The 144,179-nt window shown below is 41.4% G+C and overlaps 3 protein-coding genes across 13 annotated transcripts; 1 reads left to right on the top strand and 2 right to left on the bottom strand.

The window, feature by feature from the left end:
• The first annotated feature begins 59,292 nt into the window (after nucleotides 1-59,292).
• On the top strand, nucleotides 59,293-76,633 carry CDKN3 (cyclin dependent kinase inhibitor 3). Of its 10 annotated transcripts, none has more exons than XM_070377825.1 (8): nucleotides 59,293-59,403; nucleotides 62,269-62,351; nucleotides 63,594-63,649; nucleotides 64,104-64,148; nucleotides 66,631-66,718; nucleotides 70,566-70,597; nucleotides 72,251-72,351; nucleotides 76,494-76,633. In XM_070377825.1, exons 1-8 carry the CDS (start codon nucleotides 59,395-59,397, stop codon nucleotides 76,584-76,586), a joined length of 507 nt encoding a protein of 168 aa, XP_070233926.1. In that variant the 5' UTR covers nucleotides 59,293-59,394; the 3' UTR covers nucleotides 76,587-76,633. The 10 variants fall into 10 exon arrangements, with proteins under 10 accessions (XP_070233926.1, XP_070233924.1, XP_070233918.1 ...); XM_070377823.1 differs by having other exon boundaries at nucleotides 72,248-72,351; XM_070377817.1 differs by having other exon boundaries at nucleotides 66,499-66,718; nucleotides 72,248-72,351.
• A 978-nt stretch (nucleotides 76,634-77,611) lies between these two features.
• Nucleotides 77,612-96,001, bottom strand: CNIH1 (cornichon family member 1). The gene is made up of 5 exons (XM_005905054.2): nucleotides 95,843-96,001; nucleotides 89,945-90,013; nucleotides 85,892-86,004; nucleotides 84,484-84,627; nucleotides 77,612-82,239 (listed from the first exon to the last, which is right to left on the bottom strand). Exons 1-5 carry the CDS (start codon nucleotides 95,921-95,923, stop codon nucleotides 82,212-82,214), a joined length of 435 nt encoding a protein of 144 aa, XP_005905116.2. The 5' UTR covers nucleotides 95,924-96,001; the 3' UTR covers nucleotides 77,612-82,211.
• Nucleotides 96,002-116,150: 20,149 nt separating this feature from the next.
• Nucleotides 116,151-131,065, bottom strand: GMFB (glia maturation factor beta). Of its 2 annotated transcripts, none has more exons than XM_070377813.1 (7): nucleotides 130,929-131,065; nucleotides 125,844-125,940; nucleotides 124,369-124,418; nucleotides 123,653-123,702; nucleotides 122,869-122,954; nucleotides 121,797-121,870; nucleotides 116,151-119,880 (listed from the first exon to the last, which is right to left on the bottom strand). In XM_070377813.1, the coding sequence occupies exons 1-7, from the start codon at nucleotides 130,929-130,931 to the stop codon at nucleotides 119,809-119,811; spliced, it is 432 nt and encodes a 143-aa protein (XP_070233914.1). In that variant the 5' UTR covers nucleotides 130,932-131,065; the 3' UTR covers nucleotides 116,151-119,808. The 2 variants fall into 2 exon arrangements, with proteins under 2 accessions (XP_070233914.1, XP_005905115.1); XM_005905053.3 differs by having other exon boundaries at nucleotides 122,869-122,951.
• Between the last annotated feature and the right edge of the window lie 13,114 nt (nucleotides 131,066-144,179).

Below are 144,179 nucleotides of genomic sequence, written 5' to 3'. Positions count from 1 at the left end.
CCCCAGTCCTTCGCTATCTCCCGGAGTTTGCTCAAACTCCTGTCCATTATGTTAGTGATGCCATCCAGCCATCTTATCCTCTGTCGCCCTCTTCTCCTGCCCTCAATCTTTCGCAACATCAAGGTCTTTTCCAATGAGTTGGCTCTTCGCATCAAGTGGCCAAATTATTGGAGCTTCAGCATCTGTCCTTCCAATGAATATTCACAGTTGATTTCCTTTAGGATTGGCTGGTTTGATCTCCTTGCAGTCCAAGGGACTCTGAAGAGCATTACCATAGCCATAAACACATCCTCCCAAAGCCTGGGGTCCTTTTGCTCCATCAGCCCCTAAATAGGTTAGAGTACATGGTTTAGTGGCTCTGGAATCAGAGAGTCTTCCCTCAGACTCTGGCTCCACCACTTCCTAGCTGGGGGACCTTGCACAAGTCAGCTAATCCGTCTAAGCTTCAGTTCCTTTCCAGCAAGACAGAGAGAGTGATGCATCACGTATACCTCGCAGTGTTGTGGAGATTATGGGAAAATTTAAAACAAGTGCTCAGCACAATGGCTGACTCAGAGAAGGCATTTTCTCTTTTTTTCCTTTAATCTCAGGTAATCAAGATGCTATCTCTGTCACCCTCTAATATAAGCTACACAATACCCCAATGCTGTGGCTCTCAGCCTTGGCCACACATAAAAATCACCTGGGGAGCTTTAAAAAAAAAAATACCAAGACTCAGGCCTCACCGCCCAGAGAGTCGGACTTAATCGGTTTGGGGTGGAATTCAGCATTGGTGTGTGTGTGTGTGTGTGCGTGTGTGTGTGTTTAAAGCTCCAAGGTGATTTTAAGCAGAGTTCAGCACCACTGCTTTCCTCACACACTAAATCTGAAGAAGGGCTCTCCTAGGCTGTACTCCCTCTTGACCCTTCTGACAGCACTTCAGAAGAGAAATAGATTGCTTAAATTGTTCTCTTTTTATCCCAAACATCCAAAGCATATAGCAATATGTTATTCTCCAGGAACCTCTTTTCTGAGAAACATAAATACCACCTTCCCCACAGGAAGAAAGGAATGTTCCTCCCCACCCAAAAGAAACCTGCTCCTTTCTCACCCACCCAGGCGGACTAGAAAGCAAAGCACACAGGAGCTTGGTCAGCGCAAACTCTGCCCAGAGGAGAAGAGCCAGGAAGGGGCAGTCTTTCCATGGGCCCAGTCCAAGCAGTCCCAACCAGCTGAGGGACCCGGAGCCTGGGAGCTCCCGGAGGGCAACGCCATTTCTGCTCATCACACAAATCATGTTTAATGAGTGTTGGCTGCTCTCAGGAAGCACGAGAACCGCCACACGGCCCTTACGCCACCCACGTCCACCAAACCGATGTGTACATAGGCTGAAAGTCAATTCCTCCGTCACTTCAGGGTTTACTTTGAAAACTCTGGTCTGCGGGAGGAAAGGGAATCAGTCACTATAAGCAAAGGTAGAATGCTCTTGGACGGCTAGATCCCCCGAGACGCTCTAGGGTGGATGCATACCTATCACCAGTTGCTGCCTTCAAAACAGGAAAGAGGAAGCTTTCTGAGAACAGGAAGTAGCTCCATGGTCAATTTAATTTTTCTTTTGCAAAACTTTGTCTAATCTGTTTGATTTCTGTTTACCAGTTTAGGAGTATTTTGATAAGGGGATTTCAAGCTCTACGTTCCCTTTGGAATCCCCAAATCACAACTAGTAATGAGGCTTTCTGTCTTAAGCCACCCAGCTGCCCCTCAGGGAGCCTGAAGCTATAGATGTTCAATATAGAATGAACTGTGCATCGACAAAGGTGTTGGGCAGAGCCCCTGAAACAATAGTGCTTGGAATGTGGGTCCTCATCGCTGTGCTTAGTTCTGAGCTTTACTTCTTGAAAACACTGGTGGGCGCTGAACCTGGGCAGCCCAGGTCAGGGTATCTGGCCATTCTTGATGTTACAGGCAGCCCAGTCTAAATATATCTTCACAGAAGCAGGGGCCCAATGGCCAGATGTCCAGCACAGATAGAAGCTTGGGACACCCACTCAGTCTGAGCCACGACCATTACACCTGCACAACCTCTGACAGCCAGGGCCTCAGATTCCTTGGCAATCCAAAGACAGCTGGAGCAATTCCACCACTCAACCCCCTCTCTACCCGACACCTCTTCTTCTGAACCCTGCTTAGAGTGGTGGGAAACTGTAACCTTTGGCTAAAGCACATTTCTTTTACTCACATCGGGTGTCAGAAAGACCCTAGAATACCAAATGAAGAATGAGAAAGCAAGAAATAAATGGAAAGAAAAACAGGCAACTAAGAGTTTGGCCATCTTGGATATGAACAAGAAATTAAAACTCTTCTGCAAATGTACCCTTATTTACCACTTGTCTATAACTCCCTTTAAGATAATTCATTCCATGCAAAGGGACATTGAGTGTGTACCTTGGTTTCAGCTGTAAGTCTGGGGTTGAGCTGTCCAAGCTCAGAAAACATTTGACTCAAGAATGCACAGACCTGCAATTGCCAGCTGGAGTTCTTTTCAAGAAACCCATAATCCAGAGCCTGCTACTAAAAAACGCTTCAAATCCATATCTCAATCAAACTCAAGTCTTGCAAATTAATGTGCTCAATGACAGAAGCAGGGCCTTGTTGCTTTTTTAAGTGAATGTAGCAGCTTGTTTACAATGATAATGACTGTTAGAAAGTGACTATTGATTGATTGATTCTCACTGGTGACATTTGAAGTATTGAGTATTTGTGTATACTGATGACAAATATGAATAGATCCTCCCCCTATATCCTTGCAATCAATTAGGTGTATGATTCCAGGTCCAGCCCGTACCCAAGGGAAGAGACAACACATGGCTGTGAATAAAAGGAGGGGCATTATTAGGGTCCATCTCAAAGACTGGGTGCCTTCTCTTTCCAGCTGGGGATCACAAAGGATTTCAAATTCCTGATGCCAGTTATAAGGGTTATAAAGAAATCATGCCATTTGCCTCAAATAACCTTTCATGTAAGACGGTGGGCAGAGTGCCCGCCACAGAACATCACCCAATCCTGAGCTCGTTGGTCAGCTCCCCTTTCTGCAGAATGTTCCTCTTTTCTCCTCCAACATAAATGAACCAAGCCTGTGTCCTGGATCCTCAAAGTATCGAGTATATTTGGCAAACACATTTGAGCCGAGGTATTTGTGTAAATGAGGCTTACAACGTTATCCTTCATAGGAGACACTTTTGGATGTTAACTGAAGTCTCTGGTGATAGCACGTCCCAGGGAAGCTGTTTGGAAGAAACTCTGGAATGCTGAAAGGGACCTGAGAGATCAGATTCTAATTTTCTTGCTTTATAGCAGAGAAGAAAACTGAGGCCCAAGGGGGACATGACCACAGACCTTCCCAAGTTCACATAGGCAGATTTGCAAAGACCTTTACAGTCAATTTTCCTCATTCTCTCAAATGAATAAAAGGGAAAGCTCTTTGACACTCCAAAATTGGATCTCTGGGTTGCAGTGTTAGAAGCAGAGTCGAGGAAAAGCCATCAGTAACAGACCCAGGGCTTAATGCTAATTATATGTTTGTTGGTTTGCCTTTCAACACCTAGAGTCTCTTGGCATATTTTGGTAGTTCCAAAGACTATGCCACCCAATTCTTCCCCATTCTCCTCCTCCACCCACCACTGCATCCACCGCTCTCTCCTCAGTCCCCAACAATGCAAAAGAAGAGACCACCACTGGCACCTACCCTAAAAATGGCTGTCCGCCGAGGATAATGTCCGGGGCCAAGAGTGAGATCTGAGTACCAGAGCTGGGGTGTCTGGGCCTCCAGACAGGCTTCACAAGACCCTGTGAACCAGACCGTCTTTGGAAGTCAGGATTCCCCCTTTGACTTCATCTCTTTGCAAATGTCATTGTTATCTAACACTTGGGCAAAACATAGATACTCCTGTTACACAAGCTGATCAAGCAACTTCATCAGAAAAAAAGCAAATCTTCAAGAGACCCTTGCAGAAGGCTCACAGCCTGCTGGAATGTGGATCACCACATTCAACACAGCAGCAGAGAACCGAGTTCTGGGGTTGTGCTCTGAAAATTCAGACTTCTTCGTCTGTCTCACCAGGGCCAAGGGAAGTGCAGCTACCTTTAGAAACAAAGGAGTCACCTGGTTTCACAAGGTACATGCTTCTTGATATTGTGCTGTTTCTTGGACTTGAGTTGCACAATACAATGTTTTTTTGAGCCTTTGAAAAGGAAGCAAAATCCAGGTTTTATGGATAGGACAGGATCTCAGTGTGCATGCAGGCAGACTCAGTCAGCCTGTTAACGGTACCTGTTCATTTCACGTTTTTGCACCCCAGCAAGATGAGGTATTTACTCTTCTGCTATAAGCCATGCCCCTGGGTCAAACATCTTCCACCCACATTTTTCTCATCAAAGACCAAGAGAAGAAGACCAGGCAGCATTTACACAGAGAGGACCTCAAAGCTCCAACTGAACTGGGCCTCAGGGAGGGCTCTAGGGGCTGTGGAACAGAGGAAATGCTCCTCACAGGGAGGTTCCACACCACCCAGAGTCTGGGCTGCTCGCCACACAGACAAGAAGGAGAGGTTGCACAGGCACATTTAAGCCAGGTGGTGCGCACAGGTGTGAGGCTCCCCTCCGAAAGGTCGGACACCATGGTTTAGATAATAAAAATCTGTGATATTAGAAATTTCCCTAGAGGGGTTTTTTAATTCCCTGACTCTCTTAATAGCTTACCTGTCCCACAGGAAAGCTATGACCCATTCTTCACTTATTTAAAAACTGTTTTAAATGTCTACTCTCCTCTCCCAGACAGAAGAAAATGTCGGGTATTATTTTATTTCTTTACTGGTGGAAAAACCACGATGGAGACTTCCAGAGTAGGCAGCAATCTAGGACCCCAGGTCTCCTGCATTGCAGGCAGACGTTTTACCATCTGAGCCACCAGTGAAGCCCGATCTAGGACCATAACAGGGCAGAAATATTAACATGCTCCTCTTCCTTATGAATTTTTCACTGAATTTTTCACTTCCTTATGAAATTTTCAGTGTATACATATGAAGGGCACAAATCCTAAGTACATAACTCAATGAATTTTTATCAACTCAATACTCCAATGCGACCAACACCAAGATCAAGAAACAGCACATCTCCAGCAGCCCAGAAACTGACTTTGCATGTCCCTCCAGTCACTGCCCCCATCAAAAGTATCCACTATCCTGACTTCTGGCTGTTGTTGTTTAGTCACTCAGTCATGCCCAGCTCTTTGTGACACCATGGACTGTAGCCCACCAGGCTCCTCTGCCCATGGAATTTTCCAGGCAAGATTACTAGAGTGGGTTGCCATTTCCTTCTCCCATACCATAAATAAGTTTTGCCCGTTTTAAACATCATGTAAGTAGAAGCAGGGAAGGTACTTTTTTGCATCTGGCTTCCTGTGCTAATATTTTGTTTGTGACAGTCAAGCTTGTTGCTTCATGTATTTATGGCTTGCTCATCCTCATCACTATACAATGTGTTATGTGATTATACCACCATGAATTTATCTACCTTACTGTTGATGAGCATTTGAGTTGTGTCCAGCATTACATATAATGTTGCTATAGACATTCTTTTACGTGTCTTCTGGTCAACATGTCTATTATTTCTCTTGGCTATATTCCTAGGGGTGGTGCTATGTTCTCTTAAATAATAAAGATCTGAAATAGATTTGACAGCTACATTTTAGATCAGATTCTTGCTGCTCCTTGATCAAACCAGTTTCTTCTCAACTCTTCCTTTCTAAGTTGGTACCAAGATATGGTTCTGACACCTGGAGCAAGTTTGGGTCCTGACTTCTATTCTGACAGAGAAAGTCACTCAAGATTCAGATCAAGGTTGTTGAGCTGGTCAGCAACAAGCCACCCAGAAAGCAACTACAACCTGCCCTGGGCAGGTCTGCGCGGGAAACCTATTCACTGAGCGCTTCTGAAATCACCACCATTGCACTCCAGGCCCTGTTTCCAGATCCTCCTGCAACTTCTCAGTTCAGACTCTTTTTGTGCCTGTGAATTTCTGGCTTGCTGTAGAAAGGCTGCCAGTGCCTTGTCATGAGCCCCAGAGACCAACCACTGGCCTCCTAAGTGTACCACTGGGTGCAGGATTCACCTGATGCCAATGTGCCCAACACTGACTTGGCATATTCCAAAGAGTGAGGTAGACTTGGTCCCTCTGCCAGTACTCAATCTAGCTCCCCATGCACAGCACCCCCAGAAACACCCAGTAAGATTTGAGGCTTCCTGCATAGAACCGGCCAGAATTTCCAATAACTGAGTTCTCCAAAAGCCCCAGCTTCTGGACAGGTATTTCCACTTAATATTGTCTCATCAGTAACCCCATCCTGTCCCTCCACCTCAGTGTGGCAGGCATGGTTCTATTTTAGATTCTGTTCTATTAGAGGTTGCTACAGGTTACACCGGAGAAGGCAATGGCACCCCATTCCAGCACTCTTGCCTGGAAAATCCCATGGATGGAGGAGCCTTGTAGGCTGCAGTCCATGGGGTCTGGAAAGTCAGACACGACTGAGTGACTTCACTTTCACTTTTCACTTTCATGCATTGGAGAAGGAAATGGCAACCCACTCCAGTGTTCTTGCCTGGAGAATCCCAGGGACGGGGGAGCCTGGTGGGCTGCCATCTGTGGGGTCGCACAGAGTCGGACACGACTGAAGCGACTAAGCAGCAGCAACAGGTTACACTGTCTTAAAGCTAACACATGGTAGAGCAAGTTTTTCAAATAGGATCTAAACCTAGAAGTTTTTTGAGTACAACTGGAACCTCAAATACTTTACTAGGAACCTTAAATAAAAGATAATCAAAAAATCAACAAATGTAGTTAGTGGAAGGAACATGGAAATAAGAATTGGGAGATCAGAGTATAGTTCCGTTCCAATTTCCAGTTTATAATTCCATTTCAAGTGGTTGTAAACTGGGGAGGTGATCCAGGGAAGGTCACTTAAGCTTTCAGAATAACAATGTCTTTAACTGAAAATGAAAGGGACATGCGTTATCCACAGAACACACTTCCATGAGAGCAGGGATCATGTCATTTTTCTCCTGACCACAGTGTCACCAGCCCCTCCCATAGTGTCTGGCCCATAGTAGGCACACAATACATGCGAAATGAATGGATGAATAAATTCATGGGAATCCATGTCGGGCTCTCTTACAAGCTTTTTTAAAATGCACATGTCAAGGCCCCACTCCATAAGTGCTCATAGGAGGGGCCCAATCCTTTTTTTTTAAAGGGAGAAAAAAAACCTCTCTAGGTAGTTCTGATTCAGACTTATAGTATGAAGTTACTTACAACTATAAGATTCTATTATTCTATTAAATCAGCTGTATAAATAATCCTTTACTAAGTTTGGCACGAATTTATTTAATTTTATATAGTTCCCTCTTAATTAGGACAAATAGGCAGTTCACTCTCTAGATTTCTCCAGATCTTGGAAAAGTTTGTTGAACTTTTTCCCTGTCTGAAATCAATGCACCCCGATCTTTCCCTTTCACTGTGATAGTCTTCTCCCACTTGTTTTGAAGTCTGTTTTTTCCTTGAATTACACCAGTTGGATTGAGAACATCAAATCTATTAATATAAAGATATAAAGTGAAAGTGAAAGTCGCTCAGTTGGGTCCAACTCTTTGCAAACCATGGACTAAACAGTCCATAGAATTCTCCAGGCCAGAATAGGGGAGTGGGTAGCCATTTCCTTCTCCAGGGGATCTTCCCAACCCAGGGATTGAACTCAGGTCTCCTTCACTGCAGGTGGATTCTTTACCAGCTGAGCCACCAGAGAAGCCCATAAAGATATAATATCTGAATAAATAAAAATAAATAATTTCTTATTTGGATAGAATTCCTATGTGCTGGTTCACAAGCATTTCCCTTTTTCTCTTATCTTCACCTAAAGTTCAATTAGAAGGAATGACTGAGAAATTTTTCTTACAGACTTCTTTAAACATTTACTGAAGTTTTTCTCTTTTTACTTAGATATATTTACATATTGCAGTATGACTGCCATTTTAGCAATATTTATTATACTACATCATTACAGCACAATATTGTCTATACTCATTCTACTCTGCATTAGATCTCTATGGCTTGTTTACTACTCGTTGCAAGTTTGTACCTGAAACGTGTATTTTATCACTCCACCCTCACCCCCTGATAACCACTGTTTACATCCACCACTGTTTTTCAGAGCTGCAGCTTAAGAAACTTCCCTTTTCTGCTTCCCTCTTGGAAAACACTGGCCACTCCCGCTACAGAGGGGCCTGCAATCCTGCAGCCTTGCCTTATGTTTTCTACACACCTGTGGTCAATTGCCCTGGTCAAGAAGCCTAAGCCAACAGCAGCCTACTTAGTTTTCTCCCCCACCCTCTCCGGTCCCCAGGCCTCTGCGGCTTTTCCACCTGGGTGTTATTAAAAAAGTGAAGAAGGCAAGAGAGAAAGTGTTTGCTGGCTCCTTTGCCAACTGGGCCCTTCCTTCCAAGGCCGCATGGCTCTAGTTTCTTTGTTTCCTCTTATATTTAATTTTCTTTGGCCCAGGCTTTCCTCAATGGTTTTCTTTTCGCATTTTATCACCATAAATTAATTAAAATGTTTCTGGCACTGAGTTCACATCTGATCATCTTGGCAGGATCCCCTTACACAGATGGCGAGTAGATAAAGAGCGATCCAGGCATTCAAGAACAAGAAGAACAGCCCACATAGGGAGCCAGGCTGAGAGAGGGCGAGAGGACAGGAAGGGCCATGGAGAAATGACTGCCACAGGCCGCACTGGAAAGTTGGAGTCAGGGGTTGGGGGCCCACAAGGGACATCTTGGGACTCTTCAGAGTTCCGATTCCTTCCCCAAACTCCCTAGAATAGAGCTGAAAACCAACTAGTAGAACCAGAAGTGGTCCTACCTCTAATTCCTCTTCACCCTGCAAATTTGGTTGGCTCATGGTTCAGATGGGCTACACAGGTTGGGAGATGGTGGCACTCCGGGGGTAAAATGTGACTCGAGAAATAGGAAGAAGCAAAGATCTCACTTGACTGAGAATCCAGGATGCATGGATCAGACCCATACTATGCTACAGCCTTGGAATATAACAAGACAGACACAGGCCCTCTTCTCTCGGTGTGAAGAATCCAGTAGGGCGGACAGACATGAAAGGCCAGCTATATCAGGCAATAAAGAGGCCACAGACTCAGAACTTGAAACACATTTTTGTTATTGATAAGAAGTACGTTGTACAGGGACTTCCCAGGCAGTCCAGTGGTTCAGACTCCACACATCCAATGCAGGGACCATGGGTTCAAACCCTGGTCAGGGAACAAAGATCCCCCATGCCACATGGCATGATAAAAACATAAAAACAAATTAAAATAAAAAAGAAATACATTGTACAGACGGTACAAGTATGTCCACCACCCAGAGACTGGACCCACCATTCCCAGTGTCTGGCTGCCTTGAGACTACTCTGGGGGCAGGTGGGGGACCTGAGCACTTTTCAGAGGAAGGCCATGGAGTTGTGACACTCAGGTGGAAAAGCAGAAACCCAGTGATGCTCGACAAGAGGAGGAGAGGCAGACCTATAGTCATAAGTAAACTTCTGGAAGGGCATTCGAAAGGAGAGCTAAAAACACACTGAGATTTTAACATTTCTTTAAAATTACTGGCACATAATGCCATCTTATTTTACAGGGAATGCTATCCTCATCAAAACTAACAAGCAAAATAATGAGATTGTGAAAAATGCCACAGATGAAATAAATAGGATGCTGTGCCAAAGAATAACAGAGACTGTGACCCCTTTAGGTAAGGCCATCCAGACAGAACTCCCTGAGTGGTGACACTTAAATGGGAAGACAGAAAGGATCCTAGAGGCCTCAAACTAAACACGGAGCATCCAAACTAATACTACACAACCTGCACAGACTACAACTTGCAAAAGCCCCACTCCACGTGGGCATCCGGAGAGAATAAGCAACACCTGGAGCCACTGCACTCCCAGAGCCGCATCTCCCACGACCGCCAAGGCTGAGATCCGGCCACTGCTTCCGGCAGCTGGACAATGTGTTCATTGAAAATCAGTTCAGTCCGTTGTCTCCTGGAGCCAGGTGAGAAGGGCTTTCCAGTTGCTTCCATCCTCCACTCAGGGGAGGAGGGAAACATGGCACATATCATTCGCTGCAATCTTTGGCCTCCCTGTGTGCCAAGCTTAGCACTGGACATAAGCAATTGCTTCATTGAGGCCTATTTGTGAGGAGAAGAGAATCTCTCAAGAGTCCCACATGTTCCATCTCCAACTGTACCTCTGACGTTTCTGGTCTTCCAGGCATCCCTGGTTCATCTTCTTCTGACCACCTCAAAGTTTCTTTAGTGTTTGCACGTACATATTCATGCTATCATAATGCTTCTCTAGCCCTGCCTTCTCCTGCTGTCTCTATTTACTGCGGATCCAGTTCCTCCAACCACCTCTGACTTCCCAGGTGGCTCAGTGGTAAAGAACTTGCCTGCCAATGCAGGAGAACGAAGGTTCGATCCCTGGGTCAGGAAGATCCCCTGGAGGAGGAAATGGCAACCCACTGCAGAATTCTTGCCTGGAGAATCCCATGGACAGCGATTCCTGGAGGGCTACAGTCCATGGGGTCACAAAGAGTCGGACATGACAGAGCACACACACACACAGTTCCTCCAACCACCTCTGACACTACCCTATATTTCTTAGGAGTAAGAACTAAGTTGTGTATTGATTTTTTTCTAGGTACTTAGTAGATGCGTGATCAACACAATGAATTGAATTTTAAAGTTACAACAAATAAATATCTCATTTCTAAATTGTTAAGTATGAACAATGAAAGCTTGACTTTTTTTACCATCTCTGAATTTCATCTTGCAGATGAATTTTAGAAATCTTCAAAGAAAGAGGGAGTGGGGGAGAGTGAAGAGGAATACACATAAATCTACTATTGTTTTTACTAGTATTTTCTTATTATTCCAATGAGATAATCAAAGTGTATCATTGGCAAATATAAATAATGTATTTAGAGATGCACATTTTGTACATACACACATACTGATTTCTTTGAAAAACCTTCCTGTATGAATTGTTTTTCTAGAGTATGTATGATGTGATATATTCTGAGAAGAGAACAAAAAATATTTTTAAAATTTACAGTGGCCAAGCATTCCTTATTTTCCTATTCTTTGTTTCAGTTCCTAGAATCCTGTGCCCAGCTCTCCCAGCATCACTAAATTCAGAGAAACACAAGGCAGATTAAACCATGAAACAATCCATTAGAGAGCTCTGAGGCCCGGGAAGCCTCAAAGATACAGGGTCAAGGGAATGCTATTATTTTTATATTAGTTTACATTTGTCTCCGATTTTGAAACAACTCGATGTTTTCCTCTTGTCCTTGCATTTGGTCTCTCCTGGGGTTCGGCTACAGTTACAAAGTGGAGCCCGAGGGAGTTCTCCGTCAGAGACTCGGGGCCTGAGAAAAGGCTGGGTCTGGGAAGCTCTTGTCTGATGACTCTGCCCTGGAGGTGGATGGCAACCCTGGGGGAACTGGACTCCCACCTCTGATTGTGGGCTTCAGGAGCACCTCTAAACAGCCTGGAGCTCTGCCTGTGCTAGTTAAAGGATGCTTTGCAGACATGGCTGATACTGTGCATCCTCTCTGAATCGGGAGGCTGAGCTGTGTTCCTTTCTGGATCACCAGCCTCACACACATGCTGTCTTTGGGATTATAGCACATTTTCTCCCATGTTTCCCATTTTTTTGTTTTTGAGGGTTCAGGAAGTGAGATCAGAGGGAGGCAGGAAAAGATCTAGTTTATAACAGATAATTTAAATAAAAGCAACTTTACCGTAAAATAATTAGATGTGCTGTTTCATTCAAGCACACAAGAATCCCACAAGGTAAGCAATTAGTGATCTCTTTTGGAAATTAGCAAAAGGTGACACATAAAATCCATTATCTTGCTGTTGTTGTAGTGGTGGTTTAGTTGCTAAGTCGTGTCTGACTCTTGTGACCCCGTGAATTGTAGTTCACCAGGTTCCCCTGTCCATGGGATTTCCCAGGCAAGAATACTGTAGTGGGTTGCCATTTCCTGCTAGTTCACAGCCATAGTTACAGGTAAAGCTTTGAACAGGTAAAGATGAAAGCTAGTTTCATCCATCTCTGAAACTAGCAAGATCGCCACTATAATACATGGCCTGATGCCGGAAGACTAAGCATGCAAACCGCAATTCCAGTTTTCAAAAGGGCAAGAAAGTTGGCACTGAAACCAAACTGGCTGTGAGAATGTCTACAGGGCCCAGGCCCTCAATTCTGATCCCCATCACTCTGCCCCTACAGGACAGGGCCCTTGCCTTGTCTAATTGGACTCCATCTCAGATGCACAGTTGAACTTCAAGACATTTCAAACAATTCAAAATTAATTGTTTTACCAAGGATAAGGATATCAGGCAAACATGCTTAGGCAAAAAAAAAAACTTTACCAGGTAGTCCTTTAATGTTGCTATAAATCCAGAGGCCATAATCAAATGTTGGTAAATTCTGCCTTAAGCTTCTACTGGTTCCTGTCACTCGGCTAAGACAGAAAACTGTCTTTCCACTGTTTAGGCAGACAGTAGGCATCTCTATTTCATACAAACAAAATTCTCTTCAGATGCAGTCTCCACCTGATGACATCAGATATATGCCAGGAACTAGCAAGCTACTTATTTCCCCTTAAAAAAAAAAAAAAAAAAAAAGTGTCCTTAAGTGTCCTTATTGGGCAGAAAGGGGTAAGAGGAGACTGGAAAACTAAACTACCAGTTCACATCTGGAAGCCAGGCCGCCGAGCCAGTTCAGCTCAGATAACTTGTCAACTGGTCATAGTCTATGAGATCAGAAACAATGCCTTTCAACTAAAGCATTTTTCTCAGGGCAAATTCTCATGACAATCCAAAGATGCTGGAGTCAGGTTTGCAGTTGCGGTTAGAAGGAGATGTATTAAAGCCACCCATCCCCACTTCTCAGGGTCATGTCCTAGAAACACAGTCTGGCATTTGATCTGTGTGTGCTGATAAATATTAGTGACAGCCAGCTTTGACTGCTGAGTGCAGCAGCCTCCCCACCAGGGGCGAGGTGAGATGGGAAAGCGCCTGCTGATTGCAGTGATCTAATGAAGCCCTGGCTCCCCACAACATGCAACTTTTTTCCCTATGCCTCCCCAAAGTAAGGACAGGCCTCAGCACATTAGATGTGCCACTGAACTGAAGTTGTATAAGAGCCTGCATCTCACTCTGTGCATCCAGTGACCTGGGAACTGGGCACAAAGCCACTTGAAGGGGTAAAGGAAAATACCTCCCCACCACTCCCCATAAAACTGCTTATAAAGAAAACAGAAGTAATTATGGGAAAAAATGCTTAAAAACCTAGAGGGCTCTATTAAATGAACCTCACATGGATTCTAGTTTAAGTTTCCAAGACTCGGGCAAGAAATATTCATGTTGAAAGCTTCTCTTATCCAAGATATTTGGTAAAGCCAGCATGGTTGTCCAGAAGTCCAAACAAACTCATCAAGTAACTAGTGGCTTCTCTTTATTTTTAATTTACTGCAAAAACTGCATTAAAATAGCAACAAAGGAAATTAGGAGAGAGAAAAGTTTCCTTACCACCACTGCAAACCATGAACAAGCTTAATCTCATCTTTCCCCTTCAATTCCTTGTTTATGGGCCAGCACGATTTTTATACAGTAAATAAAATGTCTCTCCAACCTCATTGTTAAAAAAATATTTTCTGAAAAACTTTGAATGTACTAAAACCCCACAGTGATCCATCTAGCCACACTCTGGGCTACATCCCCCCAAGCTAGATCAATACTAAGCCAGTCATTTCTCAGGGCTAAAGATTCCTTATCTGCGCTAAAGCAAGCCATCTTTAAGTAGGTATGAATAGCACCCAAAAACCCAATAATATAGAACTGAACCATAAACTGCCAACAGTGTGTGCCAGCCTCATTGGGTATCTTCCATTTACCCCTCCAAATTCACTCTCTACCCTTCTCCACTCTGCTCTGTGCCCAGAAAGGCTGAACCACATGGATGTTTACCTCAGGCTCCCTTGTTCTCTGGGGTCAGCCAACAGGGGGCACCAGCAGGAGAGCAAAGGCCAAGAGGAGAGTGAAATCAAGGTATTTCTTTTCCTAGCTCCCCAGCTCCCCAGGTCTTTCTCCTGAAGGTCATGGCTTCCCTCCTGCAGCCTCTACTTCAGCCACAACTACAGCTCCCAGAGCTCTGCAATGCTCCCTCCCCTTGCTCCTGCAGCCTAAACCTGGTAGGACTTCCCCCCAGTGCTGATTCCCCTGAACTGTACCTAGACTCTATGATTACACTCTTTTCTTGGCTCACCCTCTTGAGTGTGCTATTGGGATCCTGACTCAAACACTGGACAATGCAGGAAGTGACCAGCTGAACCCCTGTATCTAAAACCAATGAGGATGGGGGGAACACAGCATCCTATAGTCCCACAGCAGGAGAACTTTAGAAAATAAGCAGTGAAACAGATGGGAAGTAGTAGTAAGAATCAGTCACTCAGCCGTGTCTGACTCTGCAACCCCATGGACTGTAGCCCACCACGCTCCTCTGACCATGGAATTCTCCAGGCAAGAATACTGGAGTGGGTAGCCATTTTCTTCTCCAGGGGATCTTCCCGACCCAGGGATCAAACCTGGGTCTCCTGCCTTACAGGCAGATTCTTTACACTCTGAACCACTAGGGAAACCCCCAAAACAGATAGAAGTCAACATAGTCTTGTAGACTGCCTGCCATCTGCCCAAGAACTATGCTTTCCCTTGAATCTCAAGGCCACCCTAAGACGCCTGGGGCCACACCTCCCTCGAGGCACAGACTGTCAGATACCTTTGTGTTCCACCTCACATCCTCTCAGCCCATCTTGGACTTCAGATGTTGCCTTGGCAACCAGCTGCACCCAGGTGTGCCCAGCAGCAACTTTACCTCAGCTACACCCAGGATCACTTCTGTTCTTCCTTGGGGCATCTCTGACACAGCAGGGGTGCAAGACACTCACATGTGCACAAATGTGAAAGAGTGAGGAAGTTAATCTCACGGGACAACTCTTGGCCTGTGGAGTGGGAGAGGCAGCAGTTAAACATTCCTGTTTTCTGTCCCTTGAGTGAGTAACTCTGAGGTGCACTTTACATGGCTACTCAGAGGATGCCCAGTGGGATTGGGCCCAGTTGCATTGGTGACCATTTTAATATAGCTTGGTCCTGGCTTTCCACTCTCCCTATTTCATGATTTGAACACCCCCATCCCTTACAATACCTCACAAAATGAACTACCTGCGCATAAGCTCTTCTCATTGACTCTGCTTTCGAAGAAAACCCAACCTAAGAGAGGCAGTGCTGCTCCATAACAGAAGAAAAGCTCGGAAATAGGAGACAAAGAATGAGGAAAATGCCTCCTAGTGCCTGTTTGAAACGTACCCCCAGGTTCTCAGTGGCCTGACCAGCAAACCCCAGGATCGTCAAACTATCCCAACCACATAAAAATGTTTCAAGGTAGAACCACACTCCTTACCAGCCACAGGGAATCTGCATTTCAGGTAACACAATAACCTAAGTCCATTATTTGCTCTCCTTCAGTGAGGGGAATAAACCAAAAAAGGATATCCTTCAACCCAGTTCCCCTATCTGGAGGCAAAACACTCTCATCCCCCAAGATAATAAGGAAATGCATCAAACTTAATTTCTACAGTTTATTTTCAGACTGCTCTATTTGCCTGGTGCAGAAAGAATCATCCCCTCAGACCTTGAGATTTTTTAAAGTATTCAGCCGGTTTCCACAAATTCTCTCCAGTACAAATAGCCTTTTTTTTTTTTAATTGCTTCTCTCTTCCAAAAAGTCAAGAAATGACCTCTCCAGTAGTCTTCTGGGTATGAAAGAAAATACACTGGTTTCATATATCATTAGTCCATGCTATGGGGGAAAAGGAGAGACCACGTGAAGGAAACAGGTGAATCTGGGGGAGTAAAACAAGCGGAGGAAACAGCAGGAAAATGCAGTCTAGAGGTAAGTGCTGAGAAAAAGGTTTCAGCACTCAGGAAGTTCTATGCCTCAAGACATCAAATGGAATAACTTTAAGCAAGCCATTTTGAATTCCTTTAAGTTGGTATGATTCTTTTCAGTTCACTCGTCTGTAAAATGAAAACAAATTCCACTTACTGGGGACAAAGATCAATACCAGAAGACTCCACACACATGAATACTCCTGGGACCACAAGAAAAAAAAGCTAGAAAGTCAGATAGGATGAGCCAGCAGCAAGATCTCACCAACTTATCCAGTTCCAAATTAAAATAGGCCATTTGTTAGGTAGTTTTCGAAATAAACACCTTATACAGGGGGTATGTATGGAGTTCAAATTCTTAATTTTTTGGTAGGATATAATGAACAGGATTTCCACTTCTTATTGTCTGCTTCAAGTTTATAAGGCAGCCCCCAGGAGGACACGCAATGCCCCCTCCCCCACTGCTTCTCCTCACCCTCTTTATTTCATCCAGCAATAAAGCCCCATGCCCAAGGCCACACATGGGGCTGAGATGAACATCACAGGCCCAAACCTTGTGGAAAATAATCTTTTAGCAGCAGCATCTGGCTTCTTCGCATGATCCCCCAGCTGCTGCGCTGACAGCTCTGAAGTTGCTTTTTACTTTGTCATATGGTTCGGCTGCTAATGGGCTGTCTATTCTTGCTTGTCCTCCTCTGGGTCATTTTTCCTTTCAGACTCACATTGAGTTCCAAGAATATAGCACATCATACCTCCTCTGCAGGAAAGCCCCATCCCTAGTTGTCCTGGAATTCAGAGAGCTAGGCATCCCATATGGGAGTAAGCAGTCCCAAAGCTCAAAGGGGAAACATCTCATTACACTGCCTGGTACATTTATTTCATGAGAAGCAGGCTTGCGAAGGGGTGATTAGGCAACTTGACAGGCACAGGTGGTAGACTAATACAAAGCGTCATTTGTCTTTGTGTTTACACAGGACCAATCACTATAGTACCCAGGGCTTAAACAAGCACATAATTTTGACACAAAGGCCACAACCAACTTCTCATAATTGGCAATGCTATTGGATTCCAAGTATTTTCTCCTCTTGATGCCAATCTGAAGACCCAAATGGGAAATTTAGCACCTGCAAGTGGTTTCTCAGGCTTCTGGTGCTTACTTCGATAGTCTGTGGAGTCTCTGCATGCCCAGTAACAGACCAGACAAGGGCCAGATGTCCAAACAGGAGCCTGATTTCCTGAAACTCAAGAGTGGTTGGAGAAACCAGCATGCAGTTGGCTTCCCATTCAACCCCTCTGGAGGCACCCAGGGTCCAAGTGAGCCCATGATGACCTTATGAAGTGACCAGAAAGCAGCCAAATATGTACCTGCCTTTCATGGGTCTGTAGTCAGGGCTGCCACGTACTGTTGAGCAGGCTGAGCACTGCTCAACTCCAGAGAACACTATCCATAGAGGCTAGTGATGCTGTGACCTGATGTTGCTCCACACAACAGCCCTGCCCTTGGTAAAGAGATAACTAGAGGATACAGGACAAGGACAGATGACCACAAATCGAAATTGCCCCAAATGTAAATGAGACAAGATGGTAAGAGTATTTTTAGAATATGTAAAACATAAACCCTTAAAATAAGTATAAATGAGTTTCTGGGATGATCAGAAAGAGTTGATTTAATCCTAAAAGGTGGAACAGTTTCTGAGAGAATAAAAGAGAGTGAAGAGAGAATGATGGGATGCAGAAGAGAAGAGAATGTGATTTGATAGCAGCAAAGCAAAACCTAAAAATTACATGGATGAAGTTGGAGTTATTTCTTCAGGAAAAACTCTTGGGGCATCTAAACCATGGATGATGTGGCTGCTGCTGCTAAGTCGCTTCAGTCGTGTTTGACTCTGTGCGACCCCATAGACGGCAGCCCACCAGGCCCTGCCGTCCCTGGGATTCTCCAGGCAAGAACACTGGAGAGGGTTGCCATTTCCTCCTCCAATGCATGAAAGTGAAAAGTGAAAGTGAAGTCGCTCAGTCGTGTCCGACTCTTAGCGACCCCATGGACTGCAGCCTACCAGGCTCCTCTGTCCATGGGATTTTCCAAGCAAGAGTACTGGAGTGGGGTGCCATTGCCTTCTCCAGATGATGTGGCTAGAAACCGGTTTTCTCTCAGCTCCCCATTTTTCCATCTGCCAGCCTCTTCCAACTCCATTTATTCCTTCAATGCATGGGCCCTAAGGAGAACCAAATTATGAATAAGACAAGACCCCTATCTTCAGGAAGTCAAAATCTAATGAAAAGAGTTAAGGCAAGTATATGAGGTAAAAGTCAACATGGAACTACTGCCTGACACAGTATGCTTATACCAGCATTTCAAGAGAGGTCAGTCCCAAGAAGGATAAAAGGGGTATCCTCAGGGAAGAATTGGCATCTGAAACAAACCCAGAACAACAGTTAGAATGTCAGCAGGGAGAGGTGATGGAGAGCACATGTCAGGCAAACAGTAGCACATGAATAAAGGGATACAGGTAAAGGGTAAGATATTAGGAAGAGTCTGTTTGGAATAAAAGCATCTAAAGGGCAAGAGGGGATGTGGAAGTAACAGTGCAATTTAACTCTGGAAAGTTGCACTGAGGAAGGTTATTTAAAGTTTTGAATGCCTAACTAAAGAGGCTGAACGCTCTTATAAGTCCATAGGAAGAAATCCATTGTTGTTATTCATATATTAAATTCTGAGAAGAGAGTGATGTAATCAGAGCTGAGCATTAAAATCAGCTTTATCTGCCAGCAGAGTTCTCGTTCATTGGCAATGGTGGAGACTAGTAGCCCAGGACAAATTAGCAGGTGAGAGGCAGCGCAGGGGCTGGACTGCAGCCGTGGCAAGAAGAATGGAAAGTTTGGGTCAGATGCCAAGAAACCCAGGCAGCCTCTGGATGTGGCAAGAAAGTAGTACAAAGGCAGAACAAGCTGGGGCTTTAGGCCTGAGAGAAGAGAAACAGGCAGGCGGGCCAGAGTGAACAGCAGAGGGGGGAATTTTGCTTTCACATGTTAACTGTGAGGAGCTTATGGCATATCCAGCTGGAGACAGTCAGCTGGAAGGTGGGAAGGTGCTGACTCTGGTGTCAGAGGTAAGACTGGAGAGGTTGAGTTTTGTGGTCCTGCAGGTCTGGGGTCAAACCCTAGCTCTACATCTAGAGTGTCCAACCATTGTGATCTGGGGCAAGTTAGAAGCCTAAGACTCAGTTATCCCATCTGTAAAATGCTTATTTAACTTATATGCAGAGTACATGAGAAACGCTGGGCTGGATGAAGCATAAGCTGGAATCAAGACTGCCAGGAGAAATATCAATAACCTCAGATATGCAGATGACACCACCCTTATGGCAGAAAGTGAAGAAGAACTAAAGAGCCTCTTGATGAAAGTGAAAGAGGAGAGTGAAAAGTTGGCTTAAAACTCAGCATTCAGAAAACTAAGACCATGGCATCCGTTCCCATCACTTCATGGCAAATAGATGGGGAAACAATGGAAACAGTGACAGACTTTATTTTGGGGGGCTCCAAAATCACTGCAGATGGTGACTGCAGCCATGAAATTAAAAGACACTTGCTCCTTGGAAGAAAAGTTATGACCAACCTAGATAGCATATTCAAAAGCAGAGACATTACTTTGCCAACAAAGGTCTGTCTAGTCAAAGCTATGATTTTTCCAGTAGTCACGTATGGATGTGAGAGTTGGACTATAAAGAAAGCTGAGTGCCGAAGAATTGATGCTTTTGAACTGTGGTGTTGGAGAAGACTCTTGAGAGTCCCTTGGACTGCAAGGAAATCCAACCAGCCCATCCTGAAGGAAGTCAGTCCTGAATATTCATTGGAGGGACTGATACTGAAGCTGAAACTCCAATACTTTGGCCACCTGATGCAAAGTACTGACTCATTGGAAAACACCCTGATGCTGGGAAAGATTGAGGGCAGGAGGAGAAGGGGATGACAAAGGATGAGATGGTTGGATGGCATCACCGACTCAACGGACATGAGTCTGAGTAAACTCTGGGAGTTGGTGATGGACAGGGAGGCCTGGCGTGCACAGTCCACGGGGTCACAAAGAATCGGGCATGACTGAGGGACTGAACTGACTGAAAATGAGGACGATAGCCATATTAATATCCCCAGCATTCCTGCAAAGATTAAATAAAATAGATGTTAGCATAGGGCCTAGAACACAGAAAGCCTGCAATGAGCACAGTCTTTTGTTATTTTCCCTGCAGAAACACTGTCTTTATTATTTTCCCTCTTTTTTTTTCAGTAATCAGCTCAGTTCTTAATAATGTACCCCAGCTGTCCTCCTGCTCTTTTGCCACTTGGGGTCCTTTTATGCGCTTGGCATGTAGCCCTCCTGCCTTTCTCTGTTCTCTGGAGTCTGGGCCACCCTGATTCTTGTCTGGTCCACCCGTCTCGTGAGCCCTTCACCCTCCCCTCTGACATGCTTGAGCCTTGATATATGCTATCCCTGCAAACTTGCCTTCCGTCACAGATCCTCACCCTGAATTCATCTGCATCTGCCCAGGTCCTTGGGGATGATTTGTTTTCTAATCTGGGGTCAAGATGAGGGGAAATGGGCCCACCTCTCAGCCAAAAGGTTTGACTTCAAGTCTTAGACAATATATTTCTTTACTATAAAAGTTGTAAAACATTGGGATAATGTTACGGCTTTACTACCCACTCCTTTGTTCTCCCGTAGCACTTTGTCCATCTCCTTGTGACAGAATTTATCACGTTGTGTTATAGTTGGTTATGTGACTGGCCCCCACCCCCCACTGGGCATGGGCTCCTCCAGGGCAGGGACCGAACCTTATTATTCATCTTTGTTTCCCCAAGCCTACCAAAGGTGTTCAATAAATATTGAAAGAGAGTTAACAACAACTTACATCTGTACAGGTCCTTATGTTTTGCAAAGGCCGCTGAGGGAGATGGTAGAATCTGGCTCTAGAATGCCAAGCTATAATTTTTCTCCTATTCATTGCACCTTAAGTAAGTATAGCCATCAAAATGGGGAGGAATAAAAGGACCACATGCCAGTTTTTAAAAGCAGCAGTTCCAAGATTTGGGGATTTCACTAATCGGTGTTTTAAATAACCTCTTAATTGGGGGAAGCAACGTGGTGTTCCCAACTGCTTGTACTTTGCTAAGTCAGTGCCTTAGAGAAAAACCGCCATCATCAGCAACTGCTACTCCCCTTATTTCACAAAAGGGAGATTTTAAACAGCCCCCGAAAAAGGGGCATAAACATAAGCCTAGGATAAATGAAAACTTTTAAACTGGTAATTAGCTTTCTGAAACCCTAGTACCACTGCCTATCTTTTCCTCTTTCCCCAAGGACAGTGGATCGGCCCCGGTGCCCAGACTTATACTGGGTGACCACAGTCCAGAGCAGTGTTTCTCAGACTATGGCACTCCTGGGTGTCTGAGATTGCTCTGTCAGCATCTTTCTATTCTGGTGAAATATGCATAACATAAAATTTACCATTTTAACCATTTTTAAGTGTACAGCTCAGTGGCATTAAGTCCATTCACTTTGTTGTGCAACCCCCACCACCATCCAGCTCCAGAATTTTTCCATCTTCCCAAATGGAAACTCTATACCCGCTAAGCACTAACTCCTCGTTACCCTCTCCTCCCAGCTCCCAGCAACCATTACTCTACTTCCTGTCTCAGAAACTGACTACTCTAGGTACCTCACATAAGTGGAATCATACAGTATTTGTCCTTTTGTGACTGGCTCGTTTCACTCAGCGTGTCTTCAAGATCATCCACGTTGATCCATGTGTCAGAATTTCCTTCCTTTTTCATGCTGAATAATATTCCATTGTATGGATATATTCATACTATGTTTTACTTACCCATTCATCCTTTAATGAGCATGTGGGTGTTTCCACTTCTTGGTTATTGTGCTTTACTGGACTTATTAGTTCTTTTTTTTCACATGACAAAAATCCCAAATATGTAACATAAGCAAATTCTGAGTCATTTTCTGGTGCTTTACAACTGAATCCTACTCTGGGATGACCAAGTCTGCTTCTACCCTTCCACAGTATGTGATCCACCTGTGCCCATGCCTGGTACTTCACATTTAATGTGTGTGTGTGTGTGTGTGTTTATTTATTTATTTTTATTTTTGGCTATGCTGAGTTTTTGTTGCTGCATCCTGGTTTTCTCTAGTTGTGGCAAGTAGGGGTTACCCTCTAGTTGTGGTACGGGGACTTCTCTCATTACGGTGGGTTCTCTCGTTATGGAGCACAGACCCCAGGGCACACAGGCTTCAGCAGTTGCAATTCATGGGCTCCAGAACATGGACTCACTAGTTGCGGTGCAAGGGCCTAGTTGCCTCGTGGGATGTGGGATCTTCCCAAACTAGGGATTGAACCAATGTCCCCTACACTGCAAGCCAGATTCTTAATCTCTAGACCACCAGGGAAGCCCTGCTACTTCACATTTAAAAACACTGGTGGAGGAACTGAGTCATTGCAAGACACATAGCAATACAGGCATACAGTGCTCAAAAGAACCTTTGCCATAACAGTCTGTATTCCATTTGCAATGCAAGTTAAAGTGGTGGGTGGTCCCTGCCTTTGTACATAACTGTCCCACTTTGTTACCATAATAGCAAATAACCCATAAAGACTATTTCTAGTCGCAACTTCAACAGTCTTTGAACCAGATACCCATTTGATGCAGAGGTCAATCCACTGTGATGCTAGTCTGACTTTCTAGTGCAGAAAACACCTCACAATTAACTGATGCCTCATTAAAAGTGGCATTGGAATACTTATTTTTAGTAAATTTTAGGTTTAATATAAAGTCTGAGTTTCTAAACTATCTTTGTCTTGAAGTTACCAATTTTTTTCCTAAAACTCACTTGCACGAACAGAAATTCTCTGAACTAGCATCACTGAAGTTAAAACAGCAAATTAAATATGAGACTGAATCTCAGGTTTGTGCTTCTACTATGAATCAGGGCTTATGCAAAATGACATCATCCATGCTATTTGATTAATACTGTTATTTTCAATAGTATAGGTTTTCTAAACATTAGGAATGTATGTCCAACTTTATGTGTATAGAGAGTATAATAACAAAAGGATGGAAGTCAACGCAAGAGATGCACAAAAACAAGGTTGTCCCTTTAAAGGAGGTCTGTACATTTTTCAAGTTTGCCAGGCAAGAGTCTAGAGCTCTATTCCTGGAATGCTCCCCTTCATGTAAGAAGTAATAGGGCAGGTCAAACCAATTAAGTGTTCCTAAAAACACAGCTCACCAAATACCATGGCTGCAGAATAACAACACCAAGAGCCAGCCAGCAGTTTAGAGTGGTGCACGGAGAGGAATGACCCTGGGGGACACCACGTTAAAAGCTCAAATTTCACTTCCCCAGGGGAGCACTTTCCTTTCAAGCTGCGACCTCTATCGCAGCCGTTGAGAATGACACCTCTTCCCCACTCCCAGGGGTGACTGCTCTCCAAAACTTCTGGGCCAGATTGCAGCCAAATGAGCCGTCAGGCATTCCCCTGGGATAGTCAGACTTTTGCCCTGAGATCTATAATACAATTTGACCTTCTTTCTACTGAGGTAAACACACCACCTGTCACCTCAAAAAACTCAGCCTTGGAGTCAAGCACATCTGGAATCAGCCTATAAACGTAGTCCTGAGATTAATGTTGAACAAGAAAAAAGGCTAAGGTATCCGCCACTGATTTCCACTTACTGACAATTCCCACTCAGCAGCCATGTTCAGCTTCCACATGCAAACACCTGAACACCTCCCCGTCAGCAACACTACACTGAGGTTGGCCAAAAACAAGCCTCAGAACACCCTGAAATGCATTTTATAGTGGTAAAATAGTAAATCAGCATGTGGTGTTTCATATTTGTGTCCCCGGTGGGCAGAATCAGAAGTGATGAAGGGAGATTCTGAGAGAGGCAAGGCGCACCTGAAAAATCCCCTGTACTCACCTCTTATCTTTATGGGCACAGTAGGAGCTGGGCCATGAACTAACATCCTAGAAACTCATAAAGGCACAGGAAGCGTACAAAGCTGCCATCTTCCCCCAGAAGTAAGTTACACTTCCAAGAAACTAAGAAGAGAAAGAGAAGCATGAAAAGATCTTGTCTAGAAGCTCACTGAAGTACTCCTACGTTCCATGAAAAGGTTGCTGCTGCTAAGTCGCTTCAGTCGTGTCCGATTCTGTGCGACCCCATAGACGCAGCCCACGAGGCTCCCCCATCCCTGAGATTCTCCAGGCAAGAACACTGGAGTGGGTTGCCATTGCCTTCTCCAATGCAGGAAAGTGAAAAGTGAAAGCGAAGTCGCTGAGTCTTGTCCGACTCTTAGCGACCCCATGGACTGCGGCCCACCAGGCTCCTCCATCCATGGGATTTTCCAGGCAAGAGTACTGGAGTGGGGTGCCATTGCCTTCTCCAATGAAAGGATAAGTAAGGCCATTAAAAAATACCCGTTTCACAAAAATCTATCTTCCTACTAACATCTGAAAATGAGCCTCATGTCTTGAATTCAAAATGTGGATCATCCATAACACTAGTTATACAACCAACCTGTTGGCACTGACTACAAAGGGGAGACGTCCTGTTGAGAAGGAGGACGACTGCTTTACATTCAATGAGGAGAACGTGTCTTCTTTCGCACCAAAGCCCAACTTGGTAGGCTCTACATTGGCACATGCGCATGCGGGGTTATTTAGCTGGTGCCTCTTAGTCACAGCTCCTGTGATGTGGTGTGTGCCAGGATTTAGCGGCACAATGTGATCGTATCATAAACATCCTGGCCCTCCTCGCTTTGCTTCTGAAACCAGTTTTGGTGACTGACACTGCTTTCTTTGCAGCCTTATCGGCCTCTTCTCCCCTTCCGATTGTGGGTCTGATCTCTTGCCCAACATTCCTGGGTTTAGACTGTCTGGCTGAGGGCATTTCCCTCTCGCTGCTCAACAAACAGGTTTCCGCAGCCTGTTGGTTTGTTTTCTGTTTGTTTCTGACACAAGGCTGCGTGCACCACTTTCTGGGAAGTTTCAAGTTGTTTCAGGGAGTTCCTGGTTTGTTCAGTTAAGCTTTCCATTTTGGGAGTGAGTGCCCCCAGAGTTAATATAAAATCAGCTGGATCACAAAAACAATTTTGCCTCCCTTGAGAAACTGGCTTTCAAAGAAAACTTTGTTTGCCTGCATATTTGATAAGAGTGATCAGGAAAGAAAATAGAAGTCCTATAAATCTTCATATCATTTGTCATTTTTCATATTCTTGCCTCAATTTCAGTTCATCAAAAGTGGTGCCACTTAGGCCAGATGGGAGGGGAGCTTGGGGGAGAATGGATACACGTATAGGTATGGTTGAGTCCCTTTGTTGGCCACCTGAAACTATCCCCACATTGTTAATTGGCTAAACTCCAATATAAAAGAAAAAGGTTGTTTTGTTGTTTTTTTTAAGTGATGCCATTTAGTCCTCTGTTAGATAGCTCTTACTAACATACTCTTCTCACTAACAGCTGGCTATTAGAACTTCATTCTTAGCTGTAATTGAATATAAGATAGTAATCAATAATCCTATTGTAATGTTTTTCTATTCAGTCTTTCTCTTTGGGCTTTACTCTTCCATGGAATTTAAATACATGAACACATATTTCTACACATCACCCAAAGCCAGCTTTTCTTTATCATCTTCCTCCAATCGTGGAACATTATATCCCATAAACAAGGCTGGTAAAGGCATATCTGAGCCAACCTTTTCTTTGGCTGCCTTTCAAAAATTGTTTAAAACAAGATATGTTCTTGAACTGGAAAAAGGAATTACACATGATAACCTTAGAAAGCAGCTACTTGCTTTGCCCAACTAATATCATTGCACAACACCATGGCTCCATGTGGAGCACTGTCTTCAATTATGGGCCAGAGCCCAAAGTGACGAAGTTGAGATGAAATTGATTTCAATGAGACATGACCATTGAAATGTTATATTGAGTATGACCATAAAGTTTGTATAATTATCAAACACAGAGTATAGGATAATTATGAAAAGGATAGTGCAAAATTCTGTGTTCTATGAAATAAGTGACTCCAGTTATGGGTCTTTAACCTCTCTAATTGATTTCTAACAGCAGCATCTGCTCTGACAATCACCTTTTCAGTCTTTTTTTTAAGTTGAATGCATAATTTTTTTCTTGCCTCAGTAGTCTTTTTTTAAATTGAAGTATATTTGATTTAAAACTTTATATTAGTTTCTGATGTACAGCACCATGATTCAGTATTTTTGCAGATTATACTCCATTATTTTCCAGTCTCAATAAATGAACAGTCCTGAGTCATTCACATCATTCCTTTACTCCCCAAACAATGGCCACATTTATAAAACAGTGGCCTGTGTCATTGAAACACATATTTTTCTCTCGGCAGAGCTAACTAGAACCATTAACCATCAACATCGTAACACTAGATTTAACTAGCTAAACCAACCCAATCTTACCCCACTTCCCTCGACAAACAGATGAAACATAACTTTTCTTTCACAGCCTGTTAAGACAGATACATAAGCCCAGACCCAGGGCAATGGACATAAATGCAGTCAGAGCCTCAATGGAGGGGGGTCCATAGATCATTGTCTAATATGAAGTGACAACATGACCCCAAAAATACATAATTCTTTTGTTTTTCTTGCAGTTCACTCCTTCTGTGAGAAGAAAGCTTGCAAAGAATTTTGTGAGCCGAAGTTTTTTAAGCTAACTGCAAGGCTGCCAAGCACTGTTATTGCAGAATTCATCTACTAAGAGTGTGGTGTCAGTGTTACTGTGGAATCTAGGAGGAATGGATCCTGTTAACTGCCCCCTCAAGTACTCCCACTATACCAGATGTTGAGATAATGATCAGCACATCATGTTCTCCAAGGCACGAATCCCACCAAAATCAACAAGGGGTTTCTCCCTATTTCAAATATGTTCAAATAGCATGATGAGAAGAGGTTACCCGCTTTCCTTGGCCATTATAGGTACATGCTTCCTTCTGATGGGATGTAACCGTGGTTGAGTCGACGGTGAAAAGTTGGCTCAGAGGACTCTCTTTGAGTAAAAATGACATTTTCCATTATGGATGCATGTTGCCCTGTATCCCAAGGTGCCTGCAGCATCTTTTCTAATTCACCCATCATTATGACTCTCCTTCTAAGAAACAAAACTCTTGATTGATTGCTTTGCACCCAATTTCCCACCTGCAATGTGGAGCAATAGTAATCCCTCCCAGGTTTCAGGAAGAAAGAAGAGCTCCAGACTGCCTTTTACATGGCATAGCAATTATTTCAATAATAAAGATTCCTCTTTTACTTTCATGTCTTTGATTCACGAAACTCAAAATGCATAATGTACCCCAAGGTGAATAAATTCCCCCATAGTTTTATCATAAAAAAAGAAATTCCCAAAGCATGATTTGCATGCAGTTAGAATCAAATCCCAACTCCAAAACTCAAAATCTGTCTAATAGCCAAAAATTAAATTCAGGAGTTTTTATTTTTTAAAAAAGACCCACAAGATCTTTTCCTCCCCTTAAGAAATTCAGTGCCCAATGCTTCCCTATAAATAGTTGTCAATAAACACAACTGCTGCAAATGTATTCAGTAAATGTTAAGGTCAAAGGCCTTCACTGTTTATTGCCTTGTAAACTCAAAGACAAGTGAATTTATTGCTTGAATGAGTTTCAGGGTATTGGCCTTCATAAAAGTTCTGAATCCCAGGTACAAAATGCTCCATCAACTCACACCAAAGCTATTCTGCACAGAACTGAGAGACCGCCCACCATTGGATTCATAATTCAAACACGTCTTGGAAAGTGTATTGTTTGCCATGTTGCATAGATCCCCATGGATTAGTGCTGAACCTCGCCTGTCATTATTACAAGAACTTGCTTCAACCTAACTATAAATTGCTGCTGCTTCTAAAACAATGCCATGTATTAGCGTACCAAGTTAAACTCTCCAAAATATAATAGAAAAGATGTCAAGAATGGAAGAGTTTACAATTTCTAATCTACACATAAGGGGGTACCTATAATCTCCTTGATATAACATTTGTCAAATTTTAAAGAAAGGACAATTTTCCATATCAGAGCACATCAGAGTGTATGGACTACTTTGGATGCTTAATTTTTTTATATTATTCAAAACCTAAGTTTTCTAACCTTCCTGTCAATTGTCAGTTTTATGTATCAATATGTATGCCTAGTAGAGTAGGAACGGAGAGATCATAAGAGAACTATTAAATATTGTTACTTTTACAAATAAAAGGGTTATGAAAGAAGTTCACATTTATAGTTTTAAATAGCTGCATAATTATTTCATTGTTCTTTCACTGCAGTGGGCTGGATTCAATCCCTGATTAGGGAACTGAGATCCTGCAAGCCCTCCGGCATGACTGGAAAATAATAACAATAAAGTTAAATTTATTTTTATAAATAAAGGGAACTCTAGGCTCCATGACCATTGGGCCTTACCATCTTAAGTGAGGACCGAAGCAGTATAATATGCAAAGGCTATGATATTAATACCAGAAATGCATCATAAGGTTTAAAATAAAATATCAAACTCAAACCACTGATGGTAAAATAAATTTATCCTAGATTTCTGAATCTCTTCCTGCCTTTTACAGCTTCCAAAGAAAATTGCTGAAGTCATACCCTGAGTAAACCTGAATTTTAGTAATATTAAGTATCTTTCAACTGTCAAAATGTAAAATATTTTTAAATGTCACATATGCTCTAATCCCACTACAAAATGTAGGTTTGAGCTAAATGTTGGGTTGTATCATTCTTTGATATTACTCATGGAAAAGGTGAATTCCTAATCTATTTTCTCTCATGTGAAACAGTAGATTATATCACTTTTGTCCTTGATAAATTCCCTTCATCCTAACAAACATTAAACCACTCGCCAGTTTTCTCTGAAGCAGTTTTATATATAGAAGTTTTCCTATATATAAGATGGTAATAGCATAGTTGAAAGATATTAACATACACCTTTGCTATTTTTTATCAAATTAGCTGCATGAAAATTAAACATATTAGATGACTCATAAACTGTCCTGTGCAAAAAAAGAGATTCTTTAAGAAGTATGTGTTAAATACCTGCCCTGCATTACTGAGATCATTAACACAGGAACCCACCTCTCAAGAAATTGAGAATTCACTGGAGTGGGGATCATCTGGCATGTAAATAGATGATTATAATGCAAAATGGCAACAATGGAGATACTTCAAATAACTGGAGAGTTTACAGGTGAGAAGGCAAACCAATTAGTGATAACTCTGCGTGTACATCCTTTTTGTTCTTTTTAAAGTACTTTTACCTCATCTCCCCATGAAACATCCATATAATGAACTGAAATTCAAATTATTTTCATGGAAAAACATTGTCTGTTCACCTACGAGAAGATGGAAATAATATACATGTCTACAAGTCTGCATGTCTACACAAACTGAAATGGCTCATCTTTTAGAAGAAAGCATCTTCTGTAAGGCGGGCTTCCCTTGTGGCTCAGATGGTAAAGAATCCACCTGCAATGCAGGAGACCCCAGTTTGATCTGCTAGAGAAGGGATAGGCTACCCACTCTAGTATCCTTGGGCTTCCCTGGTGGTTCAGCTGGTAAAGAATCCGCCTGCAATGTGGGAGACCTGGGTTCAATGCCTGGGTTGGGAAGATCCCCTGGAGAAGGAAAAGGCTACCCACTCCAGTACTCTGGCCTAGAGAATTCCATGGACTGTATAGTCTATGGGGTCACAAAGAATTGGACATGACTGAGCAACTTTCACTTTCACCTTTCTTTTGTAAGACAGGATGAAAATTTTACTACTTCAGTTACCCCTAAAGAGTTTTATGAGTTGGACATTTATTCCAGAGATATGAAATCTGACATTCACACAGAACTTGCACACAAATGTTCACAGATGCTTTATTCATGATAGCCAAAAACTGGAAACCAGTCACGTGTCCTTCAATGTGCTAAGTCACTTCAGTTGTGTCCAACTTTATAGGGTCGTGTGCGACCCTATGAACCATAGGCTCCTCTTGTTCATGGGATTCTCCAGGCAAGAATACTGGAGTGGGTTGCCATTCTCTTCTCCAGGGGATCTTCCCAACCCAGGGACCGAACCCCAGTCTCCTGCTTTGCAGGTGGATTCTGTACCGTCTGAGCCACCAAGGAAGCCCATAGCTCTGAAAGAGCAACACAGAAGATACTAGTGTTGATGGAACTGTTCAGTGTCACTGATTATGAGGGTGGCTACATCAACCTACACAAGTAGATAAAGCTGTATCAACTAAATATTAATACATGCGTACACACATGCCTGCATGCACACCTATGCACAAGAGTACAAGTGAAAACAGAGGAAATCTGAATAAGATCAGTGGGTCGTATCAATGTCAATATCCTGGTTGTGATATTGAATAATACTAGGATTTTCCAAAGCGTTACCACTGGGGGGAACTGGGCGAAGTGCACACTCCATCTCTCTGTGGTATTTCTTATAGCTGCATGTGCATCTCCAATTATCTCAGCAAAAACTTTTACATTTTTGAAAAATATTAAAGTAAGCATTATATGTTTGTCACGTATTAAATGACAGAGGCAACAACATGAGACACTTTTCTATAACACACACGTTAACATAAAAAGAAGAGCACCATCTCTGATGTCTCTACTCTCCTTAAAAGCACACCTGCAGGGAGCTGGATTACTTAAGGATACCAGGACCCTGCCTCATGATATTTACAGACTGCGTCTGAATACCACTGGTAAATCTGACTTTGATTTTCCTAAGCAGCTTCTGAGAGACTATTCATCATTCACAAACCTTGCTGCAGGGCAGTGAGGAAGGTGAATTCAATTTTCAATCAATTTTGATAGCCAATATACTAGATAAAGGAATCCTCATTAACTAATTTACCACCTGGTATGTTCTAGCTTTCCATCTTCACAGTGACACTAAACCTAAGAGCCTGCAGAAGCTAAAGGCATCAATTGAACTAAAGTGACTTGCATCTAGAAATATGTTAATTATCTGATGCTGAAAACACAGAAGGGATTAGAGGGATTCCAAGGCAGTTTGCTGAAACCTTCCTTCGTGCCTGGTCCACAAGGGGGCTGAGCTCCTGATCACATTGACACTAGTAGAGGCCTTCTCTCTCATCCCCTCAGGCTCCTGGGGATCTAAGGCACTTTTGATAAAGATTGTCCTTATGATCAAGGCATTGATTATACCTGTGTCTTTCAGCACAGGTAGGAATGTATTTCAGATAAGACAATTCCGTGTTTGAAAAGTGATCCACAGTCTTTCAAGTAAAAAACATTTTCTACAGAAACACTCTGTAGAATAAAGCTCCCTAAGAAATGGAAAGGCTTTAATGTATAGAGCCTCTTATTCACTCTAAGTCCATGAAAAATCATACTGTGATGATCACTTACTGACACAACCAAAAATAGGTATGTTCGTCTATGAACCAAGAGAGGAAAGATGGGACCAAAAAAATGCCATGAATTAAAGGCTACAATTCCAGCCTTTCTACCATGGCCTGCTAGGTGAAGGGGCCTTTGTTTATATACGGTGTGCCTGAGGAAGAGAAAAGCACAGTTTAGAACTGGAAGATGATTAAGTGTCTTTGGGTGCATGACTCCACCTGAACTTGTTTCCTATGCATCTAAATGAAAATCATGATTCCTCCTTCACCAAATTCACCAGACTGTTATGAGACTCCAATGAGAAAATGTATACCAAGCCTTACATTGTTACAGCACTGTACAAAGATAAGCGATTATTATTAATAGTCTAAAGAGGAGATGTCCACTATTAAAAAAGTCAATAGAGAACACTCCCTAACTTAAATTCTAAAGTATGCTTCTAAATCAAAACCTCACCTGAATATTTGTTGATAGGAAGAAAAATGCAGAAAGGCTACTTAATTGCTGAACCAATTTTCTTTGATAACTCATGACTGACCCAGAATTCTACCAGGTGCAAGAGGTGATAAGGAAGAAAAACATCTGGGATAATCAGACAACAACTAATGCAACTTAATAGTTAAGTGAGATTTCTAAAAGGAGACCTGTATAATTCATTGATTAAGTTGTTTCTATCTGATTATTTGGAAATCCCACCATCCGTGTTTTTTTTTTTTTTCAATGAAGTTTTAAGATTGCAAGAGCTAATGATCCCATTTTACATGTAAGAAAAGTGGAGACCCTCTCAAGTCACACAAGTTTAATACACACAAGCCAGGCTGATTTCACATAATTAATGCCAGCACACATGATGTATCCCAGCACACAAGGAAACATCCAACAAGGATGGCACCTCCAACAGATTCAGAGAAGAGGCAGAGATAAAAGCACATCTCTGGACTCGTCTGAATTCCTGGCAAATTCAGGCCAAAGCTTCCAATCCACCCAAGGTCTTGACTGAACACACAGTGACTAGGCAACACTGCCTTCCAGTGGCAACAATATGTTTCAAGACTCAGAAACCACAGAGAGTACCTACAATTTCAACAAGTTAGTGTCCATTTACCCTTAGACCCAAAGAAACACCAAAAGATTATTTTCAAAGCTTTGGTGTAGACACTAACTAAAATTCCACTATTAGTAATCCTTTCTTAGTACAGGTTGAAAAAATTTAGAGAATTTATCTCGCTTTTGTAGATGAGAATCAAATTCAGAACAATTATGCATTTCAAATAAAGCCATAGGCTCAATAACTCTGAACTGACTTCAGTTTGGTCACCTTGTATGCCATCACTGAAAGCATACTCGGCAGCCAGTGGTTCCAGACACAGCAAAATCAAAGTGATGCTTTGCAACATGGTTGTTCAAAGGTACTCATGAATTTATGAAAATTCCAGATTTTCCTTGATTGAAACCAGTCCACCCATTCCTTACATTTCTCTTTAATTCCCCAAAACACCTAATGCAGGATTAAGGATATTTTGGATATTTGAGAAACAATGATTATAATGCGTTTATTTCATGTCTGTGCTAAGAAATGTCATACCTAGTTTTCTAGCCCAAATTTATCTTGTCTAGTTATTCTCTACTCTGAATCCTCCATACCTTCTGGCCTGTCTGAAACTTCTCAGTGAGTTGATGGGATTTATCCTCATTATTTTTATCTATGGCTTAACTATCACCTTCCCTGTCTGTCTCATGGCAGGGCTTCTGTCTCTTGGAATCCACATCTCCAATGCTACCATTCTTTCCTCCTGAGTGGTTATTGCCACATGAATAGCTCAAGAATTTATGTTTCAAGGGGTCTGAGCTGGTTATACCAAGAGAAACCAAGGTATCTTCCAAAAGACCCGCCTTATTAAGGGTAATTAGAACAGTGACGCCAACATTGCAAAGGCCTCATGTATCTGAAGGCATCAAAGCACTTGCAAGTTTTTTCACTAATAAACTCTACATCCTTTAGAGAGAGTTTAGAAGCCTAATATCATATCAACCAAAGGATGCAACTGACACAGACAGAAGTTTCATAAATGTTTCATAATAAGGGATTGGTCAAACGTAATGTCATTTGGTGGCATACTGTGTAATTACCAGGGCTTCCCAAGTGGTTCAACAGTGAAGAATCTGCCTGCCAAGCAGCAGATGCAGGTTCAATCCCTGGGTCGAGAAGATCCCCTGGAGAAGGAAGCGGCAACCCACTTAAGTATTCTTGCCTGGGAAATCCCATGGACAGAGAAACCTGGCAGGCTAGTCCATGGGATCACAAAAGAATCGGTCACAACTTTGCAACTAAATAACAATATGTAATTATTAATATTAAAATAATGAAATGTTTATTGAGATAGAAAGATGGCAACAATATACCACTAAGGAGACAATGAAGCAGGTTACCAGATTTAATATACTATACACTGTTTTAGTAAATGTGTGTATGTATATGGAGGCACCACAAATATAAAACTGCCTCCCACATACAGATAATACCCATAAGCCCTCCTCTCTTTCCCCCCTTCTCCCAAATAGACAAAAAAAATCTAAGTAAAATCAGTTCTTGGGTTTTTCTAAAAGACTTTTACACAAGTCCTCTAGTTGTATGCTTGTCAATGTTTAACCACTGGTACCCCAGGAGGAAAGGCCTGATTTGTGGCATTTACCAATTTCTATAGTGCAAATACTCTCACTGTGATCACTTTTAAGCTACCGACTTGATTTTACTGAGTATGGTGTTGGGAAAAGATACTCATAATAGGCACAACTGCTCTGGCAAAGCCACATGGCCAATTTCAGCAACCCACTGCCCAGACCCCACTTGCAAACATACTGTAGTCTATAAGCCTCTCTTATACAGGGTAAGCAACAGAATGTATGTTTTAAGTGGCTTTTCTTTCTTGCTATTGATCTATATTTTGTACCTTTTCAATAAAGAACATGTGTTGTTTCCTGTGTTGTTTTTTACTTATTTAAATTTAAAAAGAAAGTGTCTCTTATTACCTTGAAGTGGAGAAGATCTTTGTAAACATGACTTAAACCAGAAGCCATAAATAAATTTGATCAATTGCACTACATAAATACAAGACCTTTTACACAGCAAAAAAAAAAAAAGCTTTTATAAAGAAAGTTGAAATAGAAATGACAAACTAGAAAAAACATGTGCCATTTGTTTCTCAGAAACATCAGCTACTCCCATATATAGTCATTTCCCAACTGAAAACCTATTAGAAAAATAAGTAACAATTTGAACAACTCAAGAAGAAAGGAAAGGCTCTTGGATAGATGTCCTCATCCATCTACTCACCAATAAGATAAATGCAACTTAAAATTTAAAATGGAGTTATCATTTACTTAATCTATAAGATTGATAAAGTTGCAAATAATTCGAATGCACATGCTGTGATGGGAGTTTAATGTGGTACAAATTCTCTATGTGTCATGGTCTGAGTAACGACCCACAGGATGGACAACATGGCAGCCTACAACCTGTGACTATATTACCTTACGTGGCAAAAAAAGGACTTTGCAGATGTGATTAGTTATGAGTCTTGAAGTGGGAGATTCTCCCATGTTATCCAAGTGTGCTCAATATAGTCACGAGAGTCTGTATGAAAGGGAAGCAAGAGAGTCAGAGTCGGAGCAGATGTAACGATGGAAGCAGAGGTCAGAGAAAGAGAGATTTGAAGATGCTACACATCTGCCTTGAAGATGAAGGAAGGGGTCACAAGCCAAGGAATGAAGGCAGACTCTAGAACTGAAAGAGGCTGGAAATGAATTCTTCTGTAGAGTCTCCAGAAGGAACACAGCCCTGCTGACTCCTTGATTTTCAGACTTCTGACCTCCAGAACTGTAAGATAACACTTTTTGTTGTTTTATGCCACCACGTTAGTGGTCATTACTCACAGCAGCAATAGGAAACTAATAGAGAAATCTGGCAAACTATAAATGCATACATTCTTTGGCTCAACAAGCCACGTTTAGGAATTTAACTGAAGAAAATATATGGGCTTCTCAGGTGGCCCTAGTGGTAAAGAACCCGCCTGCTAGTGCAGGAGTCATGAGAGACATGGGTTTGATCCCTGAGTCAGGGAAGATCCCCTGGAGAAGGGAATGGCAACCCACTCCAGTATTCTTGCCTGGAGAATCCCATGAACAAAGGAGCCTGGGAGGCTACAGTCCACAGGATCACAAAAAGTCAGACGTGAATGAAGCGACTGAGCATGCGTGTACACACATTTACGTACACGAAAAATGAGGCATGCTCTATATTGTTGTGTGTAACAGCAGACAACTGGAATTCATGTAAATGTCCAACAAAAGGCGACTGATTAAATAATATGATAAAGTCACACAATGTAATATTATGTAGCCATGAAGAATGAATAAGGGACTTCCTTGCTGGTCCAGTAGCTAAGACTCCATACTCCCAATGCAGGGGCCTGGGTTTAATCCCTGCTCGAGGAACTTGACCCTACACACTGCACTAAAAGGTCCCGTGTGCCGCCACTAAGACCTAGTACAGCCAAATAAGCAAACAAATAAATTGTTTAAAAGAATAAGAGAGGTCTTTGTGTCATGATACTACAAGATCTGTAAGATACAGTAAATTTAAAAAGAAGGATGTTTTCAGTATACCAAGTACAGTGGGTATAGTATGCTAACAATTATATAGACATGGGGAGGAAGGAAGACTTACTTATTTACATATATATGCATAAATACATCTGGAATAGTAAGCAATAAACTAACAGTAAGCAATAAACTAACAATATTTGTTGCCAACGGGGAAGGGAATTGGATGGCTGGACATTAGAAGGGAACAGGAAACTTCTTACTTTTTGCATTTTGTTAGTATCCATACATGTAATATGAATATATTACCTATTCAAATATTCAAATAAAAACAGAAAGAATATAAATTAAACAAGAAAGAGATTATGCAGCTTGACCAGGTCACCAACCAAGTCAGTCTAAGATGCCATTATCATCAGTGGGTCTCTGAAGAACCTACTGTTGTTTTTGAGGTAGGCAATGCCATAAATTCCAGTCATTCTAGAACCATGGGGGTGGATTCGTGGCACTCTCTGTGACCTAAGGAGCAGGAAGCAAAGGGGATTTCACAGTCAGGTGGGGTGTGAATGGAGCCTGTGGTGGGCTAGAACAGAAGTAACCTTACCTTGTTTCCAAATGAGGATCTATATTTGCTTTAAGCCAGGGGCGAGAATTTTTTCAGAAGTCCTTGCAAAAAACGTATGCAGTCTCAGAAACTCTGTTGAGTAGGGTTGCCAGATTCAACAAGTAAAACTACAGGATACCAAGTGTAAATTTGAGTTTCAGATAAACAACAGTTAAAAATTAAAAAATTTTAATGGGGGAAATGCTTTTTAATTTTTAACCATTTGCTATTTCTCTGAAATTCAAATTGAACTGAGCATCCTGTATTTTATTTGACAACCTTACCTCTGAACTTCCTTAGAGGCCACACGGGAGCCACAGGCCGGGAGGTGAGGACAGATGGGCACACGTGGGTGCAGCCTCCTCTCCTGGCAGCTACCACTCTCCTTTCATAGACACAGCACACACCCTTCTGATAGGAAGGAAGGCACAGGGAACTGAACAGAGTTTCGTGGGAAGGCACTGCTTCACCCAGGAAGTGTCACTGGCCAAGGACAAAGGTATGTGACTCCATGTTAAAGTCTCTCTGCTTGCTTCTGGCCCTGGAGGTTCCTGAAGGTAAAGTGTGGAATGCTCTAGAAGTTTGGAATGGGGGTGGGGAGTGTCAGGCAACCTATAGAAATGTTCTCCCAGCCCAGGTAATAAACGTATTCCTTTCCCCCAAATACCATTAAAGATGCTTTAAAAAAAAATCTTTAAAAAAAAAAAACCCTTTAAGCTGACCTCCTGCCAAAGTACACATCAATTATACAGCTTCAGTCAGGCGGATGCTCGAGGAAAGGGGGATAATGTTACACCCAGCTGGGCACTTTGTAGTTAGCACAAATGTAATATAAAGCACAGCAGAGTTCGTCAAGTGTCTGTCTGGATTTTCAGTTTTCATTAGTGCTATAATTAAAACCACATTTTCAGCTCTATTACCTGTAACAAGAAAGGAATGAGAAATGAGGTTGTCAAGGTCAGGCTTTTCCAGCTATTTATACTGAGGATCTGCAGGCCACAAGTTGTTGAATTTGGTGTAAACCAAAGCGACGGCTGAATGTCACACAAGGACCCATCCTGTGTGGCTTGAAAGGCACACTGATGAGGTCACTTCCTTTGAATGGCCACAGAGCCCAGTATGCTCTCAGCGCACAAGGCTTGGAGGATGGGTGGTTGGGTCAATCCACTCTTGACCACAGCCACTGGCCCCAGGATGGGTTTCTCTCCCTTGGAGACAAAACTGATCATGTATCCTATGACAGCCCCAAAGGCAGCCCTCAGACATTCTCGTTGAGGACAAGAATCCTAACAACCTAAGGCCATCTTCTTCCCACCTTGACTGTAAAGGTGCAAAAGGACTGGATGGGAATATATATGTTAACCCTTCCCCCCAACCACACATACACACTCCACAGGGGCTCCACTCTGTCCAGCAAATACCTCAAAACAGAACTAGAACCCGGTTACTCTCACCACCACCTGGTCCATGGCACCACCATCTCTCCCCTGAATCCTAGCAGAATCTCCCGGCTTCTGCTTCACCCTCCCTGAGGTGATCTGAATGTTTGTGTCCCCACAAAATCCATATGTTGAAATACTGGCCCTTCAGGTGACGGTATTTAATGGTGGGCCCTTTAGGAGGTGGTTAGGTCATGCGGGTAAGGTCCTCAGGAATGGGATTAGAGCCTTTATAAAAGAGGGCCCAGAGAGCTCCCTCACCCCTTCCACCATGGGAGGACGCAGTGAGAAGTCAGCCATCTATGAACCGGAAGGCAGGTCTCACCAGACACCAAATTTGCCTGTGCCTTACTCTCAAACTTCCCAACCTCCAGAATTGTGAGAAGTAAATTTCCATTGTTTATTGGCCATACAGTCTGTGGTACTTTGTTATGTAAGCCCAGATGAACTAAGACACTCCCCGGCTTCCCCCACATACACGTCAGAAGAGCAGCAAGGTCACGTCACTCCTGAACACAAAGCCCTTCTTTGGCTTCCGCCTCTCTCGGAGTAGAAGCGGGAGCCCTTGCTATGACCTTCAAGGCCCTACCTGCTCTGGCCAACTCTTACTTCTCTAACTGTACCACCCACTACTCTCCCCACTTTCATTCTATTCCAGACACACTCCTTTCTCAGGGCCTTTTCATTGGCTGTTCCCTGTGCCCAGAGTTCTCTTCCGCCTGTTATCCACATGACTTGCTCTTTATTCAAAAGGTAACTTTTCTTCCAGTGAGTTCTTCCCTGACTACCCCACTCCATAATGCAAAGCACCAGCCCCCCACCCACCCTGCAACAATGGCATTCCCTATTTCCTGTCTCACCTTGATGTTCCTCCTCTGCACTTATCATCAGTTGGTCTAGGACCTATTGTTTGTTTCTTTAAATATCGGTCTCTCTTCACTTCCCAGAATGTAAATTTCTTGAGAATAGCAATTTTTATCTGGCTTGGTACACTGCTGTTTCCTCAGAACTAAAAAGGACCTGGCATATAATAAACATTCTTGAATGAATAAATAAATGAACGAATGCAATCAAGAGATGGCACCAACCAGCACCAAGTTGGCCCTCTTTGGGTGAATGATTACTAGGTTCCTGAGGCCCATCCAACTAAAAAGTGCAGGAGCTATCTGCTCACAAACCCCCTCCCCAGGCAAAAGGTGGGTCTCAGGGACATGCTTATTTTCTGGGCAAACCATGCATCCTTACCCACAAGCACCACCCTTGGAGAACTGACCAGTTTTACCTTCAACAGGTGGGACCTGGACTCACCTCACCAAGTGGGAAACAGAAAGTTCTCCAGCAATTCTGTCCTCCTTGCATTCCAGCCCAGCCCAGGCTGAACCCAAGCATCAAGTATGGGCTTCGATGGTTGAATGTACAACTTGCCTGGGCCACAAGGCTCAGACATGTGGCCACGCATTATTCTAGATGTTTCTGTGAGGTTGCTTTGGATGTGATTAACATTTAAGCTGGTGGACTCTGAGTAAAGCAGGTTACTCTCTGATTACATGGGCGGGCCTCATCCAATTATTTGAAGGCCTGACTAGAACAAGAAACTGACCTACCCTGTGCAAGAGGGAATTTTGCACAGGTGGCCTTCAGACTTGAACTACAGTACTAATCAGCTCATGCCTGGGTCTCCAGCCAACCAGTCCACTCTGCAGCTTAAAAACCGAAACAACCCTCTCTCTCCCTCTCAATATCTCTCCATTTGTGTGTGTGTGTGTTAGTTTCTCAGTCAGGTCCAATTCTTTGCAACTCTGTGGTCTATAGTCCACCAGGCTCCTCTGTCCAAGGAGTATTCTTCCAGGCAAGAATACTGGAATAGGCTGCCACCTCCTTCTCATATATATATATATATATATATACATACACATATATATGCTTCCCTGGTGGCTCAGACAGTAAAGAATCCACCTGCAATGTAGGAGACCCAGGTTCAATCCCTGGGTCAGGAAGATCTCACCACCACACCGATTCACTCCCACATCAAGAGGCTGACTTGCTGCATTGCTAGGCTGACTGGGTTGGGAAAAAAACTCCACTCATATCCATGGAGCACAAATGATAAATAAATGATAAACAGGTAAACAAACAAATGCATATGTGCCAGAAACAAAACAAACAGGATTTTTTAATGGTTCAAAAGAGGTGGATATCAAATGTCCAGAAGGGGGCAAATCCATAAGGACAAAAGGTAGAATCCATAAAGACATCTGTGGATGGAGGGGATGAGAGGAATGGGGGGTGAGGAGTGACTTCCTAATAGTATGCAGTCACTTTTTAGGGTGGTGGAAATGTTCTGAAGTTAGGTAGTTGTGATAATAGTGCAATCTCATGAAAACACTAAAATCTACTGGATTGTACATTTTCAATGGCAAATTCCACACTAGAATTCACTACAATGTCAACTGTTAGGTGAATCATAATGCAATCCAAATTTTCCTAATGAAAAAAGAGCTGAGTGGAAGGGCCTATTTTAGGTAGGGTAGACAAAGAGGAAAGTCTCTCTGAGGAATTTACATGAAGCAAGGGACTAAGAAGTGGATAGCAGCCAGCCATGAGATGGCGGGTGGATGGGCTTACTGAGCAGATGGACACTGAGTATGGACCACTTGGCATGGTATATAAACTGTCCCAGAGTCAGCCCAGAGAGCAGCAAGGAATGGGGGGCAGGGGCAAGGTTGACAACTCAAAAGAGGCTGCTATGTCCTACAAGGCCTTGGTCAGCACAGTAAGAAGAGAGGGCTTCATTCCAAATGAGATCAAAAACCACTAAAGGCTTTTATTGCAGAGGGTGTCCTGCTCCAGTTGCCATTTGGGGAAGATCACCTATAGCTCCCTGCACACACGGTACCAGTTACCAAGGGGCAGAAGCAATACAAGGCATGAAATATTGAAGAGGTGAATTCTCACTGGGCAGGGCTCATGCACTTTTAACAAAACTGTAACCAAAGGATGCAAATTAGGAGATGAATTTATTCATAAGAAAAACAAATTAGAGGGGTAATATGAAAATCAAATGTGCCTTATATCCTTTCCCATAAAATAATCTAGTAATAAGAAGATATGCTCTTCCCGCCACCTGGTTGCTGCTTCTAGTGGCAAAGGCAGTGCTATTATTAAGACATGAGCGCCCTCTACAGTTATGAGCCTAGATTGCTTTCTACTATTGAAGGAGCTAAGCCTGAACCATGTCTACGTTCATTAATAGTGTGACTGAAAAATTACCATCCTAGAAGCCCATGCCACCTATGATAAACTAGGTTCTCCAACACTCTCCTTAAAGTGAAAGATATAAAAAGAAAGTGAAAGTGGCAACTTTCTGGGACAATCATAGTAAACAGAGATTTGTCTCTGTGCCCTTTTGGGGTAATAAGGTCTCCCCATAGGCTGCCATCTATGGGGTCGCACAGAGTCGGACACGACTGAAGCGACTTAGCAGCAGCACATAGACCAAAATGAGGGTGTGTGTGTGTGTGTACACACATACACATATATTCTCACTGTTAACCAACATTCCATCTGATTATGTTATTGCAAGGACAGAATATGTGTTTGAATGACCATCTAGTGTTCATCAAAATACTTGGTATCCAGTCACTAAGAAGTATTAATACTTATCATAAAACAACAGATCAAGGAGGTACACGACTGGCTTCCCCTGGCCAGTGACAGTGGCAGGAAGCTGGGGGAAAGCTGGCAACCGCAGTTGAACATGTCAGGACATGTTTGAAAATGCAGTGGGAGTCGGGGAGGGTGGTCTGGAGTGGGAAAGTGGGGAGATACAGGACGAATGAAGATCTGTTAGAGGTGGTAAAAAAAAAAAAAGAATAAAATCAGGGAATTCCCTGGCGATCCAGTGGTTAGGACACAGCACTTTCACCACAGAACACTGTGCAGTCATTAAAAACAAAAAAATCATTTAAAAAAAAATCCAAGGGAGGGATTAAAAAAAAAAAAAAAAACCCACCACCCAGAGAAAAGCACATGCAACAGCTGGAGAGGGAGTGAGGAAAGGCTCTGTGTCCAAATTAATGCTGTTCAACTGGGGCTGAGCAGCCTGGAAACGGGGAAATCAGAATTTGTGAAATGCTTTGATTGCAGCCTCCATGGTCTTCTCCTCGCCCCCAGTTTTCTTAAGCAAAGTTTATTCCGGAAGGAGAAACAACAGGGGGATGTACCAGGCATACACATTCAGAACCTGACTCAGTCTACAACTTGCAGGCCATCCTAAGTACCAAAAAAGAAGTGGGGGGGTGTCCCTGAGAGCCGCAAGAGGCGTGGGCAAAGGAGCAGGAAAACGGTTCCCTTCCCAATGCTGGTTTCCACCAACTAGCATGGCTATTAAGAAATGAAATCTGTTCGCTAGACAAAATAGAGTCAAACATTCCTGCATGCTCCATCCTTTAAACAGATTTAAATATTGGCCTGTCTTCTCTGTGTTTGTTTTGGTTCCCTCAGCCCACATTGGAGTCCACGGGCTCTTTCCCTCACTCATCATCTCGCCTCCCGCTGCTTTGGCCGAGAATGGAGTAATAATTCAGCAAGCAGCTCCGGGCTTCCCATCAGGCCGACGGCCCAGCCCGGGTTTTCACAGCCCTGCATTCCAGTGGCGCTTAGCACCACAGCCAGCAAGCCGCGGGAGGGACCTTGCTCCCGTGGGCTCTCCTGCCCAAGTGAAAGCAATTTGGGAAGCCGAGTGAGGAAAGTGCTAAGAAAAGAAAAAAAAAGGACAACAATTTCTCCTTATTGAGTCTCGCATTGTCTTATGAAGCTGGACTTAATTGTAGCTTATTTCCATTACCCAGTGCTGAGGGTCAGAAGCAGCTTAAAATATATATATACAGCTATATCTCAATAAAGCTGGGGGAAGAAAGAAAAAGTGATGATCATATAGAGGCTCATTGATAGAAGGCTTAAAAATAAGTGATTCTCTTTTCCTGAGAGCAACCTGCCACGGCCTTTGGAGCGCTTCTTCTATCCTTGTTTGCTTTTGTCTGAGCTGAAAGACCCTGCCAGAGTCCTGCCTTTTGGTTCATTACCCAGCGCATCCTTCTCCGTTGAAGGACAAGGGAGCCTGGTATTCATGGCCATTGGAGGATGTGTTTGTACACAGAACTCTCCAGAATAAAAAGGTTTCCAAAGGCTTCTCTATAATGATTTAGTCATGAATGAATTTTAACATGGGAGAAAAAGATGAGTATTTTGGAAGAAAGGGTGATCTTCCCCTCACACCCTGCCCCTGACACACACACCCAATTAAGACAGAAAGAAGCAGCATCTGGACTCTGTAATACACTATCCAAAATCAATGCAACACCATCCTAATAAGGGCCTAATTCAAGCTCTGCAAAGGCCTCCAGTCTGGTGATTTCCTAGAGGAGATGCAGTATCAGGGGGAAAAAAGTTTTTTTCCCAATGTAATGTGGACTTTTTTTTTAAAGACTTTATATGTTTACAGGTTTATTTGGTTTGGGTGGCAGAAAACAGACCAGGCACTCAGCTCCTTTCACAGGGCTAAGTTTTAAACTTCATAATGAGTACAAAATAAGAAAACCATGACTGTCCGAAAATCGTGAAGAATAGGGAAGCAGGATGATTGAGAAAGGCTGCAGCTAGAACTCAGGAAAGCAGCCAGTTCTCTGCACATCACTCCAAGAGTAATTAGCTGGCTGAAAGCCAATAGCACAGGATTATAATAGACACTGATAGACACTAACTGTGACTACAGAATTGTGAAAGATGAAAAAAATAATATGGTTATAAATCCTAAAACTGTTAGGATGGACAAAGTAGGAATGATCCAGGAAGCCACAAGGAAAACTTTTTCACATATTTTGGCTACTGATTCCTAGCAATAACACTTACAATGATACAGTATTATGAAATTGACCAATAAATCTTTTAAACTACTAAAAAGGTTGACTGAACAGGAAATATTTTTATGTGTAATATATAATAGAGAAAAAGTAAGAGAAGGGGTCACAGGAAGACTACCCAATGTGGGCATATTGATAAAGTTAAGCCCATAAAGGCACAAAGTTGAGGGGGAGATCCCAGCAACCCTCCACATGCAAAGACCCTAAAAACCATGCCTGAAATGCCAGCCAGCCTTGTCAGTGCCACTGTCTGAATTCATTTAGCATGCAGTCAATATTTACTGATAATTCAGCTTGAGCAACAGTAGTAGGAATTGTCAGACGTTTGATTGCTTCTTAAACGGAAAGCTCCAAAGGGCAGGAACTCCAATTTCCTGGTTCACTTGCACAGAAGCACAGCCCTGCAATAGAAAAAGATGGCAAGCATTGTCTTTATATTCCCATCACTTTCTGTTTTTCAGTTTGTTTGCTTGAGGTACGTATGTGCATGTGTGTGCATTCTGCAGATAATGAGAGCTAACATTTGTGGTTGGCTGTGTGGCAGGCACCATTCTAAGTGCTGGGCACCTATCAGTTCATTTAACCCTCACAATAACCCTTTGAAGGAGGGATTCTGAATGGCCCTTCTCTTTGCCAGATGAAAAGACTGAGGTCCAGAGAAACTAGTAAGTCTTCTCCGCATATTCTCTATCTCAAGCTTCAATTCCACCTGCTGGCAGAAATCATACTCTTGGCTCCCGAAGACATTTAGTTATTTCAAGTTTAAATTCAGTCTGGACTTTATCCTCCCCCTCCTTTTCCCTGGGTGATTTCCAAGCTCATGGGGCTGGTGCAGCATCATGACACCTGGAGAAGGCATCCGTCCCTTGTCACCATCGTCTGCCCTACACTGGCTTCAGCTGAGATATTCAGCCCCATCTGGTCCTCAACTCTGATGGATGACCCTCCAGGCCAGCATTTGTTGAGGGGGCTGAAATCCCATCTGGTCCCCAGCCACATGGCACAGACTCTCACCACGGCTGGTCTTCTGACCAAGAGACCTCTTCCGGCCCACCTGCTCTCTCTACCTCCTGGCGAACTTCCAAACCCTTCTCAAATGATGTGAAACCGTGTCTGCTCTCCTAAGGCAGGCTCGGCCAGGAAGCCGGGCAGGCAGCCTATGGAGGCCCTCTCTGTGTTGACACATTCTGTTGCCTTATCTACATATCCTCTGGGACATCTCACCAGTTCAGAAGGGAGCTCCAGAGTCTGCTGTGCTTTCTCAGACATGGGGTCGCAAGGACATAGTTGCAAGTTACCTCCTTCCTCATATCCCCTTACACAACTGAATGTCCTGGTACTGCTGCCCTACCCCCAGCACATGCTCTCCAAAAAGGGGGTGGAAGGCAGCAGCTGTTGCTTTCTCTGGGAACACAGCAGTGTCTGATCCTCTCACTTCTTTTTTTTTTTTTTTTTTGCTCCATGTGGTATGCAGGATCTTAGTTCCCTGACTAGGTATTGAACCTGTGCCTCCTGCAGTGGCAATGGGGGGTCTTAACCACTGAACCAGCAGGCAGGCCTTGATCCTCTCACTTCTGCCCCTAACTATCCCATCTTTCTAGACCTTAGTTTTTTGCACTTTGGCTCATAGGGGGAAAACAATTAGACATGAAATCTGTCCTTTTTGGAGCTTACAGCCTTGAGATTATATCATTAAAAACAAAAACAAAATTTCATAAGACCTATTGGAGTGCAAAGAAAAGAGAGTTGATTCTCCCTAAAACAGGGTGATGGAATGTCAAGAAATGCTTCAGAGAGAAAGGACCTATGAGGGGAGTCTTAACAAGGAAAAATCCCCAACTCCTTAGTATTTCTTTGGAAGAAGATAGGGGTGAGTAGGAGTGTGGGGAGAAAAGAGGGCATTTCAAACAGAACAAGCCCAGCAGAAACAAAGGTGAGGAGGCATAAGACACATTTAGGGCGCTGGAAGAGGTTGTGTGCATCTAAGATACAGAATACAGGGGGTACTCACAGACACAGGCACCAGTCCTGCACCTACAGAATACAGGGGGTACTCACAGACACAGGCACCAGTCCTGCACCTACAGAATACAGGAGATACTCACAGACACAGGCACCAGTCCTGAAGCTACAGAATACAGGGGGTACTTACAGACACAGGCACCAGTCCACACCATCTTATACAGATGTGTTTACTGTGGTCCACAGATCGTGTGTTTTTCTTTTTCACTCTCACAATGAACTACCACACAATGTTTTTTAATTTTTTAAATTAGTTTCTAATATTTAATAGGGGCTTCCCTGGTGGCTCAGTGATAAAGAATCTGCCTGCCAATGCAGCAGATGCAGGTTTGAACCCTGGGTCAGGAAGATCCCCTAGAGAAGGAAATGGCAACTCACTCTAGTATTTTTGCCTGGACAATTCCATAGACAGAGGAGCCTGGCAGGCTATAGTTCATGGGGTCACAAAGAGTCAGACAGGACTTAGCAACTAAACAATGACAACAATACTTAATAAACAGAAAGTGTAACATAAAAAAAAAAAGACTGATTTGGCTGTGGTGGGCCCAAATTTCCACCTGGCAACCACTGGCTGGGGCCAAAGAATATCTCCTCAAAATGGGGTTGTGAACTCTCCAGTTTGCAACACCTCAGCCTGATCCCAACTGCTCCTTACATTGTAGGCCTCTGAGTCTGAGACTCCTCCAAGAAAGTTACAATGCATAACTTAGGCAAGTGGGTCAATTAACAATCTTTCATGCTGTGCTCAAGGGTGTTAAAACACAAAATTTGACAGCTATGAGCCCAGTTTTATCTGGGGCTTACTGAGGACTATGGCCTGGGAGACTGCCTCTCAGACAGGTCTGAGGAATTGCTCTGAACAGGTTGGGGGAAGGTCAGTTTAGATACGATTCTGCTAAACCTGGGGATACATGCGATCAAACACACATTTTGGCAGAGGGCTATTGCTAGTCACGAGGGAGCAGACGTCTTTGTTAATGATTTTAGTGCTTTTCTAGATATGAGAAGAAGCAAGAAATTGGTTCATAAAATTTTCTCCTGAAAATATCTATCTGAAGGCCTGTTCTGCCAGTTTTTCCCAGAGCACAGAGTGCTTCTTTCCTAATCCCCACCCTGAATTCCATTCAGGGTATGTTGGAAGTCAGCAGCTATAGTGGCTAATGTCCTGATTCTTGTAGAGCTGGACATCAAGTAACATTTTTTAGTTGACACTCTCAAGAGCGGGGTATTCGATAAAGAAGTAGCATGATCAGATGTGTATCTTAAAATGATCTCTCTGGTATCATTAAAAGATCCAAGTGGAGGGACTTCCCTGTGGTCCAGTGGCTAAGAATCTACGCTCCCAGTGCAGAGGGTCTGGGTTCAATCCCTGGTCAGGGAACCAGATCCCATCCCACAAACCGCAACTAAAGATCCCTCATGTTATAACAAAGACTAAAGATCTCATGTGCTGCAATTAAGACCCAGCGCAGCCAAATTAAAAAAAAAAAAAAGATCCAGGTGTAGAATGCACTGGTGAGATGTATGAGCAGGAGGAGATAAGTAGGTGGGAAACTCTGTCCACGCTGCAGGTGAGGACTGATAAGATCGGATCTGGGGCAGTGGCAGTGGGGATAGAGAGAAGGGGGCCAAGACAAAAGGTAGTAAGGAGTTGAAAAGGCAACACTGGGCCACCAACTGAATATGTCGGAGAGCTAGAATGACCCCCGGGTGTGGGGCTACACTGTGAGGGAGGAAAAACAAGTCTGAGGAAGAGATCACAGTTCCAGCCTATTCAGCTTTACTGCCTGGGGGCCATCAAGGTAGAAGCAATTGTGCACACGGGTTTGGAGTTCAGCAGAGAGATAAGGGCCAGGCTGTAGATTAGGAATTCACAGGATTATTGGCAGGGGAAGCCACAGGACCAAGACAATCAAGGGTGATTAGGGGAGTTAGAAGAGAGCCAAGGAAAGGACCCTGGGGAAAGGACCCAGAACAGAGGGGGAATTGGAAAAGCTAGGAGAGCCCACTCCTACAGAACTGAGGGAAGAGGGACTTTCAGTAGGGGATGGGTCATTGAAATCAAAAACCACAGAGAAGTCATCTGCGATGTCCACTGCCTGTTGACAGGAGGATGTCATCAGGAGGGGACCTGCACAAAGCACATCGGAACCCAGAGGCATAAGCTGGAATTCTGAGCGTGGCTGACATGGAAGGTAATTTTCAAACCAGGCACTGTGTTGTGTTTAGGATCCAGGGGGGAATGTCAGAAATTACTTTATCAAGGACTCTACCATGGGAGGAAGAAAGCATTTAGAATTGCTCCCTTTAACCAGAAAGAATTTACATGGCCTTTTTATACCTTTTTTAATAATGCACCTTAAGAAAAAAAGATTAGCAAACATCCTGCTGGTTCATTCTATTCTATATCAAATGTTTCAATTGAAGAACCATTATTTCTTTTCACCTGGTCAGTCCATCAACCTGAAAACAAACTCCAGTACAAGCAGTTCAACAATATATTGCCTCTTGGATTATAAACAAATTTTACAATAAGAGATTGTTTTTGTATTTTTTTCTTTTGCTGCCAAGAGATTTTGCCAACAAAAAGAACTGTGATGACAAAATGCAAGGTGCTTTGGGACTTTAGGCTCTTATCCTGAGAAATCTAGATAGCAAGAGAGAAAAAAAATCTGTTTCTCTTCTTAAAGGAGAGACGTACTTTCTGATTTTGTATTTTCCTTCTGAAAGGACATGTTTTTTCTTATTTAATTTTGCAAAGAATAATCAATTAAAAAGAAGTGAGAAACTAGAATCTTTGAATATGGATCTTTCTACTGAAAAACTAGGCTGTAAGGATAAATGTGATATGGAGGGACCGAGAGGGGTATTTGTTTTGGGATGTGTGTGTGTTAACACTGGAAAGACGAGCTCTTCTTTGAGCTCTGAAGAATTCAATCTCAAGGAGAAGGCAGAAGAGAGGAAATAACTGATGTTACAAGATTCCACAGAAGGGAAGGGGTCTGTCTTATGTATAAATGATGCCTCATTCAAACTAGAGGAAAGGAGGTGAGCACTGTCGTGGTCACATAAAGTCACAGGTACAAAGGAAGGCTAGGCCACAGGCTGCTTCTTGAGGAAAGTGGTGCAGGAGGTGGGAGGAAGAGCAGTAGGGGGGATAAGGGAAAAGGCTGACAAGTGGTCACGGAGCCCCTGCAAGGCAGCCATATTTACTTTCAATATGCCCCATTCGGTAGAGAAATGCTTATAAATGCCTTCTGTCTAAACTGAATAGAAACAAAGTGAGAAAACAAAAGAGAGTAAGGCATAGACAAGACGATATTTGCTGTGCAATTAAGAAGTGGGGGGCTTATAATTATTTATTCACTTATTTATCCATTCAACAAATAATTACTGAGTGGCTATCTTGAGCCAGATGTTGGTCTAGATACTGTTAACAGTCCTTGGAGAGACAAAAATCCCTGCCTCAGAGAGCACATATTCTTGTCCTCTCCATATATGCCAAGGTAGTCCTTGCTCAAGTTCCTAAAAAGCGTTAGTGTCTTTCACGAGCTTCCATTCCTTTACAGAACGTGCCATGTGACAGCCTCTCTTCCTAACAAAGGGCAGGAGCACAAAAGCAAATGTGAATCAGCTACAATGGAGGACAGGTTGGTTAATACTCATTCAAATAAAAGTGGAAGGACATCTCGGAGAAAGAATGCCATGATTCTGTTCAGGATTTGGTCAGGCCTCCAGATTTAATAGTCTCTGAATGAATTAGTGTTTTCTAATAACCCATCTGACACATTATGTTCGGAATGTGATTTTCTGATTAAGGCACTAAGCAGGAAACTACTTCAGGACAAATCGGCAGACAGACGCTGTAAAAGCCATGCAAGGTCCCCCAGGCGTTTGCTGCAGAAGCTGAAAGGGGCGAGGGATGTGGCCATAGCCTTTCTGGTCAGGTTTCAGAATAAATAAATTCAAAGGACAGAACTGTAACCAGGATTTAGCCACCTTGGGAAGGAACATGGTGTTTGAACAACATCATTCCCAGACTGAAAGCCGCTCAGAGCTGGATCATCATTCCAGGCGCTTGGCACACTGGTTGATACCAGCAGCCAACTGCATAACTGCCAGGAACTGGCCAAATCCACAGAGACACCAGTCACTTCTGAATGCTGAAAAGTGTTTGTAATATACCGTAATGAACGTAAGCCTGACTCATTTAATCAGCTCTGAGGCCCACACTGGGGATTTCTGCATGGGAGGGAGATGTGTACTGAAATCCTTCTTTTCTCAGCTGCCATCTCCCATTCCAGGAAGAACAGAACTGTTACAGGGTTGTCCCTGCCAATTTCTGTTTCATATTCATTTATATGAATGCTTATAACATACATGTTTCCAACCCATTTTGAATTCACTTTGATGTGATGAAAATAATGCTCTTTCTCCTTATTTTAGATTCTACTGAAAATGAACCAAGTGTTATTGAAAAGCAGAAATTTAAGAATATCAGACTCCTCCCCATTCCTGGCAAACTTATCAAACTGATTTCCCCAAAACCAATGAGATGAGAAGGGAGAAAGGTGCTAGTTACACTCCACTGTGAGAAGCTGTCTGATCCAAGGCCTCTCTGGGCTAAAAGCAACTGGGACAGGAGTTGGCCAAACTTTCTCCTAACATGACGATGGAAGATCTGGCCAACTGTTCTAGGCTCTCTTCCTGGCTTCTTTTATGTTGATCCTTAATTTTTCAAGTTCAGAAATCTGATTTCCCAAAGATTATTCCAGCCTTAGATAACTGATTCATAACCAAATAAACTCACTAGGAAACTCTCTGATCTCAGAAGTCAATTCAGTCATTTTCAAGTAGCGATTTCATTCCACATGCTGCAGATGAGTCAGGTGGTGAAGTGATTTGTCCAAGCGCATTCAGCTCATTGCAGAACTAGGACTTGAATCCAGGTCTTTTGACTTCAAGGCCCTCGCCCTTCCTGCTAGAGCACCCCACCTTCCTGGTGGGAACCCAGCATGCAAGGACAACCAGAGGTTACAAAATGGTTTCCAACGAGCAGGTACACTGTGGGAGTACAGGCAGGCAAAGGGTAGGACGGACTGTGTTGATAAAGCTGGCCATGGACAGCAGAATCCAAGTGACTGAGGGTCAGGAGCCAGAGTCCAGGTCCAGGGCAGGCCAGGGACAGGGGAAAACGCAAGAGATAATTAGGGCTCCATTCAAAACTAAGATAAGATCAAAATAGAAACTGTCTCAGGAACACAGCAAAAGCCAGATTAGGAAAATTGGGCCCAAGCCATGCTGGGTGGACCCTCAACCACAAGTATTAACTTCCAACTGAGTTTCAGAGCCTTTATTCCTGCTTCTTCTGAAAAGAAGAAACCATCTAAGACAGAGCAGAAACTGGCCTGTAGGTGGAGCCAAGTGGCTGCCAGCCTTGGGGCTGAGAGGAAAAGCAGGGGCAGTGAGCTAGGCTGGCATTACAATGCCACACCAGCCTTCAGACTCAAAATGCTTTTCTACATATTCTATTTCTTGACTGTTCTGAAATGTGATCTTGATGTGGTTTTGCCTCTGAAAAACTTTTCTAAAGATGGGCTGGAGAGAGGGTGTCCATATAATTTACTACCCCACCCTGGACACTTTTGAAAGTCAAAGAGAGAGCTATTAATAATTACTCCAGGGCAACCCACAGTCATAAACCCGGACAAAGCCAGGCCACTCAGTCATGCAGTCACCCCAGCTTGAGACAAAGCATCGGGACTCAGACATGCCCAGGCACAGCTGGTGGAGGGTAGATAATCTTGCCAGGACTGTTTCCCAGAGAGGCCAGAGGGTTCCAGAGGACTAAGGGAAGAGAAAGTCAAAGTACACAACTTGGGTAATGACATCAAGACAGAGCCAGAGGGGAGGGACGATTCTGAGGACTGTCCAGTGTTGGCCACCTGGAACGTCCTATACAGCCAGTGAAACTAAAAGGAGCTGTTTCATTAAAATCTCCACGGGAAGTGGAAGTGTTAGCAAAGTCCTGCGCCAGCAATTTCAGCAAGAGATGGGTGTCTCCAGCAGATGGCAGCGCAGATGGGTGGGACATCAGTGTCAGCAGTAGTCCCAGAACCTTCGGTGGGTGTCAGCACGGCAGCTGCTCCAGGTTTGAGCCGTGACCCAAAGTGACAAACAAGGGTGAGCAGAAGAGCCAAAGACAACGGGTGCCTTGCTCTTGCCTCTCTAAGCATATGGGACATCATCCATCAGCACACACTGAACTAGTATGGGAAACAGAGAGGGGCTGCAGTTTCATAGAGGAGATAGACCAGGAATCAGAGAAATATTATTCCATAAAGGTTGGTTACTATAATTTTAATTTTAGCCCCAAGCTTGTGGATGAGGTGCTCACTGATGGTGCCTAAAGTTGGGAACCTCCCTAATTTGGGGCCACTCAGTTCACATCATAGTTTTATGGTCTAAAGTAGCCATGTACCCCCAAAATATATACATTGAAATGATATGGATGTTTATAAAATAATGCACAAAATATTTACACATGGTAACGAACACATAATACAGAAACATTTTCCAACATTTTCTGAAATTTATGGAAATTTTTCTACCTCTTAAAGAATGGCATCTACTGATATTCTCTGATATCTAACCAATTAGTGTTAGTCTTTCGAAAATTTGAAATTAGTACCCACTGAACAGCTAAAATGAAAAAGAGAGGCAATACTAAATGTTGGCCAAAATGTTGACCTAAAATTCTAACACAGCTTGTGGAAGTGTGAAGTGATACAACCTCTCTACAAAACTATTTAGCCATACTGAATAAGGATGAACGTATGCGCTTCCACTCCTATTACACACCCAACAGCAATATGTACATATGTTTACCAAAAGACGTGGACAAGGATGTTTATAGCAGCACTATTTATAATACTGCAGCCCTGGAAACTACCCAGTGTCTATCAACAGTTGTCGTTCAGTTGCTCAGTCATGTTCAACTCCCTGCGACATCATGGACTGCAGTACGCCTGGCTTCCCTGTCCTTCACCATATCCCAGAATTTGCGAATTTGCTCAATCTCATGTCCACTGAGTGGATGATGTCATCCAACCATCCTATCCTCTGCCATCCCCTTCTCCTCCTGCCCTCAGTCTTTCCAGCATCAGGGTCTTTTCCAGTGAGTCAGCTCTTCGCATCAAGTGGCCAAAGTATTCAGCCTTCTTTATGGTCCAACTCTCACATCTGTACATGACTACTGGAAAAACCATAGCTTTGACTTTATATGGACCTTTGTTGGCAAAGTAATGTCTCTGCTTTTTAATATGCTGTCTAGGGTTGTCATAGCTTTTTTTCCAAGGAGCAAGCATCTTTTAATGAGAATGAACAACTACAATCCCATACCACAACATGAGTAAATCTCACAAACACAAAGTTAAGCAACAGAAGCCAGACACAAAAGATGCCATTTGTATGTAATTTGCAAGGAAGAAAAATTAAGGAATAGTCTAAGAAGTCAAACCAGAGGTGACCTTCGAAGTGGTTAGTGGACAGGGACACAAAGGAGACTTCTGGGGGCTGGTAATATTCTGTTTGCTGATTTGGGTGCTGGATACACAAAGTTGCAATTTTATCAAGCTTATCATTTATCACTTTGGTACATTCTACTAGTCAAACTGGTCCCCAAGGCCAGCCCATATGTAAAAGGAAGAGTATTATACTCCACTTGGTGATGGAGAATGGCAAACTCACAGTGCAGAAGAGTCTGTGGAATGAGTGAAATTGTTGTATCCATTCCCATTATAAAATGCAAGAGCATTTTAAAATTTAAATAATATTTAAAATATGCTTTACAACCTACTCCAGTTATCCACTGTAAATTAGAACCCAGTATCATTCTGGGATAAAACAGAGACCTTAGGAAGGTAAAGAAGAAAATAAGAATACCAGCAACCAAAGTGCACAAGACAAGGAAGGATCCTCCAGTTTGGGTCACATGCCTTCCTTGAACCACTAACTGTAACCGGTTTTTCAGTCACTAAGTTGTGTCTGACTTTTTGCAACCCCATGGACTGCAGCACACCAGGCTTCCCTGTCCTTCACTATCTCCTGCAGTGTCCTTCACTACTCAAACTCATGTCCATTGAGTCTGTGATGCCATCCAACCATCTCATCCTCTGTTGCCTCCTTCTTCTCCTGCCCTCAATCTTTCCCAGCATCAGAGTCTTTTCCATTGAGGCAGCTCTTCGCATTAGGTGGCCAAATATTGGAGTTTTAGCTTCAGCATCAGTCCTTGCAATGAATGTTCAGGGTTGATTTCCTTTAGGATTGACTAGTTTGATCTCCTTGCAGTCCACGGTACTTTCAAGAGTCTTCTCCAGCACATTTCAAAAGCAGGGAATTGGGTAAATTTATGGATCAATCTCAGTCACATGCCAAATAAAACCACATGAAATGAGACAGGAGCAACTTACCAAAGGGAGAAGCAATGGGAAAACAAAATATGCCTACTATAGATGTCATAAACAGTACCCAATGGTCATCACAAGGGAAATTTTAAACTTGACATGTCAAGAATGGGAAAGTATGTTCTCTCCAAGTTGCAGTCAACTCTAAGATTTCTCCCTAACACACATGTCAAATGTGTGTCAAATCCATTACCATTAATAATAAAATACTTCTAAAATATGGATTTATGTATAAAACATATTAACACACCCAAGTGTAATCTCTGATGGTAATCATGTTTCATTTCTCTTTGAGCTTTTCTAAAAATACTCATCTGTGTATGAACATATGTTAACACTTTTCTCTCTGATAGTTTAGATAAATCTTCCACATTGTTTTGACCACATACATTTCTGTTAACAGTCATGAATCACACAGCAAAAATTAACTGACGACTGCAGGTGTGGCTGGCTGAAGTTCAGCTCCCACTTATCCTCTTCAGGGAGAATCTTGGGGATTAGAGAAAAACTAGGTTTCCTACAATGCCATTTAACCAGATAGTTCAACCAGAGACCTCATCAGTTTATGTGGGACCCTCCATAATGAAGGGACCTAGCTGAGCAGAGGAGAATGGTTTAGCATGAGACCAGGACTGTTTCTTTGCAAGAAGCAGAGTTAAAATCATCTTACAGGAATCTACATTCCTCTCATAGACTATCTTAGTTCTTTTTTTAATATTTAGTTTTAAGCTGGCTTTTCCACTGTCCTCCATCACCCTCATCAAGAGGTTCTTTAGTTCCTCTTCACTTTCTGCCTTTAGAGTGGTATCATCCATATATCTGAGGTTGATGATATCCCCCCAGCAACCTTGATTACAGCTTTTAACTCATCCAGCCCGGCATTTCTCATGATGTGCTCTATGTATAAGTTAAATAAATATGGTGACAATAAACAGCCTTGTTGAACTCCTTTCTCAATTCTGAAGCAGTCAGTTGCTCCATACAGGGTTCTAACTGTTGCTTCTTGACTGGCATACAGGTTTCTCAGGAGACAGGTAAGATGGTCTGTTATTCCTGTCTCTTAAAAGTTTTCTACAGTTTGTTATGATCCACACAGTCAAAGGCTTTAGCATAGTAATGAAACAGAGGGAGCTGATCATGACATCTGGTCCCATCACTTCATGGCAAATAGAAGGGGAAAAGGTGGAAGCGGTGACAGATTTCCCCTTCATGGACTCTAAAATCACTGCCGATGGTGACTGCAGCCAAGAAATTAGAAGACAAATGCTTCTTGGCAGGAAAACTATGACAAACCTAGACAGTGTGTTAAAAAACAAAGACATCACTTTGCCAACAAAAGTCTGTATAGTCAATGCTGTGGTCTTTCCAGTGATCGTGTATGGTTGTGAGAGCTGGACCGTACAGAAGGCAGAGCACCAAAGAACTGACGCTTTTGAACTGTGGTGTTGGAGAAGACTCTCGAGAGTCTCTTGGACAGCAAGGAGATCAAACCAGTCAATCTTAAAGGAAAGCAACACTGAATACTCACTGAGTGGACAGATGCTGAAGCTGAAGCTCCAATACTTTGGCCACCTGATACAAAAAGCTGACTCATTGGAAAAACCCTGATGTTGGGAAAGATTGAGGACAGAAGGAGAAGAAGATGACAGAGGATGAGATGGTTGGATGGCATCACCGATGTAATGGACATGAACTTGAGCAAACTCCACGAGATGCTGAGGGACAGGGAAGACTGGTGTGCTGCTGTCCATAGGGTTATGAAGAGTAGGACACGACTTGGCAACTGAACAACACAACATGTCGTAGACTGTATCTCGGGTGGGCAAATATTTTCTATAAAGGACCAGAGGGTAAATATTTTAGGCTTTTCAGGCCATTCAGTTCCTGTAGCAACTACTCAAATTTACCACTGTAGTGCAAAAGTAGCCATGGACAATACTTAAACGATGAGTGTGTCTGTGTTTTAATAAAACTTTATTTATAAAAACAGGCCTGTGAGATTTGGTTCATGGGCTATAGTCTACAGACCCTGGACTAGAAAAAAGGGAAAAAAAGAAAACCCTACATCACAGAGGTGAGATGTGTTTGGGTAAAGAGAAACCCTAGACTGGCACTGCTGGTGAAAAGAACAAACAGAAATTGAAACACTCCCAGTTTACTTCAGCCCTCCACATCCCACCCTCTTCCTACCATGAGACTGGAGCTCATCCTCTCCTCTTGCAGAATCAGCAAGAGCTAGAACAGACTGAGACTATGTTCATATCCAGCGGAGGCCACACGTGGCAGAATATGCATGTCCCTTCACGATCAAAAGGACTGGGGTTTCACTAATTCCAAGGGTTGGGGGAGGGGTAAAGGTCTGAGAAGTGTCTGATGTTGAAGAATAAAGAGATCTGTGGAGACAACACTGGGAGAAGTGGAAAGAAGGTGAGCATTAGGGAATGAAGGAGTATCAAATATCCTGAAGCCCACCCCAGAAAGTACCTGAAACCCAGGTCCCAATCTTTCCTTAAACCCTCTCAGAATGCTTCAGAAAAGAGGCTCGTAAGCCGCCCACAAGGCCCTGCTTAATTGCCTGCCTCACTCAATCAGCTTCTCCCATACTCGTCTCCTTGCTGTTTTTTGAGCACACCTAACACATTCCCCGGAGAAAGCAATGGCACCCTACTCCAGCACTCTTGCCTGGAAAATCCCATGGATGGAGGAGCCTGGTGGGCCACAGTCCATGGGATCGCTAAGAGTCAGACAAGACTCAGCGACTTCACTTTCACTTTACACTTTCATGCATTGGAGAAGGAAATGGCAACCCACTCCAGTGTTCTTGCCTGGAGAATCCCAGGGACTGGGGAGCCTCGTGGGCTGCCGTCTATGGGGTCACAAAGAGTTGGACACGACTGAGGCAACTTAGCAGCAGCAGCAGCAACAACATATTCCCACCTCCTTTGGACCCTCCGAAGGAGGGCCTTTGCACCTCCTCCTCTTCAGACAGACTGAAAACTCTCCCTCTAAATATTTATATGGTTCACTCTCTCTCTTCATTTGGGTTTCTCAAGTAACATCTCAAAAATGCCTTCCCTGACTTTTCCATCTAGCATCCTCATCAGACTCCACTTGTTTTAATTTTTCTTCATAGCACATATCACAACCTGACATCTCCCCCAATAGCAGGTGAGTCCCCATAACATCAAGGACTTTGTTTAGTTCACTCAAGTATTCTTTGTACCTTGAATAGGACCTGGGTGCCCAATAAATATTTACTGAATAAATGAACGAATCAAGTCCAACCTATCTGTGATGGCTAATTTTATGTGTCACTTGGATAGGTTATTGTGCCTAAATAGCTGCTCAAAATGTATTCAAGATGTTTCTGTGAGGGTGTTTTTGGATGAGGTTAACATTTCAATTGGTGGCCTTTGAGGAAAACAGATTCTGCTCTATAGTGTGGACGGTCCTCATCCAATCAACTGAAAGCCTGAACAAGAAGGTAAGTAAACATTTTGCAGCAAATGGGCTTTGGCCTTCATCTGCAGCATCAGCTAGTCCTGGTTCTACAGCAGACTGCCTCTGAACTACAACCATAACGTTTTCCTGAGTCTCCATTCCCCCTAGCATCTCCCATCAGCTTTTGACTTGCCAAGCCTCCACAGTTGTGAGAGCCAATTCTTTAATATAAATCTCTTTACGTACATATCCTATCCCCCCTCCCCGGAGAACCCTAATACAGTCTCTAAGTCAAACTGTGCTACCTTCTTTACTAAAGAATTCTTCTCAATAGCTCTCCTCCCACTGGTTTCCATAACATGAGTCAGGCCTCTGAAAGTTCTGCGTATTTTTGTCAGATCTGCCGGTAATACTGCTCCAGGTGACCTTCTTCCCCACAACAAACTAAATGGGGACTGGAGAATGTAAGAGAGAATAATTGAACACGTTTTTTAAAGATTAGAGCCAATTATTTAGAAAAATTGACAAACCATCTGGAGACTTTTAATCTCCCCTTCATAACATACTATTTCATTCATATTTCATGAACAGGAAGGTTGATCTACATCTTAACCTGTCTATATCCTGGAATGCTAAGGAACATAAAATATCAAACATACAAAGTATATTTATATTCTGGGTTTGGGCAATTTCCACAGTATTTGTAGGACTGCTGCTGCTGCTAAGTCGCTTCAGTCGTGTCCGACCTTGTGCGACCCCATAGACGAGACATACCATAATTATAAAGTCTGTAGGATGTGGTGTGTTTTCACAAGATGCCTCAGGCCAATGCTCCCCACCATGTCCTTAAAAAATAAGTTTTAAAAAAATTAAGAAAACAAACAAAATTCCGTACTCGGTACCACCTTAGAACTCTGCCAAGAGGAAGCCCCACTTTCCAACATCCCCACTCCACCCTGGGCTGCCTTTAAACGATATCGCTCCGCCCCTTTCCCAGCCCCCTCTACGCTTCCAACCGGCGGGAGGAGAGAGCCCTCCCAGCCAATCAACGTTCAGCACGGCTCTCCTCCCGCGCGTCTTTCAAAGGCCTCCTACGAACCAATGAGCGGTTAGAGGCCAAGCCAGGGCGCCCGGGGGCGGAGTAAGAAACAGGAAGTGGGGGTCCGATTGGTTTTAAGAAGACGCTTCGCCCCACCTCACAGAAGGATGTACCAATGAGCTGAGTAGAGGGGCTGGCTCGGCTCGGGGCGGAGGCTGAGATACCGGTGCTGCCTAAGGGAGGTGGTGGCCGATCTGGACGTGGGGTGGCCCGCAATGAAGCCGGTGAGTGGGGCCGGGGATTGGAGGAACGGAGCCGCAGGAATGGGAGCGGTCCTGAGGCCAGTTCTTGAGCCCGGGGACAGCCCGGGCCTGGCCGCCGCACAACTCTCGCAGTAACTGTCCAGGCTAGGGGAGGCGGTGCTATCCCCGGACCTGCGAGTCTGGCAGAAAGGAACAGGGTAGGTGGCTGGCCAGGGGAAGATGGACATTCGCTACGCGCCTGTTGAGGGCTGTGAGCTGTCGCATACAGGATCTCCTAAGCCTCGCGACAGCCCTGCCAGAAAGGGCTGAGTCCCATTTTAAGAAGGAAACTGAGGCGTAGAGAGCTTGTGTCTCCGTGCATCATTCAGCCTGATACCCCAGTTCCAAAGCATATCCCGGGCTGCCTGGGCCCCCTGAGAACAGTCCTCACCGCTGACGGGGAAAACTTTATGAAAGATGATTAACAAACCCCGCTTGTGGGTGTGTCACGACTGTCACCATGCCACTGGGCCACCAGGCACTGCTTCCCTTTCCCTGGCGTTCAGAATCTCTGGGCCCAAGGAAGCAGAAACGTCCAGCTCTGTTAGGATTTGTAAACCTGGGTGGGAAAGCCTGAGTGAAGGGGTCACATAAATTGAAACTCAAATCACCAAAACTGCCTTAAAGAGAAAGAAAGAAAAAGCAGGCTTAAGGACCAGAAACCCCACCTGACTCACATCACCTACCACAGGGTTGACAACCCCCTGAAGGGTCTCCCTTTGGGTTGACTTGACAATAACAATACAGATAGATCCAGAGCAACTCAAATCCACAGCCTAAATTGACTCTGTAATGTGATCTTGTAGTAACAAACAAGACCATTCTAGAATATAGCTTCAGAGCTAGAAAAGACATTAAGCGGTTATACTTGCTAATCCCTGTGTTTCCACGTGGAGGGACATCAGCTGTCACTTGTCCCCAGAAGGGAGAGAGTGAATGATCTGATTCCTGTTTGGGAGGAGCTGAACTCAAGGAACTCATTCTTTCCTTCCCTTCTCTTCGCAGAGAGTACTTTCTAGGGTGCTGTCTGCCACAGGGTGGGGGAGGGGAGCTGAATTGTCCATCACTGCCAGTGCCTGAGTGGATAAGTCCAATTCTGAAGTGAAGAATTGACAAGCCCACTTGACCTCAATGGGCTTAAAGCCCATCCTCCATCTCACCCTCTGTAATAAAACTGACATATTGATCTCCATGCCTCTCCAGTGTCTCATCCCTCAGTTGGCTCCAACTAGGAAGTAGAAGAAAGGTGTGTTTTTTATTGGTCTTATAACATATCTTCCATGTAGAAATTCTTCTCACACAATTGAGTTTTGACTTCTTAGATTAGCACACAAAGTCTATCTCAATCTCTCTAGTTCAGTCATTCACGAAGTTAGGGGCAGGCTATTGCATCTATACTTCCCACCCTGCTCCCCAGTCAAACTACTAGGCTGTATGGGGGTTATCTTTAGAGAAATGAGAAAGCTACTTCTTTAGCTTCCTCTCCTCTGCTCTGATGTCACAATTCCTGAATACAGCTAGCCCTCAGTATCCACAGATGCAGAGGACCAACTGTACCATTTTGTTTTTTTGTAAGGGACTTGACCATCAAGGAGAGTTATGACCAACCTAGATAGTATGTTAAAAAGCAGAGACATTACTTTGCCAACAAAGGTCCATCTAGTCAAGGCTATGGTTTTTCCAGTGGTCATGTGTGGATGTGAGAGCTGGACTGTGAAGAAAGCTGAGTACCCAAGAATTGATGCTTTTGAACTGTGGTGTTTGAGAAGACTCTTGAGAGTCCCTTGGACTGCAAGGAGATCCAACCAGTCCATTCTGAAGGAGATCAGCCCTGGGTGTTCATTGAAAGGAATGATGCTAAAGCTGAAACTCCAATACTTTGGCCACCTCATGCGAAGAGTTGACACATTGGAAAAGACTGATGCTGGGAGGGATTGGGGGCAACAGAGGATGAGATGGCTGGATGGCATCACCGACTCGATGGACATGAGTTTGAGTAGACTCTGGGAGTTGGTAATGGACAGGAAGGCCTGGCATGCTGTGATTCATAGGGTTGCAAAGAGTCAGACACAACTGAGCGACTGAACTGAACTGACCATCAGGGGATTTTGGAACCCATGATGTGTGTATGGGTGGGGCGGTGGGGGGGTGGGGTTGCTCCTGGAACCAACCAGTCCCCACTCGGATGCTGAGAGACTATACTGTACACAAGCACATGTGGTTTTAGTTTTTTGTCTTAATTGCCTTAACTTCTCTATCTGCCTGAAAACCTGCTCTTCCATCAAAATCCAACTAATGGATCTCTCTTATGTGAAGCTTTCTCCAGCTCCCTAAGCAGTCACTACCTTCTCTGCTCTCAAGGTCATAGTTTATGCTTCCATTTTAGCACTTCTGACTTTCTTGAATCTATGTACACATTGTCTCTCCAACTATACTGAAGGCAGGCTATTTAGTTTATGGATCTTTGCATCTCCAGAGCTTGGCAAATCAAAGTGTCCAAGAAGTGTTTGTGAGTGAATGAATAAATATCCTCACTTTATAGTTTTGAAAAACTGAGATCCAGTAGAAACTGACATCACTTGTCTGAGCTTATGCAGTAAGTGGCAGAGTCAAGACCAGACAACAGGCTTCTTGGTTCCCACTGCAACACTCTTTCCACTGCGTAATCCTGTAATTATTAATAGGATGGTAAACAGCAATAGTTTATTATTGATATTACTGATCTCTGATATTCCAGGTTGAATAAATTACAAATATGCCTCAGTGTGTGTTTAAGCAAGGCTGTTTTGCTAAAACTATATGCAAATATTCTTTACAGTTATTTAAAATAATTGATTTCTTTTGAAGCCTAGTTCAATGCAAACAAGTGAGTTTGACTCATCAGATGAAGAGCCTGTTGAAGATGAACAGACTCCAATTCAGATATCATGGTATGTTAACATTTCTGAGAGTTAATGAGCTAAAATATTTGATGTATACAACATAATCTTTGTACAATTTAGTCTATATATTGTAAATGATTTTCTTCTGATGATTATATAATTCTTTTTATATCTATGACAGAATAAGATTTTTTGGAAGGGGGAGGTGGGAGTGGTGGGAGTTCCTTCCTTATTCATTGAGAAAACCATAATAGAAATGAGTTAAGATTGCAATGACCTCCCATTTAGTACCAAAACCTTCTTATTCTTTCATGACAAAGGAATAGTGTGTGAAATATAGAATGAGATATTCTATGTTATCCTTTATTCAAATCCAGAACTACTTGCCACAGTAGTGCATCTACCAGCAGACCCTGTTTAAGATAAAAGCCATATTACCATAGATACAATAACAAGCAAATGTTTTTATAGAAAATCAGCTTCTAAATCTTAGCAGTGACTTACATCAGATTCTCTACAACCAGCAATCAAATGCTTCCTCTTATCCTTGTAAATGTAATAATCTATCAAGAGGGAAAAAGTGTTGGCCCTATAGTTATTTTATTCTGCCATCAAAAGCAATTATTTTTCATTTCCCTTTCTAAACCCCCTTCAGACTCAAAAATTTATCTAATTTTCAAAGTCAGTTAGTATTTATATGATGCCCCCTCTTTTCCTCTAAACTCATCTCTTTTGCAGACAAGGTAAGCCTCTGCCTCCTTTGTCCCTGAGTACTGCAAACTGGGAATAGGATTTCTTGGAATTATTTCATTTTAACCAAAATCCATTACGACAAAGAATAGGTGGCCTGTGGTTTTCATTCTATGAAATTGTATCTATTTAAGGAAGTCCTGTACAGAAATCTGGAGATGATATGGTCAAAATGCTCATTTTCAGCTTATTACCTAAGATTAACTAATACAAAATATCTCAGTAACATACTGCAGGGTAACTTAAGTACAGTTTATACTAGCTGTAGGTAATCTTGGCATTACTATCTTTAAGTTAGTTTAAATAAGTTTGCCACTTTTAAGACTTAAATTCAACAAAGCAAATGATAAATCCCTATTTTAAAACTCCTAGTCTTTCCAAGCCTTTTTATGGTGAACACATTGATACTTAACTGTGAATTTTTGTTTTGTGACTGCTATAAAACTTTAAAACACCTCTGTTCAGGGCCCAGCACACATGTTTATGTAAATGTCCATCTATGACTTTAAATTGAACTTGATAAAGTTTTCTTCCTTTCAGGCTACCCCTGTCACGAGTGAATTGTTCTCAGTTTCTTGGTTTATGTGCTCTTCCAGGTAGGTGACACTACTCATCTATTAGAAATAATTTTTGTGTCAACTAGCACATCATTCTCGGTACTGAAGAGTAAGAGAATTTCACAGACTATCAGCATAGGAACTCAGTTCTGGAAACCCTGTTGGTGGGCTACTGATAAAGGAACATACGTCTATTCTTCAGCCCTCCAACTCCACATTCACAGGTCTACATTTCTGATTTACCTATCTTAAATGTAACATGGGAGTACAACGTGAGGCTAAAGACTATAGCCAGGTTCTTGTTACAGAAATCTGAATCCCTGGAATTATATTCCTAAGAAGATAAGAAATTGAAATTCACATTCAAAATGGAGTTGGTGCATATAAATGATCATGTGTAATGATTTTCTACAGTAGCTATATATGTGTTTAAATATACTTGTTATTTATGACCAAAAACTGACTCTTTGACTTGCCTTGTCATTACTTACAGGTTGCAAATTTAAAGATGTTAGAAGAAATATCCAAAAAGATACAGGTAGGTGTAATATGAGAAAACCATCTTAACAGGTTTTAAAAAAATAATACTGAAAATCTCTTTGTCATAAAGAACAAACTGTAGTCTCTTCTGAATTTTCACAAAAATGTTCAGTATTTCATTAAGTTTCAAACTATAGACTTATTCTAATATATGAAGATGTATTTGTGAAGAGCAAAGAGAACTATCATGTACTGAACATAGTGCTGTTTTTCACTAATTGTTGTCATTTGGTACACATAAATTGTTTTTGAGGTTAGAATGTATAAGTTGGAGGGAGAAAAGTAATGTAATAGAAAACTGGAATTGCAATGCCTAGAACTTTAACATACTGTTCTTTGCAGACTTGACTGTATTGGAAATTAAGCCTGAGTTGGGAACCCAGAGGTAGTATTGAAATTGTCTATCCCAGACGGAAAATTTATAGAACCAGGGTATAGGTAGAAAAGATGGAATCGGATCTGATCTCCACATGCCCAAAGATATTCATAGCCTGAAGTTTAATAATCCTACAAATACACAGATAATCTACCCTGATTCGGCATTTATAAATTGCATGATACTAAAAATTTAGATTTTCAAAATATTTTTTTCTGGTTGACCTGGAATATCTCAAGCTTACTTGTCCTACCAATGTCCTTATAATAAACCAAAGCAAAAATGTATATATTGTTTGATTCTGATTACTATAGATTTTATAAATCTCAAAGTTCTTTCCTTGTTATCCTAGAATATCAATTTGCTAATATACTTTCTTTAATTTACCTCCCAAAAAAGACTTAAAAGACTAATAGATTAGTTGACCCTTGCAGTATTTGTAAAGATTTTCTGCTCTAGAGATATCCACCATGGTAGGCAATTTCCATTTGCAGAACAATCATTTATGTCATGAGCAAAATAACATTTAAATCATTGGTTCAAGAAACAATCTTGAACACTTTGGAAAGCCCTATTCATTTGGAAAGGAGTTTCCAGTTTTTTACCAAAACTTTTTTTCTTCCAATGAAATCTTAAATGGAATCCAACATACAAAACAGCTAACAGTGTTTGAAGGGGGAGACCTAGATTCTCCTAGCAGCACTTCCTGTGTCCTTCCTCAGAGTCCTTTCTGGGAAAGTTGAAATCTACTAATCCAACCTAAATAATAGAAATTATTCAATGTGTACAAGAGGCAAATAGGAAATTACCTACTCTCCTAAAAATGGTTAAGTATGTCAACTACATGTTAAACCCTTTTACAAGTACAAAAGCATAATAGTATTATCTAGAACAGCTGTCCTTAGAAACATCCTGGGAGCCACAAATAGAAGCCGTATATGTACTTTGACATTTTCTAGGGGCCATGTTAAAAAAATAAAAACAGGTAAAGTTAACTCATTTCAGTGGGTTTTAAGTATAAAACAAATTATTAATGACATAGGGGGTTTTTTGTACTGTACTTGGTCTTTGAAATCATATATGTATTTTACATTTACAATACATCTCAAATGGACTAGCCATAATTCAAGTACAGCTTTAGCATTTCATGATAAAAGTACTTTGTACTTAAATAGCTAAATGTCCTTGGATTTTGTCAGCGGGGAGAGAAAAAGAGGAATCAGATGAGCCAGAATTATTCATTATGAACCAAACGCTCTGTAGTGAACATTGCCATGAGGAAGCTCCAGTAAATAGAATGACGTGTAGTACTGCTGCTTGGTTCATATCATTACCCTGAAATTCACTAGGTCATATAATTTTCATACAGCTAATGCTTTTATTTCCTTGAAACCCTAGTTCATAAAATTAAATGCATAATTGTGTGGTACAGTGCAAACATAAGAGAGAATACAAGAGCTCAGGCACCATGGCTATGCTGGAGATTTTATATACAATGCTTAGGGTGAAACAAAATAGTTTTAAACACAGCAAACAAGGTTGATTTGGTGAGAAGAAAACAGGGAAAATGTGCTATCATTCCTTCTTATTTTGAAATATTAGACGTTTTAAAATTTAGAGCAGAATTTATTATAAAAATTATTTTTCAAAGCAGCAACATAATTGACATTTCAAAATCCAATAAAAGGTATTTTGACTTATAAAGTCAGATCTCATTTTAATCATGTTTTGGTTCAGATGTTTCTAATTCCTATTTGCACGTAGTTACTTTTTACCCTAGTTTGAAGACAGATCAGCATTGTTTTAGGTTATCAATAAGGACTTCAAAGTTAACAGGTCATCATTTGTTATTTACTTTATTTGTTCAGCTTAAGGGACTTAACTCCATATTTTCCCTCCTGACTTGACTGTATTTAAATGTGTAATGTTTTGTCCATGTGTGTCCTTGTGTATCTCGGTCTATTGGCAGAAGAACTAAAGAGCTATGGTATACAAGACATATTTGTTTTCTGCACCAGAGGGGAACTATCAAAATATAGAGTTCCAAACCTTTTGGATCTCTACCATCAGTATGGAATTATCACTCATCACCATCCAATTCCAGATGGAGGGACTCCTGACATCACCAGCTGCTGTGAAATTATGGAGGAGCTTGAAATTTGCCTTAAAAATAACCGGAAAACCTTAATACAGTACGTTCTCCTTTTCTCCATATAATACGTGAGAAATGTCCCAGTCAAAAATGATTTCTCAAATTACTGTATCCGTATGCACTTATTACCTACCTTATATTTCCTTGCAAAGATTTAAAGGAGGTAACACATGAAAAGTCCTGCACAATGCCTGGCACAGAGCAAGCACTCAGATATTTGCCATGATGATTTTTGAAGAGTAAGGACAATGAATGAGTAGATTGGGAAATTTTTAGACTAGGGTAACAGGCTTTTTTTTTTTCTTTTTCCTTTTGCCTTAGACCTTTACTCATAATTTGGGGACACTATCCTTTCCAAAAAGGTCAGGGTGTCATTCTTGTTACATAACACCACCTTAACTATCAGTCGACCTTTCAGTTACTTTCTTCCAACAGCAAGAAAGTCAATTTTTAAAAACATTAGCAGCAAAGGAATCATCCCTAACCCATGAGCAATCCTAAAAACAGGACTTGAAAATTTTATTTGATGATATGAATTTGCTACCTGAAAGAAAGAGAAAAGAGACTCGCAATTTTTGTCAGTGGTTGTACATAAGCTACTGGTATCAAAGTTTAAAATAAAACAAAATGAATTAAGGGAGAAAAAAGGGAGGAAGAAAAAAGCTTGGAGAAAGGAAGAGAGTGACGATCAGCAGTAGACAGTAGCACTGCAAAGACTCGAAGTGGTGTCGTGGAAAGTAACGTAGTTACGCCAGAGGTGAGCCCCACAAAGCAGAGGGGAACCAGCTACAGAGAGAAAACCAGTCCTTCTTTGTGATTGCATTTTTTTTTTCTTTTTTGATATCTTAGTCTGTGTAATCCTTTCTGGAGCAACATAGAACATTAAGTAGTGAGATACCTCAAAAGCTCTAAGGTCACTGCTGTGGGCTAGAAAGTATACAAACTACACCAAATAACACAGTCTCAGGGCACCTACTGAAAGAGCAAGCCCAGCCAGCTTCTCTTGCCTTAGATCAAGAGTTCTGGGGCTTCACACCAATAGTTTATGTTTTTAAAAACAAGCCAACCTAGTACAGAGGTCTTTGGGAACACACATCTGTCTATCACCAAACTAAACCCTGATGTAGAGAACTGTAAAGCAGGGGAGAAATACTAGAAGTCATTTTATATACTACAGTTTCCAAACTTACTCTATAGAAAAGCATCACCTCTCATCTAGTACTAACTGTAGAAACAAAATTTTAGAATAAATACAGTTATCTATGATAAATTTGCTGATAAGTCTAAGTAAAATAGCATTAGATACATGGAGCTGGTGAAAAAATAATTTACAATTTTGGGACCCATTTTTCAAACAAATTCTGTAATTTTTTTTTTTCCAAATCTTTGAAAGCTTCTGCCGAAAGATTACTAGAAATCAAACTAGCTCAGTTTAGAGAAGCTTAAAAAAATTCTACTCTAGCAGGTTCCAGCAAACCAAATGCTCTGATGTTTGAACACAAACAAGATGGAAAGGTGAATGGGCAGTCTTGCTTATGTCGAATGCTTCAGGCTCCCATAAAATAAAGCATCTGATGACTAGAAATTTTCATTATCCTAGACTTTTCAAAAGTGTCCCTACAGTGACTAATGTTTGTTCAGACAAAGAAGATTTTCTATTCATTCTCCCATCCTTGAGTGCCGACATTGCTAGACAGCTCTAGAGTTTATTCCTCAGAAACAGCATCTGGTAAAATTTTTTTCCTGTTCTGTTTTCTATCTGTGCTGCCTGACTGCTTTCCTGGGACTTTTTTGCTCCTTTATAAATTCAGTGCCTATTGTATTATACCATTTCCTAGGGCTGTTATAACAGAGCACCACACATTGGGTAGCTTAAAAAACAGAAATTTATTCCCACCCAGGTCTAAAGGCTTGAAGTCCAAAATCAAGGTGCCAGCAGAACGATGCTCCCTCTGAGACCCTGGGTAGATTCCTTCCTGTCTTGTTCCTATCTTCTGGTAGTGGCTGGCAATCCTTGGCATACTCTGGCTTGTAATTGCATCACTCCACTCCCTGCCTCTCTCATCACATGACAGAGTGTCTGTGTTTTCATATGGAGTTTCCTCTTACAAGGACGCCACTCATAGTGGATTGGGGTTCCTTGGTGACTCAGACAGTAAAGAATCCACCTGCAATACAGGACACCCAGGTTCAATCGTTGGGTCAGGAAGGTCCCCTGGAGAAGGGAACGGCAACCCACTCCAGTATTCTTGCCTGGAGAATTCCAAAGACAGAAAAGCCTGCCAGGCTACAGACCATGGGGTTGCAAAAAGTCAGACACGACTGAGCAACTAACCAAATTTACAAATAAGGTCAAATTCATTGTACCAGAGATTAGGTACATATCTTTTCAGGGACACACTTCAACCCAGTGTATGAAGCATTGTATATGAAATATTATGAATACAAAGCATACACTCTGAGATGCAGTTTCACCCTCAAAGAAACCACAGTTGACGCTATCACACAGGTGTAGTAACACTCAAACAGATGTATGCGCGGCAGTACACAAAATGGCAGCGCTTTCTGTGGGGGGACAGAGGCACTTCAGAAATTGAAACTTGAGCTAGATTTTGAAGGATAAGTAGGAAGCAACCAAACAGAGGAGGAAAGATAAAGGCAGCAAGAGTTATAAGTGGTACCTTTTAATCCTACAGAAAGCCACTGAAATAGTCTCTGTCTTTATACAGTAGAGCCTCATCTCTGAAACAGGCCTATAGCCAGGACACTGTAGAAAGCAAGTTCATCAGCTACCCAGGGGTCAGTACCTGTTTGATCCCGTCTCCTCCGGTCACAGGACACACATCCACAGTTCTGTCTGTGTATACACCACTGTGACTGATGGACTTGATGAGTTGTCAGCACCTAAATGGAATCAGTACACTCTCTTAGAAAAGTCAGGAAGTGTCTAATACACTTTTCTAGGATCTTTGAAACTGATTAAAGTGAATGTTTTCACTGCTTTAAAAATTGATCCTCATTTTCCTAGAAAATCCAGTTACATAGAACTGCTCATTTCTTCACAATGCTACATAACAGCAGCTAATGTTCATTTCTTTCTTACTCTGTGCCAAGCTCTGTTGTAAGCTTTACAAATGTTACCCATTCAATCCTCACTATGACATAGATACTGTTGCTGTCCCCATCTTATAGGTGAAAAGCCTGAGGCCAGAGAGGTTAAATAACTGAGGCTGACGCATCTAATAAGTGAGAGTCATGATTCTCAGCCCCAGGCCATGGGGCTCCGGAGCCCAAGCTCTAAACCTACAGGATGCACGACCTCTGTACTCTTATTACATGACTGAAGAGTTATTTATATGGATTTGTCTCCATATAAACAAAACTACTAAGGTTTTGTTTAGAGAAAAATAGAGGCAGTTGGTAAAACTACTCTGATTTCTATCAATTTAGTAACATGTTACACTCCTCAGATGTTGAAAGTGAAGGTGGCTCACGACTCTGTGACCCCATGGAATTATCTAGGCCAGAATACTGGAGTGGATAGCTGTTCCCTTCTCCAGGTGATCTTCTCAACCCAGGGATCGAACCCAGGTCTTCCACATTGCAGGCAGATTCTTTACCAGCTGAACTACCAGATGTTGCAAGAGGTCAATAAAAAGGTTTTGCTTTCCTTGGCCCTTTGAGGTATACAGAATACCTCCCAGCAAATACATAAGCATACTTTGCTCTTGACTGATTCATTCAAAGATACTTATTAATCTCCATGGGTACAAGGCACTGTGCTAGGCATTAGACTAGAAATAGAAGGCAGAAAGAGCAAGTCTCTGGTTATGATTGTTGGGATGGAATAAAAATGTACAAACTTCAAAACTGTATTTCCCTTTCAGCTGTTATGGAGGACTTGGGAGATCTTGTCTTGGTAAGAAATATATTTCCATTATTCAGTTTTTGTTTTTTACCTCAAAGTAGGAAAACTTATTTTTCTGGGCCATATGCTCACTTTGTATGAAAATCAGACAAAACATAATATATGTCTACTAAGACCCAAAGGATTATTTAAGGCCCTACATTTAGTGTTCCTTAGAAATCTTGGGTGAGAGTGGAGTGGGAGGTGTTTTCAGCATTGTTTTAGAGGATTCTGGAAAACAATTTTTGTGTCTTAGCACCTGCCTTCTTGTGTTTTACTTTCTAATATCTTCCCTATGCAGGTATTATGATACAGTAACTTCTAAATATCCATGGGTAACATAAGCATAGAAACCTTAGTTACATGGTAACTTTAAACTTTTCAAAAGTATGTTGGAAAAATAGCTAATGAAGTAACACAGTGGGAATAACAATTATTCCTTTTAGTGTTGGACAGTATCAAAATTACAAACTTTTGTGTAAAGATACTATCAGGATGAAAAGACAACCCACAGAATGGGAGAAAACATTTGCAAACCATGTATCTGATAAGGGACTTACCTAGAGTACATAAAGAACTCTTACAACTCAATAAAAAGACAGACAACCCAGTTAAAAACTGGGCAAAGGATATGAGCAGACATTTCTCCAAACAAAATACACAAATCACTAATTAGCACACAGAAAAATGCTCAACATCTTAGTTATCGGAGAAATGCAAATCAAAACCACAATGAGATACCACCTAACACCCATTAGAATGGCTATTATCCAAAAAATGGAAAGCAAGAGTTGGCAAGGGTGTAGAACAACTGGAAACTTACTACTCTGCTGCTTGGAATGAAAAATGGTGCAGCTGCTTTGGAAAATAGCCAGGCAGTCCCTTCTCCTCCTTACCCATCGAGTTACTGTCCAACCCAGCAATTTCACTCCTAGGTATATATCCAAAAGAAATGAAAACATGTTCATACAAAACTTATGAACATTTATAGCCATATTATTTATGACAGCCAAAAAATGGAAAAGCTTAAATGTCCACATCAACTGACAAATGGATAAACAAAATGTATAGCCATACAGTGGAATATTATTCAGCTATAAAAAAGGAATGAAGTACATGCCACCAAATGTAAATATCTTGAACACATAATGCTAAGTGAAAGAAGTCAGTCACTAAAGACAACATATGATTCCCTTTATTTGAAATGTCTAGAATAGGCAAATCCATAAAGACAGAAAGTAGATTAAATGTTGCTTAGGGGAGGGGTGACAGGATGATGAGTGATAGGGGGATGATAACAAAAGGGTACAGGGTTTCTTCCTGAGGTAATGAAAATATTCTGAAACTGTGGCAATGGCTGCACTAAAATCCACTAAATTATACACTTTCGATGAATGAATTGTGAGATATGAATTTTAATCACTCAAAGTTTTAATAAAAAAGAATGAAGCCAGTGTTAAATTTTAATTCAACTGCAGTCATTTAAAATCATAATTTAACTATCAAAAACACACTAAAAAGTCTTAGTCTTAGTTCATTTCAAACAATTACAGCAAACTCAGTCTTCTGCACAACAGAAGTCTAAACTAAATATGAACTGTTGCACCCCATCGTCAGTTTATAATATATGTAATATACGCTTTTTCTCTCATGTTCTGTTAGTAGCTGCTTGTCTCCTCTTATACCTGTCTGACACAGTATCACCACAGCAAGCCATCGACAGCCTGAGGGACCTGAGAGGATCTGGGGCGATACAGACCATAAAAGTAAGAAGGGTGACTGTTCTCATGAGGCTGCGGTTAGGGATGAACTGTCACAGTGCAACACGTCCTCAAAGGGGCCATGAAAATCCAAAGCATCCTGTTATCCATGTATCACCTGTTTATATTTTGACTTTTTAAATTTACATTTAAATAAGTTCAGCTTTTCCAAACAAAATAATGAAAAATTGTGAACTTTCCAGTTTCTTCTTCCAGGATCCATTCCTTTTCAGTTTTGCCCATTCAGTTCTGGGAATGAATTCTGTCACCTGGAAAAATGAGGCAATTTTTACTATAAAATTGGTAGTTTCCTGGGTAGACTTTTGACCTAAAAGTAGCTCACGAAGATCCTCTTATGGTATCATTAAACATTTAACAAACACAGATGAATGACTAATAGAAAAAAAAAAATGTAAGGTCATTCTAGTTATCCTTTGCTGTGACTAACCAAAGTGACATCTTTCCATTTACTTTCTCTTTAAAACCAAAAACACTGAGTAGCAGTGCCCCAAGGATATTACTGATTTGTAGATCTGTCATGCCAACAGAAAAATACACCCAACTGAATGCAGAGTTCCAGAAAATAGCAAGGAGAGATAAGAAAGCCTTCTTAAGTAACCATGAAAAGAAACAGCGGAAAACAATAGAATGGGAAGACTAGAGATCTCTTTTAAGAAAAATTGGAGTTACCAAGGGAACATTTCATTCAAAGATGGGCACAATAAAGGACAGAAACGGTATGGACCTAACAGAAGCAGAAGATATTAAGAAGAGGTGGCAAGAATACACAGAAGAAATATACAAAAAAGATATTAATGACCCAGATAACCACAATGGTGTGCTCACCTAGAGCCAGACATCCTGGAGCGTGAAGTCAAGTGGATCTTAGGAAGCATTACTACAAACAAAACTAGTGGAGGTAATGGAATCCCAGCTGAGCTTTAAAAGGTGATGCTGTTAAACTGCTATACTCATTATGCCAGCAAATTTGGAAAACTCAGCAGTGGCCACAGGACTGGAAAAGGTCAGTTTTCATTTCAGTCCCAAAGAAAAGCAACGCCAAAGAATGTTCAAATTACCATACAATTGCACTCATCTCACATGCCAGCAAGATTTTGCTCAAAACCCTTCAAGCTAGGCTTCAGCAGTATGTGAACCCAGAACCTCCAGATGTACAAGCTGGATTAGGAAAGGCAGAGGAACCAGAGATCAAATCTCCAACATACACTGCATCATAGAAAAAGCAAGGGAATTAAAAAAAAAATCTACTTCTGCTTCACTGACTATGCTAAAGCCTTTGACTGTGGATCACAAGCAGCTGTGGAAAATTCTTAAAGAGATGGGAATACCAGGCCACCTTACCTTCCTCCCGAGAAACCTGTATGCTGAAAAGAAGCAAGTTAGAACTGGACATGGAACAACAGACTGGTTCCAAATTGGGAAAGGAGTACATCAAGGCTGTATATTGTCACCCTGCTTATTTAACTTACATGCAGAGTACATCATGCAAAATGCTGGTGAATAACAAACTGGAATCAAGATTGCCAGGAGAAATATTAGCAACTTCAGATACGCAGGTTATACCACTTTAATGGCAGAAAGTGAAGAGAAACTATAAAGAGTCTCTTGATGAAGGTGTAAGAGAGCCTATCACTTCTTGGCAAATAGATGGGGGAAATGTGGAAACAGTGTCAGATTTCATTTTCTTGGGCTCCAAAATCAATGCAGATGGTGACTGCAGTCACGAAATTAAAAGATGCTTGCTCTTTGGAAGAATAGCTATGTCAAACCTAGACACGGCTTTTTAAAACTTTGGAAAACTCAGCAGTGACAGAGTTTTAAAAAGCAGAGACATCACTTTGCTGACAAAGGTCTGTATAGTCAAAGCGATGGTTTTTCCAATAGTCAGGAATGGATGTGAGAGTTGGACCATAAAGAAGGCCGAGTGCCAAAGAATTAACACTTTCAAACTGTGGTGCTGGAGAAGACTCTTGAGAGTCCCTTGGACCAGTCAATCCTAAAGGAAATCAACCCTGAATATTCATTGGAAGGGGTGATGCTGAAGCCGAAGCTCCAATACTTCAGCCACCTGATGAGAAGAGCTGGCTCACTGGAAAAGACTAATGCTGGGAAAAATTGAGGGCAAGAGAAAGGGGGTCACAGAGGATGAGATGGTTGGATGGCATCACTGATTCAATGGACATGAGTTTGAGGAAACTCAGGGAGATAGTTATGGACAGAGAAGCATGGCATGCAGCAGTTCATGGGATTGCAAAGAGTTGGACACGACTTAGTGACAGAACAACAATGCTAACTTGCCTTCCTTTCCCAGTTACCTGGTCTCAGCTTTAGGACTAAGTCAGAGGAGCAGGTTCTGAAAACAGAAGCTCCCTCTTGTTACCTGTCAAAATCAAATGACGCTTCAAATTTAAGATATTCCCAAGTGTCTCTTTGACAAGAACAAATTACATGGACAAACATAATGTATATGTGTGTGTATATGAGTGTTTTGCATCTTTAATCTTAACCCTACATTAATATGGGCTATTTATCACCTCAGCATTCTGGGGCAAACATGGTTTTTCCAGCTCTATGCTGATATAAGTTAAGTTAGCAGTATGCAAGCCCAACTTCTCAATAGTAATACAAAATGAGATTTGGGGCAGGGAAAGAATATCCTCTGGGCAGCTGTTAAAACTCCAAATGAATTAATTAAAGAATCTATTTTGCTTATCTGTTAAGATTAGTAATTTTATTTCAGTATTTTCTATTATGAAAATTGTTCCAAAATGATTTTATCATCACAAAAAGCAGACAACTAAGGCTTCTGTAAACCAATAAATAGATTTTTCTTGAATATACTGTTAATTGCTGCAGACAGTGCCCTTCCCTGTAGACTTACTCCCCAGGAGAAAATGCATTAGAAATAGAATACCAGACCTGGTTTCGATCCCTGGGTTGGGAAGATCCCCTGAAGGGAACGGCTTCCCACTCCTGTATTCTGGCCTAAAGAATTCCATGGGGTTGCAAAGAGTCGGACACAACTGATCGACTTTCACTTTCACTTCATGTGTTTAATCTTATTTGCTCCTGCCAGTAAAGGGAAAAACGATTTTACAGACGTAAAATGCTCATCTGTATTTCATGATAGCTGCTATTTTTTCGAGATTTTTAAAGCAAGTTTTTCACACTGTATATAGCTTTTGTTGTTGTTTAGTCACTAAGTCATGCCCAACTCTTTGCAACCCCATGGACTGTCACCCTCCAGGCTGCTCTGGCCATGGGATTTCCCAGGCAAGAAAACTGGAGTGGGTTGCCATGCCCTCCTCCAGGGGATCTTCCTGACCTAGAGATCGACCTCGGGTCTTCTGCATTGTAGGTGGATTCTTTACCACTGGGCCATGAAGGAAGCCCTGTACGTAGCTTCACTGGAAGATAAAACTTCCCCAAGATGTAAATACCTCCTTACCCAAAAGGATGTAGAATCATTTTTACCAAGTATTATTTTGATTCCTGATTCCAACTAGTATCATGACTACTCTGGCAATTAGCTTTCTACAATGTATTTCAGTGTATCTTTACTTTTTTCAGCAATATAATTATCTTCATGAGTTCCGGGACAAGCTAGCTGCACACCTTTCATCAAGAAATTCACTATCAAGATCTGTATCTAGATAAAAGAACTTCAAATTGCATATATATATGACCATGTCTGAAATTTGAGTTCTCTAATAGCATTTGTATTGAAACTACTAGTGTTATCAAACTGAATGTAATGAATGTAAATATACATGTGCAGATATTCCTAAAGATTTTACTGACAAATTTCATTGTGTCTCTTTCATATCTTATAGGAGATAGAAAAACTGTTAAAAAAAAAAAAAAAAACTGTTAAAAACTTTTAAAAAATACACCAGCTGTTCTGCTGTATTTTACCTAGAGGTAATGCTGAAAAACAGCATATGGGAAAATATATTTTTATTTTTTTACCACATTCTTACCTCATATTATTATTGGTAACTGCTGGGTGGCATATGACATAGTAACACATATGAAAATTGCTACAAGCACCCAGGCTAAAATTATTTAAATAACTCTTACCCTCTATTCCTCTGAAAATTTCTCCCATTGTTTTCTCTACTTCACAGATATATAGAATTGTGAATTTGTCACCTCCCTCCCAATGCCAGATCATCCCCAACAAGTGTTTATCCAGCAGTTGCTGGAATTTTCCAAGATGAGGAATTCATTGGTTCAGACAGCTGCTATTTTTTACAGCATTGTTTTTTTAACCCTAGGAACTGCAATGGAATGAATTTAATACCTCTTTCACATTTATTTTATAAAGCACTTACCTAAAGTTTAAGTCTCCAGTTTTCTCACTCCTTCACTTCACTCTCTGTTACCTGTGTCTTTGTCTTTAAATTTCACGCTGAGCTACCGAAAGCAAGCATCTGCAGACAAGGATCATACCTTGAGTCAAAGTCACCTGTTTTAAGAGACGTCAGCAGTTTCAGTGCTGCAGAATCCCACGGCTCCCTTGGCTACTGGTAGTCAAGAAGGTGACCAACAGAGGAGGCACTTCCAGACAAGCAAAGCGTATTTCACCACATCAACCCTAATCTGTAAATAGTCGTATAATTACCAAAAGTCTTACTGTCTCTCACTCTTCTTGCCCTGATGAGCTACTAATCTCATTAAAGAATACTTTAAAACATTTACTAGCACTGTTTGGGAACTTCAGACCAGAGGCTCAGAATGTACCATAATATAAAAATCAATGTTTTAAAACTTTAGAACTTAAGGTTTTCGTTCTAAGACTCTTAAGGAAGACGGGAGAATCACATATCCTTAAGGATTTCCGACCAAAGATAGTAAATGCCAAAAGTTATAAGAAGGAAGTTATTTAAGTACAGGCTGCAGTAATAGATTGAGCTTTCTCATGATTTTGTTGTTATAACCAAGTGCCATTTAAAATCACTACATTAAGCTTTAAACAGTCACTGAAATTGACATTACCAAATCTTATTATCAGCTTTCTCCCAATATATAGGTTACTTATAAATATCTAAAAATAGCAGAAAAAAATATTAGCATGGACTAATCAAATCCTTTAATCAGTTGAATTTTCAAAGTACATGCATCTCAATTTCCACTGCCAAGAAGTGCTAGTTAAGCCTTCCACAATAAAATGCTTGACTATTTTACTAAGTATAAGGAAAAACATCAATTATTCCATAACAAACATGGGATGTCACTATTCAAATATAATTATCCAATAAAGTTTAATAACATGTAATTCCAACATTCTTGAAAAAGAATTTTCTCTGGTTAATCTACAGGACAGCCCTCAAAACAATAAGGGAAAGGAGGCAGAGAGACCTACTGGAATCCTGGTCATACACAAGCCAGTTAGTTGCTGAAATAGAATCAACACACAAAACTCAACCGTTATCCACAAACTACACAAGGAAATATTTGAGACAGTTTTTATTAAATATACAAAAGCAAAATAAAGCAAGCAAGCTCAAAGAAGGCGGGACAACATAAGGACATTGTCTTTGGATGGTGTACAGCACCATTAAGGTTAACTTTGATTTTAAGAAACCATGATCACAGATAGCTAACTACATTCTGTGTTTCCCTTAATAGTTTTAAGATCTATCTAGTCATCAATTTATTATTTAAGAAATTTTTCTTCTCCATAATACAAGAACATTGTAAACAAAGAAATGTAAATGTTCAGGAAAAGCACTGTACAATAAGTTAACTTATTCATTCTTTTCTATGTCAAGATGTTCTCTACATCTTCCACAATATACATTAATAAAACTAATGTAGGGTAAAACCTTCACTCCAATCCCACAGATCACCTTAATGGTTAATACTGTTTTCCAAAACCAAGCAGAACAAGCAGCAGAGTTGTTTACTCTTTTTAAGACATTTAGCTTTAAAACCATTAATTTTAATCAAAGCAAAATTGTTCCAAGAAAGCTATTCAACATATCCCGAAAGAGAACCCCATTTTCTCTCGGCATCGCCCTGCAGTATTAGTTCAGAATTATCTGCTGAGCTGTAATACTAGTGCCAGAGACTAATTAGCTACTGGTCTGATCACAGATCAATGCCTGCTTTGAGCAAAAGAGCTTAAATTATGAGATTAACATTATCAATAGTTTCCTAAAACAATGACTACATAGTTACCTGAACAATGCTAGACAAGGTATCAGTATTTCTATCTGTCCCCTTTGAGAAGTGTTGTTTCAAATATTTTGGCTGTCAAAACTTCTGATGTACAGTTATACAAGTGATTATCAACAAATGCACATTTGTGAGTGGTAAAAGTGAAAGTGAGTCGTGTCTGACTCTTTGTGATCCCATGGACTGTAGCCCACCAGGCTCCTCTGTCCCTGGAATTCTCCAGACAAGAATATTGGAGTGGGTTGCCATTTCCTTCTCCAGGGGATCTTCCTGACCCTGGGATCAAACCCAGGTCTCCTGCATTCAGGCAGATTCTTTACCAACTGAGCTTTAAGTAAGTAAATTAGATATGTACTTTCAAATATAAATCATTTTAACGGACTTGATATTATCACACTGCTATGTGACATGGCCACACCCAAAATGAAAGCTGGCCCTCCTGCAGAGATAAGAAAAAATCCACAAAAGTCATTCTTTGTACTATGACAGTAATATTCCATGAATGCTGTCTGTAAATATATATTGGAGGAAAAGAGAAGGGTTGTAGCAAGGAAAATAATTTGCTAGTTTCAAATTGTATCTACATCTCTATTTCCTTTCTATGCAATTATCTTACATATTTTCAAAATATGTTATCTGCAGAGAGCTCTATGAACATTATTAGCATAAGTGGTCCTCAAGCCAAAAATACTGAAGAGGCTTTAAAAGACACACACTGCAAACTGCCATGCATTCTGTTGCTCTGTGCGAGACTATGACCTGGGTATCTGAACTTGACTATAGGTCTGACCATTCATGGTATGAGGCTTCTCAAACGCTTTAGTACTATCTGATACACATCGAAAGTGGATTATCTGGTCATTTCCTGTCACTACCCTCCTCCCATGAAAAGTAATTCAAACAAATTAATAGTTTATGTGCAGCCTGTGACCCAACTCTCCTCTACCCTGGGATGGGGTGTGGGGAGTATCAGTTAAATATTGTGAAAATTATCAAATAATATTAATAAAATTCAGGCTCAGGCATTAGAGAATCTACCCCTAAACCTCCTTAGCACTACAGGACATATTGCCATGATACAGTATTATTACTCAATAGAATAACTGCTAAATAGACTACATTTGTTACATAATATTTTTAATACAGGGCAATCTGTATTACCAATAGCAAGTTGCTGATACAGATAAAAACCACAGTAAGTTACAGGAATGATTTCAGAGTTAGAAAGCTCTTAAAACACAACAGCAAAAGTAACCGTAACAAGGGAAAAAAGAATTCCTAAATAAACAGCTGTGGCTGCACAGGGTACAGTCTTGACTAAAGCTAGAAAGGATTATGAACCCAGACTATGTTTCAGCTGGACATGCAGAAATAATAGAAATACGGCTAGGACCACCCAAACCAGATTAACAGGGGAACAAATTAAATTTAGAGCAAAGAAAAGAACCACTGGCATACTGTCAAATGCAAATAGTTTCTGCTTTTTCTTGGTAAGTGACTTACTTTCTTAAAACACTGGTGAAGGTAAAGAGCAGATATTTTGAGAGCATCCAGGTACCCAATATTCTAATTATCTACATGCCTAGGACCTAACAACCTACCACTGACTGTCAATCATCCTTGAGGTATCAGCTAAGGACTACATATCTAACTTTTGAAACATGTGAAGGTGGCTTCCACGAATCACCAACCAATAAACCTGGCATTAATCCTGGAGAATACTGTGAAATAATTATTAAAAGGATGTTTGTTAAAATTCAAAAAGGAATGTGGTGTTTGCTAACAGACAGGAAGGGCTCATGAAAATACTTTAACGGGAATACAAAAGTAACTACCCCAGAAAACTTATCTGAAAGTCTCTCATGATAAAAAGTTCTTGTGAACAAGAAAGAAAAATGAGTGCATGCCAGTACAATTGGGTGGATTAGAAGCTGAATGGTTGCTTATACTCAGATCACGAGTCTACAGTGCCTAACTAGGACTCAATAAACAATTTACTGCATGAACTAATGAACAGTCAGATCCCTTGAGGTGTGCTGCAGACTACAAAATGCAAGGTCTTTAAGCATCTCTCATTATGAAATGGTTTGACTCTCCTCACTCTCTGGTTCTATATCCTCTTCTTCAATGTATTTACTCCTATGGCCCAATCTCAAAATAGTAAACTTCTCCCAAAGGTGGGGAAGCGTTTCTTCACTAGTAGAGCATAAAACAGCATCTAATTCAAGGGCTACTTAGAATAAGACTTGCACAAACACATCCATAAATCCCCTTGGTCATTATGTGGAATTTCTACATATGATTTTCTTCCTTGATCCTTTAAGAAACTTTGAACCACTTATCCTATTTTCAATTGCCTTAACTTAGCCCTCTCAAATAAACCACAAGAATGCTTATGAAAACATGCAAGCCATAAATCACCTGCCTTTCAAGCAGCAGCAAAAAAAAAAACAAACACAAATGTATAACTCATTTCACCTTAAAAACCTGCTGTTTCAAAAAGGAAAAAAATACTTTAAACCTTTTAAGTTTCACAATAACTTTAATTAGAAAAATGATGATGCTATGCCATCAGTGTTTATGAATCTTGTCAAGTGACAACAGACGGTAATGTACTTAACCACTTAAAAACTGTCCTTTTTAGATCCAAGCATGGTATTAAAAAACAAAAAAGTAATACTCTACTATCTTCTTAAAAAACTGACAGTGATATGTCTTTATTTGGAATAAGCAAGTTTAAGAAATAGCTATTTATAATCTTTAAAACAATGCACTGAAAATAAGTCTTAATTTCAGAGTTTTATTGTATTGCACTAAAGGAACAGCAGGATGGTTATACAATGTTCTCTCTCATTTGGTTTTGAAAATCTGAAGTACTTGCAAATTCTTAAGAATACCTTTACCACCAGATTAGAACATTTAGTAACCAATTTCTTAATAAGTAAAGTCTCACAAATTAAAACATTTAAAATAGCTTTAAATGCATTCTTCACAAGTAAGTCAGCGTATATTTTTATATCATGTTCACTTATGCTTAAGAATTAAAGCAAGTATATTACTCTGGTGGAAATACGGGGAAGTCTCTCATTCATGCAATATACAGGAATAGTATTTCAAGTCCAAGGGGAAAAAAATCCCACTCATTTTTTTAATGCATCCATATATAATCACCTACATGATAGATAAGGAAACCCATGAAGTTTCCCACAGGTCAGATACATATTTTCAGTTCATCAGAAGCACCTGATATCTATAGCTAATTTATAATTAAATGGCATTTCAATAAAACCAAAATGAGCCCTACAAGTTCCTATAAACGAAAGCTTCCAATGGACTAAGGACAGTCAATAATTAATGCAATCAATCATTCAAGGGATTATGGCTGTTCCTTAAGGAGTGCAAGTTCAAACCTGTCAACACCAGAGGTATCATTTTATATTAATTTATACGTAATTCCATTTAAATTCTTTATCCAAGTATAACATATGAAAACAGTCTTTCCACAAGCAAAAAATGTGGAAACATTTAAAAAATAAGGAGTCATTTTTAAAGTAACTGATCAGATTCCATAGGCTACTCTTGGAAACAGGATCTTGCTGGATAGAATCCCTTCGTTGGTGGCTTTTTGCATGCACTTAACTGGACCAATTCTTCTAAGCGTTGTTCTAAGAGCTCACCAAAACATAAATCATGCTGAAAAGAAGAAAAAGGCTGTTGTTAATTCAAACATTTCTAACTATAAAAACTAACAGCACCAAAAAGTTGAGTCTGCTTTATATAACAGTTTGTGGTATCACAACATCACAGAAAATGGTAAGACCAATGACAAGTTCATGATACGATTTTAATCTGCGTTTATAGACTTTTGCCTAAGGTACGACTAGCTCAGTACATGGGCTGAGTTGTCCCCTGTTTCCTTTCCAATTTTAGCAAGTAGAACAGCACAGCTGAAAGCTTAATGGGGGATCAGAGCTTAAGAGAAGCAATCCAAAACAGCACACTGCTCCAGAGCTGTATCTAAGAATAGGAGTGAGCATCTCCAAGGGCTCACTTCATGCCAGGCCTTCTGCTAGGTCCTAGGAGGTAGGATACGTACCATTATTATCCCCATTTTACACACAGGAGTAATCAAGGAACTTTCCCATTAGAGAAAGGCTCTAGGCAACAGCAGCAAGTTTAAAAAAGAAAAGGAGACCAACAAGCAAAATAAAAAGCAATAACCATTTGATCCTACATGCAGGGCAAGGTGAGAGAGGCATGGTTCAAGAGCATGTGTGTCTAAATGGAAATACAAAGCAAGGAGGTGAGCAAGCTTGACAGACAATTTAAAACAAATGAATGGGACTTCCCTGGTGGCGCAGTGGATAGGAATCCGCCTGCCAGTGCAGAGGACAAGGCTTTGATCCCTAGTCCAGAAAGATCCCACATGCCACAGAGCAACTAAGCCCATATGCCACAACTGCTGAAGCCATGCTCTAGAGCCCATGAGCCACGACTGCTGAAGCCTGCATGCCGCAACAAAGAGTAGGCCCTGCTTGCCAGAACTAGAGAAAGCCCTCACAAAGCAACTAAAACCTAGCGCCGCCAAAACAAATTTTTTAAATAAAACGAACAACATAGTGCTACCATCTCCTGGCGAACATTTTCCCCCACCTCTATCATTCATTCACTCATTTGCCTTCCTTCAACATGTATGTTTTAAGTGTCTACTAAATGCCAGCACTGTTTTAGACACTTATTATAGAAACTAAAATATGAAAATTAACAGAAATTAAAAGGACACATGGAATTTCACTTCTCAGAACTTTTTCACTCTGTTTTATGTATGAACATCTGCAGACACTGATTTTTCACAAATATAACCTCTAAAGGCATAAAAATGCATTTTAAGTCCCTCTTCCACAATGGAAAATAATATGAACAAGAAATATGACTACATGCCTACCATTTAATACTAAGCAAGTTTTCAAGTAACAAAAAGGAGAGGGAAGAGAACCTTTAATTACTGCAATAATTTCATCTAATATAATCTTCTTCATATTTTGAAAATCGGGTGGAAATTTCTCTCCAAGTTGAATATATATTAATAAAAAATGAGAGAGATGTTATTTATATAAAGAAAAATTATAACTCTATTCTAGCCCTAGTTTTATTCTACTTTTAATAAGCAGCTGTTTTCCTCCACCTACAGTACAGCTAGAATGGTGGCTCTCAACCAGGGCGACTTTGCTCCACAGGGAGCATCTGGTAGCATCTAGTGACACTTCTGGTTATTATCACTGGGGCAGGGGGATGCTGCTGGCATCTAGTGGAGAGAGGCCAGGAATGCTGCTGAACACTCTACAATGCACAGGACAGCTTCTCACAACAAATTTTGTCTTGCCCAGAATATCAACAGTGCCAAGGTCAAGAAACCCTGATCAAGAGGAATGATATGAGTCCATCTAAGTATAAAAGGATGAAAATCAGTAACTGCACCATCCTGTATGATAGAACTTTTCTTTCCTTCATGCCATACAGAGCATGCAAACCAAAAATAAAGGGTACAACATATAGTTTAACAAGAATGATTAAGAAAAAAACTAAACATAATCTTGAGACAGACCCTGAGGCAAGCAAAAACTTTTTTGCAAATGCACACAGCCACATGCTCTTGCTCTGGCATGGAAAATGAGGACTGGCCTTCACTGGCTGGCTGAGACTCTGGAAGCAGCATCCCCAGCCCAGTTTTCTGCCTCTGACTGCACATGAGCTGGCTGCCTGGACAAGCACCAGTTTATTCAATGTGCATGAACTTGTCAGTGTGCACTGTGCCATTACCAGTACCAGCATTCAGGACATGAGTTACTCTTCAAGTGGGTTTGAAGGTGTTAGACCCAATGCCTGCAAATGTTTCAGGCGGCAAAGTACAATGGTATTTTCATTTTTTAAACTTACCCATATAGGTAGTAAAAAAATGCTAGAAGATAAAAAGCTAATTTGCACCATCCTTCTTTCTGACAATATGCTAGAATATCTGCATTCATGATGGTTGTAGGATCGTAGAGTCCTGGTCCACTCATCACTGGTCTACTCATATACCTGTAATAAGCACAACTGATTAGCCACTCAGAATGGAAGCTAACCTTCAAGATGGACAGCAGCATTCTTCTCAAACGATACTCGTGACAATGAGAGGTGGCCCACACAGAGAAGCATACTTTTAGTTCTAGGTGGAGCTCTTTCCTTTTATCATCTTAATTTTAAAACTAGAGCCCCTAAAGGGGAAAACAGAGCAGTTAAAACAAGGCATATCTGGTCTCCTCTACACTTTCAGAAATCCAAGAGAATTACAAATAACTGTAAAAAAGGAAATACGATTTTTTTCCTTTCAACTTTCTACTTTAACATAAAGAAGCCTTCACCAAGATGCTGCAAATGTCCACATAAACCATGCGGCTCTGTGCTTCTCTTTTCTTTTTTAAATACATGTACATTTTTCCTGAGCCGTATCAGAGCCCGTTAAGTGATATCACATCACTTGACTTCTAAGTGTTTCTTCCACATGTACTTCCTAAAGTCAAGGGCAATGAGACTGCCTATCTGAAACAAAACATGTAGAAGTTATGAAATATGAATCTCTTATAAATAACCAAATTTAGAGTCATAGAGTAAACAAGTAGAAAGAAATAAAGACACACACTGTACAATCTGATTTCCATGAAGTTCAGAAATGGACAAAACTCATCTAAGTGACAAAAGATCACTGGTTCTCCTGAGGAAGTTAGAGGGCAGCTGGGATGCGACACGAGGGACTCTTCTGGGGGCTGGAACTAATGTATGTCTTGATCTGGGTGGTGGTTTCACAAGTGTACACAGACATAAAAATCCACTGAGCTGTACACTTCAGATTGTGCACACATTATTGTATGTAAGATATAGCTTAATTTTTAAAAAACCCTTTAACAAATAGTAACATAAGCTCCCCAAGAGGTATTAAAGCAGTATTTGTTCATCCATGTGGTTTAAAAAATAAATGCCAACTACTTTCATTTAGGGGGCTTCCCTGGTAGCTCAGTCAGTAAAGATACTGCCTGCAGTACAGAAGACAGGGTTTAATCCCTGGGTCCGAAAGATCCCCTGAAGAAGGAAATGACACCCCACTCCAGTCTTCTTGCCCGAAGAATCCCATGGACAGAGGAGCCTGGTGGGCTACAGTTCATGGGGTCGCAAGAGTCAGACACGACTTAGTGACTACACCACCACCACTTTCATTTCGGTGACTAGTATGTTAAGATAATCGTATCAACCACAGTATAATTAAAATTTAATTAGGAAAAGTATTAGAAGTGTATCTCAATATTACCTCCAAATATGATATGCCAGGAGGGGCATATTGAGACCCAGTGTAAGCCACTCTGCTGCACAAAGAAACATGACACAGAAGAAAGCGTGGATGAGGTACTCTGGAAGGACAAGCTGGAAGAAAGAACACAAGCCGGTTACGGTTATCAGAACACCTTGGCAGTAAATCAACTGCTAATCTGGAGAGCAGGTGGCAACTAAGTTTCCATAGTGAAAAATCACTTGTTTTCTTAGAATCAGAAATGAAAAATGCTACTGAGTTTTATTTTCATATTTAGCTTCTGACCAAAAGCAGGATTATATGCAAACTGACCAGAGGTTATAGCTTGCACTAAAACAATACGTGACTCAAAATTTAAAACCCAAATTCTTACAACAGGTTAAATTATACAAAGTTACCACCCAGATTGTTCAAACACAGCTATTTGCTAATCACTTAAAATAACTTAGAATATTTTTTCTTTCCACTATTTAAAAATGATAAAAATATAAAAATGAAGTATCTGATCACATGCAACATGATATAAAAAAATTCACAAGAACAAAGCTCCCTTTAGAAGTTCACACATTAGTGTTTTTAAGCCTTTAACAGAAACCAGGGTGCTACAAATACAATATTTAACAAAACACACATTACCACAAAAGTAATTTTTCAATGGAAAGCCAACAGCCAATAATCTCAGCACAGTCAGAGAGGAAGAACACTAAAATGCACGATGCAAACGATGTGCTTTCTGCAATGTAGGAGGGAAAAGACTGGGATCTACACCATGAAACTGGAATTCTCCCCGTTCCTGAGCTCCCATTCCTACACAGCTTTTCTGTTTCTTTCAGCCTGCTTTCTCCAGTGAAGTGCTACAAACACAGCAGACCGGTAGCAGCTCAGAACTCAAAAACAAAATACATCTTTTGATAGCAAGCAGTATTAAGTGAAGAAAAACTAGTCCAAGGAAAATGCTTTTTATAAATGACCAAGAGTTCATGCTTTAAATTATCTTTCTCGTCCTAAAGATTTCAGTCTAATGACTCTGTTAAATATAAATACTAAAACCTTTCATTGCAAGTTTCAGCTAGAGTTTCCTACAGTAAATCACAGCTGCAAAGCCAGTTTCTCAAATGTGTCTGTACTGTACCATCAGATCTTTCCTGAGGGAAAACTACAGCTGTAGAAATAATATAATTATATTACTTATTCAAGCCCATTTTCTAGTACTCCCAAATTACCCTTCCCATTCAAAGCTGTAAAGCAAAGTTTTTAATTAATACTATTTTAAATAAAATTCCAGTAAAGCCAATTAATCTGTACCACTAACCAGATATTTTCCACAAATCTAAACAATATAATAATAAGATTAAACTCTGCATATATATATAAACATATAAATAATATGAACTGTTAAATCAGCATTTAGTTAAGATCAAAGTTAAACATCTGTAAGAAAACAAGAAAACGTCTACAGGGAAATCTTTGAAACACAAAGACTACAACCAGGACAAACCAAGAAAAATATACATTTTACTAGGAGTTCCACTAGAGCTTCTGTTTATAATACTAGTTTAAATAACAACATTTTTCTTTACAATATAATAAGCCTATTTCAGTTCCCTAAAAACCAACTGATCTAACAATACAAATCATCATTCAAGTTTTCATTCTACACTCCCAGACTAATGTATGGGGAGAAAATGACTTTAAAAGCATGCTCCCTACTGCTTTTAAACAATCTTCTTTAATAAGACTGATAATAAAGGTCATCTGGAATTCTACCAGTTCTACTATGAAACAAATGCCACACTCCCTCCCTTCTCCTCAAAGCAGTCCAGAAACTTGTACTATACATCTCTCATAAAGACCAGCACTCTTCATTCCTTAATAATGAAATTTCCCCATAAGTGGCACAAAATTATTCCATTTAGGAGCCAACATTTACACAAAAACTAGTATTCATAAAAAACACCTCATGCAAATATGGCTGAAATGATAGTACTTAAACATGCAAATCATAATATTCTCTAGATAAGGTTCACATTCTAAAAAATAATTCTATTTGTCTTCCCCCATACTTTGGCAGAATTGTCAAAACAAATTTTCAATAGGGAAAACTGTCAGATGCACTGCTATTGAGCCAATTATCAGCACCCTATCCAAAACACAACTTAGGCTGATCTAGAAACTTCCTTCTGACCCACCACAGCATTTGGAGGTCCCAAGCACAAAGTGAGAATTTCTTTCTATTAAAAAAAGCTAGAAACCACAAACTATATGTTAAAATGAAGTGAGTCCATCTTAGATTTACAGTAAATTAGGAAAACAGAAGAATTTGAACCTAAAAATCAGGCTGTCTGAGTTCCAATTCTGACTCTATGTTAGCAGCGTGACCCGGAGCAAAGTGCTCGAACCTCGTTAAGCCCCAGTTTACTCTCCTTTAGAGCATGATACACCCACCTCTTAGGATTGTCATGAAAACTGAATGAAAAACGCAGGTAAAGATGTTTAGCACAGAGCCTGGCACCCAGGATAGCCCTCACCTGATTTCAGCTATTATTATCTTCATCATCATTTGGTTATTTGAAGTAATGAAAAGCCAATGAAAATAGTAAACTATTAATAAACAACCATCAAAAGGAGAAATTTCAGTTCAATCTCTTGGTAACAAACAGTAAGTTAAGACGTTTTACAATGAACATTACTACTTTCCAATAAGAACGCAGATTTATCTTATATTTTGTTTCGCAAGAGTAGAGAAACGTTAATACTTTTAACTGTACCTACATCAAGTTTTATTCTATCAGTTCTTTAAAGACAAACTAGGAATGTATTCCATCATGCCTGTTTATCTAGGAAACAATGATAAAGAAGCAAATTAACTTTACAGACCCTTTCCAAATAAAATCCCTCTGGCACGCCAGTGTTCCAGTTTTACACAGCTCAAGTCTATACATGTTTTCATCTTCATTAAGTAATTTTTAAAGATGAATTAATATTCTATTTCTTGAAGACATACACACTGCTTTCTTACAAACAACCTTTCAGTTTCTGACCAGTTCAACAAAAATCAAACCTACAGTCTAAAGGAGAATCTTCCTGAATGAGCAAACTAAATGAGGTAAAAATAAACATATGGCCCCAAGCACAATGGGGCCACATTATAACTAAATCAGAAGAGCTCAGAACTTAGTGTAAGACAGTTCTGTTTTAGAAACTTAGATTGGATATACTGAAATAACTATGTAGACATTTGTATATAAATTGTTAACCACAAAGTTCTGACAGCATGAGTCCGAGGGTAAGCATTACTCCAAAATCTCAGAGCCTAAGAACAGAGCTACCCACCTTAAAGGTTCTGAATAAACAGCAGCTGAAAGAGTAAATAAATTCCAAAACCAAAGACAAAAGTAGATATGGTATTAAAGGCTCCACCTACAGACTATCTCAGAGTAAGTCACAAAAGAAGAATAATCTCACCTATTAAAGTCATTTCAGGTTAACCATCTTTCAAACACTGCACCTAATAATCTAATATCGAAGTGCCTATGGCTATAACATTTTTTTAAATGCATGAGCATTTAACAGCTTTCCCTACTTGACTGGGCCAGCAAGCAAACATTTGCATAAAATATGAAATTTCATGAAATCAGAAACCTCCACAGGCATATGAACAAGCACACTGAACAGAACAGTTTACAAATACAAATGCCTAGCCCTCCCCATGAAATGAATGCAGCATTAAAACATTAAACTAAAAAGCAGTACACACCTTTAATGCAATTTTGACTCTTTTAATCTTTTTGAACTTTTCAACTGTCTTTGGCCGACAATGTAAAAAGCAGATTGGAAGAATGTTAGTATGACAGCTGACAAGATCACCAGCAGATTAATAATAGTCAGAATAGTCAAGCAGGACAGGAAAAAGAATATTTTTAAAAATTCTGCCTACTTAAAAAAAGTACAAATTTATCATGCTACTGAGAATACTGGCCATTTTCAAATTATATCAAGTTAAAAGCAAAAACAGTTTAAAAATCTAGAGAAATACCCTAGATTATAACTTACAGGATTCAGGGTATTACACTGGTCTATAGGATTCTTGTAATCAGTCTTCAGCTCATCGAATGCTATAATCTAAAATAAAAATAAAATAGTTAGGATCTCTCACTTTAACAAAAAGTGGCAACAAACCTGCCCCATCAAGCAATTGAATAAAGTTAATGAGGAAGTGTACTAACTTTACATGTGCCAGGTTACAGGAAACACAGTATGTGCTCATTAACAAATAACTAGAATCACATTTAAAGAACTGAAAACACGTACATCATTATCACTAAAATGATAAATATCGTCAATTTTCAATTTTTTCAATGCCTCCACTCCAGTTATTTTCTCTGCTTGAAATGGTCTTTCCCTCAGCCATAATTATTTACGGAAACTCCTCTTTATCATCCTAAAAAACACTCTTCCTATGTCAACCCCTCCCAGATTTCCCTGACTTCCTTGGGCAGAAATAACTGTCTATAATCTCCACAGAGCACAGGGCTTTATAACGCTAGCAGGCTGGCATTTCTCATACTAGAGGAGAGGATTTCAGTTCAGGTTTCTACCCTCCCCCAGACCCTGTAGCCCTTCGGTGAAGTGGTTTGCATCATCTGTGCACGTCCCCTCCGTCACAGTGTTCAGTGGGACACCAGAAATGGACTCGCATGCTTCAATTTATTCCCATTTGTGTCCAAACACATATATTTCAAGGTCCTGCTTGGATTTGGAAATTTCAAGAAATGGCCTCAGAATAGAGGAACACTAAGATTATTAAACTTCACAGCCAGGATCACCACACACAGTGGTGCAGCTTCTGCACAGGACCAAAGGCCAGGCTGGGGCACAATGCCATCGCAGGCTCCTGCTGCCAAACACCCGGGCATGGGCTTTGCACCCAGGGGTTGTTCAGGAGGGAGGACTTTTCCAGTCCTTCTGCCTCAAGGAGCATCTTATTCTAATTCACCTTAAGGCACCACACAGGACAGAGTAGGCCTGTTTAAGGCCACTGCAAAAGTGATCAATCTGGCCGTGTCCTCAGTATCTTCCTACCACATGCAGGTCCTTTCATTTGGTCACCAAATGGAAGACTAAAGAAAGGGAAAGCCCAGGTTAAGGCCAGCTTCTCATGGGGTGCTAAGTGAAAGTTATATACGTGGTAAGGGGGGAAAGACTCACTCTTTTAAAATACATGAATATAAATAAATAAATGGACAAATACATTTTTTTTAAATCATACCATTAAAAAAACAAACAAACAAACAAAAAAACCATGGCAAGAATCACAAATTATTCTGTTCAAGAAATAGACTCACAGACTCAAGAGAATAACCTTATGGTTGCCAGGGAGAAAGGATGGAGGGGAAAAGATAGGGAGTCTGGGATGGACAGGTACACAGGTATTTAAAATGGATAACCAACAAAGACCTACTGCATAGCTCAGGGAACTCTGCTCAACGTTTTGTGTCAGCCTGGATGGGAGGGGAGCTTGAGGGAGAATGAATATATGTATATGTATGGCTGAGTCCCTTTGCTGTCCACCTGAAACGACCATACACTGTTAACTTGCTATGCCGCTGCTTCTAAGTCGCTTCAGTCGTGTCCAACTCTGTGCGACCCCATAGACGGCAGCCCACCAGGCTCCCCATCCCTGGGATTCTCCAGGCAAGAACACTGGAGTGGGTTGCCATTTCCTTCTCCAATGCATGCAAGTGAAAAGTGAAAGTGAAGTCGCTCAGTCGTGTCCAACTCAGCGACCCCATGGACTGCAGCCTACCAGGCTCCTCCATCCATGGGATTTTCCAGGCAAGAGTACTGGAGTGGGGTGCCATTGCCTTCTCTGTAACTTGCTATACTCCAATACAAAATAAAAAGTTTAATTAAAAAAAAAATATGTCAAAGGGGGCTAAAAATGTTCCTGTCCAAACTCTGAAAAGAAATGTGGCATTAACATTTAGGGTCAATGAACACAGAATTTGAAAGCCAAAGTGCACGAAAAATCAAATTGGGGTAACACCCCACTTTGTGGTGTTCAGTGTCAAAATAAGAAGCCAAAGGCCCCAAGTTTATGAGGAAGCTATTTTAACTGCTGCCACTAATCGCCTAGGGGACAAAGAATTTAATCTGCCCTTCCTCTGGTGGGCTAGGACTACCATCTTTATATGTGAGACAGTGCTACTCAATAGTACCAAAAATCACTTAAGTCATATATTTCTACCTTTTAATATGCTGGTTTAAATCCTTAAACCTTAATCCTTAAATCCTGTTAAAATCCTTTGCTTCAGAAAAAGATGAGTTTAATTTCTGGAATTTTATATAATTCACCAACCTGGCCTAATAAAAATTCTAATGCAAACAGAAATGGAAGGAAATTAATTAAACATTAAAATGTAAGCTCCATGAAAGCAAAGGGTTTTGCTGGATTCCAGGGCCTAAAAAATAGTGCCTGGCACATACTTAAGTGTTCAATCAATATTTACTGAATAAAAGGAGGGGAAAGGGGAAAAAAATAGCCCTATGCTTAAAATAAAGTACAGAACTCACCAAAAGGCATTTTCCTTTGGGCTTCCCTGATAGCCCAAAGAATCTGCCTGCAATGCAGGAGACCCTGGTTCAATTCCTGGGTCGGGAAGATCCTCTGGAGAAGGGATAGGCAACCCACTGCAGTATTCCTGGGCTTCCCTTGTGGCTCAGCTGGTAAAGAATCTCCTGCAATGCAGGAGACCTGGGTTTGATCCCTGGGTTGGGAAGATCCCCTGGAGAAGGGAAATGCTACCCACTCCAGTATTCTGGCCTAGAGAATTCCATGGACTGTATAGTCCATGGGGTCGCAAAGAGTCGGACACGACTGAGTGACTTTCACTTTCAATGACCCATAACACACATACATGATAAAAATACAAGTGTACAATTAAAGATATTAATTTATGATGTTTTATAGATATTATTAGTCAATTATCTGATATCAGCTGTGATATACTCCCAGTGAAATGGCAACCCATTCCAGAATTCTTGCCTGGAAAATGCCATGGACAGAGAGGCCTGGTGGGCTACAGTCCATGGAGCTGAAAAGACTTGGACCCAATTTAGCAACTAAACCACCACCACAATAAGCTTTAAGACAAGGCCCATGATCACAAATACAATTACTTCCCTTTAACAAGATTCAATTTAATAGCAAAGTATGAAACTTGTGCTTAAACTTTTTTCCCACTGGACATTTTCTTCAGGTGATTTCAAAAGATCTTTTAATGAGTATGTTGCTGAATGGGTTTCTGTTTGAGTGCTATAAGCTAGAGTTGTCAAAATTCTTCTGAAGAGATTCTTAAACTAGTGATTTTCAATCTTTTGTGACTGTGGATCTGGACAAGGATGTTCACAAAATTTTTCACAAAAGTTCAAAAACAAAAATAAATAATTTGATGCACATCTTTGGGGAATGACTTCTGCATTTTTAGCTTTCAAACAAGCCTGTGCTCCCCAACTCTGTTCTCCAAAAAGCATCAAGCACATGAATTAGGACTACACTGACAAATGTAACCATCAGCATTAAAAAATCCTCCATAGAACAGTTAACATAAAGCAGATTTTTTTAATACTTTAAAATTCCAGATTAGTCTTCTCACAGATACTTAAACTACCTAAGAAAACAAGGTTACATAGTTAACAGAAAAATTATAACTATGTCTTTATTTAGAATTTTCAATTTGTTCCCCAAGGATGCATAATCTTCTGAACTACTAAGAAATCCCTAAGGACATAAGCTCTCCACTAATCTGAGTACAAACAAATTTTTAATTCTATAACAAAACTCTATCTGTGCAAGCTGTGTGCTAAGTCACTTCAGTCGTGTCAGACTCTCTGTGACCCTATGGACCAAAGCTCACCAGGCTCTTCTGTCCTTGGGATTCTCCAGGCAAGAATACTGCAGTGGGTTGCCGTGCCCTCCTCCAGGAGATCTTCCCAACCTAGGGATCAAGCCCTGTGTCTCTTACGTCTCCTCCGGCGGGTTCTTTACCACTAGCACCACCTGGGAAAACCACATCCCCCAAAAATACCTATTTCACCCAGACACACATTCATTTAAATTACCCATTTTTTAAAAGTGCAGTTCCAGGTTTTCTTTAAGCCAAACACAATCCAGTTCAAAATGTAAGCCTCCACAGCTCTAAGAATCCTCATCAGCTCATCAGAAAACAAGTGCCCATGAAGCAGGAAGTAATTAAATCCTCAACTACAGATGGCAGGGAACCACACATTTCAGTTTTATCAGAGGCTTACTAAGGCAGAGCTAGTTTGCATCCCGAATTTTCTTTATTTATTAAGAAAGAGTCAAAGTGTCCAAAATGCTCTTCAAGTTATGGGTTCCTACTGAAAAGCATTTCAAGAGAACAGTTACTTAACAGCCTACATAAGCATTGCCCACTACACAAGCAGTTGGGTTTCAAATACTTATAAACATAATCACACTCTTTAGCAAAAGGGAATGGATTTAGATTTTTTTTTTTTTGCACACGACACTGCTGCCATTTAAATCACTCTGCTCCTCTATGTTCCATAACAAATCCTTGCTATGGACATGATGAAACCTGACTTAAGATTTACATAAAAGTGAACCTGCCCCATAATCCAAATTAAGACCAATAATCCAAAAGGTATGAAGGGCAGAGCAAACATAAGATAGATTTTAAAGGAATGCTGATTTCCAAAAGGCTGCTTCTAATCTTATGTTAGAGAAACAGGAATCCTTAAAAAATCTCTTGAAGAGGGCTTCCCTGGTGGACTAGTGGTTAATAATCTGCCTTGCAAGGCAGGAGACACCAGCTGGATCCCTGGTCCAGAGACCCCACATGCCGCAGGGCAACTAAGCCTGCGTGCCCCAACTTCTGAAACCTGTAGGCCCTAGAGCCCAAGCTCCAAAACAAGAGAAGACACTGCAGTGAGAAGCCCACGACCACAACAAAGACCCAGGGCAGCCAAAAGTAAATTTAAATTAAAAAAAAAAAATCTCTTGCAGAACTATTTCAGAGAAACAAGAATCCTTAAAAATCTCTTGTAGAACTATTTCACAGAGAACTTAACTTGTTCCTTACAGAGACCAATAAGGATGCAACATGATATGCGTAAAAGAAGAGGGGGAAATTGTCCTAGAGAAACATAAGTTTTCTGAGCATTTTCAAAATCAAATTGAAACAATCTCTACTACGTCAAGCTACTCCGAATACAGAGGTGGCTAAGAAGACTTGTCTCTGGAGAAACTCTGTCGGTCAAAGTATGATTTCGGGGAAAAGTTCGGATTTAAGGTCAACAAAGTAATCAATTCAACCTGCATCAAAGTTCACCGGGTAACAAGAATCCGGGGAGGAAAAAGTGATTTTACTTGAAGTGCTGAAAAGCAGAGTTGGAAATTTATCTAAAGTAGGTTACAATTATCTCATTTGGGCCACACTCCTGTGAATACCCGAAAACAAAGGCAATCTGTATTAAATATTAACAATAATTAGGCAAACTTCATCACGGCTAAGCACGTAGCACGCCTCTCTGCGCCCTTGACATCCTGCAGAGTGATGCGAGACCTCGAGGATGCGGAGCCGGTTAGCTAAGCGCTATCCCGTAGGGCCCTTCAGCACCGCGGCCGCCCCACCCGGCGCGGGAAGAGCAGCGGCGCGCGCGGCCTGCGCCGGGACACCGCGGGCGCAGCCAGCCAACCGCCCGACGCCTCGACTCCTCCTGGACCTGCAGCTCCCGACCCGGGGACGGAGAGGCGTGTAGACCCCTGGCCCCGCGGCCTGCACCGCCCCGGCCTGGCCCCATCCCCAGCGTGCCGACCTCCGAAGACCGTGGCCGCCCAGACCACGGGCCCGGGTCAAGAAGAGGCTGCGCAGCCACCTCGCCCTCCTTCCCCCGGCCCCGGCTACTCACGTGCCAAATGGCGAAGAAGATGAGCGCGGCGGTGAGCAGCAGCGCCAGCATATAGCAGAAGGCCGCGAACGTGAACGCCATGGCCGGGGGAAAGGGAGCAGCGCTGGTGCCAGCGGAGAAAGGCCGCGCAGGGCCCTCTGGGTAAAACCATTCACTTCCCGCGGCCACAGCCCACACAGCCGCTTGCTGCCGCGGCGCCTGCCCTCCCAACGCGCCTGCGTACCGGTCCCGGTGCAAGGCGCCCTCCGGTGGCCAGATTCCGCCATGCACTTAAATTGTTTGCATAGCGGATTGATTTATTTTGTTTACTCCGCTTGTTTATTCTTTGAACAGAAATGTTCATTGAGTGAGTGCCCAGTATCTTCCGAATACTGTGCTTCTCCTTTGAGATACAAAGATGAGAAATAATACTTGCACGGAAAGAAGTTAGGATAATGCCGGAAATGAATATGTAAATAAATCATTACAGTATTATAACCCTGTGGCACGTTGTGAAAGGTCAGAGCCCGGCAACCAGCCCGTCCTGGAGCGTCCAGGAAAGGATTCCTGGAGGTGTTTCTTAAGCGAAGGCTAACATGATGGGTAGAAGTTGTCCAGGCATATTTGTCCAGACTATAGAATCAGCCTTCCAAGGAGAGGGTTCAACGTAAGCAAAGTCAGAGATGAAAGTAAGAAAAAAAGCTCAATGTCTTAGGTGAAACCACCTTAGCAGTTCTAAATTAGTGGTTAAGACAGTGTTGAGAGTCTGAAAGGGGTCCCCTAGGGTTTAGATCATATCATACAAGGATATGCCAGTTAAGGAGCTCAGACTTCATATCCCATAAGCCCATGTTTTTCAATCAGCTCACCACACACAATTTGACTTTTTCACTGCAAGACAACAGAACATCACACACGTTGAATCAGAGAGAGATGGACATCTGGATATAGAGACAAAGAAATACAGATATAACAAAAATTTCACCAAACAAGACTACATATCCACGAGTACCTGTCTTGTTATTCTTTTTTGCTGTTTTGTTTTTAATATTGGTTGAGACCCACAAAATTGGCTCACCCGCCTGCTAAATGATTGCTGCTGATGGAGTGGAAATCACTGAAAGCTTTTACACAAGAGAGCAACATGTTTAGCTTTGCGTTAAAAGATCGCTCACACCAGCAAAATGTATAGAGAATGGTTTAGAAGCAGTCTATCCAGTGCTGTCTCACAGAACTTTCTGCAATGGTGGAAATTTTCTTTATCAGCACTGTTCAATATAGTGGTTATTGAGCAGTTGCAATGTAGCTAGTATAACTGAAGAAGTGAACTTTACATTTTTATTTATTTTAATTAATTAAAATTTAAAGAACCACATGTGGCTAGTGGCTGCCATCTTGGATAGCCGTCAGGATTATGTGGCACCTTGGTGCAAATTACAAAGGTACTCTCTCCAGATAAACAGAGCTTCATACCTGGGCACAAGCATGCAGGTTATACTTCAGTCCCACTAACCTCCTTGGCCAGTCACCTCTGGCAGTATACAAATTGCCCAACTGACATGATGACCCTAATTAGAGAAGCGAGAGATTGGAAGCAAGGAGCCCATAAGAATGATCCAGGCAAAAGTTGCTGTGGCTCTGACTAAAGCTGTGGAAACTGGGAGAGAAAGGAGTGAATAGATTTAATAATATTTAGGAGAAATGCTCAGTAGGACTTAATTGACTGGATACAGTGGTGAGAGAGAGGAAGGTGTCAAAAAAGATGTATATAGTACTACAGGCCATGGAAGCATGGCCAAATGCAGCGCTGGGCAGTGTTTGTGCCAGGAGGACTCATGATCTAATGAGAGCTGACAGATTCCTGTTTTCCGGGGAAACAAGTGTTTGTGAGGAAAACTGTCCACGCCAGACCATGAGATCCAGCCACCTTCTTGTAAATGAATCCAATCTACATTTTGGAAAATGATGTTTCATCACCATTTACCTCGAGGATCTACCTTTTGGCAACAAGCTCCCCTGTCCCCTTAGTGAAAAATTAATAAATGGAAACCTGAATTAAACAGGATCTGGAGACCAGAAGGGGGAGCTCTCATGCCCTGTGATGGTAGCAGAGCCCAATAAGAGGAAGATAGCTTCCTTTTCTTTCCTGGTTAAGGACTCAGCCAACAAAAAGCCCTGGGCTCTATGCTTGCCACAGTCCTCCCAACTTCCTTTTCCCCCTTTATAAAAGTGTTCTTCCCTTGCCAATTGGAGGACTTGCACATGGATACAGATCCCGAGTTGCAATTCTCTACTGATCTGGAATAAATCCATCTTTGCTAAAGAAATAGCTGGCAGTCTATTTCAGGTCATGATGTGAAATATATCTTTCCCTTGCCTGGTAACTATGTCAAACACGTTATCACACAAAGTGCAACAGCCTTCCAAGGACCGACCCTCAGTTCTGCTGCTGCTAAGTCACTTCAGTCACATCCGACTCTGTGCGACCCCATAGACAGTAGCCTACCAGGCTCCCCTGTCCCTGGGATTCTCCAGGCAAGAACACTGGAGTGGGTTGCCATTTCCTTCTCCAATGCATGAAAGTGAGAAGTAAAAGTGAAGTCGCTCAGCCATGGACTTCTCGAACCCGTGGACTGCAGCCTACCAGGCTCCTCCATCCATGGGATTTTCCAGACCCTCAGCTCTAGAAGGGACGAATCACCTGAGAAGGTAGAAAAGTGCAACAGCCTTCCAAGGACCCACCCTCAGTTCTAGAAGGGACAAATCACCCAAGAAGGTAGAAGTTAGATAGAATGCTGACTGATTCACTCAGAGGCTGGGGCAGTGTGAGGCTCCCTTCACATTTTAGCAGAACACACAGGTAAACTTTAGGCCTGTGCTGGCTAATACAGGAGCCATTAGTCATATGTGGCTGTTTAAATTGATTAAAATTGAATAAAACTAAAAACTCAGTTCCTCAGCTCCACTAGCCATATTTCAAGTGACCAATAGCCTGCTGTGGCTTCTGGACCCTATTGGGCAACATAGATACAGACTGTTTCCATCATCACATAAAGTCCTATTGGAGAGCATTGCTTCGGACAATAGTACACAACTGTAATTGCTTAGAAAATATTGAGTTGGCCAAAAAGTTTGTTTGGTTTTCAATAAGAAGTTGTGGCAAAACCTGAATAAACTTTTTGACCAACCCAATACACCCATTTTAATGAGGGCAAATGGTTAATTAGATCATCCAACCATAGACAAGGCAGCTTGTGAGGAAAAGATTGGGTTTATTTGACATTTTGGAGGACCATTATCAGCAGTAAGTGCAAACAAATCTCAGTATTTTTTTAGAAGTTGCATTAACCCTTTTTAGCCCATGGGAATAATTTTGTAGTATAGGGTCAGTTAAGTTCTTGCTTCTACTTACATATATGCTTGGGACTGGATGATACTGCAGATTAATCTTCTGCTTGCTCACTGTCTCTCTCCTCCTCCTCTCTCTTTCCCTGACTCACCTTTGTTCAAGTCATCTTTCTATGAGTTTGTGTCCACTCCACCCACTGCCTAGGCCCTCAGCCCAGATAGCTAGGTGCAGGTCAGCCACCAGAGAGCTAGAAAATAAAGCCCACAAACACAAAGCACGCAGCGTAAGAAAGTGAAAGTGAAAGTCACTCAGTCGTGTCCAGCTCTTTGCAACCCAATGGACTATACAGTCCATGGAATTCTCCAGGCCAGAATACTGGGGTGGGTAGCCTTTCCCTTCTCCAGGGGATCTTCCCAACCCAGGGATGGAAATAGATCTCAAAAGTTCAGATACAAAGTGAGAGAACTTGCCAGCCCCTTAGACTAAATAAAGAAAGCCAGTGCTGAGGAAGAGGGAAGAGGAGGTGCTGAGCAGTCAGAACGTGAGCTCCAGGAAGCCGCAAGTGTCCATGGGAACCAGCACTACCTTGCCAAACTCTGAAGAGCACTTGGCGGCTGAGCTCAGTTTTCCTTTCCGCTGGTGTCTAGAGAACTCTGCCATTCGACAGCAGGTCGTCTTCACACATCCACCACTGAGTGGGAGTGATGCCACTCCGCTCAGCACCACATTCGGTCCTACCAAGGAGACATTCCTCTTAGCCCCATAGGCTTGCAGACCACGCACCCTCTCCGTAAAAAGGGGGTGGGTAGACTTCGCCAAGACATGGCAGTAACGTAAAGAGAAAGCCCCAGCACTATGATAATGGGTAAGTTTGTCCTCAACCAACTCGAGGTCTCCCACAGGTGGGAACAAGCCATCCAGGTGACGTATACCATAAGGATCCCATGATGCTATGGGAGGTCCTGGGCCCTTACGTTGAGTAATGAGCATAGGAAATTGTGGGCCTGTTGTTCCAAGTCTTCCAGAAGAGGTTTGCATATTTGGGGGAAAGCAACTTCACCTGGTGATTGTGGGTAGCACCTGAATCCGGACATGTGACTGAGACATAAGCCTTGGAAAGAATAGCTCCAGAGCTGGGGAAAACAGGAGGTGGAGCAGAAAGTATTGGTTGTCCCTCAAGCCACTCCCACTTCCTTCTTGTTGGCAGAGCTCAGGGTTTGTTCAAGGATTATTCATGTGCTTCAAGGAGGATCCTTCCCCAGCCCCAGTTTTGGGGAAATGCAGCTGCTGCCCCTCCAGAATGATGTCTGACTCGCAACTGCTATGTATGAGGCAGAGCTGATGACTGTTCTATTCTTTTCTGTTTACCGCATACATTTCTAAATCATTGGATTAAGGCTACATACAAATAGACTGCTGGTGGCTCAGCGGTAAAGAATCCACCTGCAATGTAGAGGATGTGGGTTCAGTCCCTGGGTTGGCAATATTCCCTGGAGGAGGAAGTGACAACCCACTCCAGTATTCTTGCCTGGTAAATCCCATAGACAGAGGAGCCTGGTGGGCTACACTCCATGGGGTTGCAGAGTTGGACACAACTGAACAACTAAACGGAGAAGGCAATGGCACCCCACTCCAGTACTCTTGCCTGAAAAATCCCATGGACAGAGGAGCCTGGTGGGCTGCAGTCCATGGGATCGCTAAGAGTTGGACACGACTGAGCGACTTCACTTTCACTTTTCACTTTCATGCATTGGAGAAGGAAATGGCAACCCACTCCAGTGTTCTTGCCTGGAGAATCCCAGGGACAGGGGAGCCTGGTGGGCTGCCGTCTATGGGGTCACACAGAGTCGGAAACGACTGAAGCAACTTAGCAGCAGCAGCAGCAGCAGAGTGACTAAACCACCACACACAGACTGCATTAGGCTGTCCAGCAAGATGTGGTTTCTCATCCGCCTTGCCCTTTGCCCTAGGAGTGCCTATTATACAACCACTATGAGAAGAATCAATGTGCAAAAATGACTCAATCTCATGTATGCAAAATATGTCTATTGTTATTCTTTATTATGTGTGCCTTTTTTAATAAAGCCACATGAAGGTAAAATATTAAAACAGTGAAAAACACATATTTTAAGAGTATACACAAGCTTTTAACAGCCACTCCCAAACAAGATAGAGAACTCGACCATCACCCCACAAAGTTCCCACATGGCCCATCCCCACCCCTGTCCTACTTTCTAGCACTGTAGATTACCTTCATCTGTCCTTGAATTTCATTAAATGGAGTCGTATTATATATATTCTTTGCATCTGGCTTCTTGGACTCAGCATAATATTGGGGGGTTTTCTTTGAGATTCTTCCACAGGAGTTCATTCATTTTTAAAATTAACTTTATTAAAGTTTGCTTTGCATAAAATAAAATATCACCATTTCAAGTGCACAGTCAATGAATTTAGGTAAAATTATACACTCAGGTAACTACCCATAATCAGTGTGTTCAACATTTGCAACATTCCCAAAATTTTCCACTGTGCTTCTTCCCAATGCCTAGCCCAAGGCTACTGTTGATCTGTCATTACAGATTAGATTTGTCTTTTCTAGAGTACCTTACCATTAAAATTATATGGTATGTATTCTTATGTCTGGATTCTTTCAGCATGTTTCTGAGATTCATCAACATTATTGCTGTGCTAATAGTTCATTCCTTTTTGTTGCTCTGTAATATTCTATTAAAAGAATATATCACAAGGACATCTAGATTATTTCTATTCTGGGGTTATTATGGATAAATATGCTATATACATTCTTGTACAAGTCTTTCTTTGCAGACGTATATTTTCGTTTCTCTTAGGTAAATACTTAGGAGTGAAACCGCTGAGTCATAGAGAAGGTGCTGTGTTCTTTATTGTTTTTAAATCACTTAATTCCAACTCCAATTCTGCTTCCACTACACTAGTGGAAGGTTCTGTACCGGGTGTTATTGGGGATCTTCCTTTCCAGTGTCACACCAGTGTCACACCAGTGTCCTGGAAATGTATGTGACCACAGCAGCAAAACTGGCAGGTATCAGAATCTTTGCCAATGTTAGAAACTCTGGTCCCTCCGGCACCCTGGGGTCCCCCTTTCTGTTACATCACCACCTCCCCAGGGCCCACAGAGCAGGGCACAAGTCTCCACTTCGACATTCTATTGACTACTTTCTCTCTAGTGTCTCTCCATTTGGGGCCTTGATGACTCAGATGGTAAAGAACTTGCCTGTAATGAGGGAGACCGGGGTTTGATCCCCAAGTCAGGAAGATCCCATAGAGAAGGGAATGGCAACCCACTCCAGTATTCTTGCCTGGAGAATTCCATTGGCAGAAGAGCCTGGCGGGCTGCAGTCCATGGGGTCGCAAAGAGTCAGACACAACTGAGCAACTAACCCTTTCACCTCTGTTGCTGACTGTCCTTATATATCTCACATTCAAACTCCTGAGAGACAGGGTCAGCTTGGGGACATTGCCCTAGTTTGGCAGAGCAGTGCCTAGATGCTAGGTACCCACAACTGTGCAAAACCACAGACCTCTGATTGTTTTCCAGTTTAGGAGACTGGCTAGCTATTCTCTCTTCTTTGTCTTCTCGACCCCCAAAATTCTCACACATCACCCTCTCCATCAGGAACACCTGGCAGTTTCTTCAGTGCTTCAGTGCACCATTAGAGCTTTCACAAAGGGTGAGGAAGCTATTAACTCAATGGCTCATTCTTTCTACCCAGTCTGCAAATATCTCCTAGGCATGGAAGCCTAAACAGCCTAGCCACCTTCACAATATAGGGGGGAGAAGGAAATACAAGAGAAAAACACAATGATTATTTCAAGAAACTATTTAGCCACCTTTTAGTATCAGGGAGCACTTGATCTTCTGTATGATCCTGAGGTTGTAATCAGAACACCCTCTGTATTTCGTTCTCCCTATGGGACACATTGCTCTCAAATTTCCTTTACTAGATGTTCTACCATTTGGATCTGTGAATGGTTTTTCAGGCCCATTGGAGCTGCAAAGAACAGGATGTGTGGGTTTAGGGAAGTTTATCATAGTTAGACTGGCAAGTAGAGGAACCTGGAACTGCTGCCTGGGTACTGCTCCACCCAACCAACACCACATCTCCAAGTGTACCACACACACACTCTGTGTCTCTGGGAGTGTGACTGTGAGATATACAAGGGCACCAGGCAACAGAGGGCCAGGACACAAGTGAAGAGATGCTAAAGAGAAAGCAGTCAACAGACCAGGAGTAAGTAGAATCCCAGGGTAAGTTGAAACCATAAATAACACAAATATGAGTAGACCAAACCATATCTAATCAGAAGTAAAGTAGCCACTTTCCCCACTGGAGCCTGTGCCTCTTCCTAAACAAGAATGGCAAGTTATTCAAACTCAGTAACAGTCAAAAGTTCAGCATGTTCACTGCTTGGGTATATACTGTCCATGTCATCCTAAGCCAACCTCTAAAAGACCCTAAAACATCACAGAACCTGATGTGGGGAGTCTAGTAACTCCACTGGCTCAGAAAAGGAAAAAAAAAAAAGAGGAAAAAATAAAGAGAGCAAATCTGCAGATATAGCACAGCAAGTTGTGGTGCATGGAGGTACTTTTCAGCTAGTGTGTAGCGCCTTCTCAGGGCTTCTACATGTGGTAATTAGGCTGGCTAATGAGTGCATTGTTGTCGTTGTTTAGTTGCTAAGTTGTGTCTGACTCTTTTGCATCCTCATGGACCATAGCCCACCAGGCTCCTGTGTGGATGGGATTTTCCAGGCAAGAATACTGGAGTGGGTTGCCATTTCCTCCTCCAGGGGATCTCCCTGACCCAGGGATCAAACCTTGGGTTTCCTGCATTGGCAGGCAAATTCTTCACCACCGAGCTACCAGGGAAGCCCAATGAGTGCGTGGGTACCTGCTTTATCTGTTAACCTTTGGATTTTACACTCTTGTGGTTAATCTTTAAACTGTACCCTCTCATGATCTTCATACACTTTTGTTAATAGAAATCTTTTGTAATTTTTTTAAAGTAACAAGTTTACAACTTTAAAAGAACTCATTTTCTTCCAGTTCTGTGGGACCAACTCCATTCGTTTCTCAAAGAGAGCCCCAAGCTGAAAGTGAAAGTCCCAAGTCGCTCAGTCGCGTCTGACTCTTTGCAACCCCATGGATAGTCCATGGAGTTCTCCAGGCCAGAATACTGCAGTGGGTAGCCTTTCCCTTCTCCAGGGGATCTTCCCAGCCCAGAGATTGAACCCAGCCCCAGGCTAGTAAAACAATAATGAGATTCCATCTCTCACCTCCGGGGTTATACGGACTCTCGCCTTTGGAAGTTGGGCTGCAACCTGGTCAGGCCAGGGCAGGTGCCGACCTAGACAGTCACCATGTTGCAATGCACTGGACTGTTTGCAGGGGTGTGGGCAGGGCTGAAGGAGACAAACAAGGGGATGTGCAGTACACTGCAGCCAGAAATAGCCAGGAGCCACTACCACTCCCAGGCTGAAAAGGTTGTAATGGGAACTGAATCTGAATTTATAATGAGAGTGGCTGTGAGGCAAGAAGGGCCAAGATGATCCAAGAGTAAGGGGAAGTGTAGTTGGTTTTGAGAACACCAAAGTGGTGAGATTGAGAAAAGACAGACAAAATCAATGGCTAGGCAGTTCAACTGCTGTAACAGTGGAATAGACAGAGAGGTGTTTTATCACCCTCATAGCAGATGATCAACAAACTTCCGCATTTGATGTGGAAACCAGAAAATTCAGTCTTGCAGGTCAAGCTAGGTGCTTCCAGTTCCTGGGCCATATTCCAGTCCAATGATACTCACTTGTTCAGCCATCCCTGGGTCAGGTGCTTCTGAAAGCGAGCAGTTGGGAGAGATCTCACAATTAATCACATGACTAGAGATGGATTAAAACAAATACCCAGAACCTTCAACAAGGAATGTGTGCCACCAATATGGAAAAAAAAAGAAAAAAAACAAAACAATACCACTTCAGTAAGAAAAAGTGGAAGACCTAACTAAAAGATTTTCCTTGACTGAAGTTTAAAGAGATGTCATTTTCTCTCAAATGAATTTATGTTACCACAGTTGTAATGAAATGAGATTTGGAACATTTTAAAATTCACCTTAAAGAATACATGAAAATATCAAAATAATATTTGAAAACACAAGAAGATGAAAAGACATTAGCCTTATGAGATTTGAAAACATTTGACAAAGTAATAATTATAAGTATGATTGAGGCACAAAAATCAACAAACATATCAATATCTTAGAACTCCAGAAAAATACCCAGTTCCACATCATAGTTGAATACTTTTTAAAGGAGGCATCCCAACTTATTGGGAAAAAATATTTTTAGTGATGTTAAAATCATTGTTGAGGTACATTAATAATTTAAATTCTCTCTTGATACCATACGATTAGATAAATTCAAGGCTAACCATTTAAAATAATGAGAGAACAAATAGGCTGTCAAATCTCTGGGTGCTGGTATACCTTTTAAACTAAAACCAGTCAGTTATATCTCATACACATACACAAACACAAATAACCACACCCAATCAACAAAGTCAATTATAAAATAAATAAAAGTTTCAAAATACAAAAAACACCAAAATAAGGAAATTGAAACACTCCCAGTTAAAAAAAAAAAGACAAAGGATACATAAGTACATTGAAAACTCTCTAAAATCAGTAATAAACCCCAAACAGATAAATGGAAAAAGGGTAGTATCACATAGTTTACAGCTGCAGTTGATTAACAAACATGAGAAAATAGTCAGCTTTCTCTAGTAATCAAAGAAAAAGCCAATTTTAAAATAAAGATAGCCATTTTATTAAATCAAATTAGGTAGTACTTTAAGTAAAGGAAAACATTTTGTATTGGCAAGGGTCCCTTGTCCATAGCCATTGGGATCCCAGCTCAGGATAATAACCCTCTTGAAAATCACTCAAAGCACGGAAAAGCCTTTTGCACAAAAAATATCCCTAGCAATGGTATTGGAAACCACCAGAATATCCCAACAATAAAAGAATTGTTAACTAAACCATGACATATGAACTAGAAAAATATTATAAATTTATCTAATTATGTTTATAAATAGTACCTTTTTAAATGGGAAATGTATATATTATATTACTCATACAATTGGATACATACTATATACAATTATCTTTCTGAAATACATGGGAAATGATTGAAAGGAAACTAATGTATATTAAAATCCTTCTTTCCAGCTGTATTGAGATATTATTGACTTATACATAAATTTAAGATATACAACATGAATATTTGATGCAAATATATTGCAATATTAACCCAATAAGGTTCGTTAACACCTTCGTCATCTCCACATAATTACCATTTTCTCTTAACAGTACATCAATACATTCAAGTACATAACACAGTACTATTAATTACAGCCACCATGCTGCACATTAAATCTTAATCATCTTATAGCTGGAAGTTTATATCCTCTGATCAAAATCTGCCCATTTCCCACCACCACCCCACCCCCAGCCCCTGGCAACTTCCGTTCTACTCTCTATGAGTTCAGCTGTTTTAGATTCTACACGCAAGTAAAATCATACACTCTTTGTCTTTCTCTGTCTGATTTCACTTAGCATAATGCCGTCAAGGTCCCTGACTATTGTTGCAAAAGATCAAATTTTCTTTTTTATGGATGAATAATCTTCTGCTGGGTGTGTGTGATATTTTTTTATCCATTCATCCATCAGTGGATGCTCAGGTGGTCTCCATGCATTGGCTATTATAAATAATGCTGCAATCAACATGGGGGTGCACATGTCTCTTTAGGAAAGTAATTTCTTTACCTTTGGATAACTGAAGTGGAATTGCTAACTCATACAGTAATTCTATTTTTAATTTTTTGAAGAATATCCACACTGTTTCCTATAGTAGCTATATCAGTATACATTTCCACCAACAATACGCAAGTGTTCCCCTTTTCTCCACATCCTTGCTAATGGTTTTTACCTCTTTTTTATGATGGCTATTCTAACAGGCACCTTCCCAGGTGCCACAGTGGTAAAGAATCTGCCTGCCAATGCAGGAGACCCTGATTCAATCCCTGGGTCGGCAAGATCCCCTAGAGAAGGAAATAGCAACCTGCTTCAGTATTCTTACCTGGAAAATCCCATGGACAGAGGAGCCTGGCAGGCTAGGTTGGACATGACTGAGCACACACATATTCTAAGTGGCCCAGGGTGATATCTCATTGTGATTTCTATTTACATTTCCCAGATGACTGGTAATATTGAGCATCTTTTCTTGTACCTGTTGGCCATCTGTGTGTCATCTTTGGAGAAAAGTCTTTCAAGTCCTTTGCCCATTTTTTAATAGAATTGTTTGAGGTTTTTTGCTGCTGGGTTGTATGAGTTCCTTATTGGTTGTTGTTCAGTTGCTCAGTTGTGCCCAACTCTTCGCGACCCCATGGACTGCAACCAGGCTTTCCTGTCCTTCATCATCTCCCAGAGCTTGCTCAAACTCATGTCCACTGAGTTGGTGATACCATCCAACTATCTCATCCTCTAATGGCCTCTTCTCCTGCCTTCAATCTTCCCCAACATCAGGGTCTTTTCTGATGAGTCAGCTCTTCACGTTATGTGGCGAAAGTATTGGAGCTTCAGCTTCAGCCTTTCCAATGAATATTCGGGATTGATTTCTTTTAGGATTGACTGGTTTGATCTCCTTGCAGTCCAAGGGACTCTCAAGAGTCTTCTCCAACACCACAGTTCAAAAGCATCAATTCTTTGGTGTTCAGCCTTCCTTATGTATGCTGCCTATTAATCCCTTGTCAGATAGTTGGTTTGCAAATATTTTTTCCTATTCTGTAGGCTGCCATTCCATTTTGCTAATTGTTTCTTTTGCTGTGCAGAAGCTTTTAGCTGATGTTGTCCCTCTTGTTTATTTTTTATTTTGTTGCTTACACTTTTTGGTGTCATATCCAAAAACTGTTGCCAAGACCAAAGTCAAGGAGCTTTTTCTCTGTGTTTTCTTCTAGGAGTTTTATAGTTTCAGGTCTTATATTTAAGTCTTTAACTCATATCAAGTTAATTTTTGTAAGTGGTGTTAGATAGGGGTCCAATGTCATTCCTTTACATGTGAATATCCAGTTTTTCCAACATTATTTATTGAAGAGACTATCCCTTCCTTGTTAATTAATATTTTTGTCAAATATTAGAGTTCAACAGGCAACAGACTCTTAACAGCACATTGAAGGTAGAAGGTGGAGGAGCAATGACTTTAAAATTCTGAGGGAAAGTGATTTCTACCCTACAATTTAATACCCAGAAAAGAGATGACACTCTAAATTCAAATGACTTGAGGAAGATTTGAAGAAGGACTATTAATTACTAAAGAGTGGGAAGCGATACTGCAGTCCTAAAATCTTTGCTGTTTCCACCACCAGGCCCAAGGATAGAGAGAAGGTAGTGGTTATCAGGATTCAGAGAAAAGCATATCATACGGCAAGAACTACCATGGAGTGCAGGAATGATTTTTTGGCCACACAGCGTGTGGAATCTTAGTTCCCTGATCAGGGGCAAACCTGAGCACCCTGCCTTGGAAGCAGGAGTCACAACCATTGGACAGCCAGGGAAGTCCTAGAAATGATTTTCAATGGAGGTCTGTACCCTGGAGAAGAAACCCTAATGGAGTGACTGAGAGAATACTCTCCCTTCACTCTCTATCCTCCTTAAAGACTGGCTGAACTCAAGAATAAACCAAAAGGCAAGGGAACCAGTTTATATAGTTCCTAAAGATCAGCCTCCTGAGGGCAGAGACCAGGGTGGGGAAAGGAAGAAACAAAAAACACCTGGCTCACCAGCCAAACCACAAATCAACTGTGAGTACGGAGGAAAAACACTTTCAGAAACATGAAAGCTCTCCTCCCACAAGCCATGAGCCTCAGCGTAATGAGTTAATAAGATAAGGAATATGTGGGTTCTATCCAAGGGGCTTCAACTAACGAACAAGAGCAGGAAACTTCAGGACAACAGCTGGCCTCATGCCTCTAGAGCATCCAGTGCGTGTGCAGATTTAGAAAGAGAATGGGAGGCGGGGAAGCAGGGCTCCGAGGAGGAAAGGAGAACGACAGATTTTCTTACGTGCTGAAGCATTTGGAAGCATTGCTCTAGGCATTTGATTAATCTGTTGGGGTATTTGGGGGAGGGAATAGCAATGGACACATTAAAAAAAAAAAAAAAAAAGAAAGATGGGGGAAATGATCATTATTAATCCAGTAAAAGCAAAAGTTGTAGAAAAAGTAATCATGAAGAAACCCCCAAAAGTTACCTTAAAATCCAAAGGATGACCCCTAGGAAAGAATCATCATCTGAATACTTACCCTACTCTTGGAACCACAGCTAGTTGGTGTTAAACAAAGAAGCAGTGACATCCAGAAGCAACCTATCCACCAGCAGCATGAGATGCTCAAAGAAAGAAACCCAACCAGAAGAATAGTCAGCTTGATCTGGGCAGGCACATAAGCGAACACCCTGCCTGTCTCCTCCCTCCCCCATCAGCAAACAAGGGGGTGATTGAAAGCCGCAGAGCAAGGGGACTGAGGCCAGGCACTCCCCCCAACCCCCCCCAACCCCCCCTCCCGCCAACCCCCAGTCACAAGTTTAGCCTGCGCTGAGATGGAATTTTTAAAAGGAACAGACCTGCATCTGAGTATCAGAACAGAAACTTTGAACAACTAAGGGACTGACATATTATGGAAATGTTATATCATTAAGGAAGCTTTCTAACTGGGGGGAAAAGAGAAGCTTGACAGGGAACAGAGATAGTCGTTTTTAAAAACAACCAAAAATTTGTTATACCATTCCATTTGAGAAGACTTCATCAGACCAGTTACATAAATTAGAAAAATATCAGATGGTGGTTAAGTGCTGTCTGGAGAATGGGAACAGATGGAATGTGAGTGTGAATGTGTTGCCACCTTAGGAAGGATGATAGGAAAGCCTCTGAGTGACACCATTTAAACTCAGTTCAGAAAAAAAGGGTTCAGCCACAGGAATGTTGCAGGGGATGTGGTGAGGAGTAGACACGGGGAGTAGGCAATCTTCCCAAGAAGCTACAGCAAGTAAGAAAGGCTGAGCTTGCTATTATAGAAGGACAAAAATTAGGCAGCTTGGCTCAGATGTAGCAGGCTAGAACAGGAGAGAATGAGACCAGAAAGGTATGCAGAGCTAGATCTGAGAGCTGACCCTGAGGTCAGAAGCAAATTCTAACCCCTTCCCCACTTCACCAACAGCAGCAAGGCAAAGACACATGTTTTTTATAGGTCAGATATGGGTCCTGAGGAAGGGAACCGAACCAGGGACCCTGCTCAAGATGCCAGACTGGAAAAACAAAGGGAGAGTAACATGTTGACTCCTAGAAGCCAAGAGCTGGGAGGGAAGTTGTAAAGTCACCAGCTCTAGGAGGAGGACCTGAGTCAAGTATCTTGCAGCCAAAGCCTCCACTGGCGGAATTGGTAAGGAACCCACAAAATCATTTCATGAGGGAAAAGAGTTAGTATTTGACACTGATCACCCCAGAGGGCACCAACTCCGGATAACATTTCCACCAGAACAATAAGTCATTTTCTGCTTCCTTTCTGCCCCTTTCCTCTAATCCCCAAAGACCCAGAGAGACTAGTGAATGGAGGAGGAAAGCAAGGCAGTGATGAGGGACAGGCCACACCCCGAGCCCCATGGCTGCGGGTTTCCCAGCCTAAAGGAGGTGGAGTGGAGGCAAAGGAGAGGGAAGACAGGGAGCTTTAAAGAAAGTAAGATGTTGAAGTTTTGACATTAGATTGGAATTTTTATTACCTGAAAAACTGAGCATAATTCTTTAATTCTTTTTTTAAAATACTTATTTGGCTGCTCTGTGTCTTAGTTGCCGCATGTGGGATTTTTAGTTGCAGCAACTGGGATCTAGTCTCCTGACCAGGGATTGAACCCGAGCCTCCTGCATACACTGGGAACATGGAATTTTAGCCTATGGACCACCAGCAAAGTCCTATTTCCATAATTCTTAACAGTGACCTGAAATGCTATGGAGTCAGAGAAGTCCTCCAGAGACAAGGGAAGAGATATACAAAAATGTCACTGGGTTTCTCCAAGTGGTAGATCTTTTCTACCTTTGGCTTATTTGTACTTTCTTCAGTTCAGTTCAGTCACTTAGTCACATCCGACTCTTTGCGACCCCATGGACTGCAGCACACCAGGCTTCCCTGTCCATCACCAACTTCCAGGGGTTGCTCAAACTCATGTCCATCAAGTTGGTGATGCCATCCAACCATCTCCTCCTCTGTCATCCCCTTCTCCTCCTGCCTTCAATATTTCCCACCATCAGGGTCTTTTCCAATGAATCAGTTCTTCTCATTAGGTGGCCAAATTATTGGACTTTCAGCCTCAGCATCAGTCCTTCCAATAAATATTCAGGACCAATTTCCTTTAGGATTGACTGGTTGGATCTCCTTGCAGTCCAAGGGATTCCCAAGTCTTCTCCAACACCACAATTCAAAAGCATCAATTCTTCAGCACTCACCTTTCTTTATAGTCCAACTCTCACATCCATACATGACCACTGGAAAAACCATAGCTTTGACTAGATGGACCTTTCTCGGCAAAGTAATGTCTCTGCCTTTTTAAAAATATGCTGTCTAGGTTGGTGATAGCTTTTCTTCCAAGGAGCAAGCATCTTTTAATTTCATGGCTGCAGTCACCATCTGCAGTGATTTGGGAGCCCCCAAAATAAAGTAATAAACTGTTTTTTTTTTTACTGTTACTGTTTCCATTGTTTCCCCTTCTGTTTGGCACGAAGTGATGGGACCCGATGTCATGATCTTAGTTTCCTGAATGTTGAGTTTTAAGCCAGTTTTTTTCACTCTCCTCTTTCACTTCCAGCGAGAGGCTCTTTATTTCTACTCTTTCTGCCACAAGGGTGGTATCTGCTTATTTATACTTTCTAATTTTTCTCTAATGATATTAGTTGTTCAAGTTTCTTTTGTGTGTTTAAGATGCTATATGTTTGGTTCAATGGACAGCAGGCGTCATGGTTTACATGGCATTTCGGATGCTTTTTGAAGACTACTGATTTTGGCAGGCAGCAGCAGGGTAGGCAAGTGTTTCTGTCGGTGGGGGATGAGACCAGGGCATGTTTGTACACAAGTTGGGCTGGAGATAGCGTAACTATAGGGAGAGGGGCAGATGAAAACAAAGGTCGTGCTGGAGGTAGGTACTTTATGCAAGTGAACAGACATATCCGTATTAAAAGTAATGGAGGCTTTCTAGGAAGGATAGACACGCAAAGGAACCCAGAAAAAGATGACCAAACAACCAGGCCTCAGAAAGGTGGGGAGCACTGAAGAGTGGCCCTGGATCAAAGGGGGCTCCAGGAATCTAGAAGTCAGGAGACAGCCCTTCAGGGCTCCATCTTTAACATGATTCAGCTGCTGGCTGTATACTTGCTTCATTCTATACTTCCCAGCTGGCATCTTCTTTCCCTCTACTCTGTAGGTTGCACTTGGCTTCTTCTCCATCTAATAGCATTCTTTGAAGCTCAGTTCCCACTGCTAACAACCTTATTCAAGAGAATGAGAACATGGTCCTGTTATCAGGAATTGAACTATTCATTATAAAGTACAAGATGAACAGTGGGAAAGCAATTGGCCCAGCTCAGTGTTTGGTACCAGTTAGGCAACATCTCGGCAACAGACTCCAGTATTCTTGCCTGCAAAATCCCATGAACAGAGGAGCCTGGGGGGTTACAGTCCATGGGGTCACAAAGAGTCAGATACAACTGAGCACACACACACACATGCAACAACAGCCACTGAGGCAGGTGGCTCTGGGGACAAATCTTGTGTGTACTGAGGATCGGGAGGGAGCTAAGGACAGGAAAGCACCACCATGTGGGACAAATCATGGCTGCCTAGACTTGCCCCTTCAGCAAGATCAGTGGCGGGGATGTTTCTACCTAACAAAGGTCTGTGGCATATCGGGATGTGCTATCCATTACTGGGATGTGCTGTTCCTAGCTATGAAAAGAAGAGAAGCGAAAGGCAAAGGAGAAAAGGAAAGATATACCTATTTGAATGCAGAGTTACAAAGAATAGCAAGGAGAGATAAGAACGCCTTCCTCAGTGATCAATGCAAAGAAATAGAGGAAAACAATAGAATGGGAAAGACTAGAGATCTCGTCAAGAAAATTAGAGATACCAAAGGAACATTTCATGCAAAGATGGGCTCAATAAAGGACAAAAATGGTATGGACCTAACAGAAGCAGAAGATATTAAGAAGAGGTGGCAAGGATACACAGAACTATACAAAAAAGACCTTCATGACCTAGATACGTACCTAGAGCCAGACATCCTGGAATGTGAAGTCAAGTGGGCCTTAGGAAGCATCACTATGAACAAAGCTAGTGGAGGTGATAGAATTCCAGTTGAGCTATTTCAAATCCTAAAAGATTATGCTGTCCAAGTGCTGCACTCAATATGCCAGCAAATTTGGAAAACTCAGCAGTGGCCACAGGACTGGAAGTCAGTTTTCATTTCAATCCCAAAGAAAGGCAATGCCAAAGAATGCTCAAACTACTGCACAATTGCACTCATCTCACATGCTAGCAAAGTAATGCTCAAAATTCTCCAAACCAGGCTTCAACAGTACATGAACCATGAACTTTCAGATGTTCAAGCTGGTTTTAGAAAAGGCAGAGGAACCAGAGATCAAATTGCCAACATGGGTTGGTTCATCGAAAAAGCAAGACTTCAAGAAAAACATCTATTTTTATTGACTATGCCAAAGCCTTTGACTGTGTGGATCACAATAAACTGTGGAAAATTCTGAAAGAGATGGGAATACCAGACCACCTGACACACCTCCTGAGAAACCTGTATGCAGGTCAAGAAGCAACAATTAGAACCGGACATGGAACAACAGACTGGTTCCAAATCGGGAAAGGAGTACGTCAAGGCTGTATATTGTTGCCCTGCTTATTTAACTTATATGCAGAGTACATCATGAGAGACGCTGGGCTGGATGAAGCACAAGCTGGAATCAAGATTGCCGGGAGAAATATCAGTAACCTCAGATATGCAGATGACACCACACTTATGGCAGAAAGCGAAGAACTAAAGAGCCTCTTGAACAAAGTGAAAAGGAGAGTGAAAAAGTTGGTTTAAAACTCAACATTCAAAAACTAAGATCATGGCATCTGGTCCCATCACTTTATGGCAATTAGATGGGGAAGCAGAAACAGGGACAGACTTTATTGTTTTGGGCTCCAAAATCACTGCAGATGGTGACTGCAGTGACACTTGCTCTTCAGAAGAAAAGCTATGACCAACCTAGACAGCATATTAAAAGGCAGAGACATTACCAACAAACGTCTGTCTAGTCAAAGCTGTTTTTTCCAGTAGTCATGTATGGATATGAGAGTTGGACTATAAAGAAAGATGAGCACAGAAGAACTGATGCTTTTGAAATGTGTTGTTGGATAAGACACTTGGAAATCCCTTGGACTGCAAGGAGATCCAACCAGTCAATCCTAAAGGAAATCAGTCTTGAATATTCATTGGAAGGACTGATGCTAAAGTTGAAACTCCAGTACTTTGGCCACCTGATGCAGAGAACTGACTCATTTGAAAAGACGCTGATGCTGGGAAAGATTGAGGGCAGGAAGAGAAGGGGACGACAGAGGATGAGATGGGTGGATGGTATCACCAACTCAATGGACACGAGTTTCAGTAACTCCAGGAGTTGGTGATAGACAGGGAGGCCTGGCGTGCTGCAGCCTATGGGGTCTCAGAGTCAGACATGACTGAGCGAGTGAACTGAACTGAAGTTTCCATTACCCACTGCAGGAATGGGTCAAAATACTGCAGGACTTAATTCCATAGTAACAGAATCTATAGTCAATCCTATAAGTAATAGTGACTAAAAGCCACACACACACACACACAGCCTTCTTCCTGCTTTTCTGGGTACTACAAGGTGACTCTTGGATGCAACCAAGACATTCTTTTTCTTCCCTGTAATTGGAAAAAAAAGGTTACCTCAGCAGAGAACTTTCAGGATAAGAGAACTGTGAAAACTCCCTGAAGCTCCATGATAAGATCTTTAACTGGCTTTTCCACATAGTTAAAAATGTACTGCACAAGGAGAGACTATCCACTCAGGGTGTGCCCTCATGCAGATGAGAGTGGGCTTTCACTGTGAGGGTAAGCGATTAGAAATGCTTTTTGCTGCTGAAAACTGAAAAGGACAAAAAGACAGTGAAGGTGAAAAAATTTTGGAGCTGGCTGGCTGAGCAGCTGAATGGCCAAATTTGAGAAGACACTTCCTCACTCTGGCCAACTGTCCTTGTGAGATTCTTGAGTATTGGAAGGCATAAATAACTCCTTTCACAACTGTCAACAAATTGTGACTCTACTATAACACACAGTCGTCACAAGAGGTATATGGTCAAGTCTGAACACCACGTAAGTATTGTTGATTTGTATTCATTCAATAGACACCCATGATACACAAACTATGGACATTAGTCTGTAATATAGGCAGGATGGCTCTTTATGAATGTTTAATAAATAGTGATATACTATATTCAATAAAATTTCTATTTAATTTGATTTCTTACAAAATATACAGCCCCTCTTAGTTTTCCCTTTGAAAGCAAGGGGTCATCATTTGAAACAATGCCCTCTGCCCGCACAAACTAACCATTTTAGTATCAGACTAAGTTTTAGAAATGTTTATAATCTCATTATATTTCCCCTCCCCTCATCCCACTTTTGCCTAGTAATTTGCTTATTCTGCCTCTCAGTTTTTCCAGATAAAGTAAACAACTGAATTTGTGTGGTTCACACGGATGCCACCATTAAGCCAGTTAGGTAACAGCAACTCTGAAAGAGAAAAGAGGAGAGTAAAAAAATGAAAAGCTAGAAGTCCTTTCATGTTAACATTTTATTTAAACCAGTACAAGCACCATGCTTAACAGAAGACTGTCCAAAATAAACATGCAATATGAACTCGCACAGACTGAAACCTCAGTTTCAGAAGTTGTGCCAGCTGTTGATTTTGTTAAACGATGACAGGAAAACTGTTAAAATTCACAAGACTAAACCATTAATGTTTCAAGCCTCCTGAATGAGATTACATTGGACCATCTAAATCAGTGGGCACTACCCTGGCATGTTAGTGATCTCAAACAATATTCAAGTAATTACACATGTATGAACTATACTCCAAAAAGAAAACACAGTTTCTATCACAACCTTAATGTAGTTGTTTTAAAATATCATAGGAAGATGATCATTGATTTGAAATGTCAAACAGCCTAAGAGGAAACAAAATTTTCAAGAATATTCAACTTGGGACCACTGGTGTTAAGTGGCCCGAGAGATTTACATTCTTCCAGAAATATAAGATTTGTCCAGAAATGTTTGAGACACTTCTTCACATAAGTTGTAAAGGCTCAAATTCTGTAGATTCCAGTATTATCAGTCTATTGAACAAACAGGGAAAGCAACCGTATTAAGAATATTTGAATTGATAGGTTACAAGTCACTCTCTATTTCCACCAAATATCAGCATTTAAACTCTTATGAAAATATCTTTTCATTACTAGTCCACATTATGGATTAACGACACTGCTCATGTTTTAAAGCAGTCCAAATATATTTTTAAGTACACCTTCCTTACTATCTATGTGGATGGGGAACAAGGACAGCCAAATTTAATTTGGCAATACACTCCTTTAACTGGAAAAAATTTTAAGTGTCAGACCAGGATACAGTTTATGGCTACATTTGACTCCTTAAAATAGGAGACAAAAAGGAAGAGAAAAGTGCTGACAGACATTTTGTTACAAAGATCATTTAGTAATGACAATATAAAATTTAGCAACACCCTTTCAAACAAGAGTATGTTTAACCACACTAGGTATTTAGTAAACTTTTTAGAAATAGACAATTTGAACATTTATTTTAGAAGTCAATTAAACAAAAACAGTCAAACAACTTTTTCCCTAATATAATTGCTTCAATACCAGAACAAAGTGAATACTATTCAAAACTCTTGACATTTTGGAATTTCAGCATAGTAACCTGAGAACAGTTTTCTTCATATGTCATTTATGTTGTCACAAAACCATACTAAAAAAACATGCTGTGATTACTAGTCGGTTCTACTCTGACAACATCAGATGCTATGCAGAATGTATGTAAGTCCAACAATTTCAAAACTAATTCTGACTTAGAAGACCATGAAGGAGGTTCCCAGGAAAAAAGCTGCTGCCAAAAAGGAAAGATTAAGACTTAAGGCTGAATGGGAATGGCTGTACCAGGAGTGGAATGTGAAAACTGGAATTATGAAATCTGGAGTTACTAATTGAGAGAAGGCAGAAAAAGAGATTATATAGGAAATATACTTAAAAAAAAAAGAACAATGCAAAAATTTGGTTAGACGAAAGGAAAATTTATATAAAAGTCAGAGAATACTCTAGGGTAAAGGATCTATAACTCTCCCTATAGGACCATGGAAGTAAAAAAATGTTCTATTGATCCCCTAACCTATTGTCTTGCAAAAATACATATTGATATCAATAATGAGTCAGACAAGCTCAGAAAAGCATACCGTTCATCACAGTTCCCCGTTAGAGAACAGGGGAACCAAGAGTTCTGTGTATGAAGGTCAATATTATCTGACATTATAGAGGACTTTCCAATTAAATTAAAAAAAAAAAAACACTTAAAACATGCAAGACAAAAGAAGGAACCTCACTACAAAAACACACTCTTGCAGCCCTAGATTCTCTTATTGCTGTGAACCCGATGAAACAAAATCTCATTTCCTTCATTCAAAAACATTAGAAAAAGTCTCCATTCACTTGGATTACATTTGCATTTATGCAGAATTATAAGCATTTTCCTCCAGTATCAAAATAGCTGTTTAAAGAATTCTTAAACTTCCTGGGTGAAGCTCGCTCTCTCTCTGGAAATTGGAATTAAGAACCCTTCCCATTCAGTTACCAAAGCAAATACCCCTGTAGCACTTCCTCATCTCCAACTAACTTCCTATTGCTTCCTGTTTTTTAGATTAGTGAAGCCAAACAGTGTTGGGAATAGAAGATCCCATATTACAAAAATTCCAACTATCTTTACCTCTTTATTAAAGTTGGCACAGAAACCTCAAAAAAATGCAAAGCACATACGAATGGGAGATACACCAAAATTTAAAAATAAAATGCCTTTGCTAGCTTTGAAATGATTAAGATATTCTTAATATCAGAATTAACTCACCAAATTTGGGTGGTCTTTAGATTCTCAAGACCTTTTGTCAAATTAATGTCAAAAGAATCTTAGTTACTTATATGTTTTTAAAGTACACTATATATCAGAATCCTTGCTTTAAAAATGCCAAGGATACCATCATCTAACAAGACAGGTGTCCAGTTTAGAATAACTTCTGACACTGAGGATATAAGATGAGATTTCTATCAATGCGTTAATGTTATTAACTATGGCCAAGTTTTAAGATAAGCAATTTTTTCCTACGGCACAAAACTAATCACAAATATGTCCCAAACTATAACTTTCAACTGCCATATATTCACCAATGCAAGTAGACAGCTGGAATTTTTAAAATATCAACTTGATTTTACTACAAATTTCAGATACACATATTAGAAAATTGTTTTACTTGGACCCTTTACAAAAGTGTTAATTTCACCAAATCTGGAATACTGGCAGTGTAAAGTCTTCAACTAACTTTAAAGCTAACAAATCAAAGGCACAGTATTAACACATGTAAAATAACTAGTATTCACAGGACAACATTAAAAGGTCCTTTATAAATAAAGTGTTACTAACCTAGACTTAAGATTATTTAGAAATGACATAACTAAAAATGAAGCCCATGATTAGTTACAATCCATCAGTTTCTAAGACTAAAATGCTATTTCCCATGAAGAGAAAACCTAATAGTCATAACTTTATTATAAAATCTAACTTTCAGACCTTAAAAATGAGCAACTGATGAAAAGTTTCTGGACTTGATTAAAAAGATATAGAAAACTAAAGAAGGCATGGAATTGATGGAAAAACTATTTGTAGTGCAGATTATACTACAGTAAATTATTATTCATGGCTCAAAATTCGGTCACTTAAGTCTTTTATCCCAAATTGATTTCAAAGATTTGACAAGTGATAATATGCTATTTTCATATATAAACTGCTAATATCCAGTATTTGTCAAAAGGAGGCAACTGTTGTCTATCACAATCTAATAACCACTTTCCAATGGTGTCTGTAAATAGTAACAAATTCTGAACTGTAAGTTATAGAAATTAGTCACAAGAGTGCAAAAAGTCCCTGGAGAGAAGTAGTCCACCTAACAATTACAAATATAAGGAAACACTTTACAAAGTTTCATTACTATGAAGATGATTTCCTCTTTGTTCAAACTTTGAACAAATGAGAATTTTTCTTTACTGCAGGTAACAAACTGTAAATAACAGTGCATTTTTAGGCATAAATAAGTATTTATGTCTGGTTCCAGTATGGTCAGGTTAATACATAAATACTTTAGAACACAGAAGTTCACATTAGTGGAAAAATCCAAGTTTCTCACGTAGCCATTCTTCAGTTAGGTCTTCGGTATTTCTTATTTCAAATACCTTAAGAAAAAAAAATCAAATATGTTGCATATTTGAGTATTAAATACCAAATTCTCCTTCCTTTCAGTCAACATGGCTTAATCTGTGTAAATTAGATATACCTTCACTTTTTCTTAAATGCGAGGGATTCAGTTACCAAAGTTTAGCAGTCAAGATGGCATAAAATCAAAACTCTCTTAAAAGCACATATCTACAAATGTTCTAAAAGAGTAGTTTTGTAAATATTACCCACTAAAAGAGAGGCCCAAGGGTACTCAACTAAAATCAATCCAGTTAGGAACTCGAAGAATCTGTGCTGATCTTCTACCAAAGGAGGAAACACCAGGCGTTTTAGATTAGTAGTCCATAGCCAAAAACCTCCAGCCAGAATCTGAACACACACAAGCCCACAAAGTAAAATGGGCATAAAAAGATGACGTAATACAGCAGGGAGAATGGGATTTCAGGCTAGATGTTACGAATGAATCCTAGATCTTACATGTATTGATGTGCAACCCTCAGTAAGTCATTCATTACAGTTAAGAACAGTAGTTTCACCATCAACTTACAAAGCTGTGGGGAGGATTCAATCAGATTATATATAAGAGTAACTTGTAAATTGTCATGCCTTAATTTGTGGCTCAGATAGTCTGCCTGCAATGTGGAAGACCTGGGTTCGATCCCTGGGTTGGGAAGATCCCCTGGAGAAGGAAATGGCAACCCACTCCAGTATTCTTGCCTGGAAAATTCCATGGAGGGAGGAGCCTGGTAGGCCACAGTCCATGGGGTCGCAAAGAGTCAGACACGACTAAGCGACTTCACTTTAATTCAAACACTTTAGGGCATGCCTGGGATTAGAACAGACATGAGGCTGTTAGCAGAGCTCCTTTCTAGCCACCCAGAGTCACTTTAGAGTACTCCTATGGTACAAATGAGGGAAAGTAATGTCTATAAGTTGGTGGTATTGGTGACAATCATGTGGGTTAAAGGGAAAAAGCAGAAGGTACTTAAAACCAACCCCTGGGTTAAGCACCCAAGGGGGAAACACTGAGACTGTCCCTAAAATAAAACCTGAAAGAATTATTAAAATTCCAATGATGTAAAATTCTATTTCTAGACCTTAAATGTATATACTTTTTCAACTCAAACTAAAACATGGAAGTTAAAAGTTTGAGAGTAAGTACCATTCTTACCTTTAATTTTCAAAAATGCCATAAAGTAGGAACACATTAAATCTTAAAGCAGGTGTCTTATATGAAACAGAATGTTCTAATTTAATAAAGCTAATAAGCATTCTTGAAAATTTTATTTTAGATTTAGAAACAACACAGTTAACTGCAGAGTATGGAATCCCTGCACAGAATTTGGTTCATTTAGTCTATGGTAAAGGGCTCAGAGAAGCTTCAAATGCTGAATTTACCTACTAGAGATTACATTATGGAAAATTAAAAAGTCTCAAAAGATTGAACAGTTTTCTAAAGTGGCCTACATTTTGAATGTGAGTTCTTATAATCAATGTGTAATTTTCATTCAAAAAACATGTGCTCAGTCATGTCCAACTCTCTGGACCCTCTGGATATAGTCCGCCAGGCTCCTGTCCATGGAATTTTCCAGGCAAGAATACTGGAGTGGGTTGCCATTTCCTCCTCCAGGGGATCCTCCTGACCCAGGGATCGAAACCATGTCTCCTGCAACTTCTGCACTGGTAGGTGGATTCTTTACCACTGAGCCACCTGGGAAGCCCTCAAAAATTGCACTTATGGTTAAATATTTATATCATTCTATTTCCAACTAGTAAAAAAACTCTAGATTACTGCTCTGTTCTAAATAACTTTCACCTACATAAAGAAATACTGAACTCTTCAGATTACTTAGGTATTGCTCCATTTACAAAAAGAAAATACTGTCTCAACAAGTTAGTCAAATATAAATACCACCTTGGTAAGTTCAGCTGTTTGGACTAGCTTATTCTTACTCCCAGCATACATCATCTGTTGTTCAGGCTTACATCCTGGAAGAGAGAGATCAGAGTAGAAATGAGACTTAAATTTTTAAACAGTGATGAGTTTTCATTATTTACTTGATAAAAGACACATTTAGGATTTCCTATGCTATCAAGTTTACAAAAGTCCTGTCTAAATATGTAAGGGCTTGAGAGTGTTATACTGCATACCATCTGCACAAAGAGAAATAGAGGTATTACTAATGAACAAGGCTTTAGGTCAGCAAAAATAAATGAGGCTAGATCTATACAGATCTTGACTTTCAGAGCCTTGCGAATACTTCAAAATTTTTCAGCACTAGCTTTATTGTGACGTTAAATATCAAGATCAGTTTTAGAGATACCTAATACATGTAAGTTTTGGGAGGTAGTTGGGTCAGTGGGGTGAAGAGATTGGCTCTGAAAAACATGTACAGTCTGTTTACATATTAAAAGACACTTCAGCATATTTAAAGTGTTACATATATGATACAAATAACAAAGATCAAGGAGGAGTTCAGTGAGCTGAAAGTTTATTGTGGGCTTGAATGGTGGTGGCAGAGGGAGTTCTGGTGATAATGGATACTTTAAACACCACTAAACCATATTAATATCCAATGTAAGCTACTCTGAGACTATTCTCAAGATTATGGACATATCACTGACAACTACTATTTTAAGGATAAACCAACTATATATCCTAATCCTACACAAAGTTTACATACTTATAAATAAAATTAAAATACAGAAGAAAATGTACTTTTGATATTTTAAAATGTCATTTCAAATTCATTAAAAATACATATACAATTTGACCTAACAACTACACTTCTAGGAATTCAACCTAAAAAAAAGCAAGTTTTTATAGTAACTTCTTTTTAGGGATGCATTCCCATGTGCACGTGTGCACACACACAGTACAATTAATTCAACATTTTCCATCCTTAAAAGAAGCATAAAATTCATCTAGGATAAAAGGTTTAATTTAATCAGAACCAGATATGTACTATTTAAAGAAATTCACTTACCTACAGGACTGGAGAAAATAAAGCACAGAGGGTATGAAACTCTTCCATCATCATGTTGATACTTATAACTATACACAATGAAGGTTTTTCTCAAGTTAAAGAAACTAAAATTATTGCTCTATTTCAGACAAGTACTTATCAACAAAGTTCTGAAGGACAACACACACCTGCTGAGCCAGTGAGTGGCAAATTTCTATCCTATTCATTTAGGTCACTTTCATTATTCATTATCTTGCCACAAAATTATAAATGGGCCCCAAAGACAAATCATAAAATCATACACTCTCACAAATAAATTTATTAAAAGTATAGACTTGATGTGGATTTTTTTCTTTCTCAATTTTTATTATATGCAACAATAAAAGGAATTTAAATAAACAATATCCATCAACTTTTGGGGCCTTTTCCAGTATGTATATACATTTTAATTTGGTCGTGACCATGGTGTAGGGCTACCCAAGGTAGCACCAGTGGTAACAAACCCACCTGCCAATGCAGGAGACATGAGATATGGATGCAGTCTCTGGGTTGGGAAGATCCCCTGGAGGAGGGCATGGCAACCCACTCCAGTATTCTTGCCTGGAAAATCCCATGGACAAAGGAGCCTGGTGAGGCATGGTCTATGCGGTTGCAAAGAGTCAGACATGACAGAAGCAACTTAGCATGCATGGTGTAGAAGAAAATTTTGTAAAAAATGTACCTTAAAATTTGAACAAATGAACTTCATAAATAAAATTTTGACCAGTAAAAATAAAATCTTTTTAAAGCACTAAGAAAAGGATATCGAGGTTGTCGCTCAGGTAGTTCATCTTTAAGTTCATCTGGTGAAATGCCCTAGCACCATAAAGAAAACAACTTTTAACCATTTTCTTATCCATAGATTCTTAAGAGATATACTGAGGACCCATTCTGCTAATAGGTATAAATTCATAACTTTATACCACATCATAACATTTTATCTTACTAAACTGTACATAAGCTGAGGTTATTAAAACCTCAATCCAATGAAAGCCCACCCCAACCCACTCAGCTTAGCTCTGTTAATTAACAAAACATGGGGCTGAGAGGCAGTGTAGTCTATGCTCATGTTCCAACTGTCAGGAAACACCGAGTGAGATAAGCCAACCCCTCAGAGCAACAACAGTATCTGATTCAGGGGGGAAAAGTTAATTTCTTTTCACTCTAAATTGGTTACTTAACTTGACAATCTAAATACTCAGGCTATAGAGAATTACTGGCCAACCAACTTAGAAGCAAGTTTTTATCAGACATGTAGCCCTAACTTCTACTGCTTATGACCTGGATTTCATTAATGCTTTATTGAAGGTGATTATATTAGCAAGACAATCCACTGCATAATAATTAACATGTGCTTTTCATGAATAATGAACACGTACAATGGTTTAGAACTAACTTTAGAAGTACATGTAACTAACGTTACATCTTTTGAGTGATAATAATTACTTAACTATAAAGCTATATTTAGCTGTTTAAACAAACCTCAAGCTCTTCATCCAGCACCACCAGGCGTTTATCCTTATCAATTTTCACTAAAATAAAAATATAGTATGAGTAAACTGTGGTTCTAACATGACCTTGATCTACCCAACCCGCAGATTCCTAGCTCTTTTATTGGTATCCAAAATTAAAACATGAAGAAACACAAGCATACAACTCATTTGCAGTTTTAGTTTATGGTCTGTTAGCTAGCTTTGCTTTTCAAGCAGTCAGCATTTAAAAGCTTTTACCCATAATTCCCAGCACCTAATTTGCTTATTTAGAACTTTATGTCAACTCCTTACATTTACTGTGTATATGAAGAATTTTGCAATTCAAACCCAATCTCTTGGATGATGAGAAAAGGTCTGAAAAGGTCACTGTGACTGAGACTGGCTTATTGAACATGGTTAGAACTACAAGCGAAAAGTGGACAAGGGTCAGGACAGAACAATCACCAGGTTCCCAGCTTCTCAAGAGTCAGGATTTCATGGTGCAGGATGAATGTTCCGAGAAAGTGAATTACCAAAGAGCAGTGATATCTCTATTCAAATACATGTAACACACTCTGAAGCCAAACTGAAATATGTTTAGATAACCTATGCCTCTATTCTTTTCCATCACCCTGAAAGTTACCATTTTTGATTCTGCACTAATTTCATAGTAAATCCTGTGAGACACGATATGATCTCAAATAGCTTTACTCTTTGTGGTAAAATGGAACTGACACACTTTGTCACTTCTAAGAACTGTATGCCCGCGTTGTAGTATTTGTTTGTAAAAGAACCATAATTCAACAAGCTGTCACCGCCTCACCAATTCACATCTTCCAGATGTATCTCTGTTAGTATATATAGTTTTACATTCTCACCCCTTCATTCTTCATCTTTCTAAATCATTACCCACATATTAAATATTACAAAAGAAAGCTACATAACATCACATATAGTTCACACTGGAAGAGGCAATATGCAAATCACTCTTTCCATTATCAAAAGTCAATGACACTTAAAAGTATTCTCCATGAAACTAGAATTCAAGTCTAGAATTGAAGTAAGACCTCAAATCACTTTGAACACAATGCTGAACTTTATCACTTTAGGTGTGGGCAAAGGTTTCTGCTTGAGGATGAATGGCCAGGGTGTTTTTGTCCCCAGATAAGTTAAAGGATGGAACTGGATGGGGCACTACAAATGACCAAGTGCCCAAGACAATGATCATCTTCTCCAGAGCTGTGCCGGCAGTGAGGGGGAGGTGAAACACTCTACCTCTGTTCTCTGACAATAAGTCTTACTTACTTTTTAAAGTGACCTAACAGGTTTGGGGGGTGAGGAGCTGGGTAGGGGGGACAGGGTTGGGAATTAAAACAGAAGGAGACAAATTACTTTCTAAAGGTTCAGGTTATTGGATGCAGCTATAGAATAAAAGGATAAAACCAAACTAAGACCATGGAATGAAGACAATCATGTTTAGCTTACTTATAATAGCAGCATTGTTTGTTTCTTTGCGAAAACGAAACTTTCTCAGCTTTTCCACTAAATCTTCAGCAACATCACAAACCACCAAAGACTCACTCTAGAAAAGAAAAAGTTATCAAATGCCATGACTCCAACATATATGTACACCTTAAAGCTATAAAACTTAATACCTTTAAGAAGGTATATGGTCACGTACAAATGTCATAATTATGTAAAACATAATTATGTATTAACATGAAACACATGAACGCTTAAAGAACTTTTAAATCTACCAAGCTTTGCGTTGGCATTAAATTATTCCCATTTGTTCATCTTATATGTAGGGTATACTTTAACTTCCTCTTTGACTACTAAATATCTCAAAGAACTAGATATGTGCAATTTCATTAGAACTGGAGAGGAAGGGAAGAATATAGGAAGTCAAGGATCATGGCTGTTAGGAAGTATAATATTTTTCACTATGCAGGAAGAACAGGAAAATCATCTTATTGCACTTAAGAGTTAATAAGGCTTTAGTTCATTTTTGAGTCCAGCACAACTATGAAAAACCAAAACTAAGCAAAAGAATGGAAAATAAATCACCATAAGAGTAAAGACCAACTACTATTTTATGTCTTAAGTAACTATGGGAATCAAAAAAAGGGAGCTATTAAGAAATATGAGAGCAAAAGTAGATGAAACAAATATAAAAACTCAAAGAACCTTTTATAAATTATGAAAAAATATTAAGAGACTCTTCTCCAAAAACCTGACAAGGAAATCATCAAAAGCACTCTTCAGTTGGAGTTAGGGTCAGGTGGTACAAATGAATTTTTAATTGCAAGCAGGAAGATGGAAATCTTTTTCTTTAATGTATGCAAGTTCAAATACATAGAAAATTAGAGAAATTCTGTGAAATCTTAAGCACTTAATACTCAGCTTCAACCATTATCAACACATAGCTAATCTTATCTCATCCAAAACCCTCAGAACTGCTCCCATGGACCATCACACAGCAAAGGTCAATAATCATTTTACCTACAAATATTTTAATACATATTAATAAAATGATAATACGTGCCATTGAAAACACAGACAATAATAATTAGTTCAGTTCAGTCACTCTGTCGTGTCCAACTCTTTGCGACTCCATGGACTGCAGCATGCCAGGCCTCAAAGTCCATCACCAACTCCCAGATTTTACTTAAACTCATGTCCACTGAGTGGTGATGCCATCCAACCATCTCATCCTCCGTCCTCCCCTTCTCCTCCCGCCTTCAATCTTTCCCTGCATCAGGGTCTTTTCAAATGAGTCAGTTCTTCACATCAGGTGGCCAAAGTATTGGAGTTTCAGCTGTGAGTGTGCTGCACTCAATATGCGAGCAAACTCAGCAGTGGCCACAGGACTGGAAAAGGTCAGCTTTCATTTCAATCCCAAAGAAAGGCAATGCCAAAGAATGCTCAAACTACCGCACAATTGCACTCATCTCACACGCTAGCAAAGTAATGCTCAAAATTCTCCAAGCCAGGCTTCAACGGTACGTGAACTGTGAAGTTACAGATGTTCAAGCTGGATTTAGAAAAGGCAGAGGAACCAGAGATCAAATTGCCAACATCCGCTGGATCATAGAAAAAGACAGTTCCAGAAAAACATCTACTTCTGCTTTATTGACTATGCCAAAGCCTTTGACTGTGTGGGTCACAACAAACTGTGGGAAATTCTTAAAGAGACAATAATAATATGTCACCTAAAAATAATAATTCTAGTCTTATTCACATAGAGTTCAAAGTTCAAATTTCCCTCTTTTTTTTCTTTTCTTTTTTAACAGTCAGTTTGATTGAGTCAGGTTCCAAACAAGGTCCACATTCTTTGGTTACTTCATATATGGGGTTTCCCCCTCCAATTCTTCAGAAAATTAAGAGTTTTGAGACCAATGCCAAATACAAGTGTCTCATTACAGTCCAAAAGAACTAAGGATTCAAATTTTAAGTTAAAATTAAATAAAAGTCTGCTTTTTCACCCTGTGTTGGGTAAATAAGAGCATATGTTACAACATTAAATGGCCATCAATTTTAAGTTGTCCTTTAAATTCATAACACTGGTAATACATAAGCTGTGATATACCACAGAATGTGCTATTTAGAGTTAGAAAATACACCCCACCAATACATATTTTCCAATAAATTAAGCTCCTGCAGGAGTCATGTATGTCCATCCTTTTACTTCTCTTTAGAGAAAGAAATGCTAAGTCATACGAGGTTCCTACAGTATTCAAGCCTAGTTGGTTTTTTCCTGTCTTTCAAGAAAGACACACAAATCAGAAAACTAGAACTTCCAATCTCTTGTCAACCAAAACCAAAGGCAGAGCCCATTAGTAGAAACTAATAAATACTTTAGATTTTTGTAGGCAAAGAGCAATTTGTCACGACTCTTAAGGTTCTGATACCCAGAGCTGCTTGTGCAATTCTGACACCTTACGGATAGCAAACCAAGTGAAAAACATGCTGTGGTTGAATCTATAAAGCTTTTTTCCCATTCTCACTCCTCCCAATACCATAAGGTCAAAAACTCCTTCCTACAAGAAAAAGAAATGCAACTCAGCCAACTCTAACAGTTTCCAGTTAATAGATGCATTTAAAAATAACACCCTGAAAGCAACACTACACAGTAAATAACACACAAAGTGGGAAGCTTGAACTCAAGTAGTCATTTATTGGATAATCCACACAATGAACATTTAATGAATGTCAGGATGTGCTAAGTGTTAGAAACACAATGATATAAAATAGATTTAAACTGTGGGCCTGACCTAAAAGAGCTTATAAAGTCTATTAGAGAATAGGTCTACATCAAAATCATCAGGCAAAAAAACACACACTTGTTTGTATAACAACTAGGAAAAGAGCTAGGAAAGAGAGAAACTCTATGCTGAGAACTTAATGACTAGCTAAACAGCACAGTTACAGGAAGCCTGCCTGAAAAAGGCATCTAAAGGACCAAAATTGCCTATACAAAGATCCTTTGATTAAAGTGAGCACAGCACATATAAGATAACCAAAGGCCAGCGTGATTCAAGCACAGAGAATGAGCTGTAACACGTACAAGAGGAGGTTGGCAGGTGTTGGACTACATAGGGTGCAGTGGGTCATGTTAAGTATTTTGGTCTCTATATGAGCAAAGGGAAGCCACCAAGGTGTTTTAAGCAGGGAAAAGAATCAGATTTGCATGCAGGAAATAGGCAGAGAGGTTGCAGAGAACAAGACTATTTAACTGGCAAGGCTAATCCAGGTGAGAAGTGAAACACAGCTTAGACATGTTGATGAAAAGAAAGAGAAGTAGGTGAATTTCTGCTAATACTTGTTAACATGTATTAAACACTATAAGAAGACACTGTGCTATGTCCTTTTCATCGATCCTCAGAACAATCCCATTAGATGAGTATTGTATTATCCCAATGTGAAAGAAACTAGGACTAAGAGAGGTTAAGTATCTTCCTCAGAGTTACGCAACTAGGGGAGCCAGGATTCTAGCCAGACAGCCTGACTCTATCTAGCTCACTCTCTGAACCACCACGAAGGACCTGGTGACAGACTGAATACTAGGCAGGGCAGATTAGGAAAAAAGGTGACTCCTAAACTTCTTGCTTATGTAAAACACTTAAATGGTGCTACCTTTCACTGAGTTAAGGAACACTAGGTTTAAGGGGAAGAGATGCATTCTATTTTGGATAAATCGAGTGGGCTTTGAGACACTCAAGTGGGTAAAGGCTTCCTGCCTGCTGCTGCTGCTGCTGCTAAGTTGCTTCAGTCGTGTCCGACTCTATGCGACCCCATAGACAGCAGCCCACCAGGCTCCCCTGTCCCTGGGATTCTCCAGGCAAGAACATTGGAGTGGGTTGCCATTTCCTTCTCCAAGGAGATGCTAACTAGTAGGATATACAAATCTGGGCTGGATCTCAGAAGCAAGGTCTGCAATACAAATTCCCAAGTCATCTATATGCAGGTAGGTGGTAACTGAAGCTATGAGTGTAGGTAAGAAAGGAAGGAGAAAAAATACAGAATGGAAAATGAAGCATTAGGATGGAGCCCAGGATTCCTACTTGTGACGTAGCACAGGGAAGGAGGACTACATGGGACACAGACAGACCCACAACAGGAGAAGCCCTCAGTTCTGTATCTGAGACATCCAAGGAAAGAAAATGCTTCAAAGAGGAGAGCGTTGTCAACACCCAGAATGCAGCTGAAAGATCAGAAAAGATAGATGAGAACTGAAGAGAGAGTCCCTTAGCTTTAGTGACCATGACAATTCGGTGGAAGTGGGTTGAGCAATAAGTGGGAGGTCAGAGAGGAGAACAGTGGGATTTTTGTGTTTTGCTTCTAATGAAAGAAAAGCATATTTTAAAACCCGATGGGAAAGATCCAGGAGATCCTCGTGGGTAATTGATTTAATTCTCCACTATTTTTGAGCGTGGAGTCAAACCAGAGCCCCCAGACCACGAAAGACCAAGCTTTTGACAATCACTGAAAGGTCAAGCGCCAAAGCACTGGGTCAAAAGATTTCCAAGCAAGGATAAGCAGAAATCCATAGCGCCAGGCCAGGAGAAGGAAGAGACAGAGGCTAAGGCGAGGCCGAGAGAATGGAATCAGAATTCGAACCCTCCCCCAAAGGCTGCCAGGCGGAAGGGCTCGGCGCCCACCGACCCCTCAGGCCTGGCCCTGGGCCCTGACAGAGAAGCCAGCGTTTGAGAGAGCCCTCAGTTGGGCCAGACCCCCTGGCCCCTCCGATTTTTCGTCGTAGGGGCTGTGACTCTCCATCCAGAAGGATTCGGTGAGCACGACCCATCCCTACTGGCCGCACCCTAGTCACCGAGCCCGCTAGCTGGGCCAACCGCGGGCCCGGCAGGATGCTGCTGCTCTTGGGCGAGGCGGCAGCGGCGGCGGGCAGAAGACAAGGCTCCGACTGTGGGTACCCGCCAGCAGCCGGCCGGAAGCGGCCGCCGACCCACCCCGGGCGATGCCCGCCGATACCGGCTCTGGCAAACAGGAAAGTCCGACGGGCTGACCCGGCCCTTCGGCCAGCCCCCGCCCTCCCCAGTGGCAACTCACCATTTTCCTTCCGGCCGGCAGTAGCCTTTCGCCGTCCCTCGGGCCCCTTTAAGAATAGCACTGCAGCCGCCTCCCTTCCTGCCCGGCGCCTGGCAGAACCGCCCCCACTGAACGACGCGACAGCGGCAGGCCATCACGTGACGGGGGACGGCGGGTGGCGCGGCTCAAAATTAAATCAGACCGCGAGCGCCCGCCTCCTCCCAACCCTTTAGGGAGGAGGATGTCCTGTTGGATCCGGAGTGAGCGGCAGTGCCAAAAATGCACTCTTAAGATTTAAGTCAGTTTTTGCTTCCTTTTAACGTTCAAGTTCTGAGTGCAGTTTCCTGGTGACATGATTAAGTCCACGATTTCAGTGATAAATAGGAAGGTTATCCCCAGCCTACCTTACAGATTACACACCTAGATACACCTGCCTTCCCTCCCACCCTCTTTGGAATCTTGTGTTCCCCCCGCCGCAACCACCTTCCGGTACTTGGTTAACACATTTGTTTCCTCAGTGGAGTTTATTGAAGTATGATTGAATGATGATTGATGTCTGGATGAGTGCTCTCGTAGTCGTTGCCTAATCGCTCACTAAGAATTAGTTTCTGTAGGAAGTACTGACTGACTCAGTTCAGTTCAGTCGCTCAGTCGTGTCCGACTCTTTGCGACCCCATGGACTGCAGCACGCCAGGCTTCCCTGTCCATCAACACCCGGAGCTTGCTCAAACTAATGTCCAGACAGTCGGTGATGCCATCTAACCATCTCATCCTCTGTCGTCCCCTTCTCCTCCTGCCTTCAATCTTTCCCAGCATCAGAATCTTTTCCAGTGAGTGGCCCTTTGCATCAGGTGGCCAAAGTATTGGAGATTCAGCGTCAGCATCAGTCCTTCCAATGAATATTCAGGACTGATTTCCTTTAGGATGGACTGGTTAGATCTCCTTGCAGTCCAAGAGACTCTCAAGAGTCTTCTCCAACACCACAGTTCAAAAGCATCCGTTCTTCAGCACTCAGCTTTCTTTATAGTCCAACTCTCACATCCATACATGACTACTGGAAAAACCGTAGCTTTGACTAGACAGACTTTTGTTGGTAAAGTAATATCTCCGCTTTTTAATATGCTGTCTAGGTTGGTCGTAGCTTTTCTTCCAAGGAGCAAGCATCTTTTAATTTCATGGCTTCAGTCACCATCTGCAGTGATTTTGGAGCCCAAAAAATAAAGTCTGTCACTGTTCCATTGTTTTCCCATCTATTTGCCATGAAGTGATGGGACAGGATGCCATGATCTTAGTTTTTTGAATGTTGAATTTTAAGCTAGTTTTTTCACTCTCCTCTTTCACTTTCATCAAGAGGCTCTTTAGTTCTTCTTCGCTTTCTGCCATAAGGGTAGTGTCATCTGCATATCTGAGGTTATTGATATTTCTCTCCACCATCTTGATTGACTGACTTATTGGAACTAATTTATTTTTGAATGTGGTGGGAAAGTAGTTTGGAAGAAGTAAGGATTGAACTCAGAATTCTTCAATGAAAGAAGCTGCCTGAGGCAAATCTCATGGTATTTACAGCTTATTCCCCAGCTGCTAGCATGGTCCCCTGTCCATAATAAATGCTCAGTTCGTATTTGTCGAATGAAAGAAGCAAAGAAAAAGAAAATTCCAGAACATACCCCCACTGCCATCCTTCTTCATTAGTGTTAGACTGAATTATTAGAATTTTTTAAGTTTGTTTTTAATGTTGTTTAATGACTTGTTAACATGTTAATAAATAACATTAAATCAGAGTTCAGAATATGTAAACTAATACAATACCTATTTTTTCTCATAAATTAGAAAACTATTAGAAGGATTTGTGGTTATTATTGTTGTTCAGTTGCTAAATCATGTCCAACTCTTTGCGACCCCGTGGACTGCACATGCCAGGCTCCTCTGTCTTTCACTATCTCCCAGAGTTTGCTCAAATTCATCTTCATTGAGTCAGCGATGCTGTCTAACCATCTTATCTTCTGCTGCCCCCTTCTCCTTTTGCCTTCAATCTTTCCCAGCATCAGGATCTTTTCCATTGAGTCAGCTCTTCACATCAGGTGGCCAAAGTACTGGAGCTTTAGTATCAGTCCTTCCAATGAATATTCAGGGTTGATTTCCTTTAAGATTGACTGGTTTGATTTCCTTGTAGTCCAAAGGGCTCTTAAGAGTCTTCTCCAGCACCACAATTCACAAGCATCAATTCTTCGGTGCTCAGCCTTCTTTATGGTCCAAATCTCACATTCCTACATGTTTACTGGAAAAACCATAGCTTTGAATATACAGACCCTTGTCAGCAAAGTGATGTCTCTGGTTTTTGATATGCTGTCTAGGTTTGTCACAGCTTCCAAGGAGCAAGCGTCTTTTAATTTCAAAGCTGTAGCCACTGTCTGCAGTGATTTTGGAGCCCTAGAAAATAAAATCTATCACTGCTTCCAGTTTTCCCCTTTCTATTTGCCATGGTTTCCCTGGTGGCTCAGACAGTAAAGACTGCCTGTAATGCAGGAGACCCAGGTTCAATCCCTGGGTTGGGAAGGAAGTCCTCTGGAGAAGGAAATGGCAACTCACCACAGTAGAAGTCCATGCACAGAAGAGCCTGGTGGGCTGCAGTCCATGGAGTCACAAAGAGTCAGACACGACTGAGGGACTACCACTTTCATTTCCCATGAAGTGATGGGACCAGATGCCATGATCTTCGTTTTTTGAATGTTGACTTTCAAGCCACCTTTTTTACTCTCCCCTTTCACCCTCATCAAGAGGCTCTTTAGTTCCTCTTCGCAAGGGTGGTATCATCTGCATATCTAAGGTGGTTGATATTTCTCCTAGCAATCTTGATTCCAGCTTGTGATTCATTCAGCCCGATGTTTCACAGGATGTACTCTGCATATAAGTTAAATAAGCAGGGTAACAATATACAGAAAGATTATCTATAAGAAATTCCACAGTTCAACTACATTCTCTTAGTGATCTGCCCCTCTCCCTATACTTTTTACTATGACTAGGGAACTGGGAGGGCTTCTCAGGTGGTGCTAGTGGTGGAGAACCCACCTGCCAATGCAGGAGACGTAACAGATGTGGGTTCAATTCCTGGGTCAGAAAGATCCCCTGCAGAAGAAAATGGCAACCTGCTCCAGTATTCTTGCCTGGAGAATCTCATGGATAGAGGAGCCTGGCTGGCTGCAGTCTACAGGGTCACACAGAGTCAGACATGACGTGATTTAGAACGCGTATTAGACTCAAAGAGAAGTTGGAAAATCAAGGGAAGATCAGAATTAAAATAATCTTTTCTGACCTGAATTTTTCTAAGTTCATTCTCTGTATTGCAGCCATGCTAAATAAAGTGTTTGTATTTTTACATATTCTTATTCATGCATGCAACAAATAGTTATTGAGGACCTATAATGTATTGGCTGTGTCCTGGTGCCAAGATCCAAAACAGATTAAAATCCCTATTGTCCTAGATGGTGCTCAGTTACGTCTGACTCTGTGCGACCCCATGGAGTATAGCCCTCCAGGCTCCTCTCTCCATGGGATTCTCCAGGCAAGAACACTGGAGCAGGTTGCCATTTCCTTCTCCAGGGGATCTTCTCGACCCATGGATCAAACCCCCTTCTCTTACATCTCCTGCATTGACAGGCGGGTTCTTCACCACTAATGCCTCTTTAGAAGCCTAGAAGTAACATTCTAATGGGGAGGAGGAGGTAACAGACAATAGCATAGTAAATCAGTAAATACTGGTAAGTTAGAAGGTGGTTGGGGTTGGGGAAAAGAATTGAAAAAGGGAGATGAGGAGTGCAGGTGATGAGGGATATTTTCTTTTAAATAGGGAAGCTGTCCTAATCCTCACTAGGAAAGTCATATCTGAACAAAGATTTGAAGCTGTAGAGATTGACCATAGTATCTGGAGAAACATCCCACACAAAGGGAACAGCACTGCAAAGGCCCTGAGGCAGAAACATGCCTATTGTTATTGCATGCTCCATTCTGTACAGCCTTGTAAGCAATCACAAGGGTGTGCTATCAGAGAGACTGAGCAGGACAGTAGCATGACCTGTTACACATGTCCTTCTAAAAGGATCCTTTAGTTTTATTAGACTGTAGGGATTAAGTGACTTCCGGAGCCAACCACAGTGAAGAAAGCAAGCTGCAGTCGCTCTCCCCCACTGATTACAACTAAAAACTCTGGCAGAATATGAAAAGCACTTCCTGAGGACTCTGAAGAGTAAATAATAGCAAATTAGCTAGTGGATTGGGAAAGGAAGTGTTTTCTGTGTTTTTTCTTGGCCACGCACATCTTTGTTCCCCAACTGGGAATCAAACTCAATCCCCTTGCAGTGAAAGCACAGAGTCTTAACAGATGGACCACCAGAGACATCCCAAAAAAGGAAGTGTTTTGACTGTCTCTTCTTCCTCCTGTTTGTGAGAGGGATTCTCGCCCTAGGATTACGGGGATGGCCGAGCACACAACATCCAAAACTGGACAGGTGAAGTGGACAGTTTTTTTAGTCACATACATTCACAGTCTGGGGGAGGGGGACACCAAATACCATGTACTTGGGAACAGAGTGAACAACTAGAGGCAGGCTTTGCAGTATCAAGAAGGTGAGGTGCCCCCTGGTTTCTGCAGGAGGGTATGGCCGGCTTATCTGAATGATTTCATAATTGGCAGGAAACAGAAACCCAGTACTCAAGGACAAGCACTGTGCCTGGTGCCCATGGTAAAAAGAGTTGTTTGGCCAGGGGCCCTCAGCTGTGGGAACAGAGTGGGGACAGAAACTTGCTGTTAGGTTACTCCCGATTCCACCAGGTATCAAGGCAGCACATAATTATTATACCTTAATTTTAGGCCTTACACTGCAGGAAGTCAGAACTTGACAAATGACTAGGATGGTGCTGGTGAGTTTTCTAGTTTTTTCCCTCCTCTACTGCCTGACTTGAGAGCAGTCTAAATCGGTGAAGCAGGGACTGCAAAACCTCCAAAAGGAACCCTTTCTTCTAGCCTGGGGGTGGGAAAAAGGAGCCCCTGGGAACAGGAGAGTATGGATGGAAACTCCTTCTTTCTCTCCTAGCCCTCCCCTGAGGACAAAAATAATCAAGTTGGCATTATCACGGCAGGGCAGGCTAAAGCACCTAAAGCCCTGAGAGAAAATCCATTTTGCTGTATAAAGGAATTTGGAAAGGGTCCCTGTCATACAAAAGTTGATGGAGGTATCCTGGGTTTTCTTTTTTACTTTGGCTATGCTGGGTTTTCACTGTGGTATGCGGGCTTTCTCTAGTTGTGGCTCCGCAACAAGTGGGATTGTAGCTCCCAGACCAGGGATTGAAACCCAGTCCCCTGCATTGGAAAGCAGATTCTCCACCACTGGACCACCAGGGAAGTCCTTTCCAATTATTTTTTCCTCCCTTTTCTCTTGTTACTTCACCTGAAGGATAGGCTCAGTCACTCAGACCAGCACAGTAAGTGTAGAGGGAAAATATTCTGGGAGCTCCCATCTTTCAGTCCAGAAGAACAGAGAAAAGGGCCTCTGGGAGTCAGAGGGTGTAGAGGAAATCTTGAATAGGAGAGGCTGGGATTGACACTGGGCACATACCCAAGTTCCACATGTGCAGGACACACCCACAGAAGCACAGCAAAGACTTGGAGAGCCTAACTACAATGTAAATCATTGCCAGGATTGGGGTTAACCCCAGAGTGGCTCATGTGAGGAATGGACTTAACAGCATAATAAAGACTTTGAAAATTGAGCTGCCACTCTGTATCTTGATTGTGGTGATAGGAACATAACAAGACATGATGAATTTTTCTGTATATAAATTAAAAATTAAAATTTTAAACATGGGAAAAAAATAAAAGAACTAAGTGTGGGAAACAGAGGAGTAAGGAAACCATTGAAGAGACTGTTGTAGTAATCCAGGGTACACATGGCCTCGACCAAGGTGGAAACAGTGATTTGGTGAAAAATGCCTAAAACTGATAGAATTTTCTGTATCCATAGTTCTCAACTTCAGCAATATTGACATTTGGAGTTGGATAATTCCTTATGAGCAGGCTGTGCTGGGCATTGGAGAGTGCTTAGCAGCATCTCTGACCTCTATCCATTAGACACAAGTAGCCTCTCAATCAAAATATGTCCAAATGCATCCAGACATTGTTAGATGGTGCCAGGGCACACCGTTGAAGATGGATGTTCTAGGTGAATGCCTTAAGCTTTGGGCCACAGGTTAAGCGTTGCATTAGTCATCAGTGTCAACTCAGTTGGAACAGGCTTCAGGTGGCCTCCTGACACTTAGTACATACAGATTATAGAAGTGCAACATATAAGACCATGAGACTTTTTTTTTTTTTTACTAGAGGAACTTACAAGTTCAGTGGGCTACAAAAGGTTAGGTTCTGCTAAAGGACTGTAAAATTTTTCACAGTTCTTGTCATCTATGAGATCATACCCAAATTGCACACTCATTCAATTGCGTTGGGCAGTGATTGTCTCAAAGCTTGAAACTCAAGAGTCATGATGCTTATCATCTTCCTTGGTGTCTCCAAGACACAGATGAATTTGTCCTTCTAAGAAATAATATAGGTGATAGAAATAGCCATATAAAATGAATGAAGGGGTTGCAGTTCCAAGGAAAATTTACAATGGAAAATATTTTTTAAAACATAGTAGTATTTTTGGCATTTCTAATGAGACCTTCTCCTTGGTCACCTAGAAGTATCCATCAACCCTGGAGGATAAACAGAACTGTGATGTCAGAAATGCCAAAGAAAGTAAGCAGCTTTTAACTACCAGAATAAGATTTTTGAATCTGAAGAAACGCAGTAGTCTTGAAAAAGCCAGACACTACCAAGAGAGAAAGGTTTTATAAAACTGTAAAGCTCCATGAACATTTCAAAATCCAGACCCTGGCAAAAGTAAAAGTGGCATTTAATACACACCATATGGTAGAGAAAACTGAGGCTATGACATAAGGAAAGTACCTGCTGAGTGGGAAGGAGAGAAAGTTGCCCTTGGGATCTGGAGCAGCGTGGGAAGAAGGGGCTCAGGGAAGTGCAGTGGGCAGTCCGAGCCAGCCTGTTCTGGCAGCCCAGCCCCCAGGCTGATGTCTTAGAATGGGGGACAAGGAGGGGTCATAGGAAAGCAAGAAGAGATAGGAATGGACAGACCACTTTCCCTCTAAGAAAGGAAGGGAGGCCTTGCACTTAGCTTTGCCCCTCCTTGAATATGGGTTTCCCTGGTGACTCAGATGGTAAAGAATCGGCCTGCAATGCAGGAGACCTGAGTTCAATCCCAGAATCCAGAAGATCCTCTGGAGAAGGGAATGGCAACCTACTCCAGTATTCCTTCCTTGGATGGACAGAGGAGCCTGTCAGACATGACTGAGCGACTTATACTTCCACTTCCTTTCTCCTTGAATATGACTCAGGAGCAACAGGGTTCAATGGCAGTGGGGGTCTAACTTGGTATCCTGCAGTTCTTAGTGGCCTGCAGGGTACAAGTGGGAGAAGCTACATATTCCTAGTTCCCTCAGGAAGAACCACTGGAGATGATGAACAGTCTGGGGAACCAGCTAAACTAGTGCCTGAGGGGTTTACAACCAGAGGTAGGTGGCTAGAACCCTGAGTCTCAGGAGTGGTTGCCAACCCATGGCCACAAAAGACCGGATGAAATCTGCATCATCTTACTGAGGTCCCACAGGTGTACAGAATGAGACCTCATTTTCTCATCCCTACCATGAGATCACACGAATACCCTTTACAATTGGGCACCATCTTAGAGAAAAGCAAGAAAAGGAGAGACTAAGAACTTTTCTGAAAGAGATCAGCTGCCCAAAAAGTGCAGTTAAACTTGAAGAGACTAAGCTAACTTATTAAAATTTATTTATTTATTCACTTTTCGCTGCACTGGGTCTTGCTGCTGCAAGCAGACTTTCTCTAGTTGTGGCTCTCTAGTTTCTCTGGTGGGGGCTAACCTTCACTACAGTGCTCGGGCTTCTCAGTGCAGTGGCTTCTCTTGTTGTGGAGCATCGGCTCAGTAGTCGTGGCTTAGCTGCTCTGCAGCACGTGGAATCTTCCCAGACCAGGGAATGAACCCCACTGCTGCTGCTAAGTCGCTTCAGTCGTGTCCGACTCTGTGCGACCCCATAGACAGCAGCCCACCAGGCTCCCCCATCCCTGGGATTCTCCAGGCAAGAACACTAGAGTGGGTTGCCATTTCCTTCTCCAAAGATTGAAAGTGAAAAGTGAAAGTGAAGTCGCTCAGTCGTGTCCTACTCTTCTCGACCCCATGGACTGCAGCCTACCAGGCTCCTCTGTCCATGGGATTTTCCAGGCAAGAGTTTTGGAGTGGGGTGCCATTGCCTTCTCTGGGAATGAACCCTAGTCTGATTCTTATCTGAATACTGCAACACCAAGGAAGTCTGAGGCTAAGATAAATTTAATTGATGAGTTTAAGCTCCCATTGTCCTTTCTACTTTTCAGTGGGGTGGGAATTCTTGAGCAAAACTGTATCAGTTATAGACAATAAAGAAGAAGCATTCTTTCCTTTCACCAGAGAGTAATACATTTTTTGGCCTAATATAGGTGGCTCAGATGGTAAAGCGTCTGCCTGCAATGCAGGAGACCCAGGTTCGATCCCTGGGTCAGAAAGATCCCCTGGAGAAGGAAATGGCAACCCACTCCAGTACTCTTGCCTGGAAAATTCCATGGACAGAGGAGCCTTGTAGGCTACAGTCCATGGGATTGCAAAGAGTCAGACACAACTGAGCGACTTCACTTCTACTTCTTCTATAGGTACTTTATGCTGCCAAGTTATCTTATGGAGAAGAATCCTTCCCATCATCCCTCCCTTCTGTAAACGGGTGTTGAGTGGCTACAAGACATATGCTAGGTGCTGGTGGCACACACATCGACTAGGTGTCCTTCCGGCCGCAGAGAGTTGGGAACCTCTAGGCCAGACAGACTCATGAGCAGATCTTCACTAGGGTCAGGGGGATCCCACATAGATCCACATGGGGTGCTCTGGGAGAGGCATCTCCTCAAGGGTTGGGAAGTGTTCAGGAAGACTTCCCAGAGAAGGGAAGTTCAGAACTGAGGCTTAAGAAAAGCTAAAAATTCTCTAGGAGAAGGGGAAGGAAAGAAGGGTTTTTCAGGCAAAGGGAACAGCGTATGTATAGAGGTGTGATGATTAATTTTGTGTGTTGACTTGTCCACGTATTGCTCAGATTAAACAGTACTTCTGGGTGTGTTTGTGAGGGTCTCTCTGGTTGAGATTATCACATTGAATCAGTGCACTTGGCAAAGCAGATATCCTTCCCCATTGTGGGTGGGTATCATCCAATCCCTTGAGGGCCTGAATAGAACAAAAGGCAGAGGATGGAGGAATTTGCCACCCCATTTTTCTTTCTGCTTTCCAGCTTGAACTGGAATAGTGGTCTTCTGCCCTTGCACTGGGATTTATACCATTGACTCCTTGGGTTCTCAGGCCTTTAGACTTGGACTGGAATTACCCCACCAACTTCCCTGGCTCTCCAGCTTAGAGATGGCTGAGCTGACTGTGGGACTGGACTTCTCCGCCTTCTTAATCCTGTGAGCCAATTCCTCATAATAAGTCCCTCTCTCTCTCCCTCCCTTCCTGGAGAAACCTGACTAAATAGTTTCTTTCACTGATTTTAAAAATTTATCCCCCACCCCCCCGCCCCACAACATTTTGTTGTGGTTCAGTCGCTCAGTTGTATCCAACTGTCCAACTCTTTTCAACCCCATGAACTGTACCATGTCAGGCTTCCCTGTCCTTCACTATCTCCCAGAGTTCGCTCAAACTCATATCCACTGAGTTGGTGATGCCATCCAACCATCTCATTCTCTGTCGCCCTCTTTTTCTGCCCTCTATCTTTCCCAGCATCATGGCCTTTTCTAATGAGTTGGCTCTTCCCATCAGGTGACCGAAGTATTAGAGCTTCCGCTTCAGCATCAGTCTTTCCAATAAACATTCAGGGTTGATTTCCTTTAGGATTGTCTGGTTTGATCTCCTTGCTGTCCATGGGACTCACAAGAGTCTTCTCAAGCACCGCAGTTCAAAAGCATCAATTCTTTGGGGCTAGTCTTTACGGTCCAACTCTCACATCTGTATATGACTACTGGAAAAACCATAGCTTTGACTATACAGCCCTTTGTTGGCAAAATGATATCTCTGCTTTTTAATATGCTGTCCAGGTTTGTCATAGCTTTTCTTCCAAGGAGCAAGCGTCTTTTAATCTTATGGCTGCAGAAACTGTCCACAGAGATTTTGGAGCCCAAGAAAATAAAGTCTGTCACTGTTTCCATTTTTTCCCCATCTGTTTGCCATGAAGTGATGGGTCCAGATGCCATGATTTTAATTTTGAATGTTTAATTTTTAATTTTGATTGTTGAGTTTTAAGCCAGCTTTTCCAAAGTGCCCAAAGTAAATGAAGTTTAATTTTTGGGCCACTTGCTTGCATAGGCCCCCTCCCAAGGCCTTATATTTAATTTTGTATTTGTAACTTTGTGTTCACCCTCCTAGAATCGAGTCCCGACATGGTATATGCTTCAGGCCTCACAAACTTGCATCTCTGATGTGTTTTAGAAAACCAGTAATTCAGTAGATCTAAGAGTTGTATTTGGAGGGGATGAGGGAAGGGGAACAGGGATGAGTGATGAGAGATTGGAGATTAAGGATCTAATTTCAGTGAATGACAGCTACATCCACTCATCTGGTAGAAGAACCAGAACTTCAACTCCTGCTACTCTCATGCCCCATGTCCAATCCATCATTAGGTCCTGTGACAGAGTGCTGGTTCTCCCTCAAACTGTTTTTTCCTTCTATAAGGAATAAACCCTTCCAGTTTTAGATGGACTGTATTTTCCAGCCTCTTCCAGTTAGATTTTGGCCAACAGTATGTGCAATATATCCTGAGATTTTTCTTAAATTGAAATGGTGTCTCATTCTCCCTCATCTTCCTCCCTCTTGCTAGAAGTAATATGGACATGGTAGCTGGAGCTACAGCAGATGTCTTGGTCCATGAGGTGATTTTAGGAATATGGGGGCTACACATAGTGGAGCAAAACAGAAGCCTGAGTCCCTTACACTGTGAAGCACTATACCAGTCATGCATTACCTAGTTTTGGACTTTCATCTGAAAGAGAAATAAACTTCTATCTCAGGTAATACTGTTATTTATTTATTTAGTCACTCATAGTTGAAATCCCTTCTAACTGATAATCCACTTCCCTGCAAGTCCTCATCACTTTCCTAATCAGAGTTACCAACATTTCTTGTCTAGACTTTTGAAAGAATCTATTCATTGGTACCTCCATATTCAGTTATATCCATCCCACCTTCCTTCCAATGAATTTTCTACACAATAGCTAAACTGATTGGTTCAAAATGCACATAGAATATTACTCCCCGTATTAGTCTGCCTGGGCTGCCATAATAGAATACCACAGACTGACTAAAACCAAAGAAATTAATTTTCTCATGGTTCTAGAGTCTAGAAGTCCAAGATCAAGGTGCCAGCAGCCATTTTGGAGAGAATTCTCTCACTTGGTTTTTAGAAAGCGGCTTTCTCCCTGTGTCCTCATATGGCCTTTTCTCTGTGCACACAGCTATCTCTGGTGTCTAGTCATTTATCTTTTTATAATAAATACACCAGTCCTATTAGATTAGGGTTGCACCCTTATGACTTCACTTAACCTTCATTACTTTCTTAAAGGCCTTATCTCCAAATATAGTCACATTGTGGGGTTAAGCCTTCAATATAAAATTCTTTTCTTTTTTTTGAAGGGAGACATTTCAGTCTGTAAAACTCTATTTCTCAATCATATCAGGGCTTCTCATTACTCTTAGTTTAGCTGAGTAGCTAAAATGGCAAAACTTCTGTATGATCTGAGCCCTATATCCCCATTTTCATCTCATAGCAACTTCCTCCTCCCTCTCCATGCTTTAATCATACTGGCCTTTCATTTTCTTAGGTATGCTATGCTTTCCCACCTCAGGGCCTTTGCACATACTGTAGCCTCTGTTGTAAATACTCTATCGCCCTTCCTGTCCCTTGGCCTGGTAAACTTCTCCCCATCAGCTCTCACATCAGTCATCTGTTCTTGAAGGAATCCTTCCCTGATCATCTTTTTATTTCCCCACTTCCGAGTTACATGCTCTCACAGCTCAATGTACTTATTTTTAATAGCACTTATCATAATTTTCCCAGGTGGTGCTGGTGGTAGAGAATCTGCCTACCAATGCAGGAGACACAAAAGATGCAGGCTCCATCCCTGAGTTGGGAAGAAACCCTGGAGAAGGAAATGGCAACCCACTCCAGTATTCTTGCCTGGGGAATCCTATGGACAGAGGAACCTGGTGGCTACAGTCCCTGGGATAGCAAAGAATTGGACATGACTGAGCACTCTTATTATATCATAATTTTTGCCTTTATATGTTGCTCAAGATTCTTCTGTTAATGTTTGTCTTTTCCATCAGATGATACACTCCATGAGAAAAGAGATATGTCACCTTTTGCTTATTACTGTATCACTAAGATGTTCAAGCTGGATTTAGAAAAGGCAGAGGAACCAGAGATCAAATTGCCAACATCTGCTGCATCATCAAAAAAGCAAGAGAGTTCCAGAAAAGCATCTACTTCTGCATTATTGACTATGCCAAAGCCTTTGACTATGCAGACCACAACAAATTCTGGAAAATCCTTAAACAGATGGGAATACCAGACCACCTGACTTGCCTCTTGAGAAATCTGTATACAGGTCAGGAAGCAACAGTTACAACTGGACATGGAACAACAGACTGGTTCCAAATAGCGAAAGGAGTACGTCAAGCCTGTATATTGTCACCCTGAGTACATCATGAGAAACGCTGGGCTGGAGGAAGCACAAGCTGGAATCAAGATTGCCAGGAGAATTATCAATAACCTCAGATATGCAGATAACACCACCCTTATGGCAGAAAGCGAGGAAGAATTAAAGAGCCTCTTGATGAAAGTGAAAGAAGAGAGTGAAAAAGTTGGCTTAAAACTCAACATTCAGAAAACTAAGATCATGGCATCTGGTCCCATCACTTCACAACAAATAGATGGGGAAACAGTGGAAACAGTGACAGACTTTATTTTTGGGGCTCCAAAATCACTGCAGATGGTGACCACAGCCATGAAATTGAAAGACTCTTACTCCTTGGAAGAAAAGTTATGACCAACCAAGATGGCATATTAAAAAGCAGAGATATT

Source organism: Bos mutus, chromosome 10 (genome assembly GCF_027580195.1).
Source record: "Bos mutus isolate GX-2022 chromosome 10, NWIPB_WYAK_1.1, whole genome shotgun sequence".
Taxonomy (NCBI): Eukaryota; Metazoa; Chordata; class Mammalia; order Artiodactyla; family Bovidae; genus Bos; species Bos mutus.
This window is presented reverse-complemented; position numbering and strand designations above follow the sequence as displayed.

Coding starts and splice junctions, on each gene's coding strand:
- GMFB (XM_070377813.1), bottom strand. Junction 124,419..125,843: donor AAACAATGCTGCTATTATAA/GTAAGCTAAACA, acceptor TTTTTATTTTAG/TGAAAATTGATAAGGATAAA. Junction 121,871..122,868: donor TATTTTCTCCAGTCCTGTAG/GTAAGTGAATTT, acceptor TCTCTCTTCCAG/GATGTAAGCCTGAACAACAG.
- CNIH1 (XM_005905054.2), bottom strand. CDS start 95,923: ATGGCGTTCACGTTCGCGGCCTTCTGCTATATGCTGGCGCTGCTGCTC. Junction 90,014..95,842: donor TCTTCTTCGCCATTTGGCAC/GTGAGTAGCCGG, acceptor TTTTTATTTTAG/ATTATAGCATTCGATGAGCT. Junction 84,628..85,891: donor CTGGCATATCATATTTGGAG/GTAATATTGAGA, acceptor TGCTTATTACAG/GTATATGAGTAGACCAGTGA.
- CDKN3 (XM_070377815.1), top strand. Junction 66,719..70,565: donor AACCGGAAAACCTTAATACA/GTACGTTCTCCT, acceptor TTTCCCTTTCAG/CTGTTATGGAGGACTTGGGA. Junction 72,352..76,493: donor GGGCGATACAGACCATAAAA/GTAAGAAGGGTG, acceptor TCTACTTCACAG/ATATATAGAATTGTGAATTT.